Below are 124,587 nucleotides of genomic sequence, written 5' to 3' on the forward strand. Positions count from 1 at the left end.
CCCCTCTCCCCCAAAACCCGCTCTGGGCACTCGCTGAAATCATGGCATCTGTCCCTTCATCTGTCCCTTTCTCTTCACTGCCATGGCCGTGTCCAGGCCTCCATCCCTGTACTCCCATGAGCCTCCCCACCGGTCCCACCCTCCAAGGGACAGGGACATGAAGAAATTCACTGGTTTTGCCGACCATCTGTTTACACTGTGAATATATCTGAGCAGAGTTCAGAGCGAACATCAGCAGTGTCAGTCCCAGGGATGGGTTAGTGACGGTACATTCCCACAACGCAACAGTATGCAGCTGTGAAGGAGGGATGCCATGGACAAGTGTTTAGGACACAGAGAAATGTTTAAAAAGCAGTATGCAAAACCATATTTATCGTAAAATCTCAACTTCATTAAATGTTATATTATAAATACACACATAATCCTATAACAATGAAGTGACACACGCCAGTAAGTTAATACTAATCTCTGGATAATCTTAGATGTCCCATTGCTTACCTGGATTTTCCAATACATTCATATATTGAAGATTTTCACTTTGGGCAATTCCTGTTTTTAGAAATGTGGAAGCATTGAAAGGATGCTTAAAAGCCAAAAGCATGCTTCTCCGATGTTATCATGTGTCAGTATCACCTGGAGAGCTTGTTAAGACACAGACTGCTGGGCCCCACCCCCAAAGTTTCTGATCCAGAAGGTATGGGATGGAAGGGCTGAGAATGGTCACTTCTAATGAGTCTCAGCTAAGGCTGTTGCTGGTCCAGGGACCACACTTTGAGAACCACTGACCACATTAAGGAAGAAGGCACCAAGGCATCAATGAGAAGAAGTCCCCACCCTACTGGAGGAAGATGTGCCCTTCTAGGGATCCCTGAGCTCTGTCCCTCTCTCCCTGTCCCCCCAGAAGGAAGCAGAAAGGACACACCTGAGATGTATAAGTGAAGTGACTGAAGTGACTTGTAGCCTCTTCCTCCCTAGAACGAGCTCTCCAAGGCCCATTAACCCCGGGACACTGTCCCTTCCTCCCACCGTGCTGAGGTGCCCACAGAGGTGGTGTCAGAGAGACGAAGGCCTGGAGGAAGCTGCCAGGGGCAAGCTTCTGAGGGCCCAGAGAAAGCTCACACAGAGAGCCCACCAAGCAGAAGCAGATGTCCAAGCACTGTCCTCCCATCACAAAAAAACCCTTCACCCTGCGGCCCCATGTTTCCAGGACTCCCTTCTTTCTTTGAGCCTTTCTTCTGCTCATTCTTTACTTCATTCATTCATTCAAAAAGTCATCCAGTTTTGCACTTGGCTCCCGATCTCATCCAGCAGGACAGACAGACCATCAACCAAACACAGCAGTGCGCAGTGGTTCAAGCTCGGTCTCAGGTGTACTTGAGGGACACGGGCCCCCCAAGGAGAGACATCAATATGAGGTGTGAAGGTGGCAGGAGTATTTAATAACACAGGAAGGAGTATTTACATACATGGGCTTCAGAGAAGCACGACAGCGTGATGGTTGGGAATGCAGGCTCTGAGCTCGCCCAGACCTGGATTCCAATCCTAGCTCTAGCTTTTACTAACCTAACCTCTCTGGACTTCAGTCATCCCATCTGCAAACTGGTAGATAGTTTCTAAGAGGGTCCCCAATCATCTCCACCTCCTGTTTTCACCCCCCTGTGTGATCCCCTCTCTGTGCGTGTGGCTGAATCTCATTCCCGGCTTCTAATGAATAGAACATGGTGGAAGAGATAGAATGTCCCTTCTGAGACTAAGTGATAGAAATACTATGGCTTCCTTCTTGAGTTCTCTCTCTCCTCTCTGTCTCCCCCCACCCCACCTCCTTCTCTCTCCCTCCCTCCCATTTTCTCATCCCTTACTCTGGGGAGAATCAAGCCGCCGTGCTGTGAGCAGCCCTGTGGAGAAGGAACTGGAGCCTCCAGCCAACAACAGAGAGCCTGAAGGCTGCCCACCATCACGTAAGTGAGCTGGGAAGTGGACCCACTCCCAGTCAAGCCTGGGGATGACTATTTAACCCCGGTGGGCGCCTTGACGGCAGGTGATGGCGGTTCCGTGACAGATCCCGAGCCAGAACAACCAAGTTAAGCTTTTCCTAGAATCCCGACTCACGGAAACTGGGAGGTAATATATGTTTGGGCTTTTGAACTGTAATTTGTCGGGCAGCAGTGGAAGGCTAAAATGGTATGGACACCAGTGGTATCTGACCCTGGGCTTGACATGAGGACCGAACAGGCTAATGCAAGGAGAGCTCTTAGTACAGAGCATGGCACATAGTAAGTGCTTACAGATGTTACTAAGAGTAATTATAATAACAAATATCTGCTTTCCACATGTGCCCCCAGAGGAGTAGGTCTGGTGGTGTTATTTTAGACCCACAGCAAGCTGCAGGGAGACAGAGGCAAAGGTGCACGTATTAGTTTCCTATTGCTGCTGTAACAAATTATCAGCAATTTGGGGGCTTCAGAGAACACAAATGTATCACCTTATAGTATCCCCAAAATGGGTCATACGAGGCTAAAAGCAAAGTGTCAGCCGAACTGTGTTCCTTCCGGAGGCCTCGAGAGAAACATCCCTTGCCTTTTCCAGCTTCTGAAGGCTGCCCACATTCTCTGGCTCATGGTGGCATCACCCCAAATTCTGCTTCTGTTATCATGCCTCTTTCTCTGACTCTGAACCCCCTGCTCTCTCTTAAAGGACCCTCATGGTTTCCTGGGGCTCACCTGGATAATCTAAGCTAACCTCCCTCCCCCCGGGACCAACTGAATCCCTCCGGCAGCATCCCTTGCCGGGATGGAGAACATGTTCATATGCCCCAGGGATTAGAACGACGACATGGGGGGGGGGGTGCTTCAGCCTACTTGTAGTGTGGTTCCCCCTGACTCTCTGAGTCTCCTCGTCTCCAGGCAGAGCATCCCTGGCCCCATCAGCCATTGCTCCCACCAAGGACCTCACCACCTCCCCCCCCCAATGCCCTCTTTGTCCCCATCACCTGATTCTTTAAAAATTAGGTTGAGATGGAAAATCTTGACACCATACTCCTTCAGGACTGAATTTAATAAGTGAAAACTTTGGTTCTCACACATTTCACAACACTTCAGGAAAACAAACATTTCCTCCCCTCCCCTGCTCACACCGTTATCAGCATGAAAACTCCTGCTTCCTATTCCAGCTGCTGCAAAGTTGCTCACACAAGAAAAGGTGAATTATTCAGTGCAGCGTTTAAGTGGCATTTAATATTTGATCAATTAGCATTCTTTGATCCGTGTCCTAACAGTAGGATGTCCCTGGCTCTGTAGCTGGATGGAGGCTTCCTCTTTCGAGATGTGTGCATATGAGTGTGTATGTGTGTGTGTGTGTGAATGAGCACGCGCACACAGGGGAAAAGAGGCTCACACACGTGACCTGCATCTAAAACACATCAGAAGCACAAGCACCCGGCACCGCAGACAGAAGGGGAGGTGGGGGTGAAATGTGGAGGAGGGCAGGTCACAAGGTAGGATGTCGCCCTGGGAACCCCTGCCAGCGAGGTGCCCCCCCCGATCATCTGGCACCACCATCACCCCCACGTGGCTCTGGGCAGCCCCACGCCTGGCACACAGCACGAAAGCAGCACCTGCTCAAACCAACACACGATCCAAACTTGGGGGCTTCAGCTTCAGCGGAAGCGCCCCTTCCAGGTCTTCTGCGGCTTTGGACCCGCAGCAGGCCTTGCCCCCCACCACCAGCCAAGCAGGGACAGTGGAAGAGTTTAAGATGGCTCTTTGTCCTAAAAGGGGAGTTAGGTAATCAGCCTCACATGCACGGTCTTCCTCTCTGCCAATGTGTCACTTGTAGGAACTGGACTCTGAGATTTTTGATTTCTGAGTGGAAATACTACAAAAAGAGGAATGCTGCCTCCTGACTCATTAGGGAGAAGCCTGGACACAACACAGACACGTCCTCACACACACACACGCATGTACACAGGCCCACACCCATACACACACTTCAGGCATCTCTCCAGCCAAGCGCAGCCCACCCTGGGAGCTCAGGGTGGGTACCTTCACAGGCACCCCGGCTTCAGTTCAAGGCTCCTGGATGGGAAGGAGGAGTACCGGGGGGAAGGGGAGGTTCTGACCACATATGGCCGGGGCTCCATCACGTGTCAGCCCCCTCCTCGTCCCCTAATTTCGGAACAACACTGCAGGCCAGATGTGCTGCTTAACAAACCAAAAGTGGTACTTCCACACCAGAAGGAGACGGGAAGTGTCCGCGCCTCTCCCACTGTGATTTTTGTGTGGCTCCATTTGGTTGTCCCAAACTGCGGAAAAACCAAGGCTTTTGTTGGCCAGGTTTTATTAACCACAGTCATCAGCTACCTCCCGTATCCATCACTGATTGAGATAAATGACACTATTTTTTTTCTTAAAAAAAAAAAATCTACGCCTAATGAAGTCTCTTTCATGCCACAATCTCAGCAGTAGAGATAAATGAGAAACAATTTCTTAGTATCCATTATTTTAAATTACAGATATCAACCCTGATGCTGTTTTCAAGGTTTATTGAATTTTCATAGATGATCATCAGCTTCTGCATTCTACACGTGTAAGAGAAACCTGAACTCGGAGAGGTTGTAGGGCCTCCTTTTAAAGCCTCAATGAGGAGGGCTCCATTCCCCAGTCTCCCCAAGAAACCTTCCAGAAAGTCCCAGGGTCTCTTGGCCAGACCCTGAGAGAGAAGGGGAGGGAGAGAAGGGGAGAGGGAACATCAAGAGGAGCTTGTGGCCATCTGTCTGCTTTCCCCGGCTGAACTGGGAGCCCCACTCCCTGGCACAGAAGCCTGATCCTGTCCGTGAGCACAATAAAAAGATGGAGTGGTGAGAGTTCTAAGAAGGTCATTCTGAAGACTGAGATTTCTAGGGAGAGAGGAGGAGAAAGGCTGAGCTCGGGACACCAGAGGGCTGGCATCGGATGTGTGAGAAAGCACAGGCTGGGAGGCTGGCCACAGTCAGAATCGGGGCATCCTTCTAAATGTGATCAGAGTCCACTGATGGATTTTAGTAGAGTGACAGTAAAGGGATAATACCCACAAAGGTATAAATCGAATAGAAGACAAATAGCATCAAAATTTGGGAGGCTGGAAACCAGATGGTAACTGACACAGCAGACCAGAGAGCACCAGGTCTAAGCCAGCAGTGGGGAAAGCCTGGAAGCAATGGATTTGCACATCCCCAACCCCCATGTGGGCCCTGGAGTCCGAGGCCCCAGGCACCTCAGAGAGTAGAGAGGCAGGTGGCACTTGAACCAGAAGGACTGCCTGAAAATCTATATGAAAAGCAACAAGATCCCCCCACCCTCCCGTGCCTGACACAGCGGGGGCTGCACCACACACACAAGCAGAAGGCCTGGGGGGGCTTGAAGGACTGCTCTCTGTACCCCCAGGTCCAGTTGAGTGTAGGGCCCAAAATGCAGATAAATGAAATAGAAGTCTACCTACCAAATGATCGGAATCCCAGCCCCTTTCCCCTGCCTGGTTCTGAAAACACTGCTAACTTGGCTCATAGGATAATTACCACTTCAGGAAAAGAGACTTATAAATAGAGACAAACAAGGGCCCTTCTTTGCTATGGGGTGAATGGGTTCTCCCAAAATTCACAACTACCCAGGACCTCAGAATGTGATCTTGTTTGGAAATTGGGTCTTCGCAGATGTCGTTAAGGTTAAGAATCAAGATGAGACCACACTGCTCATTAGGTGCAGCCTAAATCCAAGGAGAGTGTCCTTAAAGAGACAGAAAAGGACACAGAGACACAAGGACGATGGCCATGCGAAGACAGATCATGTGCTGCCCCGAGCAGAGGACTGCCAGCAGCCCCCTAGAGGCTGGAGGAGGAAGGAAGGACCCTCCCCTAGAGGCTGCATTGGGAACATGGCCCTGCCGCCACCTTGGTTTCAGGGTCTGGCCTCCAGAAATGTCTGTGGTCAACAGTAACTTCTTTCATGACACGTCTCCAAAGGCAAAGGAAACAAAAGAGAAAATGAACTTTTGGGACTTCATCAAGATAAAACGTTCCGCACAGCAAAGGAAACAGTCATCGAAACAAAGAGGCAGCCCACAGAATGGGAGAAGATATTTGAAAATGAAACTACAGATAAAAGGCTGGTATCCAAGATCTATAAAGAACTTCTCAAACTTAATACACGAGAAACAAATAATCAAATCAAAAAATGGGCAGAAGTTACGAACAGACACTTTTCCAATGAAGACATACAAATGGCTAACAGACACATGAAAAAATGTTCAAAATCATTAGCCATCAGGGAAATTCAAATCAAAACCACATTGAGATACCACCTTACGCCAGTTAGAATGGCAAAAATGGACAAGGCAAGAAACAACAAATGTTGGAGAGGATGTGGAGAAAGGGGAACCCTCTTACACTATTGGTGGGAATGCAAGTTGGTACAGCCACTTTGGAAAACAGTGTGGAGGTCCATCAAAAAGTTAAAAATAGAGCTACTCTATGACCCAGCCATTGCACTACTGGGTATTTACCCCAAGGATACAGACGTAGTGAAGAGAAGGGCCATATGCACCCCAATGTTCATAGCAGCATTGTCCACAATAGCCAAATTGTGGAAGGAGCCGAGATGCCCTTCAACAGATGACTGGATTAAGAAGATGTGTCCATATATACAATGGAATATTACTCAGCCATCAGAAAGGATGATTACCCAACATTTGCAGCAACATGGATGGGACTGGAGGAGATTATGCTAAGTGAAATAAGTCAAGCAGAGAAAGACAATTATCATATGGTTTCACTCACTTATGGAACATAAGAAATAGCAGGGAGATCAGTAGGAGAAGGAAGGGAAGAATGAAGCGGGGGTAAACAGAAGGGGGAATGAACCACAAGAGACTATGGGCTCTGGGAAACAAAGTGAGGGCTTCAGAGGGGAGGGGTGTGGGGGGATGGGATAGGCCGGTGATGGGTATCAAGGAGGGCACGTATCGCGTGGAGCACTGGGTGTTATACACAAATAATGAATCATGGAACACTACATCAAAAACTAAGGATGTACTGTATGGTGACTAACGTAACATAACAAAAAAATTTTTAAAAAAAGAAAGAAAGAAATATTTGTGGTCAAGCGTCGCAGCCTCCTTAGGAAACTAACACAGCCGCACTCCGAGGATCCTCAGGGAAGCCTACTGCCAGAAGACGCACACACCACACACACACTTCCACCCTGCGAGTCACTGCCTTGCTCTTCAAAATGAGTATGGCTCTGCAGGGCTCCGAGGCATGGGGCTATGATTTCATTTGCCTCCCCCTAGAACACCAGGACAGTCTGTGCCTTTCCCCAAAGCAGCAAGGTGTAGAGTCCCAGCAGCTAGGTGCCTTCTCCCTCCTTGCTAAGCTGTTGCCTGCGCTCCGCTCCTGCTCGCCTCACCCCAGGAGGGTGAGAAAGGATGAGCCTCGGAAGCAACCTATGCCCACGATCCCTGCCTCCTTCGCTCCCCCGTAGCCATGGTCAGAGCCCTCAGAGCCCAGCTAACTGTGGAAGCCCACCCACAAGGCACCGTCTCCCACTGTCATGTGTCTCAGGGCACAGCCCTCCAACAACTGAGCGCTGAGATCCTGGCAGGCACTGGAGAAGGATGTAGAAGTATGCCCCTGAAGGTCAGCGGGGGCTGCAGCTGTAGGCTCAGCCCTGGGCATCCGAGGGGACTCTCCGGGGCCTGCAGCGTCTGTCCCTACCCCAGGACTTAGCCCCATTGCCCTCAACCTCCACCACACACCCTCTCTGGGCCCTGGAGGAGGGGGAGAGGGGGCCAAGACTTGGAGAAATCCACGTCACCCACATCACCCAGAGCCCAGGGTCAGAGTCACAGCAGGGAGAGCTCACGAAGCCAAAGGATTCCCCCCAACTCAGTCCCTGTATGGCTGGAGACACACACATTGACAACACACTAAGTTCAATCAGTCATTCATTTAGTCAGCAAGCATTAATGGAGCCCCGACCGTTTGCGAAGTCCTAAACAAGACTATGATGCTATCGGGAGGGGGAGAATAAAACAAGTGGCCGCAAAGAGCCCCAGTGTTACCACAGGGGATGAGAACGTCAAGCGGCTGCAAGTACAACACGTGCAGGTGAGCAGACCTCCAGAGAACTAGCCTTTCTCCACGGTGCACTCACACAGTGTGGGACCCCCCCCACCCCTGCTTCCGGCACAGCACTTCCACTGACTTTGTCACCCCAAAACTGTCAAAACTCATCCTCTCCAAGCATCATCTCAGGCCCCAGGCAAGACTTGCAGCTACAGAGACAAGAATATGATAGTCCCAACCCCCAGAGCCCCAACCATCAAGAAGCAGGGAGACAGGGGCAAACAGCCTCCTCCACAGGGACAAGGTGAGCTCTGGGTCCAGGGGGGACTGTCAGAGCCCCTCTGCTCTAGAGAGCCTGCGCAGACTTCCTGACAAAGGGCTCGGTGCCAGGGAAGGGCAGTGGAGGCCAAGGAAGACCTGGCATCTAGGAAAGTCAGAGCGGCCACCTGGCGGGGGAGGGGAGGAGAGAGGAGTGGCCAGAGCCAGAACAGAAGGGCCCTGGCGGCCCCAGTGTGGAGTTTCAGATGCTGTCACTCAGACAAAAATGGTGTTCCCAGTTCCGTTCTCAGGCTCCAAAGCTGAGTATGAACCATGACTCTGTCCCCTTTGCTCATGTGGAGCTCCTTCCCTGTTTCCTTGCACAGTAAATAGTGGTTATTTTTCTTGGTTCTCTCCCTGAACACATCATCCCATCCCAGGTGCTTCCCTGACTTCAGCGCCCGGAGGAATATCCCGTATGGTGGCACGGAGGAGATGCGGGCCACTCAGGCTCATATTTGTAAGCAAAGAACAAGAGCTCACTCATTGCCTGCCCACCTGTGCCCTCAGAACACTTGACCCAGCCCACAGGGTGGGCTGGGCAGGGCCTGGAACCTGCTTGCCACCTGAAGGGCCCTTTCTCAGGGCCTAACCCTGACCAGCCGTGGAGCTCTGGCAGGCCAGGACACTTTCTGAGGCCCATGGGCCTAGAGGCTGCCACATCCTAGGCTCCTCCCCAAGAGCCTGAGCTCCAGCCCTGGCTGAGGGGCATGGTGGGCCCACAAGCAGCCCCTGGCCCTGCAGGAGACTGACATTAGACCATGCATTATTCTTCCTTCCAGAATAAGGTTTGGGGTCCGTTCCCCTGTCTGCAAGCCAAGGAGCCAGGCCTCTTCCTGGCTTCAAGCCTCAGACTGGAGCCTCTGTCCCCCAAGCAGTTCTTAGGCCCACCCAGCCAACCAGGAGAGGGGTAGCAGCAGCCTTGGAGGTCTCACTAGTTCTGCCCTTAGGATGCCACCCCATCTGGGCACACCGTGCTTGGGTCCCCAAGCAGAAAAGTAGAGGAGGAACACGTGCAGACAGCTCACTGTGGCAACCAGGCCCTCGTGATCTGGCCCCAAAGGCATTCCCCATCTTCCGCAGCCCATGCTTCGGACAGCCTGAGCACTCCCGACCTCTGAGGCTCTAGCACTTGCCAGTGCCACCACCTACAATGCCTTTCCTCCCTGTTTATTGACCTTCTCCATACCTGAAGTATGAAATGGTCTGCTCCAGCCCCTATCCTAGGTCCATGACGTCCACAGGACTCTTCAGACCAAGATCAAAGATCAGGACTTGCTATGGCCCAGGCTCTGCACATGGCGAGGGCGCACAGAAACTGACACTGAGCCTCCGGGGTGAACCACACTACCCCCCACGGTGATATTTCCGACCTGGACTGTGAGCTTCCGGCGGGGCAGCGCCCTGCCTCACCGGTACATGTGCAGCGAAGGGGAGCACTCCAGGGAAAACATGCTTCCAGAACCACTGTCAGTTGGCACCACAGACTCCAGACACATCTCTGATTTCACCCCTCGCACTGCAGATGGAGAACGGCCCTTTCAGAATTGGAAAGGGGTCTATGGGCAGAGAAAAGCCCCAAGTCCTCCTCCAAGGAAAAAAGAATGGAAAGTGGGTCTTGGGCTAAGTGCCCCGAGGGTTTGGCAGCCTGGAGACATGCGAAGCCAGGTGCCCCCTGCCCTGCCCCTTGGCTAACATACACCCCTAACCTCAATGCACTTAGAGTCTTGGTTACGCCCTCCCCCTCGCCTGGAAAGTTTGCCCTTCTCCTCTTCATATTTTTCCCTGCCCCCACCAATAGTGGTCACCAGCTTGCACAGACCAAGGAGATCGCCCCCTCCTCTGTCCTGCCGTCAGAGGAGCCGGAACCTGGGCTCCTTCCCGCCCGTGGCTTCGAGAGGTGGCCCAAGCACACAGAAAATGGCTTGCTGGATCCCCGGGCGGCACCTTGTCGAGTCACGCCTCTCTGCCCATAGTTTAAACGCTTGGGTCATCTGGGATTCCAGACACCCTTAGTTGTGCCCAGCATGGTGCTGGTACTGAGGCCGCAGCAGGAACAAAACACCCAGCCCCAGTCCAGGAAGATAGCTATTGAGCAGGACCGGGTCGGGAGCTTGCTTAGAGCCACCCCCCACTCTGTATGTCCCGCGGAAGGTGACACCACTTCCACTCCCACACACTCCGCCAGCTCCCCCAGCTTCCCCAGCATGGGAGAGAAGATGCCTGGGACTTAGCAGGCTACAGGCCCACTCCTTCCCCTACCTCCCCCCCACCCGCCAGGCTCCTTCGTGAACTTAGGCTCTGGCAATGGTGTGTGTGTGAGATGCCTGTGTTTTCAAAGAATTTCTTTCAACTTTGCAAAATAATGACATCTCTAACATAAAAATAGAGAGCCCGTTGGCTGCAATCTGCTATTACATTTTTACTAGGACCCTCTGTTGAGCCAAAGTATAATCTGTAAGATAATATAAGTGCTAATAATATTTTCCAGAGAAGCATTTCTCACTGTTACAAACACAAACTGCTATTAGTGGTATATTTGTTAGCATTGACGAGACAAAGATTACCCGGCTTCTGAAACAAGATGAGAACAGGTTGATTTTTTTTCCCCCTCTAAGCTGTTCAGCCTTTGAAAAAAAAATTAACATAATGTGCTGAACGTTCTACACAATTCTAAGTTCGCCTTAAAAACTCCTTTGCGATTCCTCTCCCATTAAAGACTTTAAATACCTTTATTCTCTTTTAATAGAGCAATTCATCAATGTATTCTTCTAAAAGGTAAGTAATACAGATAGATTAGTCAGGGGGACATGTTACAAAAAGAGGAATACTCCCTTCAGGATTAATATGCTAATACCATACCTGGCACTTAGTAGGGGCTTAATAAATGGACATTATCTTAGTTGATTGATTGCAATTCTGTGACATTTATAACATCAAGCTTTTCAATATCACTTCAAGAGTTGGAAAGTTAAAAACGCTTAATCATCACTTTCTGTTTCATTTTAAAGTCGGGTGAATTTTGAAGCTCTGCCTTTCCTCCCAGAAGCGGATCGCAGACTTTGACAGAGCGCCACCTACTGCCCCAGCCGCGCCACCGTCTCTCCCCAGCCCCCACAGCACCCAGAAGCACCCACAAGGAAACCCAGAGAGAGGTGAATTGGACCCTCGAGCCCTCAGCCAGACTTCACCAAGCCCCTACTATGTGTGTGGCAGATCCCGGGGATACGGACACGCCAGAACATCCCCTTGTTCTGAAGTGTTCAGTCTGCAGGAGAAATGACCAGGGAGGCAGGGCTAAACGGGGGAACACGCACCCCAGGAAGGGTCCCAGGAGAAAAGCCCACACCAGCTGCAGGCACCCCTCCACCACCACCAACAGCCCATAAGGGTGAATCTCCTTCATCCACTTGGATACCTTCACACACAACCAACATGGTCACCAGGTGTCTCGGGGGCCTGACCTCTGCCAGGGCACTGGCAGTGGCCGGTCACTCGGGTCTTGGGAACTGTCCTTTAGAGCATGTGCAGGAGAACTCACAAGGAGCAAATAAAAGCTTCAGCAGGTTCTCAGCTCAGGGTTGTGCTTTACACGGCACGCAGATTGTATCCCCATGTCTGCGGAGATGCAATTAAGCCATTGATCCTCGTGCAAAAGGGGCATTGATAAATCGATATGGAGCTGATGCTGTAGATAAACAGTGCGCGTCATCAGGAGGCACGGCGTGTGTAAATGAGTCAATACGGATGGGTATCAAGGGAAATTCTGCCTCAATATGGCCAAGAAAGCCAAATACTGTTAGGATGTGTAGCTATGGCTTTTGTACTAATTTATTGCTGTTCTCTGATTCCTTCAACAAGCATAGATTGAGCACCTTTTTTGAGGCTCTGGCTGTGTGCTGAGCCTGGGGACAGAGGAACAACTGAGCTCAAGACCCAAGGCCACAGCTGGCAGGATATTCTTTCCTGACTTCTAGGAGACAGGAGACCTGAGTCAGGACAGTCCTCTGCTGAGAACCCCCTGTGCGCCAGGATCTGGGCTGGGCACATGATACACACACCTCTCAACCTCCCTATGGCCACTATCGCAGAAGTACCTGGCCCAGTTTTACAATGGAGAAAACTGAGGCTCAGAGAGGCTAGGTGGTCACATTGCTAGTGCATTGCAGAGGGACACTGGAACCCAGGGCTGCCACAGACACTTCTCTGACCTGCCTTATGCAACCCCAGTATCTTGGATCTGATCAGACATCAGGCCGCCACCACAATCACAGAGCATCCTCCCCGCCGCCCCTCGCCCCTCCCCCCTCCCCCCCCCCCCGCCCCCACAGCCAAGCAGCATTGAGCATATGAGAATGAGGACTCCTAGAAGCAGCCTTGCCTGACCTTGGAGGCACAGGTGTGAGGCCATGCCCTCCGCAGGAGGGTGCACCAGGAACAAGGCCCCAGACACCGCTGGGTGCCTTCTGATAGCATCAGTCCCATCTCCCTTGCTAACAGAAGCCAGTGTAATCCAGGCCCCCAGGTGGTGGGAAGGCTGGCCCCCATCCCAGCCCCACAACAGGATGTTAATCTGGATTAACCCTAAACCAATTAGTCCTTTCATTCCTTTTGTCAATGACAAGCTTAAGAAGAGGCATATTACAAAATTCTGATCAAGGAGACATTGCTCTGGAGAGCAGGCCTGCTGGAGAAGCTCCTGGGAACGATTACTTAGCTCTTAAATAGAGATACAAGGACCATTTTTCACCTATTAGATTGGCAAGAATCCAAAAAGTTGAGAACATACTCTGTCAGTGTATGGGAAACAGACCCTTTGTACATTGCTGGTGGGAAAAGCTGGTACAAACCCTGGAAGGGCAATTGGCAACATCTGTCAAGGTCACAAAGACATGTCCCTTTTGCCCCAGCAGTTCTAATTCTGGGAATTCATCCTATAGGAAAACTAACAGAATTGTAGAATATATTATAATAGCAAATATGGGGAACAACCGAAATGTCTATCAAGAGACGACTGGTTCAACAAATTAAATTACATGCATATGACACAATATGATACAGCTATAAAATATTAAGGATGTACTTTGCGTACCAAAATATTTTGCTAGGTGGGAAAAAAAAAAAAAAAGCAGTGTCCCAAAACGCTTAGAGTATGCTACCATTTGTAAAAAAAAAAAAAAAAAAAAAAATGCACATGAGGTGATAAAACTACACATTCATATTTGCTTTAATATGCATTATGTAAAAAGATTCTAGAAGAGGGCACCTGGCTGGCTCAGGCAGCGGAGTGGTGACTCTTGATCTCAGGGTTCTAAGTTCAAGTCCACATTGGGTGTAAAGATTACTTAAAAAAATAAAATCTTTAAAAAAAGAAAAAGACTCTGGAAGAATTAACAAGAAAGTCCTACTAGCGGGCAGGTAGAAAAGGAGTAATAGGGAGACTTTTTATTGCATACCTTTGAAGTGTTTTAGATTTGCAAAGTTGTGTAACATTTCACCATAATTCAAACAATTCGCTATAATCTGAATGCTGTGTCCCACCCACCTCCTAAATTCATATGTTGAAATCTTAACCCCCAAGGTGATGATATTTGGCAGTGGGACTTCGGGGAGTTTATTAGAGCATGAGGACAGAGGTCAGGATCAGTGCCCTTATAAAAGAGTCCCCCGCCAAGTGAGACTGACTTCAGCCGAGTGAGAAAACAGCAAAGAAGACAGCCATCTGTGAACCAGAAAACCCTCACCAAACACAGAATATGAGGCCGCCACGATTCCAGACTTCCCAGGCTCTGGAATTACGGGAAACAAAGGCTCGCAGTTTATGAGCCGCCCGATCTATGGCATTTCGTTAGGGCAGCCCACAGAGCCTAGAACATAATCACACATTTTGAAAGAAAGTAAACCAATGAAAGGATGGTATCTTTTCTGCCTGTGAACATTTGTATACAAGGATCTGAAGGCTGGGTGGAACCACAGCAGCCGTTTTGTGACGCTGAAAGGCACGAGTGGGGACTGGGGAAGTAGAAAGAACATTCAGTGATATTGCTAAATTGTTGAATTAACCAAATCTGGAGCTGCCCCGCCTCAGAGCTTCTCATCAGATAGATAAATCCCTTTACTGTTTAAGCCATTTGAGTTGGGTTGCCTTTTACTAACATACACCAGCATCCCAGCAAGGAGACGTCCCTGGTCAAGGCCATTCTTGCGGGAACACATAACAAACAGATGAGCTGTGCCTCTACTCATGCTTCCATTGTAAAGAAGAAATGAGATGTTAGGGGTTAACATGGAGGCCTAAATATAGACATTTATCTCTGCCTCCGATCCCCCAAAAAACTCCTCTAAAATAGCAGTGAAGGTCTAAAGCGACAGAAACCCACAAGGACAAAGAAAAGAGAAGATGACAGAAGATAAATATATCAACAACAGTTTCAGGAAGCTGAAGAGCAGATGGGCAAGCGCCAACTGGCTTTGCAGATGGGAGAAAATGGAAACAGAAGCCTGTGTTTGGATGAACAAGCCCATTCAGAACCCAGAAAAGGCCCAGGGATTGAAGGGGCACCAAACACACCCGAGGCATGGTTGGGGCTAAACACAGGAGGGCTCATGGAAAGTCTACGTAAGACTTAGGAATCCTACTCCCGCCACCTAGCAAGATGGCCACCTTACCATCACCACAAAGAAAAGATGGGAGGTCAACTCTCTGGGGATTTGGGGTCAAAGACCCTTTGGATTCAAGGACAGCAGACACGGCTGAGCATGGGGGTGTGAGGGCCATATTAAAAACAGAGAGAATAGGGTACGTCTATACACTGAATGGTAAAGACATGTGCCACCTTCTCCCACTGAACTTCTGGAATTTCTCAGCCAAACCTATACTTCTCCTCCAGGTAGACAATAGAAGGATTTCTCTTTTGAGAAAATGTCCACCCCAAGAGAAAAGACCCAAAGATACTGATACTATGGAAATAGCCAAGTCACCCTACCCCACCACCCTGTACTGAGGTCCACTGGTCATCAAGCCTCCCCCAAGCACAGGGTCCTCCCAGGGGGTATCTGGGGCCTTACTCGTAGATACGTATGGAGAGCCAAAGAGCACCAGACGTTGCACTAAAATCTCTAACTGAAAGTCACATCAGAGCAAACAAGAAATAAAAGAACTCCAAAGAATATAGAGAGATGGCAGGAAAGAGAAAAAAAATATATACATAATGTATGTATTTTCATACCCACAGAAAAATTAGAAGATAGTGCATTTCATGAAATGAGAACAAGGGGGCTATAAAATGAACATTCAGAGAAAAACGCTTTGAAATTAAAATAGGATAGCAGAAATTTTTTTCACCAACAGAGTATTTGAAAAATAGGAAAAAAAATCTCCATAAAAATAGAACAGAAGGATGGATGGCTCAGTTAGTGGAGCATATGACTCTTGACCTCAGGGTTATGGGTTCAAGCCCCATGCTGGGTGCAGAGATTACTTTTAAAAAATCTTCCCAAAACATACCAATAAAATAAGATAAAAACAGAGAGGGAGGCATACCATAAGAAACTCTTAACTGAGGGTTGCTAGAGGGGAGGGGGACGGGGGTGGGGTAACTGGGTGATGGGCATTAAGGAGGGCACTTGATGAACACTGGGTGTTATAGGCAACTGATGAATCACTAAATTCTACCTCTGAAACTGATAATACACTGTATGTTAACGAAATTAAATTTAAATTTAAAAAAAGAAAGAAAAAGAGTAGAAAATAAGAAAGATAAGAAAATTCAAGGATTCATCTAACAGGTTTATCTTTCAACTAATAGGAGTTACCAAAAAACAAAATAAAGTTAACAGAGAAAAAGCAATTATCAAAAAATAATCCAGAACTGAAGGAAATGGATTCCAAGGCTCAACAGATCTCCAAGTGTATGGCACCACGAATTAAACTTTAAAATTTAGTTTTGGGGCGCCTGGGTGGCACAGCGGTTAAGCGTCTGCCTTCAGCTCAGGGCGTGATCCCGGCATTCCGGGATGGAGCCCCACACCAGGCTCTTCCGCTATGAGCCTGCTTCTTCCTCTCCCACTCCCCCTGCTTGTGTTCCCTCTCTCGCTGGCTGTCTCTATCTCTGTCAAATAAATAAATAAAATCTTAAAATAAAATTTAGTTTTAATTTTTTTTTAATTTTTTTCAACCTTTCCAAGGAACAGCTTCATAAAATGCAGAACAAAGAAATGGAGAGAAATCCTAACAACTTCCAAAGCAAAGAAGCAGGTCACGTACAAACCTGAGGATCTGAAAACTATCTGACGTCTCAGCAACAATGAAAGCCAGAAGACAACGGAACAATGCTTTCAAAATTCTAAGGGGAAATGATTTCCAATCCAGAGTCAGCCACAGTATCAATCAAGGAGGAGGCTAAAATCAAGACATTTTCAGATAAGCAAGGTCTTTAAAAACTTACCTCCTAGTCACCCTTTCTCAGGAAGTTACTGGAGAGAAGAAGAGCCCAAGAAAGAGGATGAAGTGGGATCCAAGGTGCAGGGGACACTCTAGAAGCAGGAGTTGGGTGCTGCGTGCAGGGAACGGTCTGGACGAGACCTGCAGGCTGGAGGCTCAGAAGGACTGCCTGAAAAATACACAAGAAAACAAGGCTGTCACTGGAGGGGTTGGAAATATTCAGAGATGTTCATTTCTGTCGCGGAGTTTGGGAAATCATGTGTAATCGGTTCATATAGACAAAACAAAGGGGGGTAGGGGGACAATCATTCTGAGAAAACATCAAGTGGCACAAGAACCTCTAATCTTAATACCACAAACGACTCCCTGTGAATAATAGCTACCTACAAAGTCATGATCGTGTAAACATCGAATACTGATTTCACCCAAATTGAAGATTTAACACTGTCAGAGGGATAGGAGAAGGGGAAGCTAGGGGGCAGGGGGCCGCAGGGGAGGGTGCCATGCAGATTATAAAAATTACAAATCCCCCCCTTCCACAAAAGAAAGTCAATGGATCGTATCTAAAATTAAAAAAACAAATCAAGAAATCGCAGTTAAATCAAGTAGTATAGAAATACAGAGAAAATACAAGAAATAGAAGAAAAACTTGGCTAACCACTCAAAGCTGTTGATTCCTGGGAGCCGGTGCAGAGAACAGGTAGGCAGGGCCCTGCCGTCATTCTCTGAAAGCCCAGCACTTCTATTTGGGTTCTTGCACACCAAACCTGGATTTAAAAAGCGTAAATAGCCAGGGGCGTCTGGGTGGCTCAGGCAGATAAGCGTCCAACTCTTGATTTCAGCTCAGGTCATGATCTCAGGGTCATGAGATCGAGCCCCAAGCTGGGCACGGAGCCTCCTTAAGATTCTCTCTCCTTCTCCCCCTGCCCATCCCCCCACCACTTGCACTCTCTCTCCAAAAAAAAAAAAAAAAAAGTTTAAAAAGAAAAAAAACAGCAATTGTCTGGTGATCTCCTGGCATCTGAGCAGGTCCGGGCCCACTTCTAGGAGGCTGTGTGCCAGCCAAGGACCCAGCAGCTGACCTCGGGAGCTTACCATCCAGCCAAGACAGAAGCCCAGGAGAGACAGCAGGTTGTTTTCAGTGTTACACTGTTACCAGCAGTGCTACATAGACATCACAGGGCATGATGTCTCCTTGTTCACGGATGCACACGTGTCTCCGGATTAGAGACCTAGAAGCTGGGTGGCCAAGACAAACGTGTGCCAGTTTAAATTTTAATAGATACTGCCAAATTGCCCTCAGAGAAGGCTGCCCAGGGTACGTTGCCACCAGCAGTGGGCAATTCTCCCTCACTCTGCGTACCCTTGGTGATAACAATCGTTCTCACATTTGCCAAGCTGCCAGGTGACAAAGCTATATCTCCTTTTTGTTCGTTTACATCTTCATAGTTACTAGTTGCCTTGTTCTGTTCAGGCTGCTATAACAGAATTACTATAGACACTGTGACTTATAGACAAGAGAGAGAAATATCTTTCTTGTTTTAGAGGCTGGAGGTGTGAGATCGAGGTACCTGCAAATTTGGTGTCTGGAGGGGGCCTACTTCCTGATTCATAGATGGCGGGCCCATGATCTTCCCTAGTGGAAGAGCCAAGGGAGCTCTCTGGGTCTCATTTATAAGGGCGCTAATCCCACTCGTGAGGACCCCATCCTCATGACCTAATCATCTCCCAAAGGCCCCACTTCCTAATGCCATCACCTTGGGGACTAGATATCAACATACAAATTTGGGGGAGACAAACATTCAGTGTGTGGCACTGGAATGTATTTGATAATAAAAAATTGGGAATACACTGCACCATTTAAAAAGGGTAAGGTGATGGCATGTGTTAGCATGAAAATATCTCCAAGATGTATTGCTCATGGTGGAAGCAATTTGCAAGCAAGCAATAAATACCAAATGATACTATTTATGTTCAAAAACACATGCACAAAAATTCTGTGTGTGTGTAAATTCATGAGAACCGTCTGAAAGAAGACACACCAGAGAGTAACTGTGGTCTTTACTTCAGGAGTGGGAGGAAAGTATCCTCAGGGGGACGTTTACTTTCTCCATAAGTACAGGAGACAAACACGAAGGCTCTGGACCAGACTGCCTGGTTCTAAGTCCAGCTGTGGAGGCCCCCAGGCTCTCTGTTTTCTCTTCTGCAAACTAGGGATAGTAATACCTACCTCATGGGGTTGCATAAGGATTAAATGTATTATAGACATGTACACGAACCCACACACGTCTAAGATCAGGGCTGTGTGTTCACTATTATCATCCATAATGTTTGATTGCTTAACAAGAAATCAATGTATGTTTCATGTATTCATGGTATAATTTTTTCGTAAGAAGGAAAAGGAAGAAAGAAGTAAAACCAAAATATAACAAGGTGCCCACGCAAGACAAGAGCGGGGACACACAGGAGCAACCAAAGGAAGAGCTGGCCAAGCACGGCCACAGAGAAGCCCAAGGCGAAGGGGACAGCACCCTGGAGATGGGGCCCAGAGCCTGGCCCTACCATTCCCCGGCTGGGCCTCCATTTCTCCGAGCCTCAGTCTGTACACCTGCACTGTGTGGGGGAGGGGAAACAGAGGGGAGGTCACCAGACTCAGACGAGGGGCTGCCCACTGTGCAAGCCCCAACTCCTCTCAGGCCGCATCTCCAGCTCCACACCCACTGGGTCGGGTCCAAGAGCCCTGCCACCCAAGTACAGGGGGGCCCAGACTGCCAAGTCCACAGCCTGCTCGGGGCCCAGGCCCTGCCATCCCAAGCCCTCCCTGAGTCTGCCCCTCTAGGACCACAGTCTCCTCCTACTGCCATCTGGGGCTCTGAGGCCCCATCATTCCCCCAGCCCAGACACCGCCCCCTTTCTCCCTCGGGAACTGGGCTGTCCTTCCCCGGTGTGGAGAGATGCAAGGTGTCAACGGGCCCCATCTTCTGAGCCGTGCTCCTCTACCAGGTCCCAGTCTGGCCTGAGCCTGTAAGCGAACTCCTCCTTTGCCTGCATGGCCCAAGGGCTGCGTGTGGAGTCTGGGACAACGTGGCAGCTGCCACCCTCCGGCCAAATATCCACGCTGCTCCCACCCACCTCACTAAGAACCAGGCTTCCTGACGGGGCTGCAACCAGAGCTCACTGCAGAGCCCGCAGCTGCCCACTCACAGACTCCCTCCCTTCCAAACACTCCACACAAAGGCACTTTTTATCTGGTTCAAAAACATGCTTTAAAAGCTTTAAAAGTCTTTGCAGTGGTTTCCCATGTTCTAGTCTCTTTCAGATGATAATAGTTTTAATTATAACAATCATTATAGCATAATACCTTCAATTTAGGCAATCAGCTCCATTCAGAATATTCAAATGGGGAAATGGTGCTTGGGCAAGCCAGGCTCTCTCGGCACTTGGTTTCCGAAAGAAGCTCTCTGGGCCCAGCAGGTGCTGGCTGCGACCCGGAGGCAGGAGATGCACTCTGCAGTGGGTTGTGGGAGAAGTCCCAAGAGTAGGCCTAGAGGGAGCCCACAGGGATTCCAGCACAGGAATCCCCAGGCCTCCCCAGAAGAAACTCCGCCACTCTCAGAGACCTACCGTGGCTCCGATTGCCCAGAGATGAAGGCTCCAATTCCTCAGTCCTCTCCTATCCAACTCCAGCCCATCCTGAACAGAATCCCGGCACGTGCCACCTTAACCTGGCCCGTGTCCTCTTCCCACACACAAGACACGACTACCACCACCTATTAGGTACCAACCAGGGCCGGGCACCATGCAAGCCAGGTGACCAGTCATTCCAGTTTGCCCAGGACTGTTCCCATTGTAGCTCTAAGAATCGTTCACAGGAATGAACTCAATAAATGCCAACTGGGGTTCATAAAAATCTCCTGGGAGCCCCAAGGCTGGAGGAATACACAACTTCATTTATTCATTCCACACATATTCCCTGAGCACCTACTCCATGCCAGACCCTGTTCTACAAGCTAGGACCATGTCAGGGATGAAACCAGGAATCCCCACACTTGTGGAGCCCATAGTGAGTGGAGGGGGAGGCACTAGGGAAAAGGCCTGCAAATCAGCTGGGATTTGGACCAAGAATTCAGGTCATTCTAGGTCAAGAACAGCCCTTGGTAGCTTGAAAACTGTGCCAGTCTGTGTCCCTGGATGTAGGAACAGAAGAGAGGGTGTTGGTGAACACCTCTCAACCCGCAGTGGCTTCCAAGCAGACCCAGAGAACAGTAGCAGAGCCAAGGGGTGGCTGGGGGAGTCTTTAAGAACCCCTAAGCTCCATCATTGCCCCTACTCGTGATGAGACCGTTGACCATGTTTCCCTTTGCATGAAGAGCCACACAAACACAGCTGGTCTCTGGCCCCACTTTCCACGGACCCCTGCCCCTGAGCCTCTCCACCTGGGTAGGAACCCCAGAGCCTACAGGTGGGGTCTGCTGCCCCAAACCTTGGTAGGCAGAATGAGGAGTCCGGGCTTAGTCCAGAGGGCTATCATCTGAGCTTGGCTCGTGGAACAGCATGAGGATCTAATACAAATAGGATGTCTCACCAGTACTTACAGGATCACTGTCCCGAGAGTCAGAGTCCAGCTGAAGCCCTGCCTCCTCCAGGAAGCACTCCCAGACTTCCATCTTCTTACCACTGGTGAGTTCGCTTCTTCTCACCTCTCCAACTAGATCCCAGATTTATTTCCAATTTTTTATCAGTATGTTGTACATTCCCGGCTCTCCACCCACCCTGGTCACTGCCTCAGACCCTCCTCCTTGGACCTGATAAAATTATGCATTAACAGAAATGTCCCCACCACAGAGGCCACCTTAGGGCAGAACCGGATGCTTCCTCAATCCCCATCTCCACCTGCATTTAGTGCATGGCAGCCACCAAGATATGCATTGTGGCCTCTGCACTTTTAACATGAAAGACCCTTCCTTCTATGATACAAATGGAATCATTTCCCTCTAAGGGGCGGGGTCCTGGGACTCACAAAACCACAGGTCAAGGGTAAGCAGTTTTTTCTTTCAAATAAGCTACAGCCGGCTGCAGCTTGCCCGCAGATAAATGTGCACGCTGCTGCCTAAGGCACTGCCCGACTGTCCTGCCTCGGAAGGCATCACACACACAGCCCTCCCAGGGCGACTGCCTCCCACCCGCCGGCCATACCAGCAGCCGCACCACCCGGAGCGGGACACATCCTGCTCTCCCCTGCCTTTTCCAAGCCTGGAAATGGTCGCTGTCCAAGCTGACAGATGCCTGTTCTGCACCCAGTCGGCCCGTGACTTAGATGCTCTACCTATGAACCAAATGCCAACTTACCAAACGGACCTGCCATGCAGGGGAGGAAGGGCTTCACCCCCTCCCGGGGGAATTACTTAGGGAAAGAAAGGTGGATTCTTGCCCCTCCCCTACTTAAAACCCTGGCTTCCAGCGGCTGTCAGGGTAAGAGCTCCCAGCTCACCGGCCACGCAGGCCTTGTCACTGAACTCTCCGCCTCACCCAGGGATGCTGGGAGCTCCCGGAAAGCTCCAAGCCCTTCCCTTTCCCAGGGCTTTGCCACACTCTGACTCTCTACCTGCCAGTTCACTTTTCTGGGCCAGTTTAAACATGGCTTCCTCTGAAAAGTCTTCCCTACCTCCTGTGTAATCCAAATTTACTCTCTTTTTTAAGAAGCAATCTGCATAGCAGTTAGCAGGGAATTTGGAGTCAGAATTCCTGATTCGAATCCCAGGTCTGCCGCTGACTAGCTTTGTGACGGTGCCCAAGTTACTTAATCTCTCTGTGCCTCCACTTCCTCATCTGTGAAATGGAGCTCATGCACAGAATCGTGAGGCCAATAAAAGCATGTCATCCACTTAGAGTGTTTTGAAGCGTGAGGAGCGCTTGGTCGATAATCAGTGTCAGTTGTCACTATAATCATGATCATCTTATACCTCCCACCGCCTTCTGGGCTTTGCCTTCATAGCCGGCCTCACAGCTGGTCACCGCGCATCTGCTTGGTGGTTATTTGCTGACGGCTTAGATGTCAGGTCCATGAGCGAGAACAACCTCGAAGCCTGGCGTGGTGCCTGGCACGCATAGGCACTCAATAATTAACACTTGATTAAAGAATCATCATGGCTGGCTCTCTCTGCTTTAGATGGGAGGTGGTCAGGATACAGGCAGTGTGACTTGCTGAGGCCCCCGCTGCAACCCAGGTGGACAGGGCAGCTGGGGGGCCTACCTGTGGGCAGCTGGTCAAGAGCCAGGGCTCAGCATCAGGCTTCCCAGGCCCGAGGCCCAGCTCTGCCCCGGACCCCCACGTGGCCTTGGACAGGCTTCTTCAACTCTCTTTGTCCGTAAAACTCCAGCGGGAAACCCACAACAAGTCAAGGTGGGATCCCCAAAGGGAAGAGCAAAGCAAGCCCCGGGTCCCCTTCCCTGCTGGCCCGAGCTGGCTCCTGACCGGACCCAGCATCTGCATCGCCATCTGCACAGTGCGTAAATCCACACAATTAATATTCTCCATAATCTTACCGCAACCATTTTTCTTCACGAATGTGTTTGGTTTCAGAGAACGCGGCGTGTTCTGGAGGCCCATTTACATTTCATTATCTCTAAAAGCTTAACTACCGTAACTAATGCTAGATTAATAAGTAGCCCCATCGAACAACTACTTTAAACAACACCACTTACACAGTCTCGCCGCTGGTGGGAAAGGAGGCTTTCAACAGAGGCTGTGGTCAGTCGAGTCAAGCGGGTCTGATTTCTGTATCTCCCATGAGAGAGTCTACATACCGTTCCACCAGAACAAGTGAACCTCAGCCGACGCCGTCCGTTTCCCAGGCCGCTGCAAACCCGGGCCTGGAACGGGGACCCAGGGAGGTCCGTGTGGCCCACGTGGGGTGTTCCCAAGGCCCATACCCAACAGAGCCCTGCCTGGGGGCTCTCCAACTAGACAGGACCAGGAAATGCTCATTTGCTGGTGGAAGCCTCGTGTACAACCTTGAAGAACAAGAAAACAAGTGGCCGAGTTTAGAGATATCAATGCCAGACTCCGGCTGGAGGCCCTAGGGCCACCTCCCAGAAGACAGCGCATGAGGCACGCTCACGAGGCAGCCACAGGACCCAGGCTCTCTCTGGGCCCTCACCAGCTCTCAGAGCCCCCTGGGACCACGTGCTCAGCTGTTGCTCTTTGGGGAGGTATTCACTATTATCATATTCTTACAACACAGTTGAGATGGCAGTTTCCCCATGAAGTACTGATGCAGGCGGAGGGTATGTTCCAGAAATCACCTCCTCTAAACTGTCATCCCACCTGACTCTTCCTCAGGTGCCCCAACATTTCAGCTCAGGCAATTGTCTAGGCTTTGGCTATTGCGATGGCTCTTCAGTGCAATGTTCAATCGATGTTCGTGGAAGGCCCTTCTCCTGCAAGCGTCTGTTCCGCTCTGAGAACGTGAACACAGAGCAATGTGCAGGCCTTCATCCAAAGCACTGGGCTGCCCACTGACTACCCCCCAATCGCCTCTACCTACTCTATCTACCACCTCCCCGACACCTCTGCTCACCCTGCACCAATGCTCTGAGCCTGTCCACGGTCTCCAGCACAGCAGACTGAGGCCCAACGTTTGAGTAGTGGGCAGCCTTCGGCTTTAGGACTGGAAGCCAGGGAGGAGCCCTGCTCAAGGAAGGCCTGCCCTCGGCCCCCTCTCCAAAAATCTGGGGTCCAAGCTCCCAAAGTTCTAACCCTTGTCTGTTGTCCACCTCTGACCAGGGAGACGCCCAGAAGCTAAGCCACCTGCTGTCCACCAGTTCTCCTGCCCAGTGGGGTTCAGACTCTCCCCGGGCCCTGGAGAACAGCACTGGTGTCCCTCGTGGGCACACACCCAGGATGGCTCATTGATCAGTGGCAAGCACAGTCTACAAGCTCTGGGGGCATTGCCCATCTCCCTGGCAGGCAGGGAAAAGCAAGGCAGACCAGAGCCCCTGCGGAATCTTGCCCCAGCTCTGTGGGGTGGCCTCTCCACCTCTGCATTGGGAATTGTCCTTGGGTCCCTGGTATATAGCTTAGAGGTCAACCTCAAGTTCTCTGGGCAGCTGACGCATCTAAACTAAGGCCCTTCTTCTAGGTGTCCCACCAAAAGCCCACATTTCCCAGGAAGGGGCTAAGAGTCCTGGCCATAGGAGGATTCTCCATCATGCAAGATGACAGCTCGCAGAGCCTGAGGCTGAAGGTCACGTGGACAGGCAGGGTGCAGCTAGAGAAAACAGGAGGTCACGTCCCTCCCCCACTCCACGGTGACCCTTGTAGAGCTCCTGAGGGCAGCAGCCAGCCCTACCAGCTAGATTCCCCCTGCAGCTTCTCAGCCAGAAACAGGGAGGTTAATAAAACACAGGACGAGGGTCTCCCGAGGGACAGCTCTTGGCCGCCTCTGAAGTTTACAAAAGCAGCGCTTCTGGTGTCTCACACGCCGCCTGCCACGGCTCCCTGTGAATTATTACACTGCAGGTTTTCAGGACATTCTGTCTGCAATGCCTTGGGAATTAGAGTAATTGTATTTTATCTGTTTGCCAAGAGTTTTCAGTAAACTCCTTTAATGTACTTTAAAACTCACAGCCCCAAATAGCAATGCATGCCTTCCAGCTTATGCACCAGGCACTGAATAAACACAGGGTGATGTATGGGGCTGGAGAGGACACTATTCATATATTCACACCCTTTACCAAAACACACATGCATCTTAATGACGTTACTTAACCACACAGCCCAACAAAAGGAGCTCCGTGAAGGTCACAGTCACAGGCCTTCCTCCAAGATGGTCCCTGCCGCTCACAGAAGGCCCTCAAGGTAGTCTTTGTACCAAGGGTTCCCTGACATAGGGACGCCTGGGTGGTGCAGTTGTTAAGCGTCTGCCTTCCACTCAGGGTGTGATCCCGGAGTTCTGGGATCGAGCCCCACATCAGGCTCCTCCGCTGGGAGCCTGCTTCTCCCTCTCCCACTCCCCCTGCTTGTGTTCCCTCTCTCGCTGGCTGTCTCTCTCTCTCAAATAAATAAATAAAATCTTTTTTAAAAAAAAAAAAGGGTTCCCTGACATAGACCGTCACTATCCTATCACTGGGTGGGCGGGTGACAGCATCAGGCCCCTTCTCCTGCCCCTACAACTGGGCCCAGGCCACTTCCAGCCACTAGGTGCCACCCCCACAGGGACTCCCCCAACAAGCTGCCTCCAAATCCACTTCACCATGTCCCTCAGCCAGGACAAGAGGGAGGAGAAACAGGAGGAGGAGGAGCCTGATAAAGAGGAAGGAGAAGGTGGCTGGGACTGGGGAGTTGGGGGGTGCTAGAGCAGGAGGTGCTGGGGTGGCAGTGGGGCACAGAGGACAGCTGCACTGGCTCGGAGTTCTTTACTGGAAGCTGGATGCTGAGAAATATGAGAATGATCCAGAATTAGAAAAGATCCGAAAAGGGAGAAACTACTCCGGGATGGACATAATAACCACATGCAAAGATAAACGACCAAATTATGAAGATTAAGATGTTCTATGAGGAGCGTCTGCACCTGGATGATGAGATCCCCTACGATGTCTTGGACAACAGTGGGTACTTTGATGTGGGAGATAAAGAGGAGGAGTGGATCCACATTTTCATGAAAAAGGAGACAGGATAACTCTTCCCGCAGGGATTTATCACTGCCTCATGCTGGAGGAAAAGAACTATGTGAAGCCCCTGTGGCTGCTCGCAGGAGAATCGGGTGTGGACAGCATGCAACTAGCCAGCTGACCATTTCGAGGCCCGGGGGCAGAATGTGGAATTTCGGACGCAGACGGCGGTGCAGCCACGTTCCTGGGGCCTGGCTCACCCTTCACCCTTGGGAATGCCCCAAACATGATCACAGCAGAGAGCCTGTCCCTTCTCCTGAGGCTAGGGGCGATTTCCTTTGCAAGATTATTTGATTAGAGTATGTTTTAATGAAAGGAGCTTAATTATAAAAGTGATTTTTATATGGAAGCAGCTGTGGGAATGTGGACAAATCACATTCATTTTACCTAAATTTAAGATCAACCATCAGCAACCCTGTATTGGCGCATGCACTCAACTTTAATCCGAACGACGGTCCTCTCCCCAGATGTAAGTGCCGAACTGCTCTGTGCGGACCTGGTTCTTTGGGAGCAGATGTCGGTGGATGCCATGCCTGCCTTTTTAGACGGGGTCGTAGTAGATGACAGGACCAACCAGAGAAGATATTTTTCTCCCAAAACTAAGTGAGTGCTGTCGGGTGCGAGCTTTCATATGAGTAGGGGGGATACTCAGAGTTGCTTAGGCCACTTGCTTATTCAAAATAAAGGAGCTGCTTTAATTTAAAAAAACAAAACAAAACACCACCATGCAGGGGCCTTTAATCTGACCCAGAGTAAAGACAACATCCTTACAAAAGACGCACTGTGGGCCCTGCTCTGCTCTGGGACCTCACCTCCTCCCGCTCTCCTCTGCTGGACCTGGCTGCCTCCTGCCGCTCTTCACACACAGCAGGGGCACCTCTACCACTGGGCCTCCGCAAGTGCTGTTCCCTCCACCCGGAAGGCTCTCCCCAGACCTCTGCGAGGTTGCTTCCCTCCCTCGACCCTTCTACCCCATGACGTTGCAGTGAGAAGCTGGCCAGCCATCTCCCCAGACACAGAATCAGTTAGCACCTTAATCTTGGACGTCCTAGCCTCCAGAACTGTGAGAAATAAATTTCTGTTGTTTATAAAGCACCCAGTCTACGGTATTTTGTTCCTGCAGCCCAAACAGACTAAGACAATATTCATCGCCACTGATAAATATTTGTTTATGGTCTCTCTCTCTCTGCACCTTCTCCCCAACTAAAGAGTAAAATCCATAAAAGCAGGGATTTTGCCTTTTTTTTTTAACTGCTCTATTTATTCCCAGCTCCTAGAGCAGGGCCTCACATGCAGCCAGAGCTTTGAAGTATGTGTTGGAATGGCCTTGCTCCTAGTCTCACAGAGAAACAGTATTATGGGAGAGAAAAGAGGGGCTCAAGAGCCGGTCTCTGCTCACGGGGCCCACACCCCCAGTAAGGCTGCCTCTGAACTCTTTCCAGCCTGTGTAGGGAACCACTGGAGCCCCAACACCTGGCTCCGTGGCCACACCTGCCCTGGGCATGGCCGTTGGGGGAGAAAACAGCATGTGCAGAGCAATGGCCCCAACACCACCCCCTCCCGCTGTCCCAGATGCCCTAGGAAAAGGCAACCAGGAACGATGGGTTATCTGCCCCTCCAGATCTGGAGACTATTCCCGTCCCTCTGCTGCCCTCCCACGTACCTACTGACAGGCTCTCGACCTACGCTGTCCAATATGGTAACCACCAGCCACCTGTTTGGCTACTGAGCACTTCAAATATGACTAGTCAAATCCATATGTGTAAATATAAAATACATGGCAGATTTCAGAAGCTTTGAACAAAAAAAAAAAGAAAACAGGCTATCGCATTAACAGTTTTGTGTATTAGTTACATCTTGAAACGGTAGCACTTTGGATAGATACGGTTAAAGAAAATGTATTATCCAAATTAATGTTACCTCTTTCTTTCTACTTTTTTAATGTGACTACTACAAATATCTAAATTTTCTGTACAGCTCACATTAGATCTGTGTAGAACAGTGCCGATCTAGAGGAAACAGTCATCTGAGAAGCAGTTCTGACCAGAAGTTGGGAAGTCTATTCTCTGCAGCTCCAAACTCCTTGCTTTTTCCTGTGCATCAGAGCAAGCAAGAGGGCTGGGTCCTCCCCTGGAGCTGGGAAGCAGAAGGGCCAGGGAAGCTACACTCCCACACCTGCCTTCTGGGACTGTGTGTAGACAGACACACAGGGGGCCAGACTGCAGACAAGCTGAACCCCCTCCTGGCCTTTGGAACACCTGTTTGGTCTCTGAGGATGGCAGGGACTTGGGTTCAAGTGCTGGTGGATTGAGGGGTCTCGCAGCGGAGCAACCCTGAAGGGGGTTGTGTCACTAGGCCAGTGTGTGCTGATGGAGCTCAGTCCCTTGTGGCCTGGGCCTTGGGCACTGACCACAGGGGTCAGCTGTGCCTGCTTCATGGAGGACTCCCTCTGCCGGCCATGGCGTTCATGCTCAGAAGGCCCCAAATATCCCCATTCCCTAGACTGAGCCTCATGAAAATGCATCCAAGCTGGAAGGAGAAGTGGCTGAGATGAGAAGCCCTGCCTCTTCACACTCGAATCTCTGTCCCAGTTGGAATAATGAAGACTTGGAACCCCACACGGGCATTCCACGAGGAGGATTTCTGACTGTGTCCCCAGCACTCAACAGACACAGGGGTGTGGTTGTTTGAGGACGTGGCCTGAGGTGTAGGCTGGAGCATCTGGAGATGTGGCACTTGGTTTTTAAAAATAAGATGAGACCCACATTTCTGGCACTAATGACTCCCAGATTCTATCACCCTTAAAAATATCCCTCAAAGACGGCTGTTGTCACTGCATTTTTAGCGCTTTCTGACTGTTTCAAAGACTGCAAACATTCCAGGCCCTGCTGGGTGTAGACTGCAGCTGTGTGAGTCTCTAAGGAAGCAGCAGCAGGGGTGGGGCAGGCCCCTCCTGATGCAGGAAGGCTCAGGGGCTGCGTTTGCTGCAGGGGAGGGGCAGGCAGCAAGACAGGGTTGCCCAGCTCAGACTTCTTAGCTGATCTTCCCTCGGCAGCTCAGGGACCAGCCATCGGCCTCATCCAAAACCTCCTCTCACCTCCCCACATCCACACAGAGGTTAGGGGTCTCTTAGGGACACACTGAGGCAGATACTCAATGCATTTGAGAGTGTCGCACCCAAGATGAAGCATTTAGGGAGGGGAGCCCAAAAAGCCGAAGTTCGTGTTGATCATGTTTTTGTCCTTTGGGAGATTCAGAGATGTCAAAGTGGAACAACAAAGATTTAGAAACTGATACAGACAGCCCAGGATCACATCTCAGGAATCCCATTTCATTCCATACAAGGTTCCAAGCTTTCCAGAGTTTTCCCAATGTTTCAGAGCGGTCACAGACACCATCTCTCCGAGTGTGAATTATCTGAGATAACATTTACTTGGCCTTCTGGTGTTTGTGTCTCTCTGGCCCTGATCAGTGTCCAGCAATTCAGAGAAGGGAAACTTACGTGGGTGTTTACCAGCTATTTAAAAAAAAAAAGCAATGGACAAAGCTGCTCTTCAGTGCCTGGGGTGGTAAGGTCAGTGACTGTTCTAGATAATCTGTGGTGAGAGTCCTAAGCCATGATCCAGTGGGCTGAGCTAGGGGAGGAGGCTCACGGAAGGGCCAGGGAAGCCACACACCCACACCTGCCTCTGGGACTGTGTGTAGGAGGACACTCGGGGGGCCAGACTACCAGCAAACTGAACCCCTTCCCAGCTTTGGAACACCTGCTTGCTGTCTGAGGATGGCAGGGACTGGGGTTCAAGAGCTGATGGATTATGGGGGGCTCACAGTGGAGCAATCCTGAAGGGGGTCGTGTCACAGAGCCCCCACCTCTGGCCCACAGACCTTTCGTTCATCAGGCTATTGACCTTCAGAGCCAGATGAACTTGATGGACATCCTCTTCCCTCTGAATGGGTGTGGCTGATGGGCAGAAGGGAGTCAAAGAATATAAACTCCATGAAGGATCTAAGACTTGGCCTCCCTTCCAACCATGCCCACCCCAATCACAGAATGAAGGATAGTAAATGCTTAGAAGCACAGACTCTGCAAAGACTTTTGGATTCAAATTCTGGTTCTGCTTCTTCCCCCTCTGAGATCTTGGGAATGGGAAGAAAAACAACATCAGGCTTGTAAGGTGATTGTGAGTCTCCCATGAGACACTGTGTGGAAAGCTCTCTGCTTTTCCAGAGAACATCACTGCCGACAAACCCAGGGCTGGAACGGACATGCTGGCCGAGCTGCTTCGGAGGTGGACACAGGTGTCCTGGGGCAAGACTGCATCTCGTGGGCTGAAGGCTGCTACTTTGCCAGTGTTTTCTGGTCCAAGAGGATCCACTCACACGGTGCTCCTTCTAGAACATGCCCAGAGCTTGGTCCCACCACCACCTTCTGCAGGGAGCTGGCCAGGTCAGGCTTTGAAGACTTGTGCAAGGGAAGACAACCCAAGTCCTCGGGCCTCAGGGCCAGAGCACAGAGCCATCAATTTGGCAATATATTTCTGAGCTGCTCACCCTTTCCCCGTGTTGCTTGGTTTATGGGCTCTTAGGGCCACCCCTTCACGGTCCATGAAGATCAGGATAAATATATTTGGCTAAGTTAGAAATTCTAGTCCAGAGAAAGCCAGGCAAGGACTTGGACCCCATGGCTTCTATTAACAGAGCATATTTCAGCAAAGACCTCTTAAATCGTGAGGGTTAGAGGGTAGAGCTGCAGGGGTGATGGATGCATTCACTCTAACGTCTAGATGGGAGCTGGAAATCAAAGTGACGGCTCAATGTGCAGTGCTGGGTTCGTGGAAGAGGACCTTTCCATCCACACCCCTGTCACCGGCTGCCACGAGCAGCTCAGACCATGCCAGCCAAACCAGATGGCTCTGAAGGGCGGAGAGATGTGGGGCTCTCTCTATTATGTTAGAGTCCACAGCTTCTTAAAGGCAGGTGTGTGAGAGACATCAGATCCCGAGGCACTGTCTCCAAAGATGGAAATTAGGTGCCTTACTCCAGAGGAGCCCGATTTTCCAGGGAGTTCCAAATCATGATGGGAGGGGAGAGTTCAGAAATTCGATTCATTGCAGAGTTGAGAACAGAAGACAAAACGAGTGGCTTTCAGGCTCCCCGAGGGCAGAGACAGTGGATCAGACAGAAGTGGACTTCAGATGGGAAGATGCTGGAAAGAAGAACTCGAGCTCTCCCGCAGCACTAATCCCACTTCAGCCAAATTACTTGTGATGCACGGGACAGGCGCAGAGACACCGGCTACTGAGCCTCTGGCTTAAGGAAGCAAAGGCTTCTCTAAGTATCCTCAAAGACCCCGAGCCCTTCCTTTGCTCTTCCCTTCTCTTGCCCCTCTTCCTTTCTCCTGCTCTTGTGTGTTTTCGTCCTGCTTTTCTCCCCTGCTGGCTCCCTCTTTCCTGGCAGTGTCAGAATATTCCATCCCTGTATCAGTTCTAACATGAAATGCAGATGAGCTCATGTCTCTGCGAAAAGAAGAGCCACCACGGGCAGACTTTCCTTGGACTTGGAGGTCTGGGAGGGCAAAGCCAGGGTTGTAGGAATGTCTCTGTGTCCCCAGTGCCAATCTTGCAGTTATAAGTCATGCTTGAGAAAGTTCATGCACGAATTCTAAAACAAAATAAACATGTAGTTCTACCAAAAGAAATCCTAACAAAAGCCTTACCAAATCCTGACCCTGAATAGCAGATGCCAAAATATTGCCCTGATATGTGTTGTCTATGCAAAAAATAGTAATAATAATAAGCAACAGTTACATGATAACAGATAAAGTAGATTTGGTAGCAAAGACTATTATGAGATACACTAAGTTACAATAGTATATATTTTATCAATGAATCAACAATGACCATCCAACACAAATATGGGGCTCATACACCACGGCCACAAAACAGATGCAAGAAAGATGGGCAGAAATGCCCCGTGACTGTACATTGTACTATATGAGTGACAGATCAAGAAGGCTAATGAATTAGAGACCCGAGAAACATGACAAACATGATCCAATAGCTGACAGGTGGAGGGAACCTGTGGAGGTTCCTAGGACTGCTGTAACAAAATAACCACAGGATGGCTTCCAACAGAAATCGATTTGCTCACAGTTCTGAAGGCCACAAGTCTGAACGCAAGGTGCCCACAGGGCATGCTCCCTCTGAGACTCTGGGTGGAACCCGTCCTTAGCCTCTCCCTAGCCTCTGATAGGGCTGTCAGGCCTGTGTTCCCTGCTTACAAGTGCATCTCTCCAATCTCCGACCCCGTCATCATAGGCTGTCCCCCCCGCCGCATGCCTGTGTTCCAAATCTCCCTTCTCATTACAAGGCCATCAGTCATCCTGGATTAGTGCCTGCCTAATGACCCCATCTTCACTTGATTATATGAACAAAGGCCTTATCGCCAAATACAGTCATAATTCACACGCACCACGGGCATCAGGACTTCAACATATGGGGGGGTGTTAGGGAAGGGGACATAATTCAACCCATAACAGAACTCAGTGACAAAGAAGATACATTTTCTTTACAAGTGTGCTGGTGGCATTAGGTGCCCTATCTTGAACTTCTTGCGTGTACACATTCATACCCACCTATATATTCACATAAATAAAATCCGTATTCTCCCCAAATCTTACAGATTTCTTTCATATTATTTGTTGCATCTCCTGTTTCATTTCTGGTTTTATTTGTTTACATATTTGTTCTTTCTTTGATCAGTTGGACTAATAGGTTTGTGGATTTTCTCAAAGCCTTAATTACTGGTTCTATCCATCAATACTCATTTCATCGGTCTTGTTTATCCAGGGTTATTATTGCTTACATTCTGAATTTTCTTAGCCTCTTTCTTATATCTCGAAGATCTTTAATGTGGCAATGCAGTTCGCTGTGTGTGTGGTTTTGTTTTGCTTCTCATCTTCCCTGGAGACGTAGGGATTTAGAATCATACAGTTTTTCTAAATGTACTGTTTTGGCAATAGCCCATAAGTTTTGACAGTTTGTGGGGGTTTTTTAATTATTCTAAATTTTGTTCTGGGTTTTCTTCTTGATTTAGGCATCCCTTAAGACAACTTTTTTAGGGGCGCCTGGGTGGCTCAGTCGGTTAAACGTCTGCCTTCGGCTCAGGTCACGACCCCAGGGTCATGGAATCAAGTCCTGTATCCGGCTACCTGCTCAGCGGGAAGACTGCTTCTCCCTCTCCTGCTCCCCCTGCTTGTGCTCTCTCTCTCTTTCTCTTTCTGTCAAATAACTAAATAAAAATCTAAAAAAAAAAAAAGACAACTTTTTTAAATGCCATTCAGTTGAACACTTTTACTTCTTGTGTGTTTCTAACCCCCTTGTGCTATGGTTGGGAACGTGGTAAATGGAATGTCCCCCACAGTCCAGCATGCTCTAGGGGAAATGGCACAGTTTGGGGTCCTCAGGGGTCAGTATTGGCTGGACATGTGTGTGACCATGGATGCCCCCCCCCCACCAGGCTGGCTGCACCAGTAGGAAAGCCACACAGAGTTGGTCTGCCTCATGAGCCAGTCTGGGTGTAACTTTGCTTTCCAAAAAGTACCAGTCCAAAAATTAAATATAATTGCAAAGCAAGGTAAACTTTTATCTCCAAGGGGAGAATATTCATAAAGCAAAGCAAAAATTCTTAAAATCTTCTTTTCCCACCTTTCTCTCTATCAGCATCCTGCCTACCTGCAGCTGTACCCACCCCTAAAAATTCTCCCATCCAGACTCTGTAGGCCCCTAATCTCCTCTACCTCTCCTCCTGACACCAGGCTTTCTGCTTTCAACTTGTGGTTCTCTGGCAGGGGAAAGTTCCCTATTGGCTTCACCATACAAAGGCTGAGTCCTCTAGCTGGGAATGGACTGGGGAAGAAGGGGAGATGAAGAGGATTTGGATGCTTTCATCCCCGTCACGTATGTGAAAGGGGCACCTGCTCTCGCTGTCTGAAGCCAGTGGCTGGGTGCAAATCTGTCAGTCAACAACAGAGGTCTGGGGACCTCCCTCTGAGTGCCAGATGAGGATGTGGACTGGCCTGGCTCGCTACCCATCTCCAATGACTCCCAGGAAGCTAAGTCACCAGCCTCAGAACACCCACTCCAACTCCTGAAGTGACATCCCCTACTGTCTGATCCAGGACTCTCCTGAGCTCTTTTCCACTCTGCCCCAGCCAGCTACTGGGGCATGTCCTGCTTCTTGGAACACGGCCTTTGGCCATTTCTTACTCACCCTTCAAGCCTCAGCTTAATAGGCAGAGATCTGAGTATATACCAAGTGCCAGGCACAATGCTAAATGCTTTATATATATTTTTTCATTAAATCATTCCAGTAACCAGATGAGATAGATAATATCATCTCCATTTCTAGATGAGGAGACCAAGGCTCAGAAAGGTTAGTTTACTGGTTCATAGGCCCTCACTTTGAAGAACTGGAACTTAAATCCAGAGCCGCTTGACCCCAAAACTCCCTGTCTCAAACACCCATTCTTCCGGCATAAACACTGAAAGTTATGGAAGTTTTCTCTGACTCCTCCTCTCTGCTCCTCCCCCATCCTATCTGGGTCTGCACCTCCTGCAGCTCCCACAGTCCCCTGACATCCTATATGGTAATCTATTGCTTGTCTTTCTGCCTTGGCCACTCAACAAGCTTTTTAAGGGCAAGAAATGGATTGGGGTTGATAGCTGCTCTATTCCCAACACCTGGCAAAGGGCTTAAAACTCATTAAAGGCTTGATAAATATTAGTTGGATTCATGGATGGATGGATGGATGGATGGATGCTAAGTGGTGGGACATGGACATTGACAAGTGCACCTGCCCTCAGGGAATGCTCAGTATGTAAGAGGAAAGACAAACCAAGAATAAGGACTCCCGTGACTGCCAGTGGGTGGGGCATGTGACATCTGGTGGCACCCGTCTGCCAGAGGCTGGCTCACGGGGCCCATGCTCAGTGAACCCTCCTCAGACAAAAGCAGTCATAGGTGGCAGCTAAGATCTGTCAAAGGTATTCAAACCAAGCCTGCAGTGAACTTCCTTTCTCCAGCTGTATCATATAGGATTAGGAACAGTCTCTAAGCTGGCACGCATGGTTAGAGCCTGCTCTAAACCTGAGCAATAGAAGTAGCTACTCTCACTTCCTTCTGCCTGGTTCATTGCATAAATCGTAAAGTCGGATTACATTTGGCTGAGGGGAAGTGAGCCCTAAAGATGCCACAAGCGCAGTGAAAACCCTCATACTCGTGCCCCAGCATGAGCAACGGTATGGAATGAGGAAAATACCCTCATGCCCCGGGCGCCACGGAGGGCGGGGGCAGACAAGCAGAGGTGAGAGAGGTTAGAGGTCTGTAAGGCTAGTTGGGGTCCTGGTGATGATTTCCAGAAAAAGGAATTCACAGGTTTGTTCCACAAGCAACGGGGTGACACTGATACTGGTAGAACAAGGGGTGGGATGTTTACATCTGTGCCTTAGGATGGCCCCTGTGGGGTGTGATGTATGCAGGGGAGGCCTGAGTGGCCTGGGGGAGCCTATCCGGAGGTAAGCATCTCAAGGGTTCTGGGTGGTCAAAAGAAGGCGCTCTTTCCACCTGGAGGGTCAGGTGCCCACAGCACAGTAAGCATCAGGAAGTGAATTCCCAGGGAGCTGCTGCCACTCCAGGACAAGTCCATAGAAGAAATATCCCAGAGATACTTCCAGGAACTAGGCAGGGAGTGGGGGGCAGGGGGAGACGGTGGAATGCGCTGAAAATTACAAGCTGCGAGAGAAGTTTTCTGCCTAGTTACACTTTAGCAATTTGGATAGCCAACACGAATTTGAATATTAATCATTTTGAAAAAACATACACATGCAAATATTTCTCCTTTTAAATACCTGTCTCCCAGATCTTGATAAATGGCTTGCTCAGCAGCCCTGCATGCATTCAGAATCTCAGACGAGCCACCACCCCCCTTCCTGCAAAGCTGCGCGGACCCCTCCTTCCTGAGCTGGTCTGATCTCCCCACTCTGTCCTGGAGCCTCCTAGAAGAGAGGACACCCCAGGACATCGCTCGTCAGCCCCAGCTTGGCCAGCACTAAGGACTTCAGTAGATGACTTCCATCAGCTGACTTAGCTGAGGATTCAGCACCTTCCCACCGCTGGGGGCATCTGAGCTGAGAACAGGCTAAGGCGAAGACTGGAGCCAACGAGGTGGTTCTGGACTCCCAGGCTCTGGGTAGCACAACACACAATGCTCACCCACAGCACAGCCTGGGGAGGAGCCTGGGAGGGGCAGCCTCGCGCACCTCCTGTCCCCCTGGCCCAGCCTCTGCGGGAAGCCCTGCAGTCTGGCAGCAGAGAAGCGCCTCAAAACTAATGATGACTGTAACCAAAGGTACGAGGATGAGGGGGTCGTGGTGCTGATGTTGACTGAGCACCCCTCTATGCCAGGCACTGTGCTAACTGCTTGAAGGGCATCATCTCGTGAAACAAATACCCCTTGTCCAGAGATGAGTGCCATTACCATCCCCGCCTTGTAGAAAATGGAAGCCTGGAAAGCTCATAGCTCTTGTCCACTGGTGGCACCAGGACTGACCCAAGAGCCTATGTCACTAACTTCCGGGCCATGCTGCCCTTGACCATTTCCCCTGGCCTCACTGTCCTTGGTACTCAACGTGGCCCCTGAAGCCCGGGCCCCTGTCCTGTCTCCTGTCCTTCTCGGCTGCTCTCCCTGCAGCTTCCTTCCTCCCCTCCCTCAAGGGAACCCCCGACCTCAACCTCACCTCACCCAGCTGCCCTGATCACCCCAACCACTGGCCTCACTACCCCCCTACCCAGGCCCTGGGGCCTCCCCGCCCCCCCCCCTTGTTTAAGCTGCGCTCCCGCTGGAACCCACATGTGCAAGGGGCCCAAATGACCCAAACAGGATTGAAGGACTTTGTCATTCTTTCATCGGGCATTTGGGGAGCCCCTGTTCTACCCAGCATCGTGCTACTTGCAAGTAGAAGTGCCCCCAGGCCACACCTTCCTTTTTCTTTGGCCTCTAGTGCTCAGGCTGCTCCTGATGGGGCCTAGGGCATCTTACTCTTCCGCCTTCACCAACAGAGAATCTCGGACAGATGGTTACACCAGAGCCAGCTCCGTCCCCAGGGCCAGAGCTCTGCTGCCTCTGGCACAGGTGACACATTGTCCCACCCAGAGCTGTTCCTGAGAATGGCATACCGGGGAGTGCAAGGCCAGAGGTCAGAGACAGGCACAGGGAACTGGGTAGGGTCTCAAACTGCAGAACAGGTGTCAGGGAGAAGGCTGGGCTTGCTTTTCTCAGGTATGTGAGGAAGTCCTGAAGGAGGCAGGCGCAGAGTAACCTTTACATCTCTGCTGCTCTCTGTAGTTCGCAAAGCTTTTGCACACCCATTATTTCATTTTCCTCTCTGACAAACACCCACTGGCATGAGGTATCCTAGGAAGAATGTGGCCAACTTACAGATGAAGAAACAAAGGCTCAGAGAAGGGAAGCAAATTCCCAAACACAACACGCTTAATAAGGGATGGAACCAGGCCCCTCCCCTCATCTGAACTAAAAAAATCTCAGGTGAGTTCTATCTGGGCCTGTCTTCCTGAACGATGAGGGTAGGGGGATTTGTCTGTGTCTGATGACCTGCTGCCTCACACATGGAAGACCGACTACTGTGCATTTCTGAGCCGGAGAGGCCAGAGCTATACCACCCAGGGCTTGTTAAACAACCACGCATGTCTCCCATCCAGACGGGGGTGGGGGTGACTGACGGCCATCTGCAAGTGACCCATTCTCACTCAGCAGCAACAAAGCTTCTCCATGACAAATTACGGTGCCTATTATCCCCTCGGCTCCAAGACAGACCCGGCCTCTTGAAGGCAAGTTCTGAGTCTTATGCTGGCCTGGGCTAGCCCCACGCTGCACGACCAGCACCTCCCTGCCATGCCCCATGGGATGGAAAGATTAATTTATTCAGATGTGTGACAGCTAACAGGCTTATCTAACTACAGTAAAATAATTTTCTGAATTATTCATGTGATATTTGAAATCATGATTGTAGGAACAAATTAGCTACCCAAAAACTGGAAATGAAGCCTGCTGCATTAATAATGCATCGGGCAGAGCAGGCTGGAGAGCAGCAGCACAGAGGTGTGAGCATACCATTGGGAGAGCCCCACTCCCTTGGGCCCTTCTGGGACAGGTGGCACGCCAGTGAGCACGGCCAGGGGTCTGCACCAAGGCACACCTGTGTTTCCTCTTTGAGGAAGGGGCTAGCTAGCTTCAGCTTCCAGGGTCCCTGCTTCTTTTCCGGTGTCCCCAGGTCTTGCCTTCCACTCAGGGCGAGGACCATCCTGTCTGCCCCTCTGACCCTTCAGTTCTGCCCATGTCATGAACCAATAGAGCCAGGAAGCCTTGACCCTGGCTGCTGCTCCTCAGAGCTGGGGTACGTCTGGTTGGGAGGGTGTCACACTCACTGCTGGGCAACTCAGTCCTTCTCTTATCCAGGGAAGCCTGCAAGTGGGCCATAGAGTACACACGACTTCAACAGTCACTCTGCCTCGGGCCGCCCGGAGGGCACAGTCGGTTGAGCGTCAACTCTTGGTTTTGGCTCAGGTTGTGATCTCAGGGTCGTGAGATGGAGCTCCGCGTTGGGCTCTGCACTCAATGCAAAGTCCTCTTGTCCTTCTCCCTAACGCTCTCCTCCTCCCCCACTCTCACTCTCAAATAAATTAATAAAATCTTCACACCAACAACAAAAAAAAAAATCACGCTGCCTCTCAGGTGAGATATTGAAGTGGAGCGGGGTGGCCCCACCACCTGTCTCTCTGCAACCTCGATAACGGGGACACATGAAGGGAAGGGAGAAAGCACCTCCCCCGTGTTGGATCCGGCTTCTCCAGACCAGCAGCCGAGGCCGGGGGCAGAGGTCAGCAGCACGTTGGCACCGCTCTGCCACGAACGGACAAGAAAACGTGGGCTCATCAAGCAGCCTCTCCGGCCTGCTTCTCTTGTGCCGAATGGGATGACAGTACCTACACGTCCTAGTACCTGATAACACCATAGGATCCTAGGACATATGGGATTTTGTTAGAGGGAAGTAAACACCAGCCTGACTGGGAAAGCCTTTTGCAAAGTATAAATGTAACATGTTATGCACTTTTTTTTAGTACCTAGTTATACTCTTCTTTTTCCACAAAGGTAACAGTAGTTATCAGTAACCATCTCTTTAACCACCGCCCCCCAAAGCCAGGCTTGGGCCCTTGGACATCTAAAGACCCCTTCTGGCTCCCATCCTAGGTTTTCCAGGAGTCCTGCAGGGGCAGAATTTAGGAGGGTTTCGCCCTCCAGCAAGGCACCCTCCCTAAGGCCAGTTTGGAAGGCTGGGTGTTTCCACGAGCAGGCTGGGTGCCGCCTTGGGAATGAGACAGGGGTGGTGGGGCCAGCCCCAGCGTGGGGAGCTGCAGGAGGCTGCAGGAGGCCGCAGAAGCTGCAGCGGTGAGGCCCCTTGCCCACTCGGGAGTGCTGTGGTGGTGAAGGTGTGGAAGGGCAGGAGGGATCCAGGCTGGAGTGGCACCTGATGTCCTCCGGGTCTGACAGCTGGCCTTGCAGAGGGACACCTGGGTTCTTTGTGCGGCCTTGGGCAACTGCACCCAAAATGTACAGGACCACCTCCCAAGGTTCTGCCAGAGGCAACAGCCTTGAGCCCCACAACGTGCTCCTGGAGCCATGTCAGACCAGACCCAGCCACAGCAAGCACATTGGATACGGCCTGGACAACAGAGCCATCTGACCCGACACTGATGTGCAAGAAGTCGAATCCACCAGGAAGCCACAGGCAGAGAGGAGAAATTCAAAGCCTCAGACCCAACTTCCAAATACGCCAAATATGACGGTACCCCTACTCCCAAAGCAAGCCAACCATCTCCTCATGCTGCTCTTGGCAGGAAAACAAATGCCTTTCTTTTTTTAATTAATATCAAGAGTGGGGAGCCTGGGTGGCACAGCGGTTAAGCGTCTGCCTTCGGCTCAGGGCGTGATCCCGGCGTTATGGGATCGAGCCCCGCATCAGGCTCCTCCGCTATGAGCCTGCTTCTTCCTCTCCCACTCCCCCTGCTTGTGTTCCCTCTCTCGCTGGCTGTCTCTATCTCTGTCAAATAAATAAATAAAATCTTTTAAAAAAATTAATATCAAGAGTATATTTGAAATTCATGCAAGGGGTAGAGACAGACCTGGGCATTTGCCCCCACTTTTGCCAACCTCCACCAGACAGGTGATTATGAGCTGCACGATGGCCTCAAAGAAGCTACATGAACCTTGAGAACTTAAGTTTACTAAACAAATGAACTCTTCTTGAATTCAACCCGGCAAAAGCTTGCTGCACACCTTCTGCGTGGCCCAGGCTGCTGCAGACACGGGCGCTGAAGGAGAAGAGGCGGGAGAGAGGATACTGGGCCGGGCTCCTTACCCAGTCTGGGGAGAGCTACAGGCAGCTATGGTTAGGAGGCTGCAGGGCAGGATTCCCTGGCTGACCTACCTTGCTCTGCTCCACAGCCCATTTCCTGATTCTTCCCCCAACCTGGCTGACTCCTCCTCAGCATGAAGCTCAGCAACCTCATCACTTCCTCCAGGAAGTCGCCCTTGGTTTCAGTGACCAGGTCAAACCTCCATGCTGTAGGCCCTGCCCAGCACCTACGACATGTGTGCCTCCCTCTCTCGGCCTGTACCACTGCCGTGTGCGCACTGTCTACCTCTGTGTCTGTCTGCATAGGTCGATAAGGGTATTTAACACTTGCTGAAGGAATATGTAGAAAGCAAGCAGATGTTCCTGCGCGTCCTCGGGCTCTGGATCCAGGGGAGGCTCTGAGGCGGGAGGTCTCAGAGCTCACTGCAGATGTTAGAGCCCCATCCTGTGGGGATCTCAGCACCAGGCACGGTGAAGGGAGGAGCTCAAACGCCTGGGAAGACCTCATTCCTCACTCTAGGGGACCAACACCCTCATGGCGGAGACAGGTAGAAACCCAAGAGTTCTGCTCAGATGCCCAGAGAACCTGCGCCTTAGGGCCCCTTGCTGTGTGGACCCAGAACCAGGCATGCTGCGGCATTAAACCAAAAAAAAACAACCTGGTGAGGGGCTTCTGGCTTTAAGAAGAGCAATTAGCCAGAGACAATGGGTTATCAGGAATTTCAAAACAGAATGAGGGCCCAGACGTTGCCCCCATCAGTTTGGTGTCAGTCCATGAGGTATAAAGTAGGTCACTCACTCCCTGGTGCAGAGGGGCTGTATATTTTTGTAACTAGGTTTGAACATCATCAGGTGAGGAGCTTATAACATTGCTGTCCCCTAGGGCACGGCCTCAATTTATGAGCCTTATTTTTAACTGGAGGAGAATGGTGCTGGATCAAATGCCATTAATGTGTTAAGTCCCCCGGGAGGAGAAGTATCCAGTACAGAGTGAATGAATGAAGGCTCGGGGTGGATGGCCTGGCCACGGAAGGCAGGGCCACGCCTAATGAATCACGCATGTTGGCTGCCTGGGCGTCCTTGCGGCCGGGTGTCCACAGCCTTTCTGTGGGGCATGCCCAGCTGTGACCTGCCTTCTTTTCCTCCTCCTGCTGCCTCCTCCCTCCATTTCTTCTGGAGACCTTTACTTGCCCCTCTGACAGCTCTGACAGGCCGGCTGGACTTAATCGGGTATTGGAGCCAGGAGAGGTGCAAGGCCTCACCGGGGTCCTCCTGTAAATCATCACTCAGAGCCCAGCCCAGCCCCAGCCTTCACCACTCAGGTCCCTGATCCTGCAGAGTCACCGGGCAACCAGCCAGAGGCTCACCCAGCCTGAGAGATGCCCCAGGATCAGCAGGAAGACATGTCAGCATTCTGAGACTGCCGTTGGCCCCCACGTAGCCAAGCCAGGCCTTACGGCAGACCACCAGAACTTGTGTTCCTCCTGTCCTGAGCCTTCAGCTAAGCGGCATTTCTCCGCTGCCCCTGTGGTTAGATGTGGCCATGCATCTGATCTCTGAGCCCTGAGCAATGGAATGTGGGCACAAGTGATGTGTGTCCCTTCCAAGGCTGGCCCATACAAACCCCCATGGGAGAGTCACCCTGCGGCTTTCCCTTCTGCCTGCAGTGCAGACGGCCACTTGGTGACTGTGGGTCAATGAAGTCAGCCTAGTCATGACATGGAGGGAGCCTGGATCCCTGAGTCACTGAATCAGCTGCCTGGCCAAGGTCACCCCTACTCAACTAGGCATGAGTGAGGAATAAACTTTAAGCCATTACTCATTTAAGCCACTGAAATGTCAAGGATTTTCTGTCCCAGTTGCCCTGGTAGATCCCAAGTACCCCAAGGGCTCCGACCCATACTTTCTGGTCTCTCCCAGCTCAGCAGCCTGTAGGGGCAGGTGCGGAGTGACGGTTTAAAGATCAGGAATCCGGGGCGCCTGGGTGGCACAGCGGTTAAGTGCCTGCCTTCGGCTCAGGGCGTGATCCCAGCGTTATGGGATCGAGCCCCACATCAGGCTCCTCCGCTATAAGCCTGCTTCTTCCTCTCCTACTCCCCCTGCTTGTGTTCCCTCTCTCGCTGGCTGTCTCTATCTCTGTCAAATAAATAAATAAAATCTTTAAAAAAAAAATAAAATAAAATAAAGATCAGGAATCCAATGAGGGGCAGACATCAACCACTCAGAAAAGGAATGGAGGCCTAGTAGGCTCGGCCCTGGCCAGGACTTTCCACAGGCAGACACCACTGGGCCCCACATATCACACCACAGCAGAAGGCAGGAGGGTGTAGTGGGAGAAGCACCCCTTGGGAATCGGACTCCCACCCTGGGCTCTGCATGCTTCCTGGGTCTCAGATTCCTCACCTGCAAAAATGGAAGGTGTTACCAGGTGAACTCAGCGATATGCCAAAGGTGAAACCACTTTGAAAAGTTGAGGAAGGAAGGTGCTTTGACTTTTTCTACAAGATGAATTCTCGCCTGGAGAACAGGATCGCACCATGGGCCCTGCCTTACTGGTGTAGACTCACTGCAAGTGATGGTCGGCATGAAAGTGAAATGGGTCCGAAGCGGTCCTCACAGAGCGCACAGCAGCTTGCAGCACTGCCGGGCTGGGAGAGAGAAGCAGGAGCTCCAGAGGGCGGCACTGGCTGTGGACCTCAGGCCCCAGCCATAACGCGAGAACGAGGGCTCGAGAGGATGAAATTAGGTGCCACAAGTAAAGCACTTTGCACACGATTAGCCTAACTAAAAGTTGGAGGATATTCTTTGAGGGAAGAGGGTGAGTTCTGGGGGCTCTGGCTGAGCCAGGGAAGCCCCTAAGCCTCTGTATTCATCCATCTACAAAGCCCCAGAGGCAGAGCACCCAGGCGCAGAAGGAAAGCCTGGCAGAGAGGATGGCTTCCCAGCCCTGGAGTGCCCATCTCCGAGCAGCCCTGCCTACACAGGGAAGCATCCTCAGCTCAGGCTGCCTGCTCTGGGCTCCAGGCAGCTTCAAGCCTCCAAGTACAGTCCAGCCATGTGCAGCCAGCTGGGCAGGGGGACTAGACAGCCTGCACTCAGGGAAGGCCAGGGGGGCACTAGGCAAGATGCTATCATGGGAGCTCCAAACTGCCCCACAGGCTGAAATGGCCAGGAGTACTGGCCAGTAAGACAGCTAGAAGGCAGCAGGACACATACACGGGGTCCAGAGCACTTCTGCCTACCCCCAAGGCCACAGCCTCACATGCCCCTGCAGGCTGGCCACGGTCACCAGCAATACGCTGACGAGATGGAGGCCAGGCCCATGGGAGAGGCATGAGGTTGTCTTCAGAACGCCGTGTGAAACTGCCCTCAAAGGACCACCTGCTCCCATGGCCGCCCGCTCAGCCCCAGCATGGGCTCACCTGGGGTCCAGAAACAAAGCCCGGAATCTAACTGCAGCTTCTCCTTGGTCCCAGGGCTCTCTCCTTAGGCTTGTAGGGAGGTTGCTCCACCCTCCCCGTTGCCCAGCACCCCTGCCTCTGGGCCTCCTGCTCCTCACACTCTCTTCTCCCACCTTAGTTCATTCAGGAATTATTTAATGATGTCCACGTTCACGGGCCCAGTAGATAATTGCCCCCCTTGTCTGCGTGAACCCTGAATCAACTGATGTATGAGATACAAAGAGGAAAACCAAAAGGTCACCTTATTTCTAAACAGACTGAATGGAGGACGATGACATGTATCTGAAGGCAAGTGGCTTCTCATACTCTGCCTTCAAACAGGGTAGGCTTTCCCAGCGTGCCAGGTGGGGACACTGCCACAGCTGAGAGAAGACGGGAGCACGTGCTATCTGGGGGCAGCCTGGCTCCCAGGACCAAGAGCATGGACTGGCCAGGGCACACACACCCACTTCCCCTCCCAAATCTGGCAGCCAGGTACAGCAAGGGCTGGGGCGAGGGGTCAGAAGCTGTCAGGGGGCAGAGGGGGAGGAGCAACCAGAGGTGTGGAGAGGTGGTGCTCCCCCGCCCCCGACGGCATGACGATGGAGAACATAAACAAGCTAGGGGGATGAAGCGCGGGAAAGGAGTGCTTAGGAGTCCAGGTTTTTGGAGTCAGACCTGGCTCTGACTTTTGGCTCCACTACTTTCTAGCTGTGTGATATTCGGCAAGGTTCTTGGCCTCCCTGAGCCTCAGTGTGCTCCTCCATAAAATGGGGATAGTCAAATCAAACGAACTCATCCACATCGAGCACTCAGCCCAAAGCCCAGCACCTGAGGGAGGTGGCCATCACAATACCTGCAAAACCTAGCTCATCCTTTCCCTCGACGCCTCACAGTGCACTAGGCAAGTGGTCACAGGCAGAAGAGCAGGCCACGGAGCAGGGCTGGCCTGCAGGGCAAGCACAGAGGGTTCCGACAGAGGGCGGGCCCTGGGGAGCAGGGTACGGGTGGGCATTTGGGAGGAAGTGACATTCCAACCAGGCCTTGAAGGATGGATAGGAGCTGGGCGAGTGGGGTTGGAGCACTGGTGCCAGAGGTGACAGGGAATGGGGCAAGGGGAGGGAATTCCAGGCAGGGGAACGGTGTGTGTGAGGTGAGGGGGGGAAGAGTGTAAAAGGACCAGGACGCAGTTGGCAAATGGCAGGTACGGGTTGGGTGGGATGGAGAAAGCAATGGGAAAAAAGACCAAAAAGGCAGTTTGGGCCCAACTTGAGAGGGCCCAGGCTAGGGTTCTGAAAACCAGCGGCACGAAGATGGGTTTCAGGCAGCAAGCAGAGACATCCACTCAGCGCATGCCAGGCACTCACTGACTTAAGCACAGGGACACAGCGAACACACAGATAAACCATGCTTCGTGGCGCCTACACTCTAGTGGGATGGATGACAAAAAGCAAGATATGTTAGTTTTACATAAAAGAAAAGACATAAAGCAGGGAAATGGAATAGGGAGCGTGTGGGAGGGATGGAATTTAAAATAGGGCATGCACGGAAGGGCTCGCTGAAAGGGTGGCATCTGGGTAAGGACATAACCAGATCTGCATGCTCCAAGGGGGGTTTCCATGGCAAAATGAGAACGGACAGAAGGGGAGAGAGGCTGCAGCGGGGGGCCATGCTTAGGCTCACACCGGCAAGGTGGATCAGTCCTATGCCCTCTCCACTCTTGGTCACCCATGCTCCCTGAGCGGCTGGGAGGCTTGCTTCCAACTGGCCTAGAAGTGGCCTGGGCTACATTCCTGAAATAAGAAAAACACCTACACGGTGCCCACCCTGTGATCAGTGCAGAAAACTCTCTAATTAATAGCATTGCTTTGCAACCATGGGTCAGAGGAGTTTCAGGGCACTCTGTACCCACTTGACAGCATCATTTATTGATAACACCAAGATTGATGATTTGCACTTGGTCTCAACGAGCCCCCTGAAGTCTCTACCATGAGCCCAGCAATACGGCGGGAAAAATGCCTATGCGACCAACAGGGGTTAAGAAGCCCTGGCCAAGGCTCCTCTTCGGACCTCCCAGTTCTGAAGTGTTCTGTGCACACACTGGAGATTCCTGGTCCAAGAGATGAAGTGTATCCAGAGCGGCCTTTCACAAAGAGGACGAGTGGAGCTCAGGCCTGGACTCTCCAGACAGTGGTGCCAAGCGCCACGAAGCTGCCTCTAGCGGCGATATGTTTCCTTGCTCTAATGCCATGGCCATGTTGTAACCAGGTCCTGCCCTGAGCCAGATTCTTGTGGGTGCTGTGAGTCTTCGTGAGCAACAGAACTCTTCCTGGCTGCCCCATTCACACCCAACTGGTGCTCCTACTGTTTCCAGGTGGTGGGCAGGGTTTCTCGGCCATTCCTTTTTTTTTTTTTTTTTAAGATTTTATTTATTTACTTGACAGAGAGAGCACGAGCAGGGGGAGCGGCAAGCAGAGGGAGAGGGAGAAGCAGACCGCCCGCTGAGCAAGGAGCCCACTGTGGGACTCCATCCCAGGACCGTGGGATCACGACCTGAGCTGAAGGCAGACACTTAACTGGCTGAGCCACCCAGGCACCCTCGGCCACTCTAAATTAAATCTTAGAAGCAGGTCACCACGGCTGCCACTTTTAAATGTCTCACTCCGTACTCCAGAACCAGTCACTGCAGGTGCGATAGGGATCAAAATTTAGAAATGTTTCCACCTTCTTTAAAAAAAAAAAAGTTTTTCTGAATTGAAACTTGTGGTCGTGGAAACTTGAATTTAAAATCAGATTTTTTAACTGAATTGAAGGCTATATGCAATTAAGCAAATGAATGACTAATGAAATGATTATAAAGCACTTTGCAGAAATGTTATGTAAATTCAGGCAGAGAACAACAAAATGTGATGACAGTCGCACCGCTCGCTCGTGCTTTTGATGTGGGAGTACGCAGCTTCGAGTCCTCCTGCAGGGACACCAGAGCGCAGGTACTCGAAAACATTTCATTGTCTTGACAGCTCCGAAGCCGGGCCCTCAGGGGGAAGTTAGGTAGTATCCTAAGTGCAGGGTTTGGAATTCACCTGTAAGCTTGGGACCCATTGCATCCCACTTCGCAGGCACGGGGGCAGGGCAGCTGGGAGCGGTTCTGCAGGGCATCTGGGAACGGTCCTTCCCGGACCCCCTTCCCCAGCGAAGCGACCTGGAGACACGTGGATTTATAACTTCTTCTGAGGCTCAAGAACATCTGCTCATACACCCCAGTCAAGGGGGAGCAAGGACTCTGTTGCCGCGCGTCCTGGCTGGCCCGTATTCATTCAGCTACGGCTGAGGCCACCGAGTCACGGAGCGTTCAGCATTCTGGAAGCAGACTTCCTGTGCGTATCCGTACAGAACGGTGCAGCTGGCACAGCTGTTCCCAGGTCCTCCCCTCCGATGCGAAGCACCCAGGAGGAACTGTTTGAGCCAAAACCAGCTGATCCTCTTGAAGGGCTTCTTCTGGAGAAAGGTGGGGGAAAGAGCAGAAAGCCTCGTGGGAAAGGTCGTGTCCCTGCCCACCCCCGGCTTGTTTCCAAGTGCCAGGTCCCATACTCTTCCTGCAGCTAGGAAGCCTGACATCCCCATCCTCCCAAGTTCCAGGCTAGGACTCCACCGCCACCACAGAGGATGGCCCTCGCCCCTTCAACATGCAGGAGCAACGTGCACGCGCCTCCTTTGATTTCCTTCAGCTCCAGAACTGTTTGTGCTGGAGGGTAGGATGGAGCAAGAAGTCACTGCAGAGACAAACGAGGCCTGGCCAGGCATCGCGGAACTGCTCTTCCACAATTCAACTCTCTAGACTGTAGTCGCAATTTGTCTATAAATAAAATGTAAATTTTAATTGAATTTGCTCTCCGAGGGGAGAAAAGAATGCAAACAGCACAGGTGGAACGAAACGCTGCTTCCCAAAGTATCTTGCATAATGTGGAGCCCCTTCCTTAGGAAGTGTTCACGCAGAGGGGGCCTCGGTCTTGCTGTTGGAACCTTTGTAGACCTGAGTAGCCATGAAAACGGAGGTCTTTGAGAAAGAGAGGAGAGTAACAGATGCTGCTGAGACGATGCGTGGCTGCAGGCTGCGGAGATCTTCATCCCGAATGGAATAGTAACGGCTTCATTGGGTCATCGCTTTGAAAAATAATGGCAGGGGAAGCATAGGCAGCTGGCTGTGAATGCCAAGCAGGAGTATTCAGAAGTGCTCTTCAGAGAGGGGCCTGAGGGTCTTCAAGAGCCAGAGCGCCACTGGCCCCAGCGGAGTGTGCTCCAAGAAGTCTCCGCTCCTGACCTGGAACGGGAACCAGTGCATGCCCCCCGGGTGCATAGTACCCGCCGGCCTGCCAACCCCTCCGGGGAACGAGGCTAAATCCATCCTGGGTCTGGGAATGCTGGACCAAGGCTGGCAGCTGGGCTTTGGCTTCGACCCTCAGAGCGGAGTCCAACACACTTTTCTTGGGGCCTCTACTCCACACTCAGGCCTAGACCTGCCTGGTGACCTTCACTGGACAACTCCGCTTCTCGTGCTTTGCTGGAGGTAACCCCGGTCGTGCTGACTTGCCCTTGCTGGGGTTCCCAAGTGTGTCTAATTAACGATGTAAAGCACTTAGAGACATAAATGCTCTATGACTGGGGCCCATAAATTACCGGGGATACAGCCCTGAGTGCTATGATGCTTCACTTGTGCTTGTTCTCCGTAATAAACAATTATCTTCTCAGACCCACAGCCAAATTCCACATCCAAACATCTTCTCCCACAAGCCTGGAGGAGTCATTGACACTGGCTGCTGGGCTTTTCAAAAAGTCATGGGCAACCACCAAATTCAATGCTTGGTCTTTGATTGGACACTCATCTGAAGGATGTTTCGGGAAATCTGAATATAGGCAGGGTATTAGATCAGAGGACTCTGTGAGGCACGATAATGGCTGTGACGGTTAATTTTATGTGTCAACTGGACTGGGCCACACGGTACTCAGACATTTGCTAAAATATTACTCTGAGTGCGTCTGTGACAGTCTTTTGGATGAGATTAACACTTGAATAGAGTAAAGCAGATTGTCCTCTCCCACATGGGTGGGCCTTGTCTGATCAGTTGAAGGACTGAATAACCTGAAAGGACTGACCCTCCTGCTATTAAGAGGGAATGCTTCCTGCCTGACTGAAACATTAGACTGAAATATTGGCTCCTCCTCAGTCTTGAGCCTGCTGGCTTTCAGACTGGAACCACACCATCAGCTCTCCTGGGTTTGTCAACTGCAAATCTTGGGATTCTCAATCTCCTAACTGCATGAGCCAACGCCTTACAATCAATCTCTTTCTATGTATCTACATACATCCTGTTGGTTCTGTTTCTCTGGAGAACCCTAACTGATACAATGGCACTATGATTATGTATGAGTATTACCTTATTTTTCAGAGGTGCATATAGTTATGGGTGAAATGTAGTGGTGTCTGTAATTTATTTTTAAATACTTCAGCAATAAGGAAGAGAAGATGCAAATATGTCATAATGTAAACAGTAGTTAAAGATAGGTGGTAGGCATAAGGGTGTCTGTTATACTGCTATAATACACACTATACTATAAATGTCCATTATACTATTCCCGCTACTTTTCTGTATATATATTTTTATAATATAAAGTTTAAAAATAAACAAGCACACCACGGTGATTTCTGCAACCTGTGCTGGTAAGGGCACAATTCTCCCTCATAAGCAAAAGCCTGAGGGAGATAAGCAAGTCTCAGAGAAAGCATAGCCTGCCAGGGGCCAGGACCAAATCCATCAAGGACTAGGAATAGGGGTGGTCTCTCTGGCCAGAGGGTGGTGGGAGTGCTTGAGGGGATTGGGGAGCTAACTGGGCTCTTCACAATGCTTCTTATTGGTAGTTATATGTTTGTTTCTGTGCTTACTTCTTCAGAATCTACTCCTGCCCAAGAGCGTGAGCTCCCTGAGAGCAAGAGCCTAACTGTCCTAGGCACCACTGTGTCGCCAGGGCTCTGGGTAAGCCCTGCCCCATCCCAAGTGCTCAGTGGGTGAATGCAGGAGTGGACAGTGAACAACTGTCTGCACCATGAGGCTGCCCAAGGGGGAGAGGTGTCCCCTACATGTGTGTCCATTCTGCCTGGAACTGGATTTTATTTCCAGCCTGAACATCCTTTGTTTGTTCATTAATTCAATATTTACTGTGTTCCTCCCAGGGGGTTCAAGGGGCCTGTAAGTTTTCCTTCTCCAACAAAAGCAAACCCTTATTTGTCTTAAATGGTCTCATATCCCTCACAGTGGTCCCATCCAGGTGCCCCATACATTCCTCTACCTCTATGTTCCCCTCCCCCACCGGAAGCAGTGGCCTGATGCGGTACCCTCCAGGTCTCCAGAGAAAATACAGGGACTTCCCTGGCATTGACTGCAGAGGGGGTGCTGGGAGCATGAGCAAGCATGTCTGGAGCTGCTCCGGGGCCCCTGCTGCCATGAGGTCTCCTTCAGGAGACATCAGACCCAGCTATGAGCTGCTCATCTGCTTTCTCATCCCCTAGAAAGCAAATGTTCGAACATTGATATGTTTGGGAATCATTTTTTACTTTAATTAGAAAACACAGATTCAAACAGCATCAAACATTAATGAGACTTGCAGAGGGGCTGCTTATAAACAAACTTATTTAATTAAAGTGTGGCTGAGCCCTCTCCCCACAGCCTGGCTGTTGTCCCCAACCCTTCCAGGAGGGTCAGTGAGAACACCTCACAAGCACATTCAGCAGCGCCGACCTCCGGATCAGCCCCTGCCGACGGCTCTGCACTGGGCCAGAGACTTACAAGCCTCTTTCTATCCTGACAATGGACTTTCTTTGTTGTCCATTTATCCTCGTATTGATTTTGCTATAAACCCACACAGCGCTCCCTTCCCGGGCCAGATGGAGAAAACGCCATTGATTATATTGGAAGAAGGTTTGTTGTAAAAAAGCGAAATGTCTAAAACATTGAAATGAAGTAAGCTTTTTGAGGGTCCATAAATCACCCGGGATAATGCCGCAAATGAACAGGGCTTCTTAAACACCCGGAAAATACGACACCATAAAGCAGTTCTGACAAGAAATCACAGCCCCTCTCTCTCTGTAGCTGCCGTTTGAAAAGCACCATCAATAATGGTCACTGCTGTTTGGTAAGCAAAAGAGGGAAGTTGTGTCAGCCTCCTTTAGAAAGTTCCCTCAAAGTCACTTTGTCCCAATGGCAGCGTGGCATTTCTCGCGCAGTAAATACATCCCAATTATGAGCATGTCATGTTAGCTTTTACAGTTCACTAATCACAAACTTTTTTGTATGTCATTGCCAACCGACATCTTTCCCTAATCGGAATTTATGGTTCTCTTTGGCCGTTAGTGGAGATCAGGCGGGTCAGAGCAGTGTCACTATTACAGAGCTGGAGGGCTGGGCTTGGGCCCAAGGTCGTTTCCCCCCTTCCCTCCTCTAGTCTAAAGGCCGAGGTTCCGCATGTCCCAGGGATGGGGGGTGGGGGGCTTCTGCAGAAAACACTCCCCTGGAGTCCGCTCCTGCCCATGGCCCAGACCACGAGGCCCCACAGAGGTGCCCTGGCCTGGTTTGGCTTTGAAGACCACCTACTCAAAAGCCCCCAAATCACTCAGGGGACAAAAACACTCAGCAAAGCCTGAGGTCACACACAACTCGACCTGAGATTAGCTTTGGCTCTTCTGAGAGAAACACTGGCTCACAGGATCCATCCTCCCCTGAGGCAGACCAAACAGTCACCAAGGTGGGCTGGCCACAAGCCTGCCTTCCCGATCCTTTGCCGCTTGGTGCCACACCCTCCAGCAGACCCCCTCACCAAAGCAGACCAGGTGCTCCGACCCACTGTGCCCCGCCACACCAGCTTTCCATCAGACATCTTCCCACCCACCGCCCCCCACCTAGCTTTGCAGTTTGGACCCCAAGCCTGTTCTGTGGGGGCTGCTCCCAATGTTCCAGACCCACACACTGGTGTCACCTTGGTTCTGTCCCCCAGGCCTTCATCCTTCTGTGTTGCCTCTCCAGTTATGTGGCCCTATGTGCACAGACCAGGGAATGGGGGGTTCAGTCAGCCACCAGGGGCCCTTCTGCCCTAGGGAGGGCGGTCAGGCTAGGGTGGCAGCCCTCTGGTGGAGGTGACCCCTCAAATGCGTGGGCGCAGGGCACAGAGCGGGCAACCCCTCCATCTGGGGGATGGTGTCAGCCATTCTGCAGACCGTGGCAAACAGCACAGAGCCACGGCCACCACACCAGTGGCCGGAACATGGGGGGCAGCACTGGGGTTAAGACCTTAGAGGATCCAAGCAGTGATTTCAGATTAAAAACAATACTATACTGGAAGTGTAAGGTGGTCAAACACCACTTCGATTTCCTCCATGTTAACTACCTTGATGCTTTTTCCAGCAAATTTTTTTCTTGATGCTTATGTGACTTTCCTGGGTCTGCCTTCCCAAAGCACCACAAACTGGATGGCTTAAAACAACAGAAGTTTGTTCTCTCACAGCCCTGGAGTCCAGAAGTCCAAAATCAAGGTGTTGACAGGGCCAGGCTCCCTTGGAAGGCTCTAGGAGAGAACTCCTTGTCCCTTCCCACTCCCGTGTCTTGCAGCTGCAGGCACTAATCTCTGGCCCCTTCTTCACATGGCCTTCTCCTCTGTGTCTGCCTTTCTTCTCTCTCATAAGGGCACTTGCCATTGGATCTAGGACCGGGGTTGTCCAGTTGCTCTCCTCATGAGATCTTTAACTTAATTTTATCTGCAAAGATCCTGTTTTCCAAATAAGGTCACATTCACAGGTTCAAGTATATGAATACGGACATAGCTTCTGGGGGGCACTGCTCAGCCCCCTCAGTACCTTGGCTTTGTGGGGACCCAAGCCCATGCTTAGCATTCTGGTTGGTGATTTGTAACTGCCCAAAGGTCACCCCCATTTGTCACAACCATCATCACCACAGATACCACCTTCAAATAGTGACTACTGCATTACAGATCTCTCCAAGAGGCCCATCCTACAGGAAATAGGTATATTCTCTATGTCCAGCCTGTAGAGAGACCAAAGGGGAAAAAACTAGGACTTCTTGGAAAAACAGCCGATTCTAGTTCTAGAGCAGGGAAAGTACAAAGTGAATCTGGAAGGTCTTGGACCCAAAAGCAAGGGACTGATTAAAGACTTAATGCGGTCATGTTTCAAAGACACAAGGACCAATCCGAAAAGGATCCCACTGGACAAATTTGGGACAAATTTAGCATCAAAAAGAATAACGATGGGACACCTGGCTGGCTCAGTCAGGAGATCAAGCAACTCTTGATCTCGAGGTTGGGAGTTTGAGCCCCATGTTGGGCATAGAGATTACTTTAAAAAAAAAAGAAAAGAAGAAGAATGATAATCGTGGAGATTCTGGTACATTTAACAGTGGAAAAAAAATATCCATGAGTCCACAGTGATACTCCAAAAAAGAGAGCCAGGGAAAGAAGAAAGACAAGAAAACAAGAAAAATCTCTCATCAGGGCATGCCAGCTAATAAAGGTAGAAGAGACGACAGAACTAGAAATGTGGGTCAGTTGAGAATCAGGTAAAGCTGGGGCGCCTGAGTGGCGCAGTCGTTAAGCGTCTGCCTTCGGCTCAGGGCGTGATCCCAGAGTTCTGGGATCGAGCCCACATCAGGCTCCTCTGCTAGGAGCCTGCTACTTCCTCTCCCACTCCCCCTGCTTGTGTTCCCTCTCTCGCTGGATGTCTCTGTCAAATAAATAAATAAATAAATCTTAAAAAAAAAAAAAAAGAATCAGGTAAAGCTAAAACTAGTAGGAATAAGGCTATGACGGGGAGCAGGGGCTCCCGCAACCTCAGCGGGCCGTCCAGAGCCCTTCACCCAGGGAGAGAACAGCGAGCTCACCCTAGCCTGGAGGCTGCACTTCCCCGAGACCGTTCGACCCCTCGCGAGCGCCCCCTGCCTGTGGGTGCTGGAAGGTACCTAAGCAGTTAGCGTTCTGAGACATCGACTTGAAACTAGCCGGAAGGAAGTGGCTGGACAAATTCAGACTGTGAGACCTAATGCAGACCACACCAGTCGAGACTCTGCAGAGAGCCAACTTTCTGACTGCCCTCGATGGAGGAGCACTACGGAAATCTCTCAACCAAACGCACAATGAGATTAAATCCATGTTCTTGAGAGACGCGTGCATCCAGGAGGCAAGTGTCATGAATGTCCCACCCAACCCTTTTCTGGATGATTTGGCAAAAGCAAATGGCATATGTATATAAAGGGAGAGAAACGGAGTGGGTAAGACAAGATATTATAGGAGCACACAGTTCTTCCAACTTTTCTGTGGGGTTAACACCTTCCCAATAAAAGGTGGGGGGGGATTTTTTAAAACAAAAGAATGCGCTAGAGCCCCTGGGTCAACCCCTAGATTTGCGGTTTACTTGTGTGTATTTTTGAGCAACTTCCTTTGCATCCCGGAGCCTGTCTTCCCCTCTGTGCAATGGGCATGACATATTCTCAGTCCCCTGCTCTTCCAGAAGATGAGAGGCTAAGGCCTGTGAAGAATTCAGCACAGTGGCTGCTATTAGGTCCTAATTAGCAGTGGCTCATGTTGCTAATATTAGCAAGACAACCACACAGAACCAGAAAGTCCTGGGGGACCAGCCCTCAGGTTGCCCATGGCGGGACAAGTCCATGAGGGCTGGACTGACTGGAGAAGGCTTTGTGGAGGAAGAGGGGTTGGTGCTACCAGCACTGGGGAGAGGGATCCCAGGGGAGGGCTTTCCAGATGCCGCTGCCCCTGCCTGATCAACCTGTGAACTGGGTGTGAGTGGCAGTGGAGATCCCTGTGTTCCAGGAAGGCCAAGGCTACACTGGGGGAAAGTGAGTGCAACTGGGGACTCTGTCTGGAACCAGTAACTGGAGAAGTAAGGGGCCGGGGTATCGGCTTCATCAGAGGTGGGGTCCAGATAGGTAGGTCTGTAACCAGAGTTGGGGCTCATGCTGGGGTTGGGGGCAGGCAGGAGCCAGTCCGTGGTTAGAGCTGGGACCCAGAGACGTCCTGGAGCAGAGTCAGGGTCACAGGCGCACAGCAGGGATGCACTCATAGCCTTCACCTCCCAGCACAGGACTGGGCCCCAGTGGGCAGACCTATAGCTCAGCCGCTCCTGGCTTACTCCAGCCCTTCTTACAGGGCCATGAACTCCTTCAGGAGTGATGGGAATTCCCTTCCAGGTCTACATGTTCAGGCATCTCACTGGGAGCTAGGAGTATTGGTTATCTCTACTCTCCGAGGCAAAGAAATTACTGTTTGCAGCATGGCTTTCCTTAAAAGGGCAGAAAGCACAAGTCCTGTTCTGGGCCAGGAGAGAAGGGATTGAGGAGCTGGGGGCTGGAGCCCATGCAGCAGCTCCCCCACCACCCACCCTGTCCTTTCCTCCCGGGGCTGCCTCGCATCATCTTGGCTTTTCTTCTCCTCTGTACTCTTGGGCACAGGCTCTCCCCGACCTGCGGGGCTTGGAGACAGCCCTCTGTCCCTCTTTGGCTTCGGAGAGGCTCAGGTGCAGACAGTGTGGGGTCTGGGCCAGGAGGGACACGAGGTGAAGAGTAGCTGTCCTCAAGCGCTGTCTTCTCTCTCTCTTTTAATATTATCTCAGGGCTGGTGACTGGTTCTGCCTCGCTCAGCCCTCAGGGCATGCAGAGCTCTTGCTTTTTAGTAATTAGCCCAGTGTTCCGAGCCTCAGACGAAGGGAGCCGTAGCTCTGAGCAATGGGCTCTGGATGGTGATCAATTGTGACTTGTATTAATATTTACAACAATAACATTTTTCATGGGTAAAGTTTGGGGCTTTTTTCTCACTGCAGGAAATGAAATGCAAATTAACAACTGTAAAGATTATAACATAATGAAATAGGACATAAATGATGAAGAATTAATGAATTCAGTGGCTTCAAAGCATGGAGGGAAAATGTCCTTCAAAAGCAAACATGTAGGGGCTCCTGGGTGGCTCAGTTGGTTAAGCGTCTTCCTTCAGCTCAGGTCGCGATCCCCAGGTCCTAGGATCGAGTCCTGCATCAGGCTCCCTGCTCTGTGGGGAGCCTGCTTCTCCCTCTCCCTCTGCCTACCGTCCTCCCAGCTTGTGCTCACTCTCTCTCTCCCTCTCTGTCTCAAATAAATAAATAAAATCTTATTTAAAAAAAAAAAGCAAACATGTAGAAAGACCAAGAGATTACCAACAAGGGGAGGGGACTGCAAGGGCCCGGGCCTGGACTGGGTCCTCCCAAGGGCTGGCCCCTTTCAACCCTTGCTCTGTTTCAGTGGCTTTCCACTGCCTACCCACGTGCTGCAGCAAAAACATAACCCAAAATAGCAGGAGTCCTCCTTGACTCTATCTCCCCCTGCCACAACCCTTCAAGCCAATTATGCAATGACTCTTGAAGATTTCTACTTCTCTTGGATCCATCGCCCTGCCTATTCCTGAGTTCAGGAGCTCACCTGCCTGGGACTCCCTCCGGTTCACCTTCACCCCACCCCTCGGGGTGGAAAATCAGGTATGGTCCTGTCATCTGCCTCTCTAAAAATAAATAAATAAATAAATAAAGCAAATAATACTAAAAAATAATAAACATTGTAAAATGAAAAAACACTTAAGTAAATAATAAATACAATAATAATACATTTTTCAAATAATTTTTTAAAAAGCAAATAATAAACCACCAAACAAGCAAAAATCCTCTTCAGTGATTCTCCATGGCTTTCTCCTCAGCCTCCCTTTGCTCAGCCCCACACACAGGTGACTAATGTAAGATGTCCCCATAGAAAGAGGACGCGGTGCCACACGAACAGATGTTCAACTTGGGGGAGGGGGAGCCTCAAAGTGGGAGGGGCGGGCTGGTTCTCCAGGAGGACAGAATCAAAATACACACCACTGCTTTGGTCAGAACTCTTTTGGTTGCAAATGACAGAAACCCAGTTCAAACTGACTTAAGCAAAACCGGGAAACTACAACTCTAGGGATTTCAGGCATGGCTGGATCCAGGGCAGAAATGATGACCTCGGAGCTGCGTCTCCCTGGAAAACCAGGGCTGTGTGACCTGGAGCAGACAGACCTCCTCTATCAGCCAGCCGCACTTTCTGGTCCCCTCCGACAGCTCAGACTGCTCTCCTAGAATACCACAGACTGGGTGGCTTAAGCAACAGACATTTCTCTCCATTCTGGAAGCTAAAAGTCTGAAATCCGGGTGCCAGCATGGTGAGGGTCTAGTGAAGGCTGTCTTCCTGGTTTACAGATGGCCTCCTTATCCCTGAGCCCTCACATGGTAGACAGAGTAAGCTCTGCTGTCTCTTCCTCTTCTTATAAGGGCACTAATTGTCTTGTGGGGGCCCCACCCTCATGGCTTCATCTCAACCTAATTACCTCCCAAAGGCCCCACCTCTAAATACCACCATATTGCAGGGTGGAGCTTCAATATAGGAGTTTAGGTGAAACACAAACATTCAGTCCGTAACACCCATCCTGAAAACACCAAATGGTGGTGAAGGTGCTTTCAAAATGCAAACGTTCCAGGCTCACAAGGACGGCGGAAGAGATGGGCCCGGTGTCCGCTTGCATCAGCCTGGGGCGTGTGCTGGCTCCCACCCAGGCCCTGACACTTTCCTGATGCGTTGTCAGTGGCTCATCTCTAACCTGAGCAGCCTGTTTATAATCATTCGGCCCTAAGACTCCCCGCTGGCCCTTCCTGGCCCCACAGGCTGGCCCTGCCGTCCAGCCAAGCACTTCGCAATGCAGCCTGCAGCCCACAGCCCACGAGGCCCAGGCCTGGACATATGCTTGGAGACAGAGCGATGTTGTTTCCACGTTGCAGCAGATGCTCCTATGGCCCAGGGAGGCCCACTCAGGCCATAAATCCCAGCCGATGGCGTCCCCCTCTCTCAGAGGCCAGAGAAGCCTCACCCGGGGAGCCACAGAGCCGCGTGGGTAGGTGCTGGGCTGGGCAGATTGCCCCCCAGCGCCTCCTCACCCTGCAGCCTGAGCAGATGAGCCTTTACAAACATGGACTCCATTTTCATACAAATGTCTGTGGTCGTGGCAAATACACGACAGGGAGACAGAAATGTGACATAAAAGCCAAGTCGATTCCGTGGAAGATGCTTCCTGGCGTTCTGGGGGCTTCAGAGAGCCGTGTTAGCCACCTGTCAGAAATGGTGTGGAAACCAGATGGAGCTCTTTGGAGAAGCATCAAACAAGTTTGAGACGAATCTGCATGGAGAGGCGTAATGCAATCAGGCCCAGGGAGCCGCAGGTTGGGGTAGGCAGTGCGGTTCAGGAGAAGAAAATAACAAGCCACAGACTGAGCACTGGACTCCGGGACGGCAGCTGCCACCACGGCAGTCGGCCCTTTCCCTCTCCTGCCCACCATCCCAGCTCCACCGGAGGCACCCAACTTCCCGGGTAGCAGGGCAGCCCTTCCCAAGAGGCTCACCAAGGACAAGAGCCCAGGAGGACCGGCCTGGTCTGGGGCCCTCCTCCCCTTCACAGGATCCGCTGGAAAGGGAGCTTCTTCTAAGGAGGAAACCAGAGAACTGACAGTATGCAAGGTGTCTGCTGCGGGATGTGTATTTATTACTAGAAATGAAAGGAAAGAGGAGGGAGGGAGGGAGGCTTCTGTGGCCCCAAATCATAGGGAAACCACGTTCAAGGTGAAATGGGCCCCTTCGTGCAGGACTTGTCAGAGATTCTGATAGATGGGTGTGACATATTCCCTTATAGCCTCTGTGAGTCAGACCAGAGTTTGCAGATCCACAAAGCTTCTGGAGGGCCTAAAGTTCCTTAGAGCATATTCTGGAAAATACTCGATGAGCCAGCTGTTTTCTGTTTCAACGTCAAAATTAATAAGTACCGTTTTAATACTCCTCACTGATCCCGGCTTCCAGGCACGGATGGCAGGAGGGAGAGCCGTGTTCCTGCCCCAGGCCTGCCCAACGCTGTCATTCCCCCCCCACGCAAACTTCAGCTTCCCCATCAGTTACACGGTGATCGTGAGGCCCTCTCTCCCTGCGCCGTGCCTAGGAAGGGGCTTTGAAGAAGTGAAAGGCCCCATAAGTATACGGTATTGATGATTGTTCTTTTCATTCAAAGACAAGGGTTTGTGCCCTCCCCGTCCCCTCCACATGGATGTGAGCTCACGGTTAGTATGTATCTCTGAAAGCAACAATCTTTTTCTAATTTATAGGTTTGATAAAGGTTTCCTAAGCACCCACTCTGTGCCAGGCAAGTTCTAGTCACCGGGGACACAGCCTGTCCTCCTGGAACCTACAGTTCAGAGTAGCCAGACGTCCTAAACAACTGTATATGTAAGGAAATGGGGGGTCGGTGCTAATAACGTCTGAAAGCTAAATGGAATGAAGGATTTTCAAACGACGACTAATCACAAAAGAAGGAAGGGGAAGATGAGAACTTTTACCCTATGCCACATCACCCAAGTTGATGGTTGGCTTCAGGAAGAGGAAAGTTCTGCCCCCACTTGAACACTGACTCTGGCCAAAGCTGGTCTCAGCCCAGGTTTGCTTCCCTTGGTACAAATAACCAGGGCTTCCCTCCCTGGCCAGCAGTTCCCCTAAAGAGTGAGAAGAAAAAACAGGAGGATAAAAAAAAAAAAAAAAACAAAACAAAACAGGAGAATCAGGTAATTCTCCCATTCAACTGTGACCCTGAGGTAACTACGTTTACTTTCTGGCTAAAAGACAAAGAAAGGTAGGGGGTGGGGGCAGCAGAGAGTGATACAGAGTCCCTTGTACTGATAAACACACTTAAAATTCTAGCCAGAAACTTTTTTTTTACAGATTTATTTATTTATTTTAGAGAGAGCATGAGAGAGGTCAGAGGGGCAGAGGGAGAAGGGGAAAGAGTCTGAAGCAGACTCCATGCTGAGAGGAGAGCTCAAGGCGGGGCTCAATCCCACGACCCTGAGATCAGGACCCTGAGATCACGACCTGAACCGAAACCAAGAGTCGGACACAACCAGCTGTGCCACCCAGGCGCCCCTCTAGTCAGAAACCTTTTAAGGTTTCTTTTTACTCTCAGGGATGGACATACAAAGTCCAGTCTCAGTACTGATCCCATCACAAACCGAACTCCTCTCCCAGCCCAGTCCTTGGACATCAGCTGTGCACTACACGCCCAGGTGGGCCGGAACATCTGCAGCGACGGGAGACCCCCAGGAGGGAACAGCAAGGTGGCCAAGAGGGCGAGCTCAGGCGCCATGCTCTAAAAACACTTCCTTCCTCTCTCATGGACACCTTCCCAGCTTCTAGGAATGGGAGTGCCTCAGGCGGCCAGCACCCCCAATTCACCCTCTGTCCTAGAGCTGCCATGACCAATGACCACAAACAGGGTGGCTTAACACAAGAGGAACTCATTCTCTCACTCTTCTGGAGTCTAGACACCCAAAACTGAGGTATTGGCAGGGCGATGCTCAAGCCAAAGTTCCTAGGGGAGGAGCCTTTGTCGCCCCACCCTAGTTTCCAGCAATATTCAGCACTCCTTGTTCAGGGCTACACCACTCCAACCTCTGTCTCCCTTGTCACATGGACATCTTCTGTGTGTGTCTTCACGTGGCTGTCTTATAAGGACACCAGTCTCTGGCTTTAGAGCTCAGCCGAATCCAGTATTACTTCATCTTAACTCTTTCCATCTGCCGATTATTTCCAAATAACATCATATCTGAAGTACCAGGGGTTAGGACTTGAACATACCCTTTGGGAGGAGCACAATTCAACCCACAATACTCCCCATGCACACTGTTTTTTCTTCATCAGCAGCTCAGTCTTTGGCGGAAAGAACATTCTGGAAAGATGGCCCAGGAGCTTTGCAGGATCCTGGGGTTTGGGGAGAGCCCAGGGTGTGGGATGGCCCCTGAGGACTTGTCAGCACTGCCCGCAGTCTGGATCTCTCTCCTCTGAGCACCTGTGGAGGAGGCCGTGGAGGTCTGGGGTGTCCTCGCTTCTGGAAGTTGCTCGGGCGGGGCCTTGGGCTCCCAAAGCTCCTCTGGCCACAGTGACCCCCTCGCCCAGAGGAATGTTTCCAGAGGCTCAGAGCCCAGCAGTGAGTCACAGCAGGTCCCCCACTGGAAAGCGTGACGTTCCTGCTCTAGTGGCATTTTCAAGTTTCCTTCTCACAGCTTCAGATGTGGTAGGTGGAGGTGGACAGCAGCTTTGAGCTAAACGAATGCAGAGGAAGTGTCAGGCGCAACAGTCCTGAATTGGGAGCATTCTGAACACCCACCGGAAAGACGGGGTGTGTGAAACAGCAGAGAAAACGAAGCAGGCGGGGCCGGGTGGGCGCAGGAGCCAGCCTCCCAGAGACCATCTGATCTGCATTCAACCGGAGCCCCTCTCTGCACTACATCGCTGGATAGGGGGGTGCCTTGTTTGTCTTGTTTTTAAGTTCCAGCAATGCCACCTACTCACTCTATGGCCTTGGGCAATTAATCGGCCTCTGTGCCTCAGTTTCCTCATCTGTCAACTGGGGGGTAAGAAAAGTGTCTACCTTCCAAGGTTGTGGGGGAAGGCTAGGAAAGGCTCCCTGAATGGTTTTCCATTCACTCCCCATTTCTGCCTCCTGTCCCTTCTCCCTTCAAAATCTCCAGAGTTCTGTCTAGTTTAGGCATAGCTAGCTTCCAGTTTAGTAAGCTAAAAGAAGGTGGGGTAAAGTGGGATGAAAAGAGGTTAGGAATGCCAGACAAGAGGGATTCCTGCTTGCTACTCCAGCCCCAATAAAGGGAAACCTTTTGACCGCCAACAACAACAACAACAAAAAGTTATGGGAAAGGTTTCTAGGAATGGGCATGCGCCTCTGGCTTTAGACCTCTCAGTCAGGAGACCCCTCTTTAATCCCAAGCAGGGGTCTTTGCATGGTGACACTTGACAAATCAGTGGATCAGCAGCATACATAAAGATTCCCGTGCCAGGATATTTACTGCAGCATTACTAATAATGGCAAAAAAAAAAAAAAAAAAAACTAGAAACAACCTAGATAACCCAAAACAGAAGAAGTGGTTATGGGATTACAGATCCACAGAGCGGAGTATCGTGCGACTGTTAAATCAGAGGAAGCAAACAAAATTCTCCCCATGGAATCCCCGTCCTGGGAACTGGACCCACCCACATCTAAATGCGCAGGAAGTACCACTGGGAGGAAAGACACCAAAATGAACAACGCTTACCTCTGGGTGGTACAGGTCTGCGCAAGGCTGGCTGTCTTTGTGCTCTTCCACATTTTCCAAATGTTCTAAGACCAATTACTTTTTTTAAAATGAGCATGCCACTCCCCAAAGTTGACAAGAAACCTAGCATCTGTTAGGTTTTAGGAAGGTCTCTTTCCCTTCCTAGAGTCATGCAATATTCTTGGGTCCTGTACAGAGCAGAATATTCAGGAAGAGGGGTGCCTGGGAGGCTCAATCGGTTGAGCGACCAACTCTTGGTTTTGGTTCAGGTCAGGATCTCAGGGTCCTCGGATTGAGCCCCACGTCAGGCTCTGTGCTCAGTGTGGAGACTGCTGGGGATTCTCTCCCTCTGCTCCTCCCTCCCCTGCTCATGCTCTCTCTTTCTCTCTCTCTCTCTCAGTCTCTTCCTCTCTCTAAAATAAAAATAAATAAAATCTTTAAAAAAGCAGCCCATGCAATAGAAAAAAAATTTTAAACAAGAAATAGAATTAAATAAATAAAAACAGAACAGGCTATTCTTTGGACGCCTAGGTGGCTCAGTAAGTTAAGTGTCTGTCTTTGACTCAGGTCATGGTCCCAGGGTCCTGGGATCGAGTCCCACCTTGGGCTCCCTGCTCAGTGGGAAGCCTGCTTCTCCCTCTGCCTGCTGCTCCCCCTGCTTGTGTACGTACTCTCTCTCATTCTCTCTCTCTGACAAATAAACAAATAAAATCTTTTTTTAAAAAGAATATTCAGGCAGGATCCTAACATCTTCGGTCTTCCCTGGTCATTCCAATTTGGCATCAAGGGTGGACTTCTGCTAAACCAACCAGACATTCTCCCTGGGTTCCTGCCAGTTCTTAGGGAGCCCCTAGGTCTGGGGCACTGGTCTCTATTGCTTGAGAAGCCTGACAACCAAACCACCAGCCCCTTCTCAGGTTTAGAGAAAGTGCTCCAAGTTTTTCCGTGAGAGTAGAAACTGCATCATGTGTTTTTAAACACAACTGAGGAGGATATAATAGGCACAATGAGCCACTGCAGGGATGATGCTCCAGTGGCTCTGGATGGCAAAAGGTCTGCGGATGGCAGGAGAGTCTTAGCGTGCATTCCAGAAAGCAGGGGTGAGTCTTTGCATCTGGCAGAGGGCATGAACGAGCGGGGAAGCCTGCAGTGGGGTGTACAGAGGCTGCTAGAGCGAGGGGCACACTGGGAGGAGCTGATGTGTCAGAGTTGAATGTGGAGACAACAGTCCTGACCATGGACACATGGAATGTGTGACCCTGGGGCCGCATCCCTCCATCTGGCCGCTGGCCTCCCCAAGGCCATCCTGTGAGACTGCATTGAGAGTTTCAGGTGGGAGAAGCAGAGGGGGTGCAGAGGACACTCCGGGGGCTTCCTGCCTCTCAGGAGCCGGAGCCTGTACCTACCAGGGTCAGCCGCCCTCCTCATGGCTGACCTCCTAGCCTTGGGACCCCTGACCCAAGAACACCCCAACATATGTGTTCTCTGTCAGGCCAGAAAAACGGGGCCATCCTCTACTAGGAATAAGTTTGATGTGGTTTAAACACAGCAGGGGCAGCTTCAAGAAGTACCCACGGGAACATGCCAGCAAGAGGGGAACTTCCATTTGTCTTCCTGGGTGAACTCCCAGGCGACCTCCTGGGCCCAGGCAGCCTCCCATGAGCCCTCCCAGGCTCCCACTGAGCTCCCCGAACACATTGCTCTCTGTTCAGTCTTGGCCTGTGTCCCTCACTGTGCACTCAAGGCAGGAGCTAGAGTTCAGGCCTAATATTACATACAAGACAATCACATCCTCCCATGGGAGCCAGAGGCCACCTCATTCTCTTGATATTATAAAGCCTGCCTCCCGCAAACCCCGGTTGTGTCCCCTGTTCTCACATGCAACCCCCACGTGGCTCTGTGCGGTGTGCTGTGTCCTCCTTCCCCAGGCTTTGTGTCTGTATGACTGAGAAATGGCTGTCCAGGGTCAGATGTTGCGTGTGCAGCCATCACCCTAGGGCGGGAACCCATCCCTCACCAATGGGGTGAATAAGAGGCAATGAAAACACCCTGGATTCTCTCAAGAGGAAGGCTGGGGGCCTGGATAGAGCTATACCCAAGACGGGAGATGCCAAACAACTGTGTGCAGGGCAGGACCGGGCCTGGGGCTCCCCCAGTCAGGGCCCTGGCTCTGAGAAAGGCCTGCTTAGCCAAGCTGCCCAAGGCCAGCAGGTCGGTCTAGATGACTTCCACTTTCCTAGGCCTGTGGTAAATGAAAGGTCAAAGACACGCCAAGATAGAGCCATAAAACCACTGGCATGTTTTAAATGTTTACATTTAACAAATAACTGCTTTGAACATTAAAACCTCGCTTGGAATAATCCCTAAGTCTAAATGTGAAGAGGTAATGGTGAATGTGAGTCTTAGGCCAGAGGGCTCCCTGCCCTGGCACCAGGCTGGGCCCTGCCTCGCTGGGAGCGGCGCTGGGGCCACATGTGCCTGACTGGGGCCTGTCCCGGTGACCGTGAGGTCAAGGCACCTCTCCCAGGTGTCCGTCTCCCTACCGCCCTCCTCCTCTCCGCCACTGGAGCCCTGTAAGCTGTGGAGATCTCTGGCCGTGGGGGGACCCACTGTTCCCTGCTGGCTAATCATCTTCTTTGCCCCTGGTAGTTGCTGGTTCATGGGTGGCCCAGGGGTGCCAGATTCCTAGCTCTCTAGCAGACGATCTACTATGTCATCGTGTTGCCAGGGTGGTCAGCAAAGCCTGGCCTCATCCGGAAAGACTCCACGTGTAAGAACTGAAGTCCATCTCTGCATCTTCCCTGTGGCCTCACCTCTGCATCTCCTGACACACCCTGAAGCTTCACACATTCCCTCCTGAAGCCTGGACAGCCTACACTGCATGGGTGCCCCTCCCCAGGAGGGCTCACCTCCCCTCTCCCCCCGCCACACACACACACACACACACACACACACACACACACACACACACAGCCTGCCTTGTAAGGATAGGGTGGTCCCCCCGGCCCCTCCAGACCACTTGGGTGACAGGACACAGTGGCATGAGCCAATGGTGCTTCCACTGTCCCTACTGCCACCCCACCCCCTTGCTGGCCAAGACCTCACCCCGGCACTCCCAGATCTGTGTCCTCAGCACTTGCTGGCCTCAGTGAGCTCCCGCTGGCCCTTCCGTTTACTTCCACGGGACTCAGCTGGTGAGGTGGCCAGATGTGTCCAGGGAGGCAGAGAGAGGTCTATCTGCACGCCATTGGGGTGCGGACGCTTCCGGTTCTAGAGAAGTGTGAACTCCGCTAGATACCCTATCTTCCATTCACTGCACACCCACCGCGTGCCATGCCCTGTGCTAGGAGCTGGGGATCCGGGGAGGAGCAAGCCACACACTGCCCTGTCTGCACGGAACTTGCCTCCTCACCAAGGTGGCAAACATTCAGCTGAGAGCACACGGAGTACTTAGCCACTACTGCAATCTGAGCAAATACCCAGGAAAAACATAGCACCCTGCAAGCATGCACCAGGGGCCCTGCCTTCAGCCAGCACAGGGGTGCAGTGGGCAGTGAAAGAATTTAGGTTGGGACATGGAGGGAGCGAGGAGAGGAGAGGGCTCTGGGCAGGGAGAGGGGCGCTGTGTGGAGCCTGGGCTTGTTGCTCGTGAGACCCCCGAAGGAGGCACCTGTGGCCACAGTGTGGGAAGCACAACAGGGAGGGAGGGCTCTGAGAAGAGGCTGGAGCCAGGCGCCCCCACCCCCACCCCCTGCAACCTGAGAAGCAGTCCACTTCCCGGGACTAAACTGCTCAGGTGAATCCTCTGGGCAGGTCCCAGGCCTGATCCCTGGAAGCTGGCTGCTCCCCAAACGGCCCCCACTGTGGCCTCTCATGGTCTCTGAGAAGAAGTCAGTCAGACAGAGAGCCCCAAGGTGTCTCTCTGATCAGATCAGAGGGAACGAGGTAGGCCTGCTCCTCGCACATTCCCACTCACCCACTCCTTCAGGCCAGTCCTGGGGGAGATGCTCTGGATGTGGGGGGCAGAGGACCTGGGGGCAGGGCTGGCTGGTCACACTTCAGACCCTCTGCCCCTCCCTGCATTGCTGGCACCGCTAGTCACACCCCAGATGGTACTTTCTTACAGTTCTGCCGCTGGGTAATTAAGCTCCCAGGGGTGCTATATTTAAGTTTTGTCAACACGGCTATTTATAAAATGCTGCTTCTCAGGCGTGGATGAGAATCTCAGGGGGAGTTGGGGGGTGGGTGTGGCACTCCTCCAGAACGCTAGAGCCTCTAGAGGCCCAGGATGGGGCCGCAGAGGCTGGTGGGAACGTGGACAGTCACCAAGGAGGACGTGGCCCAAGGACACAGGACCAGCATCTTGACTGCAGGGAAACAGGTGCACGTGCTGAGACTGGCCTTCAGTCACACTGTTCTCTGCCTCAAGACCCCTCATCCCCGCCCATCTCCAAGTGTTCAAATCCCACCACCCTTCCGCATTTGGCTCAGATGCCCCCTGCCTCCATCTTCCCTTTCGTTTCTGCCCCCTCCTCCCCTTGATGCTACCACAGCTCTCCGCAGCTGGCTCTGTTCCTGGCTTAAAGAAAGGCCTCTGCTCCACAGAGACAAATAGGCAGCAGCTTTGTTTTTAATGTTTCTCTCACTCCTGCCTGCAAACACACTCTACGGGCTCTCCTTTCCTGTCACTTAGAGCCATCTTGGGCAAATCCATAACTTTTGGGGTCATTTCTCACTGTAAGGATGATCTCACCTTCGAGTGGTAACAAGTCCTATCTAGTCCCATCTTTATACAACAATGTGAATATACTTAACAGGACTGAACTGTATACTTAAAAATCATCAAGATGGTAAAATTTTGTGTTATATGCATTTTATCACAATTAAAAACAATTTTTTAAACCTTTACTCTCACAACCACTTTTAGCCTTTTTGTATCCCAAGCTCAGGCCTATGTCCCCAGCTGAGGGACCAGCAGTCGAGGCATGTTGTATCACTACACGAGGAGGAAGTAGTTGTATTAGAATTCTCCAGAGAAGCCGAAGCAATAGAAGATACAGATATAGATTACATAGAGAGAGAGAGAGCGGTTTATGATAAGGAATTGGCTTACATGAGTATGGAGTCTGGCAAATCCAAAATCCGTAGAACCGATGTCCCAGTTCGAAGGTCATCAGGCAGGAGAATTCTCTTACTCACAGGAAGGCCGGGCTTTGTTCCAATCAGTCCTGCAATGGATTGGATGAGGCCCATCGACATTAGGGAGGGCATTCTGCTTTACTCAGTCTACCGATTCAAACGTCCCTCCTACCTAAACATACCCTCACGGAAACCCAGAATAATGCTTGACCCGAGATCTGGACACCCATGGCCCAGCTGAGCGGACACATGAACTTCACCACCCCTGTGTAAACAGCAAAGACAGCCAGAGCAAGTCAGGAGGCCCAGGTTCCACCCTGCCTCCTGCCCTCACTCTCGGCTGGCCTCTCCGGACCTCAGCTCCCACATCTCACGAGGCGAGACGAGGCCTATGAACAGCTCCATCAGCTGTAAAGTGCTCTCTCTAGCCACAGGCTGCGGTGGTGGTGGTGGTGGTAATCGCATTAGCTGCCCTTGGTAAATGAATGGACGGTTGCCACACACAGCTGTAGTGGAGGTGGGGGGGGGATCTTTGCTGGATACCTTCCTGGCCTGTTGATTTCCAGAGGGGATTTATGGGCCCTGGTAGTCATTATTTCAGGGTGACTTATCAAAAAAAAAAGAAAAGTGCCTGCGGCCTCATCATAAGCACTTATTCCACAGGAAAGTTGTTTGCAAAACACAACAGACATCAATAATGATGTTCACGGAGTTGTAAATCTTCTAAGCCTGCCTTTCCTTCCTGGGGACTAACGCACTTGATTTGGTTCTCCAGGAGCTCAGAAGTTTCCAAATAGATAACAGAATCCCAAAGTCCATTAAGCAAGGTAATTTACAACAGTGGCAGGCCAAATTCAGGGAAAGACATTAGAGCATTTTCCCATTTGGCTGGCAGGAAAGACATTATTCTAAGCACACACACAACAAACGCTGTTAGGTGACAATGAGGACATCGGCGAGCTCCCTTAATGAGTTTATTCATCCCCTTAACCATGGAACACGTTAATTTTGAGTAAAAGTTGTACCAACGGATAAGATTCTCAAAGCCCTGATGTGGACACACGGGACATCATTTCTGGCCCATGAAACAGGCATCACTGGACATTGTAACAAGGCGAAGAGGGGGGAAATGTCAACTTCCTTTAGAGCCCTGACTCAGACCTCAAGCTCTGGCTTGTCAAAAGTATAAGGTGAAGAAGTAACTCCAAACTCTATACTGCAGAAGCATCCGGATGCCTCGCAGAGTGCTGTGGGAGAGGAAAGAAACACAAATTGCTATTTGTGAAATTGCCACATTTTCCTCATTTTTCATGTTTTAAATGACAACCAGAAGTTTGGTTTCCTTCTCTGCTGCTTTGTCCTGGGGGTGCTGTCACCCCACATGCCTTTCAAGGTCAAGAAAGGAGACTTCCACTGAGAGAAAAAGAAAAAGTTCCATAAGCTCTCCTGTGGCCCAACTATGGAGCAACCCAAAGAGACAGAATAGAAACTAATTTGTAATGGAGTACTTATTGAGCTCCTATGGTATACCTTTGTCACAAAGGACAGAAAACCAACTTGAACTGACTTAAGTATAACAATGAATTTATTGGTTATTGGGATCCATCCTCCCAACCAGTACAGTAAACTCTTTCTTCACCTGTTGGCTCAGTGTCATGAGAAGCCCAAAGTGGCCAGGTGGCAGTCCCAGCTTCCAGTTCCACGGTGTCGTCGTTTTATTTCCTGGTGGAAGCATTCCTCCCTTGGAAATCAAGCTGAGCTCAAAGTTGCAGGGCCATGAGGCAAAAATCATTTCAGTGGATTATTGGGTAGAGTAGTGAAAGGCGCTGCTCCCACCTTCACTCTCTGAATTCCCAGATCCCTGTCTTCTGGCACCAGGATCGGTCCTTGATTCAAACTGCATACTGCACCCAATAAGATCGACTCCCGTTCTTTCAGGATGTTGTCTCCCAATTGGTGCCGTACATGAATATTCAAAAGGCCATTCCACTGTCACATTGGGTTGAATCATTGAAATTGCCAATTTTATAAGTCAAAAACAATTGAACAGTGGCAATTTCCCATGCTTCGACCTATTATCAGGCCAGCTACTTCGGGACAATGGGGCACATGATAAGACCAGTGAATTCCATGGGCATGTACCCATTGCGTGCTTCTTATACAGTGAAATGAGTTCCTTACTGGGAAGCAATGTCAGAGGAGTACCTTAATGCGAATGAGGCATTCCAGAATCCATGAATGGTGGTGCTGACAGAAGGCAGGGAAGGCAAGTCCATTTGCAGAATACATGTCCGTTCCAGAGAGAACCAATCGCTGTTCCCACCATGATGGAAGGAGTCAAATATTCCAAGGACTGATGCCTTAGCAGGGGCTCAGCATTGGTCTCTGTTGCAGGCAGTTTAAGCCATTAGCAGCAGTGGTGATAACCAGATCAGCCTTGGAGAAGTCCAGGTTTGGAGTCCATATGTAGTCTCCATTCCTGCCACTGTAGGCTCTTTTCCATGGGCCCATTGAGCAAACACTGGGACCACTGGGGAAAGAGGTTGACTACCTCTACAGAACGTGTCACCATGTCCACCTGATTACTGAAAGCCTCCTTACAGTAAGTGCAATTTGGTAAGCATTCACAAGACACAAAAATCTTCATGCGCTCTGCCCTTCCTGAGAGATCTATGCATTTACCTCTTATCCAAACTGCCACCAATTTCTGATCCTGTTCTTTCCAAGTCCCTGATCACCCTGCCAAATGATTAGCCATTGCCCATGAATTAGAGTAAATTCACACTTCTGGCCACCTGTGAGTCCAGAAAAAGTGGGCCCCCATGGGTTGTTCTTAAGTTCTGACCTCCTAGAGGATTTCTCTTCAACACTCTCTTTCAGAAATATTCCTTATTCGTTTCTGCTGTAGCAATCCTCTTCTAGAATGTGCCAGCATAGCCTCCAGAGCCCTCTGTAAACTGAGCCTGATTTTTTTTTCCTTCCGTCAACAGTAAGTTCTAAGAAACTTACCATTTGGCCAGAAGTGTGGATTGAGGAAAAGGAGGGAATGCAGTAACAGTGGTACTCGTGTCTCACTTATTCATGCAACTTACTTGTACTCTCTAATTCTTTGGAGGGAGAACCCTGACTTGAGGGATTGCTGCTGTGCAAGCCCCCCCAGGGGTGAGGAAGCCACATAATTCCCAACACATGATGAGTCGCTCAGGTGGCCCATTCTGGAGGCTAGTCTATCTAGGAAGCCAGGAACTGTTTCTCAAGTGGAGAATAGTTATTTGCATAAAAAAGCATAGCTTTGGGGGCACCTGGGTGGCTCAGTCAGTTAAGCATCTGACTCTTGATCTTAGCTCAGGTTTTGATCTCAGGGTCATGAGTTTGAGCCCCACATTGGGCTCCACCCTGCGTGTGGAGCCTACTTAAAAAAAAAAAGCAAGCACAGCTTTTCTTCAAAACCCTGATTCTCCCACTGGGGCTTAGTAGAGTCTCCACACCTCGATACACCTCGAGTATCCTTTGACCTGCTGAGTCTTAAAGCTCCGTGTCAGAGCATCTTGTACTGCCGCCTGCACCTCCTGCAGAGTCCTCTTTGGGCTCAAGGCAAAACTTCAAGCCTTATAAATTAATACATAGGTCAGAGCAGCATCCTAAAATGTAGTACATGTTGCTTCCAAAATCAAAAAAGGCCCCAAAGCATTCCGCCTCTTTGAAGGTAAGGGATGCAAGATGGAGCAACTTTTCTTTCACTTTGGAAGGAATATCCCCATATTCTCCAAACCACTAGACTCCAAAACACTTCAGAGAACTTTCATGGGTTTAGTCTCTCATCCTCTGGCTTGTATGTGTCTCTAAGCCTTCTAAGATGCGACTTCCTGCTTATTGGTCCAGTCAGCAGGCTCTCATCAATGTAGCGGGTCCGTGCGATGTTCTGTGGCCCGTGAAGACCATCGAGATCCTTACAGCCTGTAGCATGTCTGAGACAACACCACCAAGGACCCCCGTCAACAGAGTATCTGACGCATAAAAGCACAACTATTTGTCAGTTTGAAAACTTGCATATCAGGTGCCGGGAGTTGTGTTGACTTGTGCCGATAAAGTTACGACAACTAGAAAAGTAGCTATATTTAGAATCACCAACTCATTTAGGTCCGTGATGACCCATAGTAAGTTTCTAAGACCTACCATCTTTCTGCACAGGCCAAATAGATGAGCTAAGTGGGTATGTGATGGAAACCACTACCTCTACACCTTTCAAGACCTTTCCACACTAATCTCTGACATCCTCCCCCTACCCCCCACCCCTGTCAAGAATGCAGCATTGTTTTTGGCTTACTATCCTTGCAGGAAGGGCAGAGTTCATAATAGTTCTCACTTCACAAGTCAGGGAGCTAATGTGATGATTCTGCCATTTGCACAGTGTGTCTATGCCCATTATACATTGAGAAACTAAGGAAATATCACAGAGTTAGGTCATGGACCCAATGTGAAATGAAGTTTGTTCAAAACTCCATTTATCACCTGACCACCATTAACCTTTCCTTTGGTAGACTACAGTGGCATTTGGAGTCCCCGGGAATTAGTAAAAAGTAAGATTCAGTGTCAAGTAGCCCCAAAAAGGACTATACAGTTCCTTCGTCTACATTCACCCTAGTAAATGGTGGTGGACCCACGGGGGAAGGACCATGTTTACAGTATACATTTAAATATGTACGGCATTGTTGCGGATTGTTCCTCAGTAGGACCAAGAACCCCCTTCAACCATGTGGTTTCTGGTAATGTGAACTGGCTTAGGTCTGGGAAACTGCGTGAGAGACCATGGCTCTCCCTTGTGGGGATGGAAGCTTGGCTTCTGGCCACTGGATCTAGGCCGTACTATAATTACCGAGCCCCATGTGGCTCCACCTCAGGTGGGTGTAAGCAGCTGGGGTGGAGAGAGAGCTGAAGTTTGTCTCCTGCTCCTCAGCCAGCCCCCTCTCAGCCTCTTCCCCAGCTCTTGGCTCAGCGACTTTCTCCCTGAAAGACCTTCCAGTAAAACTCTCCATGTTTCAGGTTCCACCTTATATAATGGAGGCATTATATATAGATTATATGTACATAATGTATTATATATTATATAGACATTATATATACACGTGACATATATATAATATTATATATAGTATATGTAATATACTATATATACTATACATATAGCAGGTACATCCTAGGGTTCCCATGAAAAGTAGAGTGGGTAATCCATGTAAAGCAGGTAGCTAGTGTTAAAGTGCTCAGAACTGCCAGACATCATCATCATCATTACTGCTTCTGTTGTTTATTATTATTATTATCATTATTATTTTAAACCAGAGTATACAAATGGCCCCAATCCATCTACCAGGTCAGGAATCAGGGCACATGTCCTCCTCAGCTGCAACTCGGGCAGTGAAAGGCAAATCTCTCAAAATGGACTTGGGCTGAGCATACACACAGACACACGGCTTCCTCAAACTTGAGAACTTTGTACAGGGAAGGCCAGTTTGGGGTGAGGCCTGGTGGTGGGGAGCAAAGGCCCAGAATGTGGGCATTGCCTTGGCCGTGCAGACATTTGACAGCTGGCACACTCTCTGACTGCTCTCTTCCTGCTGGCTACCAGTAGGCGGATAGCTGGCATGGCCGGGGTGGGGGTGGAGGGGGGAGTTAGCAGTCTGATAGCATTTTCTTTTCACAGGGGCCTAGAGAATAGAAGTGGAATTTGGAGAAGCTACAAAGATAACTTGGGGCCGCTTTGAACATCCTAACCAAAAGCATTTCTGCATCCCAGAGATGGGGCAGCCCCATCAATCCATAAGTCCTTCAGAGCTACAGCCTCAGATGTGGGCTGTGTGGAGGGACCCAGTATCTGAAGCCTCACAGAAGTCGACCAGGGAGATCTCCTAGCCCATCCTTCCTGGGCACAGACACCGAAAACTCTTCCTCAAGTAAAAAGTCAGTCTTCAGAATCCTGAGCTGTTGTCAGAAATGTCTCTGGAGTCATTACTGGGAAGCTCTTGCTTGTTCCCCAAAGCCAAAGACTACAGAGAGAGCTGGGTCAACAGAAACTGCCGAGAGTGAGAGCAGCTCATGCCTCCCCTTCTTACCTTGGCCCTCCGTGAGCAGGAGAGGTCAGAGCTGACTCAGCGACATCCCACAGTCGTCTCACCCCTTCCCATCTGGGAATGATACCATGGTTACAACTGGCTCCCAGGCTATGGAGAAGACAGGACTTTGTCACAGGGCTTCTGCCTAAGAAGCTCTAGACAGCCTAGGGATTTACCTACTGAAGCAACTATCCCAAATGGCCAACTAGTCTTTCAACTGCGGTGCCATCCACTAAAGTATATAACATATCTGGGCATCGGTGCACCCCCGATCTCTAATTCCTACCAAGTGGCTGTCTGGTCTGGGAATCATCTGTGTATCTCCAAGGAAGCAAGGGGTCAAGGACCTGCCATGGAATCAGCATTACCTGCTGAGGCCAAAGCTGTTTCTCCAAGCTCATGCCCTTTGCCCTCCATGGAATCAGTGGAAACTGGAGATAGAACACAGAATGACTTGAGGTTAAGACTGACAGACCCCAAGTGCCCCAGCCAGGGAGACAGGTGGAAATGATAGCTGTGCATCACTTCGCCCTGTTGTCTGAGGGAGCCTTGGACCCCCTGCCAGAGTCAGAAGCATTCTTCCAGCACCAGCAGAAGCTCTGAAGTTTAACTTTTCCTAAGAACCGGGGGAGAGCCTCCTTTATAGTGTGGTCACACTACCCCCTGCTGGACAGAAGGCAGCATGACAATGAGCCCTTGGCCAGCACTTGCAGAAGTTTGCCAAGAGCCTACAGTGGGCAAGACACCAGGTACACAGCAAGCACTCACTAAATGTTACTGTTATCATCACTGTCCTTTAGTTGCTGTCGTTGTTGCCCCTGTTACACAGAGAGCACCTGCAGGTCATGTGAGCTGACAGGGGTCACGGAAGAAGAGGTCTAACAGAACCCTAGGTGAGAGGGACTTAAGAGAAGCCAAAAGGGGATGATGGCCAGAGCAGAGCTGGGACGCATCGGGAGAGGCAGAAAGACGCCCTCTGCTTCCTGACTCTGCCTCCAGCTGTCTCTCAGAGAAAGGATAGCTTCTTCAAGTGTGATCCCTGCGCACAGGGCCCATCTTCAAAGTTAGAGGGGCAGAAGACGCCCAGAGCCCCAGTTACCTACAAAAGCACCTCTCACTTTCACAGAAGGCCTGGCCCTGCCGCCCCAGAAAAAGCACCTACGGGGACCGAGTCTTCTCAGCCCAGGTTCCGCTAACAGACTACGCAAACGCACCCCATCCCCACACTGCAAACATTTGCTGAGCCAACCCAGCTTAATGTAAGCTTGTAGCCAACCAAAACCTCAAGTGAGCTAACATGACCTTGCTGTTTTCATTTTCATCAAGATAAGAAAATGCCAAGATAAGTAATTGTCAGAGTTAATAATTTAACAATGCAATAGACCTTGTAATTAAAAACAAGCTGAAGGAGGCCACAAAGTGATTGTAATAATGTTTCAAGGGCCAATTACATGAAAGCCTCCTCTCACTATGCCAGGAGAGCCAGAAGGGAGGAATCAGACTCATTAGGGCTTAGAGTGGTTTATGCATCATGAAAACACTTTCCTCAATGTGTGGCCTATCAGAATGCTTTGGATAGAGAGTTAAGATGGCGGAGGAGTAGGGGACCCCTTTTTCAGCCGGTCCCCTGAGTCGAGCTGGATAGGTACCAGACCAGCCTAAATAACCACGGAATCAGCCTGAGACGCAGGATGATGCATCTGGATCTCTACAAATGAACATCTCCAGCGCTGAGTATTGAAGTACGAAGAGGGGAGCTGTAAACCGTGCACGGATATCGGAAGATAAACGGAAGGGGGAGGGAGCCGCCGCGTTTGGGCTCCGGGAAGCGGCAGCCACCTGCACGGGGGAGCGGGCGGACTCACAGAGGGCACCCACGAGAGAGCGGACTGAGAACGGTGAGCCGTAAACGCGTGCCACCAGGCATCTCCCGGAACACCGGAATCCCGGTGTGCTCACGGGATCCAGACTGAGACCGGGAACTCCCGGAGCGCGCACGGGGCGGCTGGCGGCTGGCGGGCCACCTGCACGGGGGAGCGGGCGGACTCGCGGTCGGCACCCGCGAAACAGCAGACTGAGACCCTGAACCAGGTGCGCGCGACACCAGGCTTCTCACGAAACTCCGGAATCGAGGTGTGCTCACCGGGCATAGACTGAGACCGGGAGACCCGGGAGCGCACGGGGCGGCCGGTGGCTGGCGGCATTAGAAACACAAAGGACAGAGACGCGCCGGCCCTGGAAGTGAGGGCAGGGACGCCGGGTGTGGGGCGCACATCCCGGGACGCTGCAGGGTTGAGCAGCACCAACAGTAATAGAGTTAAAGTGGCCAGAACATCAGTGGAGAACGGGCCGCAATCCCTCTGTTCTGCGACAATGCAGCCTCTGCTGCTCTGACCCTCAGAAGAGGCATAGCCGGCCGCCAGGGAAAGCCGCCAGAGAACAAAAGCCTGGAAATACCGGCTCAGAGAGTGCCCATCCCCATCCTCCCTCGCAGGGGACACGGAGACTCTAACCAAACAGGGTTGCCTGAGTATCGGCGCGGCAGGCCCCTCCCCCAGAACACAGAAGGCAGGCTGAAAAATCAAGAAGCCCACAACCGGAGGCGCCTGGGTGGCGCCGTCATTGAGCGCCTGTCTTCGGCTTAGGGCGTGATCCCGGCGTTCCGGAAAGGAGTCCTTCATCGGGCTCCTCCGCTGGGAGCCTGCTTCTTCCTCTCTCACTCCCCTGCTTCTGTTTCGTTCTTGCTGACTGTCTGTCTCCCTCTCTCAGATAAGTAAATAAATAAAATCTTTAAAGAAGAAGCCCACATCTCTAAGATCCCTATAAAACAAGGGGCACGGCCTGGGACCCAGTCAATAATTTTGGGCTCTGGAAACCCCGCAACCTCTCTTCATCAGAATGACAAGAAGGAGAAGCCCCCCCCAGCAAAGAAAAGACAGTGAGTCAGTGGCCTCTGCCACAGAAGTAACGGATATGGATGTAACCAAATTATCAGAAATGGAATTCAGAGTAACAATGGTCAAGATAATGAGTAGACTTGAAAAAAGTATTCAGGAAAATATTACTGAGAATATAGAATCCCTAAGGGCGGAAATGAGAGCGAATTTGACAGAAATTAAAAATTCTATGAGCCAAATGCAGGCAAAACTAGAGGCTCTGACGGCCAGGGTCACGGAAGCGGAGGAAAGGGTTAGTGAATTGGAGGATGGGTTAATAGAGGAAAAAATAAAAATAGAAGATGGTCTTAAAAAAATCCACGCCCACGAATGTTGGCTACGGGAGATTACTGACTCAACGAAACGATCCAATGTTAGAATCATCGGCATCCCCGAGGGGGTGGAGAAAAACAGAGGTCTAGAAGAGATATTTGAACAAATTGTAGCTGAAAACTTCCCTAATCTAGCAAGGGAAACAAAAATTCGTGTCCAAGAGGCAGAGAGGACCCCTCCCAAGCTCAACCATGACAGACCTACACCACGTCACGTCATAGTGCAATTCGCAAATATGAGATCCAAGGATACAGTATTGAAAGCGGCCAGGGCAAAGAAATTTCTCACGTACCAAGGCAAAGGCATCAGAATTACATCAGACCTGTCTACACAGACCTGGAATGAGAGAAAGGGTTGGGGGAGCATTTTTAAAGCTCTTTCAGAGAAAAACATGCAGCCAAGGATCCTTTATCCAGCAAGGCTGTCATTCAGAATTGATGGAGAAATAAAGACATTTCAGAATCGACAGTCACTAGCCAATTTCGTAACCACGAAACCAGCCCTACAGGAGGTATTACGGGGGGTTCTATAAAAGTAAAAAGGCCCCAAGAGTGATACAAAACAGAAAGTCACAGCCAATACAAACAAAGACTTTACTGACAACATGGCAGAATTAAAAGCATATCTCTCAGTACTCAGCCTGAACATTAATGGTTTAAATTCTTGCTTCAAACGCCACAGGGTTGCAGATTGGATAAAAAGAAATGACCCATCCATTTGCTGTCTACAAGAGACTCATTTCAAACCCAAAGATGCATTCAGACTGAGAGTAAGGGGATGGAGTACCATCTTTCACGCAAATGGACCTCAAAAGAAAGCTGGGGTAGCAATTCTCATATCAGATAAATTGGATTTTAAACTACAGACTATAGTTAGAGATGCAGAAGGGCACTATATTATTCTTAAAGGAAGTATTCAACAAGTGGATATGACAATTATAAATATATATGCCCCCAACAGGGGAGCAGCAAGATACACAAGCCAACTCTTAACCAGAATAAAGAGACATATAGATAAAAATACATTAATAGTAGGGGACCTCAACACTCCACTCTCAGAAATAGACAGAACACCCTGGCAAAAACTAAGCAAAGAATCAAAGGCTTTGAATGCCATACTCGACGAGTTGGACCTCTTAGATATATATAGAACACTACACCCCAGAACCAAAGAATACTCATTCTATTCTAATGCCCATGGAACATTTTCAAGAATAGACCATGTTCTGGGACACAAAACAGGTCTCAGCCGATACCAAAAGATTGAAATTATCCCCTGCATATTCTCAGACCACAACGCTCTGAAATTGGAACTCAACCACAAGGAAAAATTTGGAAGAAACTCAAACACTTGGAGACTAAGAACCATCCTGCTCAGGAATGACTCGATAAACCAGGAAATCAAAAATCAAATTAAACAATTTATGGAGACCAATGAGAATGAAAATACAACAGTCCAAAACCTATGGGATACTGCAAAGGCAGTCCTAAGGGGGAAATACATAGCCATCCAAGCCTCACTCAAAAGAATAGAAAAATCTAAAATGCAGTTTTTATATTCTCACCTCAAGAAGCTGGAACAGCAACAGAGGGACAGGCCTAATCCACGCACAAGGAAGCAGTTGACCAAAATTAAAGCTGAAATCAATCAAGCAGAAACCAGAAGTACAGTAGAGCAGATCAACAGGACTAGAAGCTGGTTCTTGGAGAGAATCAATAAAATTGACAGACCACTGGCAACACTTATCCAAAAGAAAAGAGAAAGGACCCAGATTATTAAAATTATGAATGAAAAAGGAGAGGTCACGACGAACACCATTGAAATTGGAAGGATTATTAGAAATTTTTATCAACAGCTATATGCCAATAAACTAAGCAATCTGGAAGAGATGGAATCCTTCCTGGAAACCTATAAACTACCAAGATTGAAAAAGGAAGAAATTGATTTCTTAAACAGGCCAATTAATTATGAAGAAATTGAGTCAGTGATAAACAACCTTCCAAATAACAAAACTCCAGGCCCGGACGGTTTTCCTGGGGAATTCTACCAAACATTCAAAGAAGAAATAATACCTATTCTCCTTAAGCTATTTCAAAAAATAGAAACAGAAGGAAAGCTACCAAACTCATTCTATGAGGCCAATATTACCTTGATCCCCAAACCAGGCAAAGACCCCCTCAAAAAGGAGAATTACAGACCGATTTCCCTAATGAATATGGACGCCAAAATCCTCAACAAGATACTTGCTAATAGAATCCAACAGTTCATTAAAAGGATTATCCACCACGATCAAGTGGGATTCATACCTGGGATGCAAGCGTGGTTCAATATTCGCAAATCAATCAGCGTGATACATCATATCAACAAGAAAAGACTCAAGAACCATATGATCCTCTCAATCGATGCCGAAAAAGCATTTGACAAAATACAGCATCCTTTCCTGATTAAAACCCTTCAGAGTGTAGGAATAGAAGGTACATTTCTCAATCTCATAAAAGCCATCTATGAAAAGCCTACTGCAAATATTATTCTCAATGGGGAAAAGCTGGAAGCCTTTCCCTTAAGATCAGGAACACAACAAGGATGCCCACTCTCGCCACTATTATTCAACATAGTACTAGAAGTCCTTGCAACAGCAATCAGACAACAAAAAGGGATCAAAGGTATTCAAATCGGCAAAGAAGAAGTCAAAATGTCTCTCTTCGCAGACGACATGATACTCTATATGGAAAACCCAAAAGAAGCCACTCCCAAACTATTAGAAGTTATAGAGCAATTCAGTAACGTGGCGGGATACAAAATCAATGCTCAGAAATCAGTTGCATTTCTGTACACGAATAACGAGAACGAAGAAAGAGAAATCAGGGAATCCATCCCATTTACAATAGCACCAAAAACCATACGTTACCTTGGAATTAACTTAACCAGAGACATAAAGGACCTTTATTCTAGAAACTATAAATCACTCTTAAAAGACATTGAGGAAGACATAAAAAGATGGAAAGATATTCCATGCTCATGGATCGGAAGAATTAACATAGTTAAAATGTCCATGCTACCCAGAGCAATCTACACTTTCAATGCTATCCCGATCAAAATACCGAGAACGTTTTTCAAAGAACTGGAACAAATAGTCCTTAAATTTGTATGGAACCAGAAAAGACCCCGAATCTCCAAGGAACTGTTGAAAAGGAAAAACAAAGCTGGGGGCATCACAATGCCGGATTTCGAGCTGTACTACAAAGCTGTGATCACAAAGACAGCATGGTACTGGCACAAAAACAGACACATAGACCAATGGAACAGAATAGAGAGCCCAGAAATGGACCCTCAGCTCTTTGGGCAACTAATATTTGATAAAGCAGGAAAAAACATCCGGTGGGAAAAAGACAGTCTCTTCAATAAATGGTGCTGGGAAAATTGGACAGCTACATGCAAAAGAATGAAACTTGACCACTATCTCACACCATACACAAAAATAAACTCCAAATGGATGAAAGACCTCGATGTGAGACAGGAATCCATCAAAATTCTAGAGGAGAACATAGGCAGCAACCTCTACGACATCAGCCAAAGCAACCTTTTTCATGACACATCCCCAAAGGCAAGAGAAACAAAAGATAAAATGAATTTATGGGACTTCATCAAGATTAAAAGTTTCTGCACATCCAAGGAAACAGTCAGAAAAACTAAGAGGCAGCCCACGGAATGGGAGAATATATTTGCAAATGACACTACAGATAAAGGACTGGTATCCAAGATCTACAAAGAACTTCTCAAACTCAATACACGAGAAACAAATAAACAAATCAAAAAATGGGCAGAAGATATGAACAGACACTTTTCCAATGAAGACATACAAATGGCTAACAGACACATGAAAAAATGTTCAAAATCATTAGCCATCAAGGAAATTCAAATCAAAACCACACTGAGATACCACCTTACGCCAGTTAGAATGGCAAAAATAGACAAGGCAAGAAACAACAATTGTTGGAGAGGATGTGGAGAAAGGGGATCCCTCCTACATTGTTGGTGGGAGTGCAAGTTGGTACAGCCACTCTGGAAAACCGTGTGGAGGTCCCTTAAAAAGTTAAAAATTGAACTACCCTATGATCCAGCCATTGCACTACTGGGTGTTTACCCCAAAGATACAGACGTAGTGAAGAGAAGGGCCATATGCACCCCAATGTTCATAGCAGCAATGTCCACAATAGCTAAATCATGGAAGGAGCCGAGATGCCCTGCAACAGATGACTGGATTAAGAAGTTGTGGTCCAGGGGCGCCTGGGTGGCACAGCGGTTAAGCGTCTGCCTTCGGCTCAGGGCGTGATCCTGGCGATCCGGGATCGAGCCCCACATCAGGCTCCTCCGCTATGAGCCTGCTTCTTCCTCTCCCACTTCCCCTGCTTGTGTTCCCTCTCTCGCTGGCTGTCTCTCTCTCTGTCGAATAAATAAATAAAATCTTTAAAAAAAAAAAAAAAAAAAAAGAAGTTGTGGTCCATATATACAATGGAATATTACTCAGCAATCAGAAAGAATGAGTTCTCAACATTTGCTACAACATGGACGGCACTGGAGGAGATAATGCTTAGTGAAATAAGTCAAGCAGAGAAAGACAACTATCATATGATTTCTCTCATCTATGGAACATAAGAACTAGAATGATCAGTAGGGGAAGAAAGGGATAAAGAAAGGGGGGGTAATCAGAAGGGGGAATGAAACATGAGAGACTATGGACTATGAGAAACAAACTGAGGGCTACAGAGGGGAGGGGGGTGGGAGAATGGGATAGACCGGTGATGGGTAGTAAGGAGGGCACATATTGCATGGTGCACTGGGTGTTATACACAACTAATGAATCATCGAGCCTTACATCGAAAACCGGGGATATACTGTATGGTGACTAACATAATATAATAAAAAATCATTATTAAAAAAAAAAAAAAGAATGCTTTGGATACATTTGGCCAATCCTGGCTCACATCTCATATATTTTCCCTATTCATTCATTCATTCATTCATTCATTCATTCATGGGACGGAGGGGGGAAGTGTGACTCTTTGGGGAGGTTAGTTGTTGCTTTTTACTTGAGTCAAAAGAAATTGTGAATTCCCCTTTCTCCATCTTCCCCTTGCCTCCTGGGACATTCCTAGAGAATCCCAAGCACCTTTTCTAAGCCTGGATTCCATTTCCCAGGTCAAGTTTCTGCCAGCCTTTAATGAGGGTGACTCAGTTTCCTCTGCTTCTGAGGGCAGGCTCCAGCCTTCCGATTCAACAATCCCATTCCAACCACAAAACACAGCCTACCACACAGTCCACATGTTTCTACTGGGAGCACCTCTTCTAAGGTATCTTGTTTTATTTTTAAATCAATAAATTTCCATCGCAATTAATTCTGACCATCAGGTCATAGATATTCCTCAGCCTCCAAAAAACAAACTGTTTCCTCAGAAATCTATGACTGCCCATGGAAGGGCACTGTATAGGTGAGCATCGTCGTCATGCCAGCAACAGTGGATAAAGGTAGAAAGGGCTGGGGAACCTGGGGGGAGGGGCAGAGAGAGAGGATGGGGAAACTGGGACAAGGAATGGTCAAGGGCACTGTGGAAGCACATGGTCTGGAACTGGAGGCTTCATCTACCAATGTGGCCACGAGAACCCCAAAATGATACCCAGTAGGCAAGACAGCCCTGCCTGCCTTCCTTTATTCTATGACTCCAGGTCCCCAAGCCAGAGGGCTCACAAGAACGTGACTAAGAAAAAAGTCAGAGATACATTTGTAAACCTAGAAATAGGTTTTACCTAACAAAAAGAAAGCCCAGAAATCACCTTTGGAAACCCTGGAAGTCTCTGGAGTTTTGGGACCATTAGGTCCCGCAGAGACCTCCCTTCAACTGAATTTTCCAAGAAAACACCAAGACTTTACCTGAGGGTGGTGGGTTCACTTATCCAAAGAACATACAGATCTGCAAATGTTCACCCTGGCCAGCAGTGTCCCTACTTAAGAGGGAGGTTCATGGTAACGAAAATAGAAATTTCCTTTTTCTGCCTACCAGAAACTCACCCACAAACTGAAGGTGCCAGGAGGCAAGAAGCAAGGGCCCAGTCCCAGGAGTAACCCAGGGAAGGAGTGCAAAGGTCCACACCTAATCCTACAACGCAGGGTGAGCCACCTCAGGTTTGGACATCTACTTCTTGGAAAAAGAGAGAATCCTCAGTGTTCCAGAAAGGCCAGATCCTATTCATTGTTCAGCCATGGAAACACACCCCAGGTATAGGATCTTGAGAGGGCCTATTCTAAGAGTGTACGTGTAGGTTAGATAAGGTCAGAGGTCCCCCTCAAAACAGCACTTCAGCCTCCAAAATGAAATCTCTGGGTCCCTTTCCAGAAAATAAATTCAGCTTGTATGTTCTTTTATTCAAATAGAAATATGGAAAAGATTACCTCAGTGCAATTTTTTCCCTCAATTTTCCTTGGAACCAAGATTTGACCCCAGAAGGCAACTCTGGCATCTTGTCCCTGATGAACCTCCCGCTCATCCTGTATAGACAGAACCCAGTGCAGGGCCTGGCTCAGTAAAGGCAATCATTAAATGCCTCTTCAGTGAATGAGTTGCCTGTGGGTTCCTGGCGCTGGCTGAGGTGCCAAGTTTCATGTTCCTTTGTAGATGGAGCATGTCTCAGAGTAACTTCTCTGTTTTGGTGTTTGACTTGGCTGTGCCTCCTTTTTAATGGGCTGAAAGACATCCCTTGTGTGTCCTCCTCTGCTGGAATATACTTTACTACATGGCTTTCTGCCTGCAGGCTCAAGGCCAGGAGTCTGGTCCATGTATCACAGCAGCAAAGAAGCCAAAGAGACCTTTGAAAGTGTTATGGTCCCATCCACCTTCAACCAAGCTATAGGACAACCTTAACTTTCTTGCTACAAAAGGGCAATATAGGCAGGACTGCATTTTTAATGAGAAATGAACACAGTATTTGTCAGCAACGGTAGAGTGAATGACTTCCCGGATCCAAGAGAATCTTGCCATCAGGGCTCATGTAGTATAAGTCCCTTCATTTGGAGTATGCTAAGGATATTGGGAGTGTAAGACATCATATCTGTGTACTTGAAGAGCCTAACAAGTGATTGCCCTATTGTTCATAGAGACCTGACAAAGGCAAGGGGTCAGAGAAAGTAATTGGTTCTGCCTGTCACCTGTCTCAACTGCTTTGACAACACATAATCCACTTCATCAAGAAAGAGGAAAACTTCTGCCTGTAACTATGATAGAGTAGCTAATAGCACTCTAGCCCTCTCACCATAAACAACTATAAAACTGGAATATATATATGACAATTATTCAGGCAGGGACAGCAAGCAGTGTAAGACTGATCCCTGAGAGAAGGAAAACTCATAAGGTCAGCTGCACAATCACTCAGCCACCCATCTCTCTGATTGAGGACAATTTCCCAATTGTGTTTCATAGAGCTATAGTCCAAAGAGAGCATGGCAGTACCAGTAAGATGAGGAGGCAGGGGTCACAGTTTAGAGCAGCTAATGCAGCTATAATCTGAGAGTTAGGGCTTTGGAGAGAAGAGAGCTATGCAAATATGGAGCCCAATAGATCAATGGAGGGGTCCCTTGCAAATCTGTAGCTGACAGCTAGGTTATACATGTATAGGAAGAGACTACCTGAGTCTTGCCAGATAGTAGCTGCTACTGAGTTGAGAGCAAAAGTGTTAAAGGAAATTGGCGTTATGGCCCTGCCAAAGTGAAAAAAATCTCACTAGCACATGTTAATATCACATTAACTCTCCTGGCACTCAGCTGAGACATCCAGAAATTCGTGAGCTAAAATAACTGAAATTCACCATAAGGATTCAACAGCAGATTTTGGCAGGCCGAAATAAAGTCAGCAAACTTGAAGATAGGACCACTGATATTACCAAGTCTAGAGAGCCGGGAAAAAGAAAGAAGAAACAAACAGCATCTAAGAGACCTGTGAAACACCGTCAAGCAGAGCAACATATGCATGTGGGAACCCCAGAAGGAGAAGAGAGAAAGAACAAAGCAGAAAGAATATTTGAAGAAATAAAAGCTAAAAACTTCTCCAATTTGATGAAAAACATGAATCTATAAATCCAAAAATCCAAAAAGCTCAAAAAACTCCCAAGTAAGATGAACTCAAAAATACCTACACTGAGTCACATTAGAATCAAACTGTTGAAAAACAAAGACAGAATCTTGAAAGTAGCAAGAGACAAGCAACACACCACATACAAGAGATCCTCAGTAAGATTAACAGCCAATTTCTCACCAGAGACCAGTGAAGCCAGAAACAATGAGGATGACATAGTTAAACTGCTGAAATTTAAAACCAATAATTCTAAATCCAACAAAATTGTCCTTCAAAAATAAGAGAAACCGGGGCGCCTGGGTGGCACAGCAGTCGAGCGTCTGCCTTCGGCTCAGGGCGTGATCCCGGCGTTACGGGATCGAGCCCCACATCAGGCTCCTCTGCTATGAGCCTGCTTCTTCTTCTCCCACACCCCCTGCTTGTGTTTCCTCTCTCACTGGCTGTCTCTATCTCTGTCAAATAAATAAATAAATAATCTTAAAAAAAAAAAATAAGAGAAACCAAGACATTCCCAGATAAATGAAAGCTGTGAGAGTTCAGCACTATTAGAACTGCCCTAGAAGAATGTCACGGGGAGTCCTTCAGACTGAAATGACAGGACACTAGACAGTAACAAGGAACCATATGAAAAAATAAACGTGTCTGATAAGATAAATACATGGACAAATATAAAAGCTATTATTATATTTTTCATTTGTAAGTCTACTTGTTATTTCCTATAGGATTTAAAAGACAAATACATAAAAAATAATTATAAATCTATGCTACTGGGCACACAATGTATAAAGATGGTAGCTGCGATGACAACATAAAGGAGGGAGGACAGAGCTATATAAGAGCAGAGCTTTAAAACAGATTGGTACAAATTCAGGATGTTAAATATAATCCCCATGGTAATCACAAAGGAAATATCTATAGAATATACACAAAAGTAAATGAGAATACAATCAAAGCAGTTCACTACAAAAAAAATCAGTTAAACATCAAAGAAGGCAGTAATGGAAGAATGAGGAACAAAAAAAGTATAAGACATACAGAAAACAAATAGCAAAATCAGAGAAGTCTTTCCTTATCAGCAATTATTTTAAATGTAAGTGGATCAAACTTTCCAAGTGAAAAGTCAGAGATTGGTAGAATGGCTTCTTTAAAGTTTTATCCAGATACATGCTGTGTACACAAGAGATTCACTTTAGATCCAAAGACATAAATATGTTGAAAGTGAAAAGACAGAAAAAGATACTCCTTGCAAAATGTAACCAAAAGAGAACTGGGATGCCTAAAGTGATATCATCCAAAATACTTCAAGTTAAAAATTGTTGAAAGAAACTCTAAAGAAAGGTATTATACATTGAGAAAAGGGCCAATTCATCAAGAAAATATAACAGGTATAAACATATATAAACCAAACAACAGAGCCTCAAAATATATACAGCAAACAACAGAATGGAAAGGAGAACTAGACAATTCTACAATAAGAGACTTCAATTCACCACTTTCAGTAATGGACAGAGGGACACCTGGCTGGCTCAGACGGAAGAGTATGCGATCCTTGATCTTGGGGTCATGAGTTCAAGCCAAGCCCCACATTGGCCACAGAGATTACTTAAAGATAGACATATAGATAGATACATACACACATACATAAAAATAATAATAGACAGTCAGACAGAAGACCAATAAGGATTTAAACAACACTATAAACCAGCCAGGTGTAAAAGGCATATATAGAATGTTCTATCCAACAGTAGCACATACATTCTTCTCAAGTCTAAATGAGCATTCTCCAGAACAGACCAAATATTAGGCCATAAAACAAGTCTCAATCAATTTTTTAAACTGAATTTATACAAAGCATATTTTCCAACCACAATGGAATTAAGCTAGAAATAAATAATTCAGAAGATAAACTGAAAAATTCACAAATATGTGGAAATTTTGAAATATACACCAATGGGTCCAACAAGGAAGTACAAGAGAAATTAGAAAAGACATAAAGATGAATTTAAATGATAACACAATATAATACAACTTACAGAACACAGAGGAGGCAATGCCCAGAGAGAAATTTACAGCTGTAAATGCTTGCATTAAAATTATAATAATAATAAAGATCTCAACTTTATATCTTGAAGAACAAACAAAAAGAAGACGGGGAGGGAGAGGAGGAAGAAGAAGAAGAAAAGCAAACTAAACTCAAAGCTAACAGAAGAGGAGGCACCTTGCTAGGTCAGTCAGGAGAGCATCCAACTCTTGATCTTGAGTTAATGAGTTCAAGCCCCTCGTTGGGTGTAGAGATTACTTTTTAAAAAAATGAAAAAAAAATTGGGGCACCTGGGTGGCACAGCAGTTAAGCATCTGCCTTCGGCTCAGGGCGTGATCCCGGCGTTATGGGATCGAGCCCCACATCAGGCTCCTCTGCTGGGAGCCTGCCTCTTCCTCTCCCACTCCCCCTGCTTGTGTTCCCTCTCTCGCTGGCTGTCTCTATCTCTGTCAAATAAATAAATAAAATCTTAAAAAAAAAGATGAAAAAAATAAAAAAGCTAGCAGAAAGAAGAAAATAAACATTAGAAAAGAAGTAAAGAACAGAAAAATAATAGAATCAATGAAACTAAAATTTCATTCTTTGAAAAGGTCACAAAACTGACAAACCTTTAACTATACTGACAAAGGAAAAAGAGAAGATACAAATAACTAAAATCAAAAATTAAAGTGAAGATACTACTACTGACATTTCAAAAATAAAAAGGATTAGAAGAGAACACTAAGAACAGTTGTAACGCCAACAAATTCAATAACCTAGATGAAATGGACAATTTCTAGGAACACACAAATCACTTAAATGATTCGAGATAAAACAGAAAATTTCTATAAATCTATAGCAGATAAAGAGATTGAATCAGCCCGAGGAGGGGCAACAGAGAAGCAACAGTTTGCACAACAGGAAGGAGATTGGTTTATACTGATTTTGGAGCATGTTGGGGTACTTCTCTGGAAACAAGGAATTGGCAGTCACCATGATCCTCCCGCACCTTCCAGCAGCAACACAGAGCCACCTGCAGGAGGTGGCACTGCAGAGACACTTGCTACCTAACCTGCTAGCACTGTGCCCCGCCCATGAATTATCCTGAGGTTTGTTCTCTCCAAGACTATTGGCCTCAGCTCTGGGCTCAGTGCAATTTTTAACACTAAACTTGCCCCACCAAACCACTGCCTCTGTATGCTGCACCCCTGCAGCCACTGGGCTTCAGGGGAGCCAGACCAGGACTAGCAGCTTAGTGCACACTTTGATAAAACCACAAACACACCCTGCCCAGTCACCACCCACACAGATGCCAAGCGCCCTGACCACCATGCCCCCAGCACCTACCTGGCTGTGGAGGATCGGGCCTAGGACGAGTGGCTCAGTACAAATTTTGCTAACACTGCCGCCCCGCCCCCAAGCCCTTCTGTTGTCATATCCCCTCAGAGCCAGCCATCCTGGGTCTCACTAACATCACATAGAGCAAGCACAGCCCACAATAGGCAAAGAGTCACTGCAGACATCTGTACTGAAAGGAAAAATGACTCAGACATAATAGCAAGATGCAAGCAACACACGTAAGACTTTTCTGAAGTTCCAGACTCTGGTGAACTGGCGGCACTGCACTGCAGGGCATGACACAACCTCTTCTTCATAAAGCCACTACTTTCAAGAGCAGAAGACCTAGCTGACTTTCCTAACACAGAGAAACAAACGCAGAGAGGTAGACAAAATGAAGAGACAGAAAAATATGTCCCAAATGAAAGAATAGGACAAGAGAGCTAAGCAAAAGAGAAATAAGTAATATGCCTGATAAAGAATTTAAAATAATGATCATAAAGATATTCAGTGAACTTCAGAAAAGAGTGGAAGACATCAGTAAAACCTTGATAAAGAGATTAAAAAATTACATTTCAGGGGTGAAGAACTCAATAAATGAAATTAAAAATACAGTAGGTGGAATAAATAGTAGACTACAGGAAGCAGAGGAATGTATCAGTGACCTGACGGATAGATTAATGGAAAGCATTGTCTTTGATAGTTGTTTGCCTAAGCTAGACAACATGAGGTAGACTTCACAGAAATTGCCACAATAGCTCATGTATAGAAAATCTTCAGGGCACCTGTGTGGCTCAGTTGTTAAGCATCTGCCTTCAGCTCAGGTCATGATCTCAGGGTCCTGGAATCAAGCCCCTCATCAGGCTCCCTATTCAGTGGGAAGCCTGGTTCTCCCTCTGCTTCTGCCCCTGCTTATATTCCCTCTCTCACTCTCTCTTTCTCTGTCAAATAAATAAATAAAATCTTCAAAAAAAAAAAAAAGAAAGAAAGAGAGAGAGAGAGAGAAAGAGAGAGAAGAAAGAAAGAAAGAAAGAGAGAAAAGAAAGAAAGAAAGAAAGAAAGAAAGAAAGAAAGAAAGAAAGAAAGAACGAAAATCTTTTTGTACTTGCTATTCTATGAGGGTAATACCAGGGCATATGGGCATGGGCATATGATTATTTGAACAACTGGAAAATGGGATTGATTTCCCAACAATTGTTTAACTCAGCTATCACCTTAACAATTCTGTGTGGCTGGGATGACAAAATTGCTCCTCAAAAGCCCCCACTCCGTGGGGTTAACGATGGACTTGTGGAGATAATGAATGGCCCCACTTTCCCCATGATTGGATTAGATGATGCATTTGGGGATGCCCTTATCTCCTGAGACAAGTCTTCCACTTGCCAGTGATTTTTCATAACTAGGCTATTGTTAAGGCTGGACCTCAAACAGGGCTTCTTGATAGTTTCATTCCTTAGTCGTATTTGTCCTGGAAACTATCTCTACTGATGTAAAATTGCAAATAGAGGCTTTAGCCAAGCATACAACAACTACCTTTAACCAGGCCCAGCTCATAGTCACCCACAAATTCGAAAAGTGGCCCTCCAAAACCAAACGGCCCTTGATATCATGACTACAGTTCAAGGAGACCCAAAATTAGGTGACTGACTCCTAATACAACCCAATGGCTATGTAGCTCTAACCTGTAGTCATGGCTTCCCCCAGGCTGGATAGGCCACTGTGCTCTGGGTTTTGCCCAGATACACAGATGCATTATTAAAACCATTACAAACCCAGCCAACCTTCCAAATTTAAGACAATGGTGGACACATTCTGTGTTTCATTGCTATGAACATCTAGCATCCATCTCTGCTCCTTCTTTGGGACTGGAGAATGTTGTGTGACACACGGAAACTCTTAATAAGTACACAGTGAAAGCCCTAAAACCCTCAAAATAGCATTTCTCTACTAAACACTAAAGTAACACAAATGCACCAGGCAGTTTTACAAAATGGAACATCGTTAGATGTTTTAACTTCCGCACGAGGTAGAACTTGTGCTATCATAAAAACAGAATGCTGTGTATATGTTCCAGATTACCACAAAAATATTTCTGGGTTTCTAACTGATATGAATACTCAAATTGGAACTTTAGAAGACCCCTCTCTTTCCTTTAATGATTGGTTAAACTACTGGACTAGAGGAGGATTTTTTCTCAACTATCAAAGGACTCTTACTTGGGCTCCATTTTCTTTTGTAATTCTAATCATGTTTTGCTGTTTTCTCCCATGTCTCTCCACCAGGTACCAAGACTCTCACCGCTGTAACTTCAAGCCAACAGACAATCCTTTACACTTGGGAAGATCTACACATGCAGTCTCCCTTGGATTCAACTGCCTCTGCCTTTCATAACTCCTGTGTACAAGCCACCAACTGACCAATGTTGACCCATAGGTAGGGACACCTCTACATTTCTATTCAGCAGGAATAATTTATAGAAGATGAGATCTTAAACCCTCAGGAACCTTAAAGATTTAAGGGTCAAAACTGTTCTGGAGGGAATGATGCGGGAAACAAAGGCAAAAGAAAAAAATTAAATTTCCTTACTGCCTACAGCCCATTGAAAAGTCCTTGAAACAGGCAGAGTGACATTCCTCTAGGGACTCAACTGCCTCAATGTTGACACTCTGCTAAGAGCAAAAGGCAATCTTAGCTTATCATTACCCCACCCACCGCACCCCACCCCACCCCACCCCACCCCCAGGATCCTGGAAGTCTTTTTTAACACACAAAAATCCCTTTGGAAGCTTCCTTTATCTCTATCCTCCAAGATACATATTGGCAATCATCCCCCAAGCATACGGCCCACTGATATACATCTGAAGGGTCTCATGACTAAGGTGTTAGGAGACAGTAATACATGTCCTTTTCCTAACAATTGCTAGCCCCTCAAGGTGCTGGAAACCTTGCCTCCAAAATTCCTTAGAGACTTACACTACCCCTAACCCCCTCTCAGCCAGAAAGTATATCAGTCACCTGCCACAACCCCAGTGCAGCTCTTTTTGCCCATAAGTCCTGTCCCTGTACTTTAGTAAAACCACATTTTTGCACCAAAGATGTCTCAAGAATTCTTTCTTGGCTGTCAGCTCTGAACCCCAACATTTTCTATATCAAGAGAACTCAAGTAAACAAAATCACCAATGAAAGAGGAGAATTAACAACAAACACCACAGAAATACAAACAATAGTAAGAGAATATTATGAAAAACTATATTCCAATGAATTAGACAACATAGAAGAAATAGATAAATTTCTAGAAACATACAAACTACTAAAACTGAAGTAAGAATAAATAGACAGTTTGAACAGACTGATCACCAGCAAGGAGATTTAATTAGTAATCCAAAAGCTCCCAGGACCAGAACTCACAGGTGAGTTCTACCAAATGTTTAAAGAAGAGTTAATGCCTATTCTACTCAAATTATTCCAAAAAACAGAGGAAGAAAAACCTCCAAATTCATTCTATGAGGTATCACCCTGATACCAAAACCAGTTAAAAGACACCACGAAAAAGAACTACAGGCCAATATCTCTGATGAACACAGATGCAAAAATCCTTAACAAAATACTGGCAAACAGAATCCAACAATACACCTTAAAAAATCATTTCACCACAATCAAGTGGGATTTATTCCGGGGATGCAAGTGTGGTTCAATATTAGCAAATCAATCAACATGATATAGCACATCAATAAAAGAAAAGATAAAAAACCAAATGATCATGTCAGTGAAAGCAGAAAAAGCATTTGACAAAGTACGACATCCATTCATGATAAAACCCCTCAACAGTGTAGGTTTAGAGAAAACATACCTCAACATAATAAAGGCCATATATGAAAAATCCACAGCCAACATCATCCTCAATGGAGAAAGACTGAGAGCTTTCCCCCTAAGGTCAGGAACAAGACAAGGATGTCTCACCACTTTCATTTGACATAGTACTGCAAGTCCTAGCCTCAGCACTCAGACAACAAAAAGAAATTAAAGACATTCGAATCAGTAAGGAAGAAGAAAAACTTTCACCATTTGCAGATGACATGATACTATATATAGAAAACCCTAAAGACTCCACCAAAAAAATACTAAAACTGATAAATGAATTCAGGAAAGTCATAGGATAGAAAGCCAATGTGTGGAAATGTATTGCATTTCTATACATTAATAATGAAGCAGCAAAAAGAGAAATTAGGAAAACAATACCATTTAAAACTACACCAAAAATAATAAGATACCTAGGAATAAAACTAACCGAAGAAGTGAAAGACATGAATTCTGAAAACTATAAAACACTAATGAAAAAAATTGAAGACAACACAAAGAAATGGAAAGAAATTCCATGTTCATGGATTGGAAGAACAAATATTATGAAAATGTCAATACTACCCAAAGCAATCTACTCATTTGATGCAATCCCTATCAAAGTACCAAAAGCATTTTCACAGAACTGGAACAAAAATATCCTAATATTTATATGGAACAAAAGACCCCGAATACCGAAGCAATTTTGAAAAAGAAAAGCAAAGCCGGCAATATCACAATTCCAGACTTCAAGTTATATTACAAAGCGGTAGTGATTAAAACAGTACAGTACTGGCACAAACACAGACACATGGATCAACAGAATAGAATAGAAAACCCAGAAATAAACTCACAATTATATGGTCAATTAATCTTCTAGAAAGCAGGAAAGAATATCAAATGGAAAAAAGACTCTCACACAAATGGTGTTGGGAAAACTCAACAGCAACATGCAAAGGAATGAAACTGGACGATTTTCTTTCGCCTTACACAAAAATAAATTCAAAATGGGTTAAAGACCTAAATGTGAGACTTGAAACCATAAAAATCCTAGAAAAGAGCACAGGAAGTAATTTCCCTGACACCAGCTTGTAGCAATATTTTTCTAGATATGTCACCTGAGGCAAGGGAAACAAAAGCAAAAATAAAATATTCGGACTTCATCAAAATAAAAAAACTCCTGCACGGCAAAGGAAAAAAATCAGCAAAACTAAAAGGCAACCTATGGAATGGGAGAAGATATTTGCAAATGATATATCCAGTAAAGGGTTAGTATCCAAAATATATAAAGAATTTATAAAACTCAAAACCCAAAAAACAATTCAATTTTAAAATGGGCAGAAGACATGAACAGACATTTCTCCAAAGAAGACATCCAGATGGCCAAGAGACATGAAAAGATGCTCAACATCACTCATCGTCAGGGAAATGCAAATCAAAACTACAAAAGGGGATGCCTGGCTGGCTCAGTTGGTAGAGCATGCGACTCTTGATCTGCGTTCAAGCCCCATGTTGCAGGTGCAGTTTACTTTAAAAATAAATAAATAAAACAAAAGATAACACCAAAAGTTACTATTTAAACAAACAACAACAAAAAAAAGTACACTGAGATATGACCTCACACCTGCCAGATCGGCTAAAATCAAAAACAGAAGAACAACAGGTGTTGGAGAGGATGTGGAGAAAAAAGAACATTTCACACTGTTGGTGGGAATGCAAACTGGTGCAGCCACACTGGAAAACAGTATGGAGCTTCCTCAAAAAGTTAAAAATAGAACTGCCCTATGATTCAGTCATCACACTACTGGGTATTTACCCAAAAAATACAAACACAATTATACAAAGGGCTACATGCACCCTGATGTTTATAGCAGCATTATTCACAGTACCAAATTATGCTAACAGCCTGTGTCCATCAATTGATGAATGGATAAAGATGTGCTACATATATACAATGGAATATTATTCAGTCTTAAAAAAGAATGAAATCTTGCCATTTGCATTGACATGGATAGAGCTAGAGAGTATAATATTAAGCAAAATTAGTCAGTCAAGGAAAGATAAATACCATATGATTGCAACAAACAACCAAAGGGAAAAAAAGAGAGAGAGAGACAAGACAAGACAAGAAACAGACTCCTAACTATAGAGAATAAACTGATGGTCACCAAAGGGAAGGTAGAGGGGGGAATGGGTGAAATAGGTGATAGGGATTAAGGAAGCACTTGTCATGATGAGCACTGGGTGATGTATGGAATTGTGGAATCATTATACTGTACAACTGAAACTAATACAACACTGTGTATTAACTATACTGGAACTACAATGAAATAAAATACAAAAACACTAATTCAAAGGGCTATATGCACCCCAATGTTTACAGCAGCAATATTGACAACAGCCAAATTTTGGAAGTGCCCAAGTGTCCATCCAAGGATGAACAGATAAAGAAGATGTGGTATATATACACAATGGAATATTATTCAGCCATAAAAAAATAATGAAATCTTGCCATTTCCAATGACATGGATGGAGCTGGAGAATATAATGCTAAGCGAAATAAGTCAATCAGAGAAAGACAATAGCATATGATTTCACTCATGTGTGGATTTTAAGAAAAAAAAAAAAAAGCAAAGGAAAAAGAGACAGAGAGAGAGAAACCAAGAAATGGACTCTTACATATGGAGAACAAACAGATGGTTACCAGAGGGGAGGTGGGGGGTGGAATGGGTGAAATAGGTGATGGGGATTAAAGAGTGCATTTGTCAAGCATTGGTGATGTATGAAAGTGATGATTCACTATATTGTACACCTGAAACTAATAAAACACTGTATTTTAACTATACTTCAATGTAAAATGTTGCAGGATTTTCTCTCTCCGTAGGTGCCCACAGTTCTTGGTCACACCACTTCGAAGAATGAAGAAGTAGATCAGACAGAGTGGTGGGCAGCAAAGCAACGTTTATGGAGCAATAGCAAAGTGATATTACAAAGCTCCCAAGGAGGGAGGGAACCCAAAGGGGTTGCCACCAGAGTTTCTAAGTCTAGGGGTTTTTATGGGCTTGTTGGCAGGCTGTTCAATCTGATTAACCCTCCCTACACCTGTCATCCAATCAGGTTTGTCATCTATCTATCATATGGGAAAGGGTGGAGGGCTCCTTCCAGGGCAGTGTAAAATCCTCTTAAGGGTGGTTTCCTCTTGGCGGCAGCGGCGGGGGCGGGGGGGGGGGTGGTCCTTGCCTGCCTGCCTTCCAATTATCCTTCATCATAAAATAAATTTTTTAAGGGTTTCCTGGATGACTCAGTTGGTTAAGCATCTGCTTTCTGCTCAGGTCATGATCTCAGGGTCCTGGGATTGAGCCACACATTTGGCTTCACACTCAGTGGGGATTCTGCTTCCTCCTCTCCCTCTGCCCTTCTCCCACCCCACACTTGTGCTCTCGCTTTCTCTCTCAAATAAATAAATATTTTTTTAAAAAGCAAAGCAAGAAAAGAAAAAACAGAAAAATTGAACCTTATCAAAATTAAAAACTTTTGTGCATCAAGGGACAGATAAAGAAAGTGAAAAGACAATCTACAGAATGGGAGAAAATATTTGCAAATCATATATCTGATAAGGAATTACGATCCAAAATATATAAAGAATTCCTAAAACTCAACAACAAAAAGACAAAGAAACTTATCAAAAAATGGACAAAGAATTTGAATAGACACTTCTTTGGAAATACACAAATGGCCAATAAGCACATGAAAAGATACTCAACATTCTTAGTCATTATGGAAATGCAAATGGCAACCACAATAAGATACCACTTCATACCTACTAGAATATAAACAAATGAATAAATAAGTGAAAATAACAAGTGTTCACAAAGAAGTGGAGTTGGAACCCTCATCCACTGGTAGTGGAAATGTACAAATGGACAGCTGCTGTGGTAGTCTGGCAGTTCCTCAAAAAGCTAAATCGAACATTACCACATGACACAGCAATTTCACTCCTAGGTATATACCCGAAAGAACTGAAAGCAAGGACTCAAATAGATATTTGTATGCCAATGTTAATTGCAGCAATATTCAAAATAGCTGTAAGGTGGAATCCAGCTAAGTGTCCACCAGCAAATGAGTGGATAAACAAAATGTGGTATATACATACAACGGAATATTACTCATCCATAAAAAGGAATGAAGTTCTGATACATGCTACAACAGGAATATATTAATGCTAAGTGAAATAAGCCAGACACAAAAGAACAAATACTGCATGATTCCGTTTCTGTGAAATATCTAGAGTAGGCAAATTCATGGAGACATAAAGTAGATTAGAGGTTACCAGGGGTAGGGGAGGAGGTGGGGGGAGGGGAAGGGCGGTTATTGCTTAATGATTGCAGAGTTTCTGTTGGGATGATGAAAAAGTTTTGGAAACAATTAGTGGTGATGGTTGCACAACAGTGCCAATGAAATTAATGCCATTGAATTGTATACTTAAAATGGTTAAAATGATAAATTTTATATTTTACCATAATAAAAAAGTTTTTTAAAAAAACCAACAGAATTAAAAAAACAGCAAAAAGCAAATAATCCCATTATAACATGTGCAAAAGGCATTAAAAGGCATTTCACTGAAAAGGATATACAAATGACAAGTACATGAAAAGATGTTCACCATCATTATCTATTAAGGAAACTCTAACTAAAACCATAATAAGATATCACACCTATCAAAATGGCTAAAGTAAAAAACAGTAACAATACCAAATGTTGGTGAGGATGCAGAGAAACTGGGTCACTCATGTTGCTGGTAGGAATGTAAAATAGGACAGTCACTCTGGAACACATTTTAGGACTTTCTTAAGAAACTAAATATGCAAGTACCCTATAATGCAGCAATTGCAGTCCTAGGCATTTATTCCACAGAAATGAAAACTTATATTCACACAAAAATCTGCACACAAATGTTTATAGAGCAGCTTTACTCATAACAGTCAAAGACCAGAAACAACCCAAACATCCTGGAACAGGTGGATGGTTAAAGGGTGTGTGGTACATCCATTCCATGGAAAACCACTCAGCAATAAAAAGCAAAGAACTACTGATGCTTGAAAGAACCTGGGTGACAAAAACAAAAAACCCAGTCAAGAAATGGACAGAAGACATGAACAGACATTTCTTCAAAGAAAACATCCGATGGCTGACACATAAAAAAATGCTCCACATCACTCAGCATCAGGGAAATACAAATCAAAACCACATTGAGATCCCACCTCACACTGGTCAGAATGGCTAAAATTAACAAGGCAGGAAACAACAGATGTTGGTGAGGATGCAGGAAAGGGGAACCCTCTTAACCAACCCTCTGTTGGTGGGAATGTAAACTGGTACAGCTACTCTGGAGAACAGTGTGGAGGTTCCTCAGAAAGTTAAAAATAGAGCTACCCTACGACCTGGCAGTTGCACTGCAGGTATTTATCCAAAGGATACAAATATAGTGATTGGAAGGAGCACACGCACCCCCATGTTTATAGCAGCAATGTCCACGGTAGCCAAACTATATATATATAGTGGAATATTACTCATCCATCAAAAAGAAGGAAATCTTGCCATTTGCAACAACATGGATGGAAGTAGATGGTATTATGCTAAGTGAAATAAGTCAGAGAAAGACAATTATCATATGATCTCACTGATATGTGGAATTTAAGAAACAAAACAGATGAACATAGGGAAAGGGAAGGAAAAATGAAACAAGATGAAAACAGACAGGGAGGCAAACCATAAGACCCACTGAACTCTATGAAACAAACTGAGGGTTACTGGAGGGAGGGTGGGTGGGGGATGGGGTAGCTGGGTGATGGGCATTAAGGAGGGCATGTGATGTAACGAGCACTAGGTGTTATATGCAACTGATGACTCACTAAATTCTATGAAAGAAAAAAGAAAGAAAGAAAGAAAGAAAGAAAGAAAGAAAGAAAGAAAGAAAGAAAGAAAGAAAGAAAGAAAGAAAGAAAGAGAAAGAAAGACAGACAAAGGAAAGACCTAAGTAAATCTCCAGAGGATGATACTGAGTGAAAAAACCAATCCCAAAAGGTTACATACTATGTGATTCCATTTATACAACACTCTTGAAAGGATAAAATAATAGAAATGGAGAACAGATCAGTGGTTGCTAGGGATTAAGGAGATTCTCTGAGTGCGAGAGAAATGGGCATGCCTACAAAAGGGCAACAAGCAGAGTCCTTGCGGTGATAGAAATGCTCTGTGTTTTGACACCATCGAGGTCATATCCTGGTTGTGATATTGTACTACAGCTTTGCAAATTGTTATTGAGGGAAATTGGGTAAAGGATACACAGGATCTCTATATTATTTCTTACAATTGCATATTAATCTATAATTATCTCAAAATTTAAAGTTTAACATATATATTTACACTATATATTTAATATATTAATTATTAAATATAATTAAGTCATTAAAATACATCATCAATATATTTAATATCTGTATAATATATATTAAATCCAGAGAGAGATTTATGTATATATATCTAGAAATAATCGACAGGAGGCTGAATAAACAAATTGTGATCTATTCACTCAATAAATACTACTCAGCTATAAAAAGTAACAAACTTCCTGGGCACCTGGGTGGCTCAGTCAGCTAAGCATCTGACTCTCAGTTCCAGTTCGGGTCATGGATCTCAGGGTCATGAGATTGAGCCCTGAGTTGGGCATCACACTGGGCATGGAGCCTGCTTAAGATTCCCTCTCTCCCTCTCCCTCTGCCCTTCCCCCTGCTTGCTCTCTCTCTCTCTCTCTCAAAAAAAAAGTAATGAACTGCTGATAATCCAATAACTTCGGTGAATCTAAAAACAAAAAAACGAAAACATTATGTTGACCAAAAGAAGTCAGACACAAGAGAATGCATACTTTTCATTCCATCTATATGTAATTCTAGAACAAGCAGAACTAATCGGCAGTGATAGAAATCAGAAAGTGGTTACCTCTGGCAGATGGGTAAAGAAGGGTCTGGAAAGAGGTACTAGGGAACTCTCTGGGGTGATGGAAATATTGTTTATGTTATCTGGGGTGGCAGTTACACATATATATACAACTGTCAAAACTGATTAAAGTGAACATTTAAAATCTGTGAATTTATGCATGTAAAGTATACAAATAAAAGAGCTATAATTTCCTCAAAAAAACTTTGAGAACTTCTGTTCATCAAAAGACACCCTTAATAGAGTGCCAAGACAAGCCAGACATAGAGTAAAAAAATGGATTTGAGTAACCAACTAAGGGCTCATATCCAGAATAGAGAACGCCCACAAAACAGTAAGAAAAAGACAGATAATCCAATAGAAAAATAAGCAAGAGAGTTGAATAAGTCCACAAAACAGAACATTCCAATAAACAAGGGGAAAAAATGATTAATAAGACTAATCATCAGGGGCACCTGGGTGACTCAATCGGTTAAGCATCTGCCTTTGCCTCAGGTCACAACCTTGGGGTACTAAGATTGGGCCCCACATTGGGTTCCCTGCTCAGTGGGGAGTTGGCTTCTCCCTCTCCCTCTGCCCCTCCCCCACTCATTTTCTCTGTCTCTCTCTCTCAAATAAATAAAAATCTTTTAAAAAAAAAAAGATGAATCATCAGAGAAATGCAGTCAAACCACAATGAGATGCCCCCACGGATCCACCAGAATAGTTAAAATTAAGGACACTAACAACACCAAGGGCTAGCAAGGATGTAGAGCAGCAGGAAGTCTCCCACACTGCTAGAAGGAACATAAATTGGTCCAAACACTTGAGAAAACTGGAATTAGCTGTTCAAGTTCAACGTCTGCATCTAGAAGTTGACTCCCAGGTGTATACCATCAGAAATGCAAACACTCCTACATTACGTAATGGAGGATATATATACGTATAAGAGTGTTGCTAACACTGTCATCCATACTAGTCTGCAACTGGAAATAACTCCAATATCCATCGAGAGTAGACCAGAAAACTATATTACGGTATACTCTTACAATAGAATACCATACAGCAATGAAAACAAATGAACTAGCGTGATGAATTTCGCCTTCATAATGTAGGATGAAAGAAATCACAAAAGAATATATACAATGCGTACTATAGGATTCAATTTATATAAAAGTCCAAAACTGCCTAAATCACAGTGTGTAGGCATATGTACTTTGGGGATAAATCTAAAAAGAAAAGCAAGGTAGTAATTGCCACAAAGGTCAAAATAATAGCTCCTTATGGAGAGAAGAAGACAGTGACGAGAAAGGGGAGCTTAGGGGCTAGCAAAGTTCTATGTTTCTATCTGGGCAATTAGCAACGCAAGCATTTGGTTTGTAATGATTTATTAAGCTGTACATTTGCTTGATGTATTTTCCTATAGGGTATTATGTTATATTCAGAATAAAAGCAACTTTAAATGAAAAGAGAATACACCTAAATGGTTACGGCCTAAGGGCCCAGAAACTTTGGGTACTTTTTCTTCTTTTCTGTAGCTGTCTCTTTTTCTCTAACAGCAAGCAATTAGCGATGAAGAACATGGTGTCTGCGGTCAGTCCTGACCTGAACTCAAATCCCAGCTCTCTCTTAACCAGTTCTATGACCTCAGGCAAGTGGCTTAACTCTGTAGGCTTCTGTTTCCTCATCTGTGAAACGGGAATAATAGTAACTACCTTATTGGGCTGGTGTGCACACACAAGCTCACTTACATGGGGAATCTAAAAAAGTCAAACCCATAGAGTACATTGGTGGTTACCAGGGGCTGGGGGTGGAGGGGGAGCTGTTGGCCAAAGGTACAAATTTCCATTTATAAGATGAATAAGTTCTGGGGATCTAATGTATAAAATGGTGACTATAGTTAATAATACTGTATTGTATACTTGCAAGTCCCTAAGAGAGTAAATCTTAAAAGTTCTCAACACACACACACACACACACACACACACGCACATGCACACGCGCGCGCACACACACACGATAAAACTACAGGAGGTGATGGAGGTGGTAACTAACCTGTTTATGGTAATCTTTTTTTTTTTAAAGATTTTATTTATTTATTCAACAGAGATAGAGACAGCCAGCGAGAGAGGGAACACAAGCAGGGGGCGTGGGAGAGGAAGAAGCAGGCTCATAGCGGAGGAGCCTGATGTGGGGCTCGATCCCATAACGCCGGGATCACGCCCTGAGCCGAAGGCAGACGCTCAACCGCTGTGCCACCCAGGCGCCCCTATGGTAATAATTTTATAATATATACTTGCATCAAAAAAAAAAATTTTTTTTTGTATGCTGAGGAGGACCTACAAGATACCAGAGGCCTTGCCATTGTCAAGTTAAGGTTGTTTTTCCCTCTAGCAAGGTATTAACATTAAGATAGTTGGGAGCTTCCTGGAAGAATGTCACACAGGCCCCACCCAGGAGGGGGGGTGCGGGGAGGTTGCCAGTGTCAGCTTACGCTTTGTCTTCAGGAGCCTTCGGCTCCCTCATCATCAGGACTGTAGGCAGCCCCTGAGCAGCGCTTTTAGGCTCTCAATCCTTGGTGGTCCCAAGCCTTGAGCTGGCTCTTCTGTGGTGACATGTTGGAAACTCCTCTCTCCACACAAAATCCTTCCTCCAGCATAAATCCATTTTCTTTTCCTGACAAACCTGAGGTACTCAACTGCCAATTTTACAAGGTAGGAGACTGATTTAAACCATAAAGAGCTCAGACCAAGGTCATTCCGGCTTGACCTCATCCCTCTCCTCTTTCCCCTCCATTTCTCCCCAGGTCTGCCTTCCTAGAAGGGCAGGTAGGTGCAACACGGGCCAGGACATCTTAGCTCCAGCAAAGCCCAGGGCATTCAAGTTAGCCCTCAAGACCCCAGGCCTTTTCTCACACCCAAAGGTAACAGGAAATATGTTTGGCCTCTCCCTAGAGGCTACAAAATGGAGGACTCAGTTTTAAGGTCAGGCCCGGAATGTTAATTTAATTCAACCCAGACCTGTCTGATTCCAGGGCCTACCACGGTTAGTAGTTCTAACCCACTGCAAGGCACTGTCTCCTTTAGAAGAGTCTCACATGGGGGTGCCGTCCAATCCACATGCCAAGGGGTGGCCTGGCAGAGAAGCACAAGGGACCTTATGAGAGGGGTGTGCGGGAAATAAAGGATTCCCAGAACATGCCATCATTACCCAGCAGAGAAATGAGGCCGTTTGGGGGCTGCAAGAAAAAGAAGCATTGGGTTTAAAGTGGGAGATATTAGGTGTCAGGTGGAGAAAATCTTCCAAAGGAGCCGGGGCAGAGGAGCCCGGGACTCCTGAGGAGGGAGCCGGCAAAGAGGCAGGGTTGGAACTTAAAGCATAGAAGCTGCTGCTTACCACTCCAAAATCAGGCTCCTTGAGTCCCATCACCCAGACAGCAGGTCACTACCACCTGGTTCCTCAGATGGGAGTCAGAAATGACCCCAGGTCTATTTGCAGAATCTGTCCCAGCAATGTCCTCCTCAAAGTAAAAACATAGGTGAAAAGAATTGTGTTCACAGACTGACTTCAAACCTCAGGACAGCCTCCTTTCTCACTCCCTTGGAAGACATTAGGCCCTCTGAATACTTTCAACCTCTTGCACTTCTGCTAGACCCTGGCACCACTGGACCTAGAAGGGAGGCAAACTATTGCACCAGCAGACCAAGCTGAGAAAAGGCAAAGTCAGCCAGAGACAGAGAAAGAAGTGGACACTTTGGGCAGCTGCACCAGCAGTGGCCTCCTCGATCCCCTTTGCCTTCATGGACAGCAGCTGCTCTGATCACAACCTGGGATTTGGGGAGTAAGGGCTATTATCTCACACCATGTAGGAATGTGGCTGTTCAGATAAAGCTGACACACCACATCTTGGTTCTCCCCTACTGTGTGCAGTTCTGGGTCCTGAATGTCAGTAGTATTATTAGACCATATGCCAACTACGTGAGCCAGTGCCGAGCATCATTTTTCTTGATTTTCTTCTTACCTAATTTCACAAACACATCACTGAACAATTTCAAGGGGCCTAGCAGGAGCCAGGCAGGGCTGAATATGGGCCAGAGATGAGTAAGAGCCAATCTTCCGTTCTCAAGCTTACATTCTAGGGAAAAAAAAGAGAGGGCCGCCCCCTGCACACATTCTAAAGAGACTGCACTCACCCTCATGAGATCACATCTAAAATCAAAACTCCAATCAAGACATTTGTGCCTGCACAAATTCAAAACGTCTGTTTCCATCTGCCTTAGCAGTTTCAAAACATTCCTTTTCAGGTAAGATACAGAATCGGAACCAAAAGGTAATCCAGTATGCCACTATTTCCACATTTGGTGCAGAGTGCCTCGTCTACCCAGAATGTGACACAGAGAAGGGAGCAGACAGCACACGTAAGCGGGCTACACTGGTGCTGTAGGACCCAAGTGTGGGTCTCCTTTGTGCCATCCGGTCCTAGGTATGCCTCCTCTGCCTCATGTAACCCAACACACTGATTCCAAAACAGAAATGTTCATCACATAGAAACAGAACCAAAAATTGGAAACCACCTAAACATTCAACAGGAAAACAGCTAAATAAACTATGTAGCTAGTAAATGTTTTTTAAAAATATTAATGATATGGAAAATATTCATGATTTGTTAGGTAAAAAGCAAGACCCAAAATTCTGAGATCAAACTGACTTAAAAATTATAATGTACACCTGTATATCTGAATTATATTCATATTTACAACCCAGAAGCACAGGTACCTCTGTTAAGACTTCGGCAGATTTCTTTTTTTAAGATTTATGGGGGTTTTGGGGGGTTTCTTTTAAAAGATTTGAGAGAGCGAGCACATGAGTGGGGGGGAGCAGAGGGAGACGCAGACTCCCCGCTGAGCAGGGAGCCAGATGTGGGGCTAGATCCCAGGACCCCGGGATCGTGACCTGAGCCAAAGGCAGACACTTAACTGACTGAGCCACCTAGGTGCCCCAAGACCTGGGTGACTCAGTCAGTTAAGCGGCTGCCTTCAGCTCAGGTCAAAATCCTGGGGTCCTTGAATCGAGCCCCACATCAGGCTCCCTGCTCAGCAGGGAGTCTGCCTGAGATCCTCTCTCCCTCTCCCTCTGCCCCTCACCCCACTCATTCTCTCTCTCTCAAGTAAATAAAATCTTTTTTTAAAAAATAAGATTTATCATGGAAGGAGCCGAGATGCCCTTCAACAGATGACTGGATTAAGAAGATGTGGTCCATATACACAATGGAATATTACTCAGCTATCAAAAAGAACGATTTCTCAACATTTGCTGCAACATGGATGGCACTGGAGGAGATAATGCTAAGTGAAATAAGTCAAGCAGAGAAAGACAATTATCATATGATTTCTCTCATCTATGGAACATAAGAACTAGGAAGATCGGTAGGAGAAGAAAGGGATAAAGGAAGGGGGGGTAATCAGAAGGGGGAATGAAGCATGAGAGACTATGGACTATGAGAAACAAACTGAGGGCTTCAGAGGGGAGGCGGGTGGGGGAATGGGATAGGCTGGTGATGAGTAGTAAGGAGGGCACGTATTGCATGGTGCACTGGGTGTTATACACAACTAATGAATCATCGAACTTTACATCAAAAACCAGGGATGTACTGTATGGTGACTAACATAATATAATAAAAAATATTATTATAAAAAAAATAAGATTTATGTTTTTTAAGTAATCTCCACACCCAACATGGGGTTCAAATTCACAACCCCGAGATCAAGAATCAGATGCTCCACCAACTGAGCCAGTCAGGCACCCCACTGGCAGCATTTTTAATCAATGTATGATGTGATGCTCCAAAAGTCAAAGGTACTTGATTGCAGCACGGGGCGTGGAATGCAAAGACTGTGCCATCAGAAAAGCCCAAGAACCCTAGATCCACTAAGCGGGTAGGAGCTTCCTAATAGGGGAACCTTCAACAGGGAGACAACAGGGAGGCCAGAATGCTAGAAAGTATACACTGATTCAGCTGCTTACTTTTCTTTGCAATCCTACTTTGCCACAGTTTACAATAAACTTCAGTACCTAGCAGAAAACTAGACCTAAAGTAGGATTTAGAAATCTAAGAGGATTCATAGAGGCAGAGTACTACTGCTAAAAGGAACAAAAACAAGCTCGTCACTTTAGCTTCCTCCCAAACAAAGCATGACCCCTCTGTCACCACCCAAAGGAAGGACTGCATGCCATCATTAAAATGAAACACACTTATAAAATCATAGATTTGTATCTTTGCCATTTATTTTTAAAATATTATTCAAAATATTAAATAATACAATTTCAGATATGAAAAATTACTGCAATAAAACAGTTCAGGTGTATTTCCACTGTGCTCCCCCTCCTATCAGGACAGTAAATTGTCCACCTGAAAGAAATGGTGGATTGCCCTACTTCTTCCATCTTTACACAAAGCACATGCCCACTGGCTCACCCGGACTTTCTGAATAGGTGTTTAACATATATTAAGGGTTATGTTTTCTAAAAAGTTGCAGTGACATTTATAAGTCAACCATGGTTCAAATCACATATTTACATACTGATCAACTCTTTATTATATAAAGACAGGCTAAAATGAAATACGTAAATAATTTCCAGTTGCTGTGAAAAACCAAACAGAAGAAAATAAAACAAGTACAGGGGGAGAAAAAGTCAGTGTACACATATATCCTTTATGTATATAAACAACTTCATTCAGGTATAATTTTAATTTGAAAGGCCTAGATACAGTATTATTTAAGTGATAATGGCCCCTACGATTTATTCAAACTTACTATAAAGTAATAAACAAAATGAACAAATCTGATATAATTTTAAACTCTGCTCCTTACTTGAAAGCTTGGAGGAACCTGTGCTACAATCAATTGCTAACTAAAAGCAATTGTATGTGTATTTAACATTTTGCCACAATTTCTACCTCTAAATTTAATTCAGTAATTCAAGACAAAATATGGTATCTCTATAATATTTTATCTATGTCCACTGCAAACTGCAGAGTCTCTCTATTGCCAGAATTTCTAGAGACATTAATGTGTTGCCTAAAATTGTGGTCAGATTGAGCAATATCATTATCTTAAATTATGTTTAAATTATCCAAAAATAACCAAAGCCATTTTCCCGGAAGAAAAAATGTTACATATATGCCAAGCACTATTACACACATCCTTGTAGATTATAGTTTGGGAGCACAAAATATGTGCTTAAAAAATAGTACTTGGATGGCAGAAAGAGAATCTGAGCCAGCAGTACCAGATATGTTAGGATTTAGTTAAAGGCTGGGATCTTTTAAAACTAGTATTACTAATACTTCCAGAAGAAGTACAATAAAGAAATCTAAAACAAAACAGATAATGCTTAGCTCCACATTCTGGACACCTGATTAAATTCACCTCTAAAAGTGTAGATAAAAAATTATATACTCCTTGTTTGTGACATTTCATTTCCAAAGCACCAAGGCAAAATAAAGAGAGACCCATCTCTCATTTAAGTACCAACTGCCTATGGCAAACATCTGCACAATATTATATAAAAAAGTCAAGCAAATAAAATTACATAATAAGCAAACTCAAATCACAGTGCTTTAAAAAATATAATCATTGGTAATCTTCAGAGAAGGCATTGCCTCATTAACATTCTGGTCTAGACGGTGATATTCCACTGTTTTGGAACAAAGACCATCACGCCATTTCCTGCTTTGAACCAGAAGGAAAATCTGGAAAAAAAAAAAATAAATCAGATATGCAAAAAAGAAAGTAGAGCATATGCTAAAAGTATAACAAGTGCACTATCTCTCTCCTAGGTTGCCAAATTTAAAAAGTAAAAAAACAACAACAAAGGGGCTTTATTTTCCATCTTGTAAACAAAGTTAAACAGTGCTGCTCAAATCTTAATGTACAGAGTACTGGCTGAAGACTGATTCTGGGTTCTATCTGCAGAGATGCATTAACAGATCACAGTGGAGCCCAGGAGCCTGCCTATTTAACAAGTCCCTTAGGTATTTAGAACAGAGATGGCCCAACATTTCAACACAGGGATAGAATATCACTGGTATTCAAAATAAATATGTAATAATTTTACAACCAGGGGCAAAAAAGTTATTAAAATACTATTAAGTTCAGTGCTTAATTAAAAGTATTAAATTAACAATCTTTCTCCATAAATATTCCCACTGAAGTAGCAATGCTACCTTAAGACATAATACCTGTTTTTCAAAAACCACTAGGCTTTAGCTTTGCTCATTAAAAAACAATCTGACTTCTTTTTTTAGAAGCACACAAGGTAAAGCCTTTTGTCTGTAATTTGTTAAAATATACCACAGGTTTATAAACTGATCAGACATCTTGATATTTTACCATCAATTTAAACTTGATTAAAAAAGAAAAAATTCTGAATCATCAAAAATATTAGTAAGAAATATGACTGAGATAATAAAGGGTAATCAAAGGGTCTGAAAACCCCAAACATACCTTCCTTTTGTTGTGATATGTAATGTAAACAACAGCAATACAAAAAGCAAAAATAATAAGATGAAAAAAGAAATGGCTATCTTCCTCTTCAATATTTGAGGATGGTGTCTTAAAAGATCTCACTGACTGTTCAATTTCCATATAGTTCCTGTTTTCTTCCAGGGCCTCACTGGACTCATCATCCCTGGGGCTGGTGGTCCAGTCATAGTCCGGTTCTCCATAGTCTCCATTGTCCAGAGTGTCTTTGGCAGTGGACGGAGAACTATTGAGCGTGAGAAGATCCTCCTCCTCTATGCTGGGATCTTCATTGTTATCTGTTTCCTCTTGAGACAGAGAAGTAGTAGGTGAGGGATGAGGGGCTACAGATGCCCCTCCACCTTTCTCTGTACTAGCTGTGGATTGGAGAGTGGTGCTGGTTTGGAAGACAGAAAGTTTGGTTTGGTTTTCATGTGTTAAAGCACTCATATTTGGAGCAGAAACATCTGGCTGGAGTACAGTGTGGCTCGGCAAATCAGTTTGTGGTAGAGCTAAAACAGTGAATAAAGAGCATTAAACTGAAATCTCCAACTTTATCTCCGCCAAGCTAGAAGCATATTTACCTAAATTTTTCACTAAGCATTTCTTTTTGCCAAATTTCTCTTTCCCTTGAGAATTTGTTAGTAAGTCTCAATAGCCAGCAATCAGTTACATTTCTTCTTATACAATCATTCACCAGGTAATAACTCTTTAGCCAGAAAGTAACAAGTTAAGCACCATAAAAGACCGACTACATTACACAGCCTGTCATCAAAAGAAAAAGGAAAGAATGGAGAGGGGTAACTTTAGGTCACAATGGTGAAATTCACACAAAGCTCTTATCCATCCACTCTGTTTTCATTTCACAAAGGGGCTGGACTTCAAAAACCTTTGTCCAGACTGCACCCCATCTCCAGAACAGAAAGACTGGTGGCTGATCCTAGCTCAAGTAGATCACAAACTAGATACAGAATGTGAACCTAACGGGTACCTGGATGGCTCAATCAATTAGGCGTCTGCCTTCAGTTGAGGTCACGATCCCTGGGTCCTGGGGTAGAGCTCTGCGTCTGTTTCTCCCTCTTCCTCTGCCACTTGCCCTGCTTGTGCTTTCTCTCTCTCTCTCTCAAATAAATAAATAAAATCTTTTAAAAAATGTGAACCTAAATGTTTTCAATACAACAAATTTAAGAGAAGCTATAAGCAAGCTGTAGTCAGCATTTCTAAGTGATACTAGAACTGAAAGACCTCCTCTCCCAATTCTTTCTTTCTTCTTTCTTTCTTTCTTTCTTTCTTTCTTTCTTTCTTTCTCTTTCCTTTTTTTTTTTAAGCTATTCTTAGGGAGAAGAAAGCAGAAACTCCTAAAGGGGAAGAAATGGAAATTGGGTTGGAAACTTGACAACTAAGTGTGAACTAGACTATTTTAAAGATTGAGAAAGGCAATCCAGTAAGAGAATGACACCAAATACATACAAGCTTTTACTTCACTATGCTCCTACCCACTCAGTGTGGTTTACTAAAGTAGTTTAAATTATTTACAGAAGTAACTCTATACACCAAAAGTTCAGAAGAATCTCTGCTGAAATTTAACAGGGTTTCTAATATACGATCTAATGTAGTATCTATTGAAAAGCTTCAAAAATATCCATTTTACTTGCAAAAAAAAAAGGAATTGTCTGGGGCGCTTGGGTGGTGTAGCTGATTAAGCGTCTGACACTTGGTTTTAGCTCAAGTCCTGATCTCAGGATTGTGAGATTCAGCCCTGTGTGGGGCTCCACACTCAGCACAGAGTCTGCTGAAGACTCTCTCTCCCTCTCCCTCTGCCCCTCCCCAATGTGCACGTGCTTTCTCTCTCTAAAACTATATAAACCTTTTTTTAAAAAAGAGGAACTGGGGGAATCTGGGTGGCTCAGTCCTTAAGTGTCTGCCTCCGGCTCAGGTCATGGTCCCAGCGAGCTGGGATCAAGTCCCGCATCCGGCTCCCTGCTTAGCGGGAAGCCTGCTTCTTCCTCTCCCACTCCCCCTGCTTGTGTTCCCTCTCTTTTTTTTTTTTTTTAAGATTTTATTTATTTATTTGGCAGAGAGACAGCCAGTGAGAGAGGGAACACAAGCAGGGGGAGTGGGAGAGGAAGAAGCAGGCTCCCAGTGGAGGAGCCTGATGTGGGGCTCGATCCCAGAATGCCGGGATCACACCCTGAGCCGAAGGCAGACACTTAACGACTGCGCTACCCAGGCGCCCCTAGTGTTCCCTCTCTCACTGCCTCTCTCTCTGTCAAATAAATAAATAAAATCTTTAAAAAACAAAAAATAAAGAAATAAGAGGAACTGTACATGAGATCTAAAAATACAAAGATACTATTTTAAAGTCTATCAAATTAAAGTAAAATATTTTATAGGGGTAAGATTAAACCAAATCATTCCCTGGCTTCACAAACATGTGCATGCATGTAAATTAACAACCTAACAGACCACTCTTTGTTCAAACATGTAATACTTGAATACATGAATACACTCTGGTTTGTGTATCATAGTTGACACCTATTTTGTATAGAAAAAATAGGTAGTTTCAGTTGGACTGAATGGAATCTCTTAGAAAAAATAATTTAATCAGGCTCCTCCGCTATGAGCCTGCTTCTTCCTCTCCCACTCCCCCTGCTTGTGTTCCCTCTCTCGCTGGCTGTCTCTATCTCTGTCAAATAAATAAAATCTTAAAAAAAAAAAAAAAAAAAAAGAATTTAGTAAGTTGGTAAAAAAAAAAATTAGTAAATTAGTAAAGTCTTACAGTCTTTTCAACAGTTGGTTCCTTGAAACTTTCCACTGGAAGAAAAGAAAGAAACAGGGCCTATAATTGAGTACAGTATTCAGCAAACTATTAACAGGAATTTCTTAAAAGAATTTTTATATTTGCATTTACAAATTACTATTTCTCTAGTATATTTAACTTTCCTGCCAAAGTTAGGGAAGATATGATTTAAAATATAATTTTAAAACTGGGAGCCAACTAACCAACCTTGATTTTTTTAAAAAATTGTTTTTCTATACTTGACTTTTGGAATAATCACGTATAGCACACACTTAGGCAGCACATATACTAAAATAGAACAATCATGTATCTTTAAAGGACACAAGCTGATAGGAGTGTGAATGACTGTAATTATCCCCACCTCCCACCCCTCTCCAAGTCCAGAAACCCATCCATCTGGAATTCAGTCAGATATCAGAAAATCCCTTCTTTTATCCTTTACTTTTTTGTTATAACTGAAAACTAGCTCTCCCTTAAAGATTCACTTTCCCTGAAGCCCTTTTAATTAATATTTGTTTTTAGACCCACATCCTTGCACCACTGGGTTTGTAAGAGGGGAAACTATTCTGGGGTGGAGGGTGGGACAGAGGGGCCCTTCCAGGCCATTCTCCCAGTCCCTTCCCTAAATGCACGAGCCTTGATTCTCCTATCATCAGCTATCACCCACTAACCTTTGTCCACCAACTCCCAGTCACTGTTCCTATTCTCAATAATTTTAGCTCCTGGCTCTAGAGTTCATTCTACCCAAGTGCTCCTATCTTGAGCTCTCTTCTGATGAGCCAGACCTCCCCTTTACCTTAACCTGTCAAATCATGGTCACTATCATCACAACTCTTCCATAATCTCAGTTGCATGCATCCTAATTGCTGACATGACCACCTATCCTAATTCATTCCCTGGCATTCTGAATCCAACAGGACCTACAATTCTCTGATCCTACCATCTTTTCAGTCCCTCATGACCACTATCGCATCCTTGCCCAACACCCTTGTCCTTTCCTTTACCCAGATTCAATTTTGTAGTCAGCCATGAACCTTCCCTTACGTACACCTCCAATCCCCTTCCCCCTTGCTGACTCTATCCCATTCACTTGGCAAGGCTACATCCCAAGTTAAACTCTATTACTCCCCATCAGCACCAAGCAGCTGAACATGGCTGGAAATACACAACCATGTCACCGGTTTTATTTCATTTTTTTTTTTTAAAGATTTTATTTATTTATGTGACAGAGAGACAGCCAGCGAGAGAGGGAACACAGCAGGGGGAGTGGGAGAGGAAGAAGCAGGCTCCCAGCGGAGGAGCCTGATGTGGGACTCGATCCCGGATCGCCAGGATCACGCCCTGAGCCGAAGGCAGACGCTTTAACGACTGCGCTACCCAGGCGCCCCGGTTTTATTTCATTTTAAATTCAATGCCAAAAATTCAGGTGTACAAGTAATGTTGTTGGCAATTATACTGTATTTTTCTAGTCCATTTACCCTCCTACTCCCTTAGGAGGCCATTCATATGCTCCTTTGTTCTCAAACTACCTAACACCTTCTCTGTTGTCCTTATTTTCAATGGATGGCATCACTTCCTAACTTTTCTGAGAAAAAAGCCATGAGAACTTACATGAACCACCAGAACTCCAGACTCATAAATCCAACTGCTACTTGACACCTCCTCTTGGATATCTGACATTCGAATTAACACATTCAAAATGAATTCTTACTTAGGCTTCCAGGAAGATGGGAGTAGACAAACTTTTCCCTATTCCTCCACTGAAAACTACTAACCCAATATATTATATATAAAATAACATAAGACTCTGAAAGGTGGAGAGAATAAGGCAGAATGGTTAGAGACCTCAAGACCTGAAGAACAAGCTAGTGGTGACTTCCCTGGATTTTCTTTTTTACCTCATGTATTCTAGACTTGTAGCTGAAGAAGCCAACAACATGGAAACATTAAGGAGTATGTACAAAAACATGTCCTCCCCTGTCCCACTGCAAAAAAAAAAAAAAAAAAAAAAAAAAAAAAAAAGCCTGTTCTCTCTAACCAAAAAATTAGGAGAGAGGCAGCCTACCAAGAAAGAAAACTATTTTAGACAATGAATCCTCTACTCCAGGCAAACACTTAAACACACACACACAAACACAAACTGTGGCTCCGTTCATACCCACACCAGCAAAGGCCAAGTAGAGAGCCCAGACTTCTACCCTCAGCAGGCTATAACAAGATGTCTCTTCCCCTCCAGTGTAATGGTGTCAGAAGAGGCCTAGTAGAGAGTCAAGACTTTAATCATCACCCAGTAGTAACAAGGCCACTCCCACCACTATGTAAGTGCAGACCATGACGGGAGACAGAACTTCCACCCTAGTCCAGAAGTAACAAGGAGACTATCACCCTAGATTTCTACATCTACCTGACAGTACTGTGAGGCAACCCCCTCTTCCCCTGCCAGAGCAATGTCATAAAAAGCCAACTAAAAGAGAAAGTTAAGACCAGAGTCTTTTTTTTAATTAATTAATTAATTAATTAAGAGAGAAAGAGAGGAGAAAGCATAAGCTGAGGGAGAGAGAGGGAGAAGCAGGCTCCCAGCCGAGCAGGAAGCCAGAAGCGGAACTCGATCCCAGGATCCTGGGATCATGACCTGAGCCGAAGGCAGACATTTAACAGACTGAGCCACCCAGGCACCCCAAGACCAGAGTCTTATCTGAGAAACAAACTGAGGGCTTCAGAGGGGAAGCAGGTGGGGGAATGGGATAGGCTGGTGATGGGTAGTAAGGAGGGCACGTATGGCATGGTGCACTGGGTGTTATACGCAACTAATGAATCATGGAACTTTACATCAAAAACCAGGGACGTACTGTATGGTGACTAACATAATATAGTAAAAAAATATTATTATTAAAAAAAAAAAAAAACACCAGAGTCTTAAACATACAAACTACCACAACTCACCCAGTATGAAATACATGATGTGAATAGCCCTGTACTATTAATGGAATTGAATCTTTAATTTTAAAACTCCCAAAAAATTAATCTCCAGTCCCAGACGGTTTCATGGAGAATTGAATGTTTAAAGAAGACCTATCACCAATTCTACAGAATCTCTTCCAGAGAACATGAGGGAACACTGTTCAATTCATTTTATGAAGCTAGTATTATTATCCCGATACCAAAAGCAAAACCATTACAGAAAAAGAAAACTACAGACTAGTATTTTTCGTGAACATAGCCACAAAAATCCTTAACAAAATATTAGCAAATAAATGAACGAAGGTTATTCCAGGGACGCAAAACTGATTCAGTATTCAAAAATCAATCAATGCGATCCACCATATTAACAAACTAAATGAACTTTGACTTAAGTCTCACACCTTATACAAAAATTAACTAAAATGGGGGCTCCTGGGTGGCTCAGTCGGTTAAACAGCTGCATTCAGCTCGGGTCATGATCCCGGGGTCCGGGATCGAGCCCCACATTGGGCTCCTTGCTCAGCAGGGAGCCTGCTTCTCCCTCTTGCCCCTGCCGCTTCCCCTGCTTGTACTCTCTCTCTCTCTCTGACAAATAAATAAATAAAATCTTTTAAAAAAAAAATTAACTAAAATGGATCACAGGGGCACCTGGCTGGCTCAGTCAGAGGAGCATACAACTCCTGATCTTGGGGTCATGAGTTCAAGCCCCAAGTTGGGTGTAGAGATTACTTTAAAAATAATAATAAATAAATAAATACAATAAAAATAAAAATAAAAATAAAAATAAAAATGGATGACAAATTTATTATTTTTTAAAGATTTTATTTATTCATTTGAGAGAGAGAGAGAGTGAGCACAAGCAGGGGGAGAGAGAGGAAGAGGGAGAAGCAGACCCCCCCACCCCACCCCGAGCCAAGAGCACAACGTGGGACTGGACCCCAGGACACGGAGATCATGACCTGAGCCAAAGGCAGATGCTCAACAGTCTGAGCCACCTAGGCACCCTTGGATCACAAATTTAAATGTAAACTGTAGGGACACCTGGGTGGCTCAGTTGGTCAAGCATTCAACTCTTGGTTTCAACTCAGGTCATGCTCTCAGGGTCACGAGATCAAGTCCACCTCCTGCTCCGCACTCAGCATGATTCTGCTTGGAATTTGGCAGGGGAGATACCATGATCACGAACGTGGTTTTCCCAGCGCGAGGCTTATCCACTGCACTTATTCATTGTGCTAACCCCTGCAATTTCCCCAAATGTGGGAAACTCAACTGCATAATTTGTGGTAGTGGGGGACGGCATTCGTGCTTTCCCCTGGTTTAAAATTTAAAAAAAAAGAAAAAAAAGGAATTATCTCCCTTTTCCTCTCCCTCCCCCTGCTCTGGAGCAAACACATGCGCTTGCTCTCTCGAATAAATAAATAAATCTTCTAAAAAATAAAAATAAATGTAAAATATAAAATTATAAAGCTTTTAGAAAAAGACAAAGGGGAAAAAGTCTTTAGAATCTAGGACTAGGCACAAATTTGTAGACCTGACACCAAAAACACAGTACATAAAAGGAAAAAAAATCCATAAATTTGATTCTATCAAAATGAAAAACTTTCGCTCCATGAAGACTTTCCTGTGAGGATGAAAAGATAAGCTACACAAAAAAAGAAATATTTGTGAGTCCCAACCCAAAAAGACTAGTATCCAGAATACATAAAAAAATCTGAAAACTCAAAAATGAAAAAGCAAACCATCCAATTAGAACACAGGCAACAGACAAAGAGGCACATTTCAGCAAACAGAATATACAGATGGCAAATAAGCACAGGAAAAGATATTAGCCACTAGGGAAATGCAAATTAAAACCACAATAAAGGTATCACTGCACACCTATCAGAATGACTAAAATAAAAAGTAATGACAACACCAAATACTGGCAAAGATGCAAAGAAGCTAGATCACTTAACTGTTGCTGGTGGTAACATAAAATAGAACGACTATGCCAGAAAACAGTTTGGCAGTTCCTTAAGAAACTAAATATGGAACTACCATACGACCTAGCTATTGCACTCCTGGGCATTTATCCCAAAGAAATGAAAACTTACAATCACACAAAAAAATCTGTACATGAATGTTTACAGCAGCTTTAATCATAAAAGCCAAAAATTGGAAGCAACCCAGATGTCCTTCAAAGGATGAATGGTTAAACAAAGTGCAGTGTGTCTATATAATAACAGAATATTACTCAGCAATAAAAAAGAACAGACTATTAACACATGGAACAATTTGATGAATCTCCACAGAATTATGCTAGGTTAAAAAAAAAAAAAAGCCAATTCCAAAAAGTTATATACCATATGATTCCATCTATATCACATTCTTCAAATGATAAAATTAAATAAATAAATAACAGATTAGTGGTTGCCAGGATTTCAGGAGGGAGTGGGGACAGGAAGGGAGAGTGACTATAAAAAAGCAACACGAGGGTGATGGAAATCCTCTTTATCTTGACTGTATCCATGTCAATACTCTGGTTGTAATATGGTAGTACAGTTTCTTAAGATGTTACCGCTGGGGAAACTGGGAAACCAGGGTCTGTATTACTTCTTAGAACTGCAAATGAATCTACAATTATTTCAAAATAAAAAGTTTAAAGAAATATATTTTTACTTCCCACTCCAAAAACAGTAAGGCCTTCTAAATGATCTGCCTGCTTCTACTTGAACTCCTACTGTCCGCTCTCGACACAGCAGCCAGAGTCATCCTGTAAAAACTGAAGTTCAATGATGTTACTCCTCTGTTTAAAACCCTCTGGGAACTCTCCATTTCTCTCAAAAGTGAAACTGAAAGTCTTTGTAATAGCCTACAAGATCCCACATGATCTGGCACCCATTACCTCAACCTCATCTCTTACTAAACTCCCAAACTACTCTATCCCTGTTGCCTACTTAACAGAGAGCACTAAATGTTTACTGAATATGCTCTTGACCCAGTTCTCACCATAAACCCTACACCACTTCCCAGTAGCATCTTTGCACCACACCCTCTGAAAAGCCTTTCCCATAGTTTTCAGCCAGGCAAAACCCCACTCATTCTTCTAAGGGTATCTCCAATGTCACCCCCTTTGTTGTTATAATTCCAATACCTAGCACCAAGTAAGAGCAAAATTACTAAGTATTGTTCAAGGAGTAAAAAACTTGGATCTCCTGGGCCTCCACTCCTTCAAATCAGAGAATGTGATCTAGTCAGAAATGAAGAGTATTCAGAATAAAGGGATCTGACTTTATGGATTTAATTGTTGAGCTTCTACAATCATATGTATTACTTTAGACTTCTAAATGTTCCTTTTTTACCCTTTTCTATTTGATATTACCACTCTAGTTAAAACAACATTTTAAAAATAACTTTCTACATTTTATTCTCTTCTACTGGTCCCTTTTTAAAGCTGTCTTAAAATAACCTACATCGATACTTCTTTTTTTTTTTTTAAAGATGTTTTTTATTTATTTGACAGAGATAGAGACAGCCAGCGAGAGAGGGAACACAAGCAGGGGGAGTGGGAGAGGAAGAAGCAGGCTCATAGCAGAGGAGACTGATGTGGGGCTCGATCCCATAATGCCGGGATCACGCCCTGAGCCGAAGGCAGACACTTAACCGCTGTGCCACCCAGGCGCCCCATACATCGATACTTCTTAAACAAGAACGCAGAGGACCCTGAGAATTCATTCACACTGGACTGGGAAACATTGCCTCAAAAACTAAACGCATTACACATTAAATTTAGGTCATCATTTGGGAGCAATTTGATGACAAACATATAAAGTAGGCACTTTTGAAATGACATGGCAAGACTTAATCATAAGGTGATCATCCAGTAATCCAAAATAAGGCTTATATTAATTTTTTATGCTTTGTCAAAATAAAAATATAGAACTATAAAATCCTTACAGCTTGCAGTACCCAAGTACTGTAATTTTAAAAAACCTAATATGGGGGGCACCTGGGTGGCTCTGGGTGGCCCAGTCGTTAAGCGTCTGCCTTCGGCTCAGGTCATGATCCTAACGTTCTGGGATTGAGCCCCGCATCGGGCTCCCTGATCAGCGGGAAGCCTGCTTCTCCTTCTCCCACTCTACCCCTGCTTGTGTTCCCTCTCTCGCTGCCTCTCTCTCTGTCAAATAAATGAATAAAATCTTTTTTAAAAATTTTTTTAAAAAACCTAATATGGAACAAGTTTAAATAAATCTAACGTAACTTTCTAACTTTCTATGCTTACTTCAAGTTTGGAATTCAACACATCCTAACTAGACTGTTATTTTTTTATTAGAAGAGTAATTACTTTGGGGCACCTGGGTGGCTCAGTTAGGCATCGCCTTTGGCTGGGGTCATGATCCCAGGCTCCTGGGATGGAGCCCCACTCGGCCTCCCTGCTCAGCAGAGTCTGCTTCTCCCTCTCCCTCCGTTCCTCCCCCTACTCATACTCTCTCTCTCAAAATAAATCTAAAAATCTTTAAAATAAAAAAATACAATAAATAAAAGAGTAATTACTTTGAAATCACTCTACCATAAGGTATGCTTACAAAAAACACTTCTCTTACCCAAAGTTTTACAAATGCCACGCTGTACTGTAATGTAGGTGCTTCCCTTTTAAGAGCATATATGTTAGTTTACATTTAGATTATTTTTAGTAGAGAATAATAAGAATTTTAAATTGGCAGAAAGACTCAGTAAAAAAAAGATTATCTAAAATGTCCCAGTTTAGTTGGAGCAATATTTATGGCACTCTAATAAATAAAGAGACAAGAAGACACCTTAATACTCCACACTCTCCCCCCACCCACGCCTGCCCCTCCCTACAAAATTTTCAACCAGGGGAAAAGCTGTTTGTGAACTACAGTTACCAGCTATATATTCCTCAAACTGTATGTCTTAAGCATTCCAGTAAGAAATATAAATGCTTAAATGTCAGGTTTTTTCTTAAATGATTAAGTAACCAAAACAATCATGCTACATAAGTACTTTAGGAACAGGAATATCTGTATCAACCAGAGAAATCCTTGTTATATTTTACTCATGATGAAAGGGCCTTAGGAAAATGAACCTCAGTCCTTCCCCAAAGACTTACAAATGCTTCTGGGACGGTGGCTGCCCTACCCTCAGTGCTGCTGAGGAAACCTAAGGAAGTAACCACAGCACCATAGTAAGCGAATGTATGGCCAGACAGTCCCTGTTGGCAAATAAGAAAACACTATCCCATTCACACTGTTTTTCCTCTGAAAATTCAAAAAAGATTTAAGGAGAAAAGCAGGACTGTGTCTTGGCCTAAAGAAAAAAGGAAATACTAAACAAAATACTGCTTAATCATTACAAATTCTTATTAATGGATTTGTTCCCCCTAAGTCTCGGGCCCTAGGTTACACATTTATTTCCTGATAAAGCCTTCAATATCCTCATTCACAATGTAACATTTCTACAAAAAGAAATAATCATGCAGCGTTATTTACAAGAGCCAAGATATAGAAACAACCTAATGCCCATGGATGGATAACAGATAAAGATGTGGTGTGTATATACCATGGAATAATACTCAGCCATACACACACATAAAAATGAAATACGGCATTTGTGACAATATGGATGGACCTTGAGGCATTATGCTAACTGAAATAAGTCAGACAGAGAAAGACAAATACCATATGATTTCACTCGTATGTGGAACAAAAAAATCAAAACAAAACAAACAAGCAAACAAGCCAAACTCATAGAGAAGAGAATATGGTTGCCAGAGAAGGGGGAGTTAGAGGATGGTGAAACGGCAGAAGAGCACCAAAAGGTACAAACTTCCAATTACAAATTTTAAGTCACAAGAATGTAATATACAGCATGGTGACTATAGTTCATAATACAGTAATGCATATTTCAAAGTTGCTAAGAGAGTAAATCTTAAAAGCTCTCATTACAAGAAAAAAAAATTCGGTAACTCTGTATGATGATGAGTGGTAACTACACTTACTGTGGTGATGAGTTCCCAGTGTACACAAATATCAAAGCAGTATATTGTACACCTGAATCTAACATATTATATGCCAATCACACCTCCATAAATAATAAAAAGAATTTTAATATAAATTTTTAAATATTTTAAAGGAACTAATCAAATTCTACGACTCTATTAAAATGAAGCAGTTTTGTCCAGTTAACCCAGGACACAAGAAACCATGTTTACAAATATCTCCCTTGTCGCCTTCCTCCTCTCCTCCTCCCAAGCCCCTCAGGAGCTCAATGCCTCAGTATTCTGGCTCTTTCCCAAACACCAGAACCTCCCAGATCTCAGAGATGCACCAATACCCTAAGACAGCTTTTTCCCCTTCACTTTTGCTCTCCAAAATATTCCATCAGCTCAGTATGGTCAGTGCCCCTGCCCACCCTGGTCTTTACCACTTATCTCACCGGTTCCGGAAAGCGCCCACACTCCCTTGGCCCTGCTAGACCCCATGGGGTGCCTCCCCCCACCTTGGGACCCTCTTAGACACCACACCTCCAACCGCGGCCATCTCCTCTGCATCAGTTCCCTGTCTCCTCACAACTGCCCTCTCCAAGCAATTTCGGAGAACATACCACCGCCATTCCCTGTGGCAACTCATTCTTCAAGACTCTCTAGACAACACCGCCACTCCTCCCTCCACGCCCATCTACATACTCTGCTCCCTGCTCCCTGGATCCCCGCACCTCTCATCCCCACCTCTCGCGCTTCGCAGAGACCCCACCTCCTTAGACTCCCTCAGACAGCCTACTCTCCATCCTCGCCCCTAGAGACCGTGCCCTGGCTACACACAGCCATCTGCTCCGGACACTCCGAAGCGTCCTTTCCCCGGCCGGGCCTGTCTCCCCGCCCGTACCCCGCTCTCCGCGTCTTCCCGCGCCCGCCCTGCCGCCGCGCCCCCTTTACCACTGGACATGATGGCGGACGCAAGCAGGAGCGCCAATACTCCGGACACCTGAAGGCCAGGCGAGGGCCGCAGTTTCGCGTGCACGGTTCCCCTCATCCTCCTCACGGCAGCAGCGGCCATAACGGACTCCGCCAGGAGCCTGCGCTGTTGCTAGGCTCTACGTCATGACATCAGACACTACGTAAGGCACCACGGCCTGAGGCATCTACGTCCCAACGTGATGACGTCGCAGCCTAGACGGGAGCTCAGGAAACCCAGAAAAGGAGGGAGGGTATGGAGCTGCGGCAGAGGGCAGGCTCCACCCAAGCCCCTTGAGCGATGAGGTTGTAAAGTCTTAGATTCTAGAGAGGGTCAGAGAGAGCCCCTCCCTGCCTACCATGTAATAGGATACTATACAGTTCATGAAAGTATTTTAAAACATTGGGGTGTTTTTATAGACTTTATTTTTCAGTAATCTTTGTACCCAAAATGGGGCTTGAACTTATAACCCTGAGATCAAGAGTGGCATGCTTTATGGACTGAGCCAGCCAGGCGCCCCTAAAACATTTTAAAAGAAAGGGGTGCCTGGAAGGCTCAGTGGATTAAGCAGCCAACTCGTTTTTTAATTTAAATCAATTAATTAACATACAGTGTATTAGTCTCAGAGGTAGAGTTCAGTGATTCATCAATTATATGTAACACAGGGTGCTCATCATATCACGTTCCCTCTTTAATGTCCATCCCCCAGTTACCCCATCCCTCCACCCTCTCCCCTCCAGCACCCCTCAGTTTGTTTCCTATGATTAAGAGTCTTTTATGGTTCGTCTCCCTCTCTGATTTCATTTTATTTTTCCCTCCCTTCCCCTATGCTCCTGTTTCTTAAATTCCACATATGAGTGAGATCATATAATTGTCCTTCTCTGGTTGACCTAATTTAAGCGGCCAACTCTTGATTTGGGCTCAGATCATGATCTCAAGGTGGTGAGATCCAGCCCCGCCTCCCCCTCCATGCTCAGGGGGGACTCTGCTTGGGATTCTCTCTCCCTCTGTGCCTCCTCCTGCTTTTTCTCTCTTAAATAAATTAATAAAATCTTTAATTAAAAAAATTGTTAAAAGGAAGATCTGACTGTATAATAGACTGATCCCAAAAGGTAAGTAGCTGTCCTCCCTCTCCCAAATGCAAATAAAACACAACTGTTCACAGGGGCCATATCTAGGCGGTGGAACTATAGGTAAATGTTTTACTTTTTATCTTTCTCCTAATCATTTATTACTTCAACAAATATTTAGCACCTTTTCATATTTCAGTATACAGCAGTTAACAAAACGAGCCACGTACCTTTGTGGAGTTTATTTTGTGAGAAAGACATAGTGTAAAATATACACTATACAATGGTAAGGGTGTAATGGAGAAAAAGCAGGAAAGCGGGCTAGGAAGTAGGGTGCAAACAGCCTCCACAATAAGCTTCTGTTACTTTTTAAATTTTGTAACTTAAAACCCCCAGTATATGAAAATGCAGATTTAGAGTTCCCTTACAGCCTTGACACATGCTTTGGTCTGTGTGTTCTGCGAATGTTTCTTAACTAAATGTCTGTAGGCTTGAAATCGTAGAAGCTCCACTTGATTGATTTGCAGGAAAATCATCGTGGCATGAAGCACATTTGCTGCACCCATAGCTTCACCACTCTGATCGCTGTGATTCCCACAGAAGAATCCTCTGGAGACGCAACTGAGCTGCCTAAGGAGAGAAGGGCCCCTGTTCTCTTGAACCTGGTTTCCCTGAACATTTATCTGGCCCCAGTGACAGCTCAGAAACACACAAACTCTTGTGTTGTTAAGAAAACTAAGAGGTCATTCATGTTCGTTTCCCTAAGCCCACCACAAGCCTAGACAGACTGAATGGTGCCCTTATTACAAACCGTCCACGGTAGCCAGGATACAAAGTCTTCCCAAATGCCCTTGGAGCTTTCCCTTCTCTTGAGTACACAAACCACACTCCGTTTAATGAATAAGCCTCTCGATTCCAGCTTCTGGCTTATTGCGAAATTCAGACATAGGCCCTTTTCTGTAGTAAACACACCTTCAGTCTTCTCTTCTTTCCACTTTCTTCCTTTTGTCCCCACGCCAGAATGTTTAGGTTCTCTAACTGGTGAGATAGCATGAACTTAAGGAATTTTGCACAATATTCTGACATGATGTATACAACAGGCAGATACTTAATATGTAAGTGGGGAGGGAAATATATCCTCAATATTCAGAGGGCCCTTTGTACATTTCAAAATACCAGTACTGTATCTGGCATCTGACTGGATGTACCCAACAACCATTATGTGCCAAAATCTCTGGACCTATGTCACTTTGTCACAATGTAATGTCTGGGTCCCGAGGGCTTGTGTCCTGAGAAAAAGCCAGATGGATGCTGTACTGTCTGTCTTCTTTAGCCTGGGAAGTCAGTCTCTTAAACTACAGTTGACTCTTGAACAGCAATTCAGAAGTTCACTGTCAAACAGATACCCGTTCATGAGATACCCTCATGAACCCGATGAAGACAGTATGATAAATACTGAGGCCAGCAAGTTTTGGGTGACACAAAATGCTCAAGTAAATCTGATACTTGCTTGGCACTGTCACCTCCGAACATCCATAAAAAGGAACTCTGCCTAAAAATATACATATTATTGAATAGAAAAAGATGTTCACATTTACTGAAACCAGATTATGTATAGTCTCCTACTTTGTAAATATTTGAAATATATTGTCATTTTTTAAAATCTAAATTGCAGGGGCGCCTGGGTGGCACAGCAGTTAAGCGTCTGCCTTCGGCTCAGGGCGTGATCCCGGCATTATGGGATCGAGCCCCACATCAGGCTCCTCTGCTAGGAGCCTGCTTCTTCCTCTCCCACTCCCCCTGCTTGTGTTCCCTCTCTCGCTGGCTGTCTCTATCTCTGTCAAATAAATTAAAAAAATCTTTTAAAAAAATAATAATAATAAATAAAATCTAAGTTGCAGAATTCTAGAATAAACCCCAATGATCCATGCCTTTGTATGATCCCCTGCCCTTGAGTGTGGAAGGGGCCTGTGAATGTGATGGGGTATCATCAAGGTGATTAGGCTGTTAAAGGACACAGTAGACTTTAAGAAGGGGAGATTTTCCTCAGAGAGCCTCACCTAATCCGGTGAGCCCTTAAAAGGGTTGGGGCAGTTATAAAATGAGTAGTCCTGGAGATGTTACATGTAGCATGGTGACTCTAGTTAATAATACTGCTTTGTATATTTCAAAATGGCTAAGAGAGTAGATCTTAGACGTTCTTATCACAAGGGGAAAAAATTGTGTGGTGACAGATGTTAACTAGATGTATTGCAATGATTTCACAATATATACAAATATTGAATCATTATGCTGTACACCTAAAACTATTATGTTCTATGTCAATTATACCTCAGTAAATAAAAAATTGGGGCGCCTGGCTGGCTCGGTCAGTTAAGTGTCCAACTCTTGACTGCCACTCAGGTCATGATCTCAGGGTCCTAGGATCGAGCCCTGTGTTGGGCTCTGTGCTGAGATTCCCCTCCCGCTGCATGTATGCACACGTTCTCTCTCTCTCTTTCAAATAAATAAAATCTTTCTTAACTGAATGAATAAATCAATAATAAAATTTTTTAAAGAAATAAGGTGTGGCTGGCACTCTTCCTGGAGTTATTTTAAGCCTGAGAGGGGTTTGTCAGTAAGGGAATTTTTCCATTCCAGCCTTGAAGATGGGAGGGGACCACATAGCAAGGAATGCACATGGCCTCTATTTGCTGAGGACCCCCTACCTGATGGCCAGCAAGGAAATAAGGACCATTATCCTACAATCAAAAGGAG

At 46.8% G+C, this 124,587-nt stretch overlaps 1 protein-coding gene and 1 non-coding gene across 3 annotated transcripts; one reads left to right on the forward strand and one right to left on the reverse strand.

Annotated features, from left to right (window-relative positions):
• Positions 1–60,319: 60,319 nt before the first annotated feature.
• Positions 60,320–120,933, reverse strand: CUNH5orf15 (chromosome unknown C5orf15 homolog). Of its 2 annotated transcripts, none has more exons than XM_057307049.1 (3): positions 120,742–120,921; positions 67,827–67,941; positions 60,320–61,708 (listed from the first exon to the last, which is right to left on the reverse strand). In XM_057307049.1, exons 1-3 carry the CDS (start codon positions 120,860–120,862, stop codon positions 61,672–61,674), a joined length of 273 nt encoding a protein of 90 aa, XP_057163032.1. In that variant the 5' UTR covers positions 120,863–120,921; the 3' UTR covers positions 60,320–61,671. The 2 variants fall into 2 exon arrangements, with proteins under 2 accessions (XP_057163032.1, XP_026363760.1); XM_026507975.3 differs by lacking the exons at positions 60,320–61,708; positions 67,827–67,941 and adding exons at positions 105,790–107,277; positions 108,032–108,558 and having other exon boundaries at positions 120,742–120,933.
• Positions 114,960–115,122, forward strand: LOC113261975 (U1 spliceosomal RNA). Its single transcript, XR_003318578.1, has one exon. It is a non-coding gene; the product is annotated as a U1 spliceosomal RNA (small nuclear RNA).
• Positions 120,934–124,587: the final 3,654 nt, after the last annotated feature.

Source organism: Ursus arctos, unplaced genomic scaffold (assembly GCF_023065955.2).
Source record: "Ursus arctos isolate Adak ecotype North America unplaced genomic scaffold, UrsArc2.0 scaffold_5, whole genome shotgun sequence".
NCBI classification, from domain to species: domain Eukaryota; kingdom Metazoa; phylum Chordata; class Mammalia; order Carnivora; family Ursidae; genus Ursus; species Ursus arctos.

What these genes read in the sequence shown, in the direction of transcription:
- CUNH5orf15 (XM_026507975.3), bottom strand. Translation starts at nt 120,862, where the DNA reads ATGGCCGCTGCTGCCGTGAGGAGGATGAGGGGAACCGTGCACGCGAAA. An exon ending in GTCCGCCATCATGTCCAGTG is followed by an intron (nt 108,559 to 120,741) that starts GTAAAGGGGGCG and finishes TCACTGTTTTAG; the next exon opens with CTCTACCACAAACTGATTTG. An exon ending in CATATCACAACAAAAGGAAG is followed by an intron (nt 107,278 to 108,031) that starts GTATGTTTGGGG and finishes TTTTTTTTCCAG; the next exon opens with ATTTTCCTTCTGGTTCAAAG.